The following is a 142,216-nucleotide window of genomic DNA, read 5'->3' as shown; positions in this document are numbered from 1 at the left end:
TTTATACTTTTTATACTTCATGCCACTTGCACTACTTACATGTATTTATATTTGTTCATATATTATGTCTATTTGCCCTTCTGGTTAGATGCTAAACTGCATTTCGTTGTCTCTGTGTTGCGCTCTGACGATGACAATAAAGATGAATCTAATCAAATCTAAACCTTCTGTATATATCGGGTTAGCAAGTTTCTGGTTGTGTGTTGTAACTACCAAGGCAAACAGTGCACAGTCTCCCCTGGAAGGCATTGATTGTGTAGCACTCATTTGTGCACATGTACGGTGGCAGAAATAGTTGTGTACAGAATTTTAAAAAGAGAGCAAGAGAGAAAAGTTCAAACTTTCTTCTTCCACAAACCTGGCAAATCATTCCTAAAAGTATTTTTGTTTGTTTCTTTGTTTCTACAGTTTTCTAATAAAAGGGATACTCCACTGAAAACATGATTTGACCTATTCAGTCTAGTGGCAACGTAAGGAAACACATAGTATATATAGTAAAGAAATGGATATGTTTATTGGCTCCAATAGGAATGAAAATGAGGCGTAGGCCTGCATGTGCTTTGGAAATTAGAGAAATTAGCCTGTGTCTGCATTATGGGGAGGAGAATCATAGTTACTTGATGTAACTCCTGTTCTATGAGTATGCATACTTGCATGTTATCACAGACACGGTAAAGCACATTATTTTTAATATGCTAGACCATATGTCACGGTAAAGATGGTTTAATCCATGTCGTTGAAGAACACGACATGTACTGCCCACCCCAGCGAGAAATGGGTGTGAATGCTGCATTGTCCATTTTGGAAAATTACAAAAAATTGTCCAACGCAGCCCGTTCAATTGCAGCGTCAGAAACATGTGGGCCTTCCCAAAGCTATACGCCCATCCAACAAGCACTTATGATGGAGCATACTAGCACCTTTAGGCTATGTGACAAGATGCTATCACTCAGACATATTGTCTCAGAAATGTGTACACATACACACACAATGTATTGATGTTTGTTGGGGGTCTGCAGTATAAAATGGTTACTGTTGTCATTTGATCATTATAAAAATACTGATTATAGTCACTTTGAAGAGTGGAGAAGGGGGTGTTGGAACTAAAAGGTTGGATGAGATCTAAAGATAAATGGCTAATGCTAAACACTGCTTAAGTGTCCAATTCACTGCAGTTACATGGCCCCTTAAGCTGCCAGGACATTTAAAATTTGCCCCCCTGAACCCGAACAATGTAACTGGAGATTTTCTTACAAAATTTGATTTGTTTGAAAATGTGCTTCTATACCTGCTGATGTTTGAAGGTTGTGACATCCCCAAATTCCACCAGTGAATTTGGTGAGTAAAATGTCATCGTAACTGTTACAATTATCATGATTATAAAAACCCAGGGAATAAACAATGACCAATCTGTGACTGAACTTTCCTCTTTTTTCACTCAACTTTTAGATTGTTGTCAGTGTCTGGCATCTGGACTTGGCAACCGGCAGCAGTTAGCACGGAGATGTCACGGGGGGATAGTGTGCTGGTGGGAGCACAAACAAACAAATGGTTTGCTTTTCTCCATGTGAATTTCGATTACAGAGCGGTCCTGCTAATCAGCCGATTATTTCTATTCCTGTTTGCTAATAAAGTCATGTGAAGCTCATTAAGCTTCCAATTAACTGAGTCATTAATTATTTAAACTATTTTCTGCTCACTTTGCTCACCATGTATGACATATTGCAGACTTTTCATCTAGCGCCACCTGCAGGTCAAAATCAATCAATGAGACCAATACTTTCATTTATGACTAAATACTTCCAAACTAATTACAGACCAGTCCAGCAGCAAATTTCAGGGCAAACCAATAATAGTTTTTCAGACACTTCACTCAAAACCAGTCACAGTGAGGACTGTTATGTGACAAAATCTGCTTTCAGGTGCCCCATGAAAGTGAGTCCAGTGCAGTATCGCCTGCAGAGAGTGTAATCGCTCTTTCTGATCTTTAACCTTCATGGTACGCTGGGGTGGGCAGTACACGTCAAAAAAAAAAAAAAACAACTGATTTTAAAATGTTGATTTAGTGCTTTGGTTCATTACTGATACACATTTCATATCAAATTAGAAACAGTCAAGGGATGAAAATAGGGTGTCTTTAATGTATTGCAAGCAAATGTACAGGGAATGTATATTCATCAGTACAATATAATCACACATCCTCATGAATCATCCCCAGAAACATCTGTGATTGTTTTAGCAGTTTTGTTGCTGGTTGCATATGGATCCATCGAAAAATTTCTGTTAGATTTCCCAGTTCAATAACAACACAAATAAAGAGACACACATAAAAAACGTTACTTCAGTAGCATAATATCATGTCTTCATCAATCCAAAAGAATTCAGTGGTTTCTTATACAAGCCACAGAGAGCATAGTATTTCAGTGCATGAAAAAACATTTCGTCCCTGAGGCCATAAATGAGAGGACTCAGACATCTTGGAGTAAGAATGAAAGTAATGTAGTTAGAATATCTGACATTGAAGTATAACATAAAATTAATCTGTAAAGTAGCAGTTTCTATGAATGGACACCACAGCTGGAAGAGACAAAGCAGCAGCTGGAAGGCATGAAGAATCACAGTCCTGAGCCCTTTCCAGGTCGACTTTTTATTCTCTCCTGATGCAGCTTTAGCCACTTTCATGATTTCAATATAAGAGAATAAAATGGTGATACACATAACTAAGAAGTAAAACTGATTTATCACTGACCTAAGATGACCCTGCCAACTGTGTAAGATGATTTTTTCCACAGAACACACTGTGCCTTGATAATAGAAGCTGTGGGTCGCAGATGCAATGAAGATGGACAGAATAACAAAGCAGGGTACAGAGCTGAGGCCGTGAATGATGAGGACACAGCGCAGAGAGCTGCGTGTGGAGCACAGATCTGTGTGCCGCAGGGGCATGCAAATGGCCACGTAACGCTCCAGAGTCATTGCTGTCAGAGTAAGTGGTGTTACAAAGGTGTGCACAGACAAAACAATATACATAAGAAGACATAACCACATTTGCATGGTAATATGGAGGTAGGTCAAAATGAGCAGGACATCAGTCATGAATAAAAACAGACAATCAGACAGTAATGTGTTAGCAAATAAGATGTAGCGCATGGTTGTGTAGAAGAAATCCTTCATAAAAAAGGTTGTGATTAACAGAAAGTTGATGCAAAGGAACACTACCACTAAAATCTGAACTAAAATGACCCGATCACTGACCGTGGTCACTGAGGATTCACCAACAATCACAGAGTTATTGGCTGCCATATATTTCTGAAACATCCAAGAGTTTTAGACAGTGCCACAATTAATTTTGCCACAAAAGCTCAAATAATTACACCTTTAACATTGTCACAGCAGCAGCTGATCAACCTTTAGTTAACACAATACACAAAAATATCACACATACCTACAATAAATTTGACATCAACAGGTCAAAGGACAGAAGACCATCAGATTACCAAACCTTCCTTGCAGTAAGAAGGCACTGTGGCACACAGTTTCATGGATGAACGTCGTCTGCTGACCTCTGTGTAGCCTTCTGAGAGAGGACTGTGTGTGAGGACTTTATAGGGGCAACTACAACTCAAGGGGACACCAAACTTTGCTCACCACAGTGTCGTCACCACCAGTTGTTTCTAACAGCTCACCTCATGGGCCATGCATGATAGAAGTATAGTAACTTACTTTGCATGTTGGAGAGATGTTTTCCTGCAAATTAAAACTCCTCATAATACACACCTTCTTTGTCTACATACCGTGTTGCACATGTTTTTATGGTTTAACAGAAATCACTTGCACTACCGACACCTACCTCATACTGTTTATACTTTTTATACTTCATGCCACTTGCACTACTTACATGTATTTATATTTGTTCATATATTATGACTATTTGCCCTTCTGGTTAGATGCTAAACTGCATTTCGTTGTCTCTGTGTTGCGCTCTGACGATGACAATAAAGATGAATCTAATCAAATCTAAACCTTCTGTACATATCGGGTTAGCAAGTTTCTGGTTGTGTGTTGTAACTACCAAGGCAAACAGTGCACAGTCTCCCCTGGAAGGCATTGATTGTGTAGCACTCATTTGTGCACATGTACGGTGGCAGAAATAGTTGTGTACAGAATTTTAAAAAGAGAGCAAGAGAGAAAAGTTCTAACTTTCTTCTTCCACAAACCTGGCAAATCATTCCTAAAAGTATTATTGTTTGTTTCTTTGTTTCTACAGTTTTCTAATAAAAGGGATACTCCACTGAAAACATGATTTGACCTATTCAGTCTAGTGGCAACGTAAGGAAACACATAGTATATATAGTAAAGAAATGGATATGTTTATTGGCTCCAATAGGAATGAAAATGAGGCGTAGGCCTGCATGTGCTTTGGAAATTAGAGAAATTAGCCTGCATCTGCGTTATGGGGAGGAGAATCATAGTTACTCGATGTAACTCCTGTTCTATGAGTATGCATACCTGCATGTTATCACAGACATGGAAAAGCATATTATTTTTAATATGCTAAACCATATGTCATGGTAAAGATGGTATAATCCATGTCGTTGAAGACCATGACATGTACTGCCCACCCCAGCGAGAAATGGGTGTGAATGCTGCATTGTCCATTTTGGAAAATTTCAAAAAATTGTTGCAGCCCGTTCAATTGCAGCGTCCGAAACATGTGGGCCTTCCCAAAGCTATACGCCCATCCAACAAGCACTTATGATGGAGCATACTAGCACCTTTAGGCTATGTGACAAGATGCTATCACTCAGACATATTGTCTCAGAAATGTATACACATACACACACAATGTATTGATGTTTGTTGGGCGTCTGCAGTATAAAATGGTTACTGTTGTCATTTGATCATTATAAAAATACTGATTATAGTCACTTTGAAGAGTGGAGAAGGGGGTGTTGGAACTAATGATTGGATGAGATCTAAAGGTAAATGGCTAATGCTAAACACTGCTTAAGTGTCCAATTCACTGCAATTACATGGCCCCTTAAGCTGCCAGGACATTTAAAATTTGCCACTTTCCTCCCTGAACCCGCACAATGTAACTGGAGATTTTCTTACAAAATTAGATTTGTTTGAAAATGTGCTTCTATATCTGCTGATGTTTGAAGGTTGTGACATCCCCAAATTCCACCAGTGAAGTTGGTGAGTAAAATGTCATCGTAAACTAATTACAAACCAGTCCAGCAGCAAATGTCAGGGCAAACCAATGACAGTTTTTGAGACATTTCACTCAAAACCAATCACAGTGAGGACTGTTATGTGACAAAATCTACTTTCAGGTGCCCCATGAAAGGTGAGGCCAGTGCAGTATCACCTGCAGAGAGTGTAATCGCTCTTTCAGGTCTTTAACCTTCATGGTACGCTGTTTGAGACGACAGCTCATAGAGCAACGGATTTATGGAGCCAGAGGCTGCAGTATTAATGATACAGGCACACATTCAGAATATGCAGCATAAGAACATTTATTTCATTTTCTCATTGTAAGAAGTAGTTTGATTTTTTCCAAACTGATTTTAAAATGTTGATTTAGTGTTTTGGTTCATTACTGATACACATTTAATATCAAATTAGAAACAGTCAAGGGATGAAAATAGGGTGTCTTTAATGTATTGCAAGCAAATGTACAGGGAATGTATATTCATCAGTACAATATAATCACACATCCTCATGAATCATCCCCAGAAACATCTGTGATTGTTTTAACAGTTTTGTTGCTGGTTGCAAAAGGATCAATTGAATCATTTCTGTTACATTTCCCAGTTCAATAACAACATAAATAAAGAGACACACATAAAAAACGTTACTTCAGTAGCATAATATCATGTCTTCATCAATCCAAAAGAATTCAGTGGTTTCTTATACAAGCCACAGAGAGCATAGTATTTCAGTGCATGAAAAAACATTTCGTCCCTGAGGCCATAAATGAGAGGACTCAGACATCTTGGAGTAAGAATGAAAGTAATGTAGTTAAAATATCTGACATTGATCCATCCATCCATCCATCCATTCACACCCGCTTATCCGGGGCCGGGTCGCGGGGGCAGCAGTCTGAGCAGGGACGCCCAAACTTCCCTCTCCCCGGACACTTCCTCCAGCTCCTCCGGGGGGACCCCGAGGCGTTCCCAGGCCAGCCGAGCGACATAGTCACTCCAGCGTGTCCTGGGTTTTCCCCGGGGCCTCCTCCCGGTGGGGCATGCCTGGAACACCTCCCTAGGGAGGCGTCCAGGGGGCATCCGGAACAGATGCCCGAGCCACCTCAGCTGACTCCTCTCGATGTGGAGGAGCAGCGACTCTACTCTGAGCTCCTCCCGGGTGACAGAGCTCCTCACCCTATCTCTAAGGGAGTGCCCCGCCACCCTGCGGAGGAAACTCATTTCAGCCGCTTGTATCCGGGACCTCGTTCTTTCGGTCATGACCCAAAGTTCATGACCATAGGTGAGGGTAGGAACGTAGATTGACCGGTAAATCGAGAGCTTCGCCTTTCGGCTCAGCTCCTTCTTCACCACGACGGACCGATACAGCGACCGCATTACTGCTGCCGCTGCACTGATCCGCCTGTCAATCTCACGCTCCATTCTACCCTCACTCGTGAACAAGATCCCAAGATACTTAAACTCCTCCACTTGAGGCAGGATCTCTCCCCCAACCCGGAGGGAGCAAGCCACCTTTTTCCGGTCGAGAACCATGGCCTCGGACTTGGAGGTGCTGACTCTCATCCCAGCTGCTTCACACTCGGCTGCGAACCGTCCCAGTGCACGCTGAAGGTCCTGGCTCGATGGAGCCAACAAGACAACATCATCCGCAAAAAGCAGAGACGAAATCTGCCGGCTCCCGAACCGAACCCCCTCCGGTCCCTGGCTGCGCCTAGAAATTCTGTCCATAAAAATAATGAACAGAACCGGTGACAAAGGGCAGCCCTGGCGGAGTCCAACATGCACCGGGAACAGGTCCGACTTACTGCCGGCAATGCGGACCAAGCTCCTGCTCCGGTTGTACAGGGACTGCACAGCCCTCAACAGAGGGCCTGCAACCCCATACTCTCGGAGCACCTCCCACAGAATGACGCGAGGGACACGGTCGAATGCCTTCTCCAAGTCCACAAAACACATGTGGACTGGTTGGGCAAACTCCCATGAACCCTCAAGCACCCTGTGGAGGGTATAGAGCTGGTCCAGTGTTCCACGGCCGGGACGAAAACCGCATTGTTCCTCCTGAATCCGAGGTTCGACTATCGGCCGGATTCTCCTCTCCAGTACCCTGGAATAGACTTTCCCAGGGAGGCTGAGGAGTGTGATCCCCCGATAGTTGGAACACACCCTCCGGTCCCCCTTTTTAAACAGAGGGACCACCACCCCGGTCTGCCAGTCCAAAGGCACCGTCCCCGACTGCCATGCGATGTTGCAGAGGCGTGTCAACCAGGACAGCCCTGCAACATCCAGTGACTTGAGGTACTCAGGGCGGATCTCGTCCACCCCCGGAGCTTTGCCACCGAGGAGCTTGCAGACTACCTCAGTGACTTCAGCCCGGGTGATGGACGAATCGACCTCCAAGTCCCCAGTCTCTGCTTCCTCTGCAGAAGACATGACAGTGGGATTGAGGAGATCCTCGAAGTATTCCTTCCACCGCCCGACAATATCCCCAGTCGAGGTCAGCAGCTCCCCACCTCCACTGTAAACAGTATTAGTGGAGAGCTGCTTCCCCCTCCTGAGGCGCCGAACGGTTTGCCAGAATTTCCTCGAGGCCGACCGGTAGTCCTCCTCCATGGCCTCCCCGAACTCCTCCCAGACCCGAGTTTTTGCTTCTACAACCGCCCGAGCTGCTGCCCGCTTAGCCTGCCGGTACCCGTCAGCTGCCTCAGGAGTCCTATGAGCCAACCAAGCCCGATAGGACTCCTTCTTCAGCTTGACGGCATCCCTTACTTCCGGTGTCCACCACCGGGTTCGGGGATTGCCGCCACGACAGGCACCGGCGACTTTACGGCCACAGCTATGGACGGCTGCATCAACAATGGAAGTGGAGAACATGGTCCATTCAGACTCAATGTCTCCAACCTCCCTCGGAATCTGGTCGAAGCTCTCCCGGAGGTGGGAGTTGAAGACCTCCCTGACAGCGGGTTCCGCCAGACGTTCCCAACAGACCCTCACAATACGTTTGGGTCTGCCAAGTCTGTCCCGCTTCCTCCCCTGCCAGCGGATCCAACTCACCACCAGGTGGTGATCAGTTGACAGCTCAGCCCCTCTCTTCACCCGAGTGTCCAAGACATACCGCCGAAGGTCAGATGATACGACTACAAAGTCGATCATTGACCTCCGACCTAGGGTGTCCTGGTGCCACGTGCACTGATGGACACCCTTATGCTTGAACATGGTGTTCGTTATTGACAAACTATGACTAGCACAGAAGTCTAACAACAGAACACCACTCGGGTTCAGATCGGGGAGGCCGTTCCTCCCAATCACGCCCCTCCAGGTATCACTGTCGCTACCCACGTGGGCATTGAAGTCCCCCAGCAGAACGATGGAGTCCCCGGTTGGAGCACTTTCCAGTACCCCTCCCAAGGACTCCAAGAAGGCCGGGTACTCTGCACTGCTGTTTGGCCCATAGGCCGAAACAACAGTGAGAGACCTATCCCCGACCCGAAGGCGCAGGGAAGCGACCCTCTCGCTCAGCGGGGAGAACTCCAACACATGACGGCTGAGCTGGGGGGCTATAAGCAAGCCCACACCAGCTCGCCGCCTCTCACCGCGGGCAACTCCAGAGTAGAAGAGAGTCCAGCCTCTCTCAAGGAGTTGGGTTCCAGAGCCCGAACTGTGCGTGGAGGTGAGTCCGACTATCTCTAGTCGGTACCGCTCAACCTCCCGCACTAGCTCCGGCTCCTTCCCCCCCAGCGAGGTGACATTCCATGTCCCCATAGCCAGAGTCGTTGTCCAGGGTTTGGGTCGTCGGGGCCCCCGCCCACGACTGCCACCCAAAACACAAAGCACCGGCCCCTTCTGGTCCTTCCTGCGGGTGGTGGGCCTACGGGAAGGCGGGCCCACGTCGCTCCTTCGGGCTGAGCCCGGCCGGGTCCCGTGGGCAAAGACCCGGCCACCAGGCGCTCGCCTGCGAGCCCCAACCCCAGGCCTGGCTCCAGGGTGGGGCCCCGGTAACGCCAATCCGGGCGACGTGAACGTCCTTGTTTTATTTCTATCCATAGGGGCTTTTTGAACCGCTCTTAGTCTGACCCGTCACCTAGAACCTGTTTGCCTTGGGAGACCCTACCAGGGGCATTAAGCCCCGGACAACATAGCCTCTAGGATCATTCGGGTACTCAAACTCCTCCACCACGATAAGGTGGCGGTTCAATTGATGTATAACATAAAATTAATCTGTAAAGTAGCAGCTTCTATGAATGGACACCACAGCTGGAAGAGACAAAGCAGCAGCTGGAAGGCATGAAGAATCACAGTCCTGAGCCCTTTCCAGGTCGACTTTTTATTCTCTCCTGATGCAGCTTTAGCCACTTTCATGATTTCAATATAAGAGAATAAAATGGTGATACACATAATTAAGAAGTAAAACTGATTTATCACTGACCTAAGATGACCCTGCCAACTGTGTAAGATGATTTTTTCCACAGAACACACTGTGCCTTGATAATAGAAGCTGTGGGCCGCAGATGCAATGAAGATGGACAGAATTACAAAGCAGGGTACAGAGCTGAGGCCGTGAATGATGAGGACACAGCGCAGAGAGCTGCGTGTGGAGCACAGATCTGTGTGCCGCAGGGGCATGCAAATGGCCACGTAACGCTCCAGAGTCATTGCTGTCAGAGTAAGTGGTGTTACAAAAGTGTGCACAGACAAAACAATATACATAAGAAGACACAACCACATTTGCATGGTAAAATGGAAGTAGCTCAAAATGAGCAGGACATCAGTCATGAGTAAAAACAGACAATCAGACAGTAATGTGTTAGCAAATAAGATGTAGCGCATGGTTGTGTAGAAGAAATCCTTCATAAAAAAGGTTGTGATTAACAGAAAGTTGATGCAAAGGAACACTACCACCAAAATCTGAACTAAAATGACCCGATCATTGACCTTGGTCACTGAGGATTCACCAACAATCACAGAGTTATTGGCTGCCATATATTTCTGAAACATCCAAGAGTTTTAGACAGTGCCACAATTAATTTTGCGACAACAGCTCAAATAATTACACTTTTAACATCCTCACAGCAGCAGCTGATCAACCTTTAGTTAACACAATACACAAAAATATCACACATACCTACAATAAATTTGACATCAACAGGTCAAAGGACATAAAACCATCAGATTACCAAACCTTCCTTGCAGTAAGAAGGCACTGTGGCACACAGTTTCATGGATGAACATCTTCTGCTGACCTCTGTGTAGCCTTCTGAGAGAGGACTGTGTGTGAAGGCTTTATAGGGGCAACTACAACTCAAGGGGACACCAAACTTTGCTCACCACAGTGTCGTCACCACCAGTTGTTTCTAACAGAGCAACCCATTGATTATGTTGCACTCATTTGTGCACATGTACAGTGGCAGAAATAGTTGTGTAAAGAATTTTAAAAAGAGAGCAAGAGAGAAAAGTTCTAACTTTCTTCTTCCACAAACCTGGCAAATCATTCCTAAAAGTATTTTTGTTTGTTTCTTTGTTTCTACAGTTTTCTAATAAAAAGGATACTCCATTCAAAACATGATTCGACCTATTCAGTCTAGTGGCAACGTAAGGAAACACATAGTATATATAGTAAAGAAACAAATATATTTATTGGCTCCAATAGGAATAAAAATGAGGTGTTGGCCTACATGTGTTTTGGAAATTAGAGAAATTGGCCTGCATCTGCGTTGGGGAGGAAAATCATATTTACTCGATGTAAATCTTGTTCTATGAGTATGCATACCTGCATACACATACACAAAGCACATTATTTTTTATGGTAAAGATGGTTTAATCCATGTCATTGAAGACCATGACATGTACTGCCCCCCCCCCCCCCCCCCCAAGCGTGAAATGGGTGTGAATGCTGCATTGTCCATTTTGGAAAATTACAAAAAATTGTCCAACGCAGCCCGTTCAATTGCAGCGTCGGAATCGTGTGGGCCTTTCCGAAGCTATACACCCATCCAACAAGCACTTATGATGGAGCATACTAGCACCTTTAGGCTATGTGACAAGATGCTATCACTCAGACATATTGTCTCAGAAATGTGTACACATACACACACAATGTATTGGTGCTTATTGGTGGTCTGCAGTAACTAAATGGTTGAATGAGATCTAAAGGTAAATGGTTAATGTTAAATGTAAATATTAATGTTAGTGTTGATGAATTTGGTGAGTAAAATGTCATCGTAACTGTTACAATTATCATGATTATAAAAACCCAGGGAATAAACAATGACCAATCTGTGACTGAACTTTCCTCTTTTTTCACTCAACTTTTAGATTGTTGTCAGTGTCTGGCATCTGGACTTGGCAACCAGCAGCAGTTAGCACGGAGATGTCACGGGGGGATAGTGCGCTGGTGGTAACACAGACAAACAAATGGTTTGTTTTTCTCCATGTGAATTTAGATTACAGACTGTTCCTGCTAATCAGCCAATTATTTCTATTCCTGTTTGCTAATAAAGTCATGTGAAGCTCATTAAGCTTCCAATTAACTGAGTCATTAATTATTTAAACTTTTCTGCTCACTTAACTCACCGTGTATCACATATTGCAGACTTTTCATCTAGCGCCACCTGCAGGTCAAAATCTCAATGAGACCAATACTTTGATTCATGACCAAATACTTCACACTAACATGTTTAAACCCGACAAGTCAATTATTTTTGCGCACCAACTGCTAATTCATACCTATGAATTATTTCATTTGTTCCCATAAGGGTGTAGCTGTGATATGTTTTAGTGTAAAAGTGCTCAGCACAGCCTTTCTCTTACAGTTTCCATGATGCATTGGATTTTTTTCAGCACTCTTTCATTACTTGCTGTTGAATTAGTGCACACATGTGTAATGTTTTGAAAATAGAGGGTGGACAATCTAAAGGAGCCATGTGGGATTATTCCTGTTTTATTTTGATTTTGGAAGAGATATGTGGATATATTTAGTTTTTTAGCTGTTAAATTCAATATATTATCTTTGACATCCCTGGTATGTTTAATAGTGTGACATATTGTTCCTTAGTTCATGCTCATGTAATCAAAACCCTCTCATCATGAAAGTAAAAGTCAGGCCACCTGAAGCACTGGAACAATCTCACTGGAATATTTCTGTATCTGACAATTTGTTTTGCAATCAAAATTTGATTTGTTGTCATTGTCTGGTCTGTGCATTCAGTTCCTAACAGCAGCTAACACAGAGGTATCATGAGGGAATACGATGGTGGTGGTGGCCCTTCACAGTCATGGCTTGTTTTTCTCCATGTGGATTTACACTCAAAACAGAGCAGTGATGCTAATGAGCCCATCAACACTATTCTCTTATGGCAAAGAAGCTCCTGCAAAACTCATTAAGGCGATGGCTAATTGGTTCATTAATTATTTAAACTATCCTCTGTTGACTTTTGCGCCAAGAGAGGATGGATGACATAAGAGGTAAAAGAAGAACTATTGACTTGTCTTAAAGTTTCTGTAGAATTCAGGGTTGTTATCAAAACTATGATCAACATACTTGTATAAGATTATAAATATACACTGTAAGATGAAATTGTGTTTGAAGGTGCTTTCAGAATTGAAAGCCCGAACCAAAGTTCTAACCAAGGTTCATGTTTTTTTTTGTTTTTCCATGTTTTTCCACCTCCTCTTTCTCTCCATGTGCTACCACAGCCCATTTTTCCAATAGCCTGCCATAACTGAGTGTAATTTGGTGCAAAAGTTTGAACCATCCAAAAAATGTTTTCATGCTACAAACAAACTCGGCCAAGTTTCAGTTTGATCCAGACTGAGACCACCTGTTTTCCTCAGACCAACCCTTGGTTGTTTGGTCTGGACTGTGGTCTGGGGAGGTTTCACACTTGGAATTTTGGTTCAGATCAAGCTGAAAAGTCTGAAAGTTCGGACCGAACCAGTGAAGTCTGAAAGGCCCCTACATTCCCATTTCCACAGAGATTTTGCAACCAAAACCAAAACAACACATTATCCTAACAAGATTAAAAGTCTGCTGCACACTTTAGCAGCGCTCACATCAGCATGCTAAAACACTCACAATAATAATGCTAGCATGTTGATGTTTATCATGGATAGTGTTTACCATCTCAGTATGGCATTTTAGCATGCTAACATTTGCTAACTAGCCCTAAACACAAACTGCAGCTAAAGCTGATGGGAATGTAATTAGTATTGTAGGTATTTGGTCTGAAGCCAAATTATGAAATTTCGACCCAATGACGGCGTTACATGACAGGCCAGGGAAAAAGGTTTCATCACTCTGGGGACCATGAACGTCTCTACCAGATGTCACAACAATCCCTCCAATAGTTGTCAGGATATTTTAGTGAAATGTGATGTCAGGGTCTGACCAAAGTCAGTAAAATTTATCCAGAGACATCTTGTGGAGAAAAAAAAAAAAACAAAGTCAGCAAAAAAGATTATTTTACCGGTATAAACAAAGATGACAGACAATACATCCCCACAAATGTTACACACTGGACCTTTAACAAAGAATCTAGTATGTCTGATGGAGAGAGAGAAGAGCAGACTCATCACTTTCTTATAGCTGCTGTTAATCCAGTTAGCACAGTGCTCTTATGATGTTTAGAGATTCCAAGCTCTGAATGATCATTTAATATCAAAACAGGTCACAGACATTGGCTCAATTACATCACATCACATTGAGTGCTAGATAAAATATTTAAAATCATCAGACTTGCAATTAGGTTTTCATTGAACCACATACAGTAACACACATTACAAACAAACCAAACAAGTAGTGCAAAGAAAGGAAAAAAGACCACAGCAGAATTACGAAACTCTTTCCAACAATGACCAATGATTTAATATCAAGTCAGGCCAGAAACATGCGACAGGTAATCATTCTCACACCATGTAGATGAAGATGATGGAGGATTTCATGCATGATAGATTAACCAGCTTTTCTTGTGGACTACGTGGTGTCAATATGATCCAGAGACTGTAAGAAATTCTGTTTGACATTAATGGTTGAAAAGTGTGCCAACATAGTCACATCATAACAAGAAATAGGACACTTTGAAGTGAATATTTACTGATTACATGTTCACTGAATGAAAGAATTGTAATAAATAAGGTACATTCATTGCAGTAAGAAGTCTGTGGCAGCATTATCATTTAATTTGTCAACTGAAAGGACGACTTGTCACACAGATCCCAGGTTTTCAATGCAATTGGTCATCCCTGAGATCCCTGAGGACTCAGACATCTTGGAGGAAGACTTAACATTATATAATCAAAGTACCTACCATTAAAAAATAACATGAATCAGTTTTAAGAGCAGCAGCTTCCTGCCTGGGTCCACCTCTGATGATTCCCATGAGTCTCCTTTCTCAGGGACCCGGCTAGCTTTCAAGATGGCCCCCCACAAGAAAGACGTCGAAGCTCCCTGTCTTCTGGCTCTGTCGTTCAGCTCCCTGGCCTCTTTTCTGTTGGACCTTGCTCGAGAGCCAGACAGCCTCCATAATGCTAGCTTCCAACCTGTTGACCAATCAGCTAGCATGATCTTGCCCTGGAGCTACCTTCAGGGAAGCCCTCCAGAATGATGCCTGGCTCCTGCTAACATCGTGCCTCTCAGCTGTCCAGCTGCTGTTTTCACTTCTAATGTCTGGTAGAAGCACAAATATCAAGGAAAAACGTCCCTTTCGGCAAAATCTGAGCAAGCCAAAATAACAAAATCGGGTGGGCAAAATGCTTCTGAAATGCTCCCACTTGGGTTTAAAGCCAGGATGGAACAAAACCGCGTTGAATCCAGAGTGGTGTACCTCCACAGGACACAGGCCCACTGGACAACAGACCACCTCTCTGACCTCACTGATTTTGACAACCGTTTTCCAAGACAAGGCTCTGATTGGGTTGCAGGTGCATGCACATTCAATGTGGGGCCTAATGGGCCTTATGGCAAGGCGCTCCTCTATCTGAGGTTTGTACGATGGACTCTTGGTCAACCCTGTCTACCTTTATCAGGTCCTACTGCATGGGCATCGGTGCTGACACCCCATGTGCTGGGTAGCAGGACCACGGCTCTTACAACAAAGGACCTTGGCTCTGAGTTTTCCTTTCAAATCTAGCCTTTCAACCCTACAAGCAAAGTGACCGTCCACCCATTGACAGTTGGCCTTAGTGTCTGGCAGGGCCAGCTAAGCCTCGGTGACATCTAGCACCCAGGCTACAGGTATGTACATAGTGTAGATTTGTAAATAGTTGGCTTTTATCTGAGCACATGGGTGAGAAGTCATTCCAACTCAGCTGCCATTTCAGGCTCCTGCAGGAGCAGCTGGATCTGCTTGTGTCTTACAGAGTCCCCTTACTGTACAACTTCAGAAACTCACACAGTTGGCATAATCATGTCGGGTCAGCTGTAAGTCAGTTTTACTTCTTGATAATGTTCATTATTATTGTATTATGTTAAAAATAATGAAGGTGGCTACAGCTGCATCAGAACATAATAAAAAGTCCACACGGATAGGGCTCAGAACAGTAATCCTTCATGCTTTCCAGCTCCTTCTCTGTCTCATCCAGCTGTGGTGTCCATTCATAGAAGCTGCTGTGTTTGATTTTGATGTCTTGTTATTTATTAATGTCAGGTACTTTAATTATATAATGTTTTCTCTTGTTCCAAGATGTCTGAGTCCTCTCATTTATGGCCTCAGGGATGACAAGTTTTGTCTTGCACTGAAAAACAATGTTCTGTGTGGCTTGCCGAGATTACATAAATCTTTCAGTTGACAAATTAAAACTATAATGCTGCCACAGAAATGACTGTTTCTTGCACATATTAATAATAATAATAATAAGCTTCATTTTAATAGAACCTCTCATACAAGAAATGCAGCTCAAAGTGCTTTACAACAAAGAAATCACATGCACCAAGTGCTTCACATAAAAAACACAGAATGCACATAAATACGGGGATAGAAAATCAATGCAAAATGAGATGGAGTATAAAACACACTTGATAATCCTTAAAATAAGATAGAGCAGAATTAAGGTAAAAAATTAAATGCTGTTAAAGTTCTATCAGTGGACTTTTTTCACCTAAAGTGGAGCAGCAGCATTTACAATCGGTATTTTCACACAAAGATCAACCAGAGATTTTGAATGAAATACTTTTGTTGTATGGTAATACATAGATAAGTATCAAAAGTAATTAATGAGAGTAAATTTATCGTGAATCGTGATTTTGTTGCATGGGAAATACTGGGATACTGTTGCTTCTTTTCACCACGACGGGGCAACAGTGTTCAGTTGTGACAGCTCTACAGCAGGGGAACCTTTGCTCAGTGACACGAACATTTTAGTGTGGCGGACCAAGATGGCAGCCCAGAGGACGGCAACAACCTGCCTTCGTCTCCTCAGGTAGGGCGTGTATTACAATTAGATAAGGTCAAACTGACGGTATTTGTATTTAATTTTTTACACGCTATGCTAAAACAACAACTTCTTAAAGATTAAATGCCACTCTTGAGTTTATGTGGGGAAAATAACATGTTTTGTTTCATAGCAGTGCTGATAACGACAACCGGAAGTTGTCAGAAAACGTTACACGTCAAACTTGTTTTTCCTAAAATTAGCATTAGCTTGTGTTCTGTAAAGGACTGTTTTAAAATTAACCTTGGTATTTGTTTTGTAAAGGAGTTCAGCTCGTGTCCTGTTCAGTAGCAGTAAACCTGCAGTCCATAAACCGACGAAATGGACAAATCTTCTGTACACAGGTGTCGCATCTTTAACCGTCGGCGCTGGGCTTTGTGCGGTACCTTTCAGACAGGTGAGTGAGCGTCATGTTGAAATTACAGCCATCTAATTTCAGTCACCTACAGTATGTAAGTTCGTGCTTTATGTTGTTGCAGGTTGAAAATCTCTCTCACGACTCTCTGATCAAACGAGCAGCCTCCGTGGTGACCGACAGTTCAAGCACTTTTCTCTCTCAGACCACCTTGGCTCTCATAGATGGCATCACAGAGTACTCAAAAGTAAGGGTTTTGATCTTGTGGTAACATATTGGTTAGGAAGATTATTTGCATTCTCTCTCTCTCTCTCTCTCTCTCTCTCTCTCTCTCTCTCTGAAACACAGCTTTGCAGGTCAGGAGTGCATCATAGATGAACATCATAGATGTTCTGATGCAGCATGCTGTAGTTTGTAGAGACAAGCCAATGTCTACAGATACATGCTGTGGGTTTTGTTAGTATAGTCATAAAGGAAGCACACAAAAAACCCTGTTTTCCCACTCACCTTCGTGAAATTGATTTGATTGAAAAAAATATCCTGAGTTTAAGATCTCTGCAACTTCTGCTGCCACTCTATTACAACAGAGGTGACTGGCATTGTTTCTGGTACTGAAATACATTTTTTTCCAGAAACACTGTGCTGGCTAATGGAAGGGATAATCTCCAGACCTATATATCAACTATAATACTTGGAAATTTTCTATACTCCAGAAAATCCTCCTCAGGCTACTCTGCCATCGTAGCTGGTCTTTGATTTCTAAACGTAAACTGTATGTCCTCCCTCTCTTTGCTGACAGGCTGTGCACACACTCATTGCTCTCCAAAGACGATATTTGGACTCAATTGGAAATCTTACTCCAGCAGAAGAGGACACGATCTGGCAGGTGATCATTGGCCAGCGTGCAGAGGTTAGTTTATGTTTTCCTCTTTGGTGAAAAGCGGAACCCCGATTTCAAGTAGTCGAGACACTGTGTAAAACATAAATAAGAACAGAATGCAGCATAGCTGTCTTTCTGTTCATTTATTGATTGTGAGAGCATAAATATAACAGCAGGCATACAAACCCAACAAAACAAAACCGCTGCACAGTTGTTTGATCTGACTTGGGTCGTATTATTCTCTCTGTGCTGACAGGTTAATGACAGACAAGATGAATGCAGGCGTTTTGAGTCGACCTGGGTCAGCGCAGTCAAGCTGTGTGAAATGGCAGCGGAGGTGGCGTATAGCTCAGGTGTGTGAAACAACATGTCTGAGTGTGCTTACATGGCTGTGGGGTTGAATAGCTGGATGTCATGGTTGTACTGTTGAGGCAGGTTTTCTCGGGGCTCCTGTAACGATGAATTAAAGTGTTTAGCTGTGAATCCTCTTCTCAAAGCTGTGTATGTTGTCGTCTGTGCCGTCTGTCCCATTCAGCTGCTGTCAGTGTTACACTTTGGACAGAGTACGGATCATTTGCTGCCACTCAGCAGGCCTTTGTGTAAAACCAAATGGAGATGATGGACAGGAGTGTCTTCTTAATGACCACACCTAATGTCTGAACTTGTGGTGGTGTTATGGCAACCTTTGAACTTTTTTCAACGATTTGACAGAGTGTGTGTTTGCATCTGTGTGTCCAGGAGCTGAACAGGCATCCATCACAGCGAAGACAAACATTCAGGTGGCCCAGGCGCAGGTGGAGGAGGCACAGAAACTGTCGAATGACGCGGATAAGAAGATGGCCGAGGCTAAAGTGATGGAGGTTGAAAGGATGGCACAGTATGCTGCCTCCTTACAGGGTAGTAACGATGAGGAAGAGGTGCCTGAGGCTTATTTGAGAGAGGACTGAAACAAACAACCAGAGCTATCAGAAAACAAAGGAAAGCATAAAAAAGGTTTATTCGCTTTTAAAGTAAATAACCTTTCATCATCCATACAATGTCTTCTTTCATTTGGAGTCTGCGCCGGGCTCTGCGATTTCTGGTTCGGTCTCATTCGTAATACACTGTGTTCAAATTCATCTACTTCATTCTGCATATACACTGCAATACAAGCACAGAGGACTGTGTTTTCTCTGCACTGTTTGTCACTGTCTTGTGACTTGACCAACATCAGATTTTGTTATATTTTGTCAAAATTAATTGTAATAAAGACAGTATAAAAAACATAAAACTGTTTATTTTTGGTCTTCACTGGTTGCAATAGCGTCAGATAATGAAGCGTAGCTTTTCATTTCCTGTTAACTAGATGCATATTTAGCTGTTAGTGGGTTAGATTCAGTGTTGTGTTGCTCGTCCTTGTTTTTCTGTAACATCGTGTTGATCCAAATGACTGAAAAACATTCATCCAGTGCTAAAAATGGAGAGAAAACATGTCCACACGGTTGCCAGATTTGTTCTGACTTAATTGTTGGTGTGAACAGATGTTAAACATGAGAGGTGTCAACTATGTGAACAGAATGTCCCCTGCGGTCATCTTGGGAGATATTCTGTTTACCAAAGTGACCAGAAGCCACTTGGTAAACACCTTAAAACCCAGAGACGCCACACAATTGGCTGACTAACACTGTTTTTTGTGAAATCCAACCAATCAGCTGCTGGTGTCATGTTTTTTTAAATGTTACTCTGTGCGAATGTATGAGTATGACCTCCACACAAATTTGAATCCGCAAATGGTTTAATTTCCCATTCGTGTACCGTTGAGAACACCTTCAAGGTCGTGTTGCTTTACTTTTTATTTGTATCTCTCTTTTTCACTCAACAGCTCCACCTTCACTGCAAATTACCCATGTCCTGACGCTCTCCTATAGAGCTTTTAGGCCATTTGTCAAAGCCCCCCCCCCCATCATCACTCCATCTCTAGCGTTTCCTCTTCACACTGTCACAGAGAAGAAAACAAACAGTCTATCTCTCATCAACACAAAAAATGGCCGTCCATTATTATAAACAGAAGAAATGATCAGAGGAGAACCTGTTTTAATAAACATGTTGACGTCTGATTACTGTTTTAAGTCAAACTTGAAAGTTTATGAACCTATCCTTTAATTCCAGCAGATGGCGATCTAAATCCATTACAACGCATTTTATTTATTTATTTGTTTGTTTTATTGCACATTCATTTCCAGTCAATTGAAATGTATTTCTTGGAGTCACTGAGGTTGTTACTTTTTTATTATGATAGTTATGACCTACACAAATTTCTTTATGTTTATGGTGGTGATTAAATGGGAACCCTGTATTTTTAGAGAAGCTTTAGTGTGAATATCTACCCTCTTGCTTATACCTACATTTGTTTCTTGTTTTGGCATTTTATCTTTAAACCAGCGTGTATCCAGTGCACACAACACTCGTTTCTGTCAGCACGTACGTGCATGCCTTCCCACTGTGTTAAATCCAGGGGACAGTTACCAACTGCACTCTAAAAATACACACCAAACCTGCAAGTCTGTCACCAAATGCTCATTGTAGGAGCCTTGTCCGTCTGTAATGAGAATATGCTCTGTAGCTGGCACGTTGTCTTTATTGTCTTCACGTAAGGCTACTAAAGGTCAGTGTGAACTGCAGAGGGTCATTTTAGAGGGAGCTCATTATGGGGAAGACCTATGTGGAGCTGCAAACACGAGTGTGTGGCGTCAGCAGTGAGGTGACCTCTCCCTGCTCTAGATGGCCAAGCCTTGGCAGGGGATGGGACCATGCAAGCGGCTGGGGGGGGTTGAGGTGTGCAAGGACTGGCTCACCAATGTGACTAGTGAGGAATGTTGTGTTTAACAAAGGCTGTTTTCACAGACTGTAAAACCAAATATCCCAGACAGTCTGTGTGGATGTGCACCCACTGGTCACAGGGGAGGTGGTGCCAGTGCAGCCTTGCCTGCCTGGAAGAAAATGTGACGGTGCTTACGGAGTATTTTTTCAGCATAAACCCTCAATGAGGTAACCACAATTACAAAGGTCACGGGCCATAAATGCTCATAAAGTATTTAGTGCTACTGAGGGGGTTTGAGTATTTATGCAGCATGTGTGCAGTTATGCCAGTGGTGTGAAATAAGCCTCACTGAAACTATTTCACCCAAATTGGTGATATCATTAACGCATTAGATGTATTGTGGAGGAAAATAAGATGTGATTTATCATCTCATAAATACACGAGCCTCCTCCGTGCACCGACTTTACTGTTCCAATGCAAAGTGGCCCAGGAGGGGAGATTGATTGGTGAAAAGGGCAGCACTTTCACCTGGGGATTTATAGCTCTTTGAGGATATAAATAAACCACCAGAGGGTATAAAGGCAGGGGGTACAGTGTGGTGACACATCATGGGTCATGCTTTAATCACGGTGAAGCGGGGCTGCAGCGCAGCGAGAGAGTTAAATTTTGTTGGAGATGATGGAGGCTCCCCGGAGAGTTCACATCCCGTGATAAGGACACTAATACAGGTGATGAAGACGTCACTGCAGAGTGAAATGGGAAGCTCAACATGAGGGAATCACATTGAAAGAAGCATTTTTGCTTATCTCCAGAGAATAAATATGATGTCTGCCTAAAACTGCTGAGGGAGCATGTTTATCAGTTCAAGCTGCAGAGCATGATAATAACACTGTGCTGCACACAACGCCGGATTCCTGAATGTGTAAAAGCTGTAATTATCTCAAAGAAAAGAACAATGCAAGAGAGTGTTTCATTACCACTTTGTTTTAGGACGGAGTCGTCACAGTGTGCCTGTGCTGAATTGGTGAGAACACACATTTTCACTTTTTCAGAGGCAGAAATCAAAGTGCTTTAGTCGTGTGTGTCCTTCGGTAGCTCATTCCTGGGTTTATATTAACTTTCACATTCACTTCCTTGTTTTCTCTTACAGTTTTAGAATACCTTTGAAACACTGGTTACACATTGAAATGTGTGCCTCAACAATGTCCAAAAGCAGTCACTGATTACCATCATCATGTTGGTTTTCTCCTTTGTGACACTTAATTTTCGTTGACCCTCAATTTACTTTATCAATAAACATACTGTGGTAAAGGTGGCAAGCTTAGCATGCTCAAAAAAGCATTTCTGTATTTTCATTTCTGGCATTGTAACCGTGTTACTGCTATAGAGGTCTGAGAGACCTTCCAAATGTGTTAAGTGAAAACATTTATATCAACTTACAGTTCAAAACCTCCGTCTATAAATAGGCTGGACCCGGTGGTTAGAGAGGCTGCAGTGTAACCAGTTGCAGGTCTATCTCCTCGACACCCACAGGACCGTGTCTCCTTGAGCAAGACAATGAGCTTTCATCTGTTCAGTCACTGCTGTGAAGAACGTAATCACACTTAAAAACCAAACTGTTATTATTGCAATCAATGGTTTCATTGCAGTTTAGTGTGCATGCAAGTCCCATTCCCACAAGGGGATTCCCAACAGCTGCAAACAAAAGTCTTTTATTTCATTCTTTTTAGCAGAGAGAAAGAGAAAGTACACACGAAGATCAGTATTTTAAGATCAGATCAGGTAAACCCTTATTGATTACCAAAGAAAAACGCAGCCAATCAATTACCAGTTACTAATTGCCACACCTGGAGCCTTCGGAGCTCCCTGAGGTTTTGGGGCCTTTAGGGCAGCTGCTTCCTTCCAGCCTTGGTCCACTCCAATGCTTTGAAGAAGTCTCATGAAAGGCAGTCCTGTAGCCAATGTTAAAACTACAACAACAACAACAACAACAACAACTACTACTACTACTACTACTACTACTACTACTAGAACCATATCATGTTTGCTACTACCAGTGATGGAACAACTACTACCAGTGGTAGAATATGAGAACATGAATATGTAATATGTATCTTCATGTCATGCAACTTAATACTTTTGACACTTGAAGTATATTTTGCTAATATACACAAGTCATATTTTCTTGTAACAGAGTATTTTTGCAATGTGGTATTGTTACTCTTACTCAAATAAAGCATCTGAATAATTTCAACAGTGACTAATACTGTAATACTGTACTGTAATCCAGGCTAACTACCACAAGCCTACTCTAGTATAGTCCCAGTTACAGATCCTATAAAATGTATTCACCTCTATTGGAAGTTTTCATGTTTTGCTTTTGTTTTTGTTTGTTTGTTGTTCTGCACTGAATTAGAGAGTTTTTTTTTTTACTCTAACCCATGAAAATAGTACTTTTCATAGTACTATACTACTGCTGGTACCCCAGCCACTACCACCAAATTACCTCAACTAATTCTATTATCATATTACTGTATAAGCAGGCTTACACCTCAGAAGTGCCCACTGTTGAAATGGGGCACATCAAATCAAACCGGGATGACGGGGACCGTGTGCGTGCGCCTGTGCGTGCGTGCGTGCGTGCGTGCGTGCGTGGGCTACGTGTGTTTGTGTTTGTCGTCCCGCAAAAGTGGTACAGCCCACGCGGATCGGTCGCTATGGAGAGCAGCTCCCCAGGAGCGCGGGCCAGCCAGAGAGAGCAGGGACGCGCGAGGAGCAGGGAGGACGGATCCGGGAGTGCGAGAGCGCACAAGCAGACAGGAATCATGGAGAAAAGATCACCGCTCAGGAGGACTTTCCCATCTCACGTTAACGGACTGCGACTTTTCACGGCTCTTCTCAGCCTGTACGGACTTACCTGTGAGTTATCGCCTCTTTTTTTTTGTCATTCTGCTACTTTTGAGGCGACTGAGGGAAGTTGCAGCGGAGCTTCTCGATGCCTCTACCGTTAGTCACCGATACAAAAACGCCAAAACCGGCTAACGCTCGCTGTGTTGAAGTGGGCTGTGTTCCGTTCAAAGCCAGCTAGCTTTATTCGAGCTAGCGGTTCTTGTCTGCGGACAGTTATCCCAACATTACGTCGGTGGCGAAGTAGCTGCTCAGTTCACCGTTAGCCAAACCTCGTTTTTGTCGTGTTGTCCTATTTGCCATTTGAGGACAACTTCTTAAGGTTACTAACAATAGTTTATGTTAACTTAAGCTACGTAAAGCAACTGCTAGTTACACACAAGCTAACTCAATTAGATTTTCAGTCGAAGTGAGTCCACTCGGGCAGGAGATAAGTTCAGGCTCAGCGCTGATTTGATGGTAATTATGCGCACATTTTCCAGCTAACCTTACTTCCAGTATGTCACGTCTTGACTTAGCTTGCATTGCTCGGGCAGTTGGGGTGGGGGGGACATACCGGCTGCTTTCTCTCCCTCTCTGAGGGCTGTGAGCACTGAGGAGCAGCAGTGATTCGTGGTGTCCAAAAATAGCAACGAAATGGAGTATTCAGGGTGTCACTTATGGTGAGCACAGAGGAGCTCCTTTGTGAAAAGTTTGCCAAGTGGTTGGACACAGATGGGGGGTAAACGTTATGTGATACAGGAGATGAGAGGCAGCGCAGACCTCCGCTTTGGGCGTGAGGGGTGGCAGGGGAAATGAAGACATATTTCAGGAGAGGCACTGCAGTCGCAGAGTCTCTGGAAGTATTGACCTGCAGTTGGGCTGCATGCCAGCCGGAGCACCTTCCAGTCACTATACTGTCCCGAGTAGTGCAGCTGGGGGGCTTTGCTGTACCCCCAGTCCTGAGCTGGGATTACAATACACGACAAAGGAAGAGACAAACAAGGATGGATTCTTAAGTAAATACTGCCCAGGAATGCACCATTTGTTTTTCCTGAATGCAAGGGCAGTAAAAGCGTCTCAGATATGCCATTGTAGCAGTTTCTAAAACGACCATAAAACCTTTCCTGCATTGCTATCTTAAAGAAATGACATACTCCCAGAGCTGCCACTGGCCACCGTATCAATGCATGGCTGCAAGTAATGATTATTTTTATTGCTCCTTTAATAATCTCTTGGTGTGTAAACCACCAGCAGATGCTGAAGCATGTCCATCCCAGTTTCCCAGAAGCCAAGGAGACGTCTTCAAAATGTTTTGTTTTATTCAGCAGCATGTATTCTTAAAAATGAATTATTTGATTATTAAAATATTTGGTAATTCATCTTCTGTTTTGTGACTAATCGATCAACTAATACTTACAGCTCTTATCAGTGATACTGATAGCGATATTTGACAGTTTAAGATCTTCATTAATGTTATATTGATGTTTGTACTAAGTGGTACATTTTACAGTAAAAAAAACAATCTTAGTGCTCATTAGTGGACAAACTATGTAATGGAGACAGTGTTTCTAAACGGCCTCAAGCATATTTTTGCCGTTTGTGTACTGCATGTACTATACTGTACTTTCTTCATATGTATCGGTGGACACATTTCCAGAATAAGACAACAGTGGCTGATACGTCATCCATATTCATCTGTTGAGCTCTAGCATGTGTCTCTTTAGTTGCTGCCAGTGTCATCGCTATCATGCTCACATACACACACACAGTCGTCTTCATACCATACTTTTTCTGTCTCTAACCACAAAACACTGGTTCATAAATCAACACAGGGAACTGATAAACAACGCAGTGTTGCGAACTAAGCTGATTAGCTTCCAAGCATGTGTCGTTTGGTGCCATGTGTGCAGGTTTTCGGTCCAACGAGTCACCTCGGCAGCCAAATTGACTGATTATTAACACAGAGGACACCCTAGCCAGCAAAAGGTTAGTTTTGGTGTTGTGTTTGGAGCAAAAATTTGTGCAGGTTTTTGACTCTCAATAACATATGGTTGGAGTCCATGTGGCCTTGGCCTACTGTTGTCTGTTTAGCAGAGCACAAGTGTGCAGGGGGGCTTTGTGACAAAAACAGCATTGGTGCCAATTTCCTTCACTGTGTCATTTCCAGATTCTCTGTAGTGTAGACGGCCTTGTGAGGAGGGGATTCGGTCTAGGCGTGGCTACAGACTGTGAGGTCGGTAATTGAAGACCGTAGTTTTGAGGTTTCTTCTCTTGGGGCCACATGATTCATAATCTAAATAAATAATGTAGTAATGGAGCCACCTAAATTATAGACTGAAACAGAAATAGATTTGAGCAGTGCACAGACTGAGCAGATTTGGTCCTTATAGAGGTTGTATGCTTCAGTGGCTATTAAACAGACAGTATGTAATTTCTGGCGTTACAGGTCTCTCAATCAAATCAATGAAAACAGAAGATGTAGCTTGATGACGTCGTAACGCGGGATTATGGGAGTTGTGGTCTTCACGGTTAAATATGTATAACATACGATATACACTTTAATATTACATATTATGTCTTTAACTGACAGCAAGATGTAGCCAAGAAAGTGGGATTGTCATTGAAAATATTTATTCAGATAGCTTCAGCTTTGTCACCACATGGCATAAAGCAGATCAGATCAAGCCTTTTTTTGATTGTCTAACTTAATGCCATTGTCAGTCTAAACATTAAATTTGTGTTATAGATGCAGAGATATAGTTACACACCTACCTATCAAGCTTTTTGTGGAAAAGGTGATGTTTTAACAAGACAAAAAACTTTCTGTCACGATGAATTTTACTTGATACTTTTACATTTTTTCTTCTAAAAATAATGATTGGTCAACTTTAAGCATGACTTAGCACATAAGACAGCTTGTGATCCACTGACTAAATATGTGCACAGATGCCAACGTTTTGCTGATTCCTGGTGTTAATTATCCACACTGGTAATTTGGTAGTGAGATTATATATGTAAGGACGATTTGAAAGAAAGTTCAAAAATTTTGGATGCACATCTGTGGCTCACAGCTGTAGCATTCATCTGATCCTCTCATTTGATCTTAAATCTCAGTTGTGAAGCAGCAGACTGAAAAGTCCTAATCACATTGAATGCATGTAGTGTTTTCTTTTTGAAGGGAGGCCATCAGCAGATGAGCTGGCTGCTTTATTGTGGAACACGGAGGCTGTGTGTGTGGGGTTCAGGGAGCAGGCTGTGGTCACCAGCTTCTGTTGACTCCACCCTTTGCTTCCTCTTCCCCGACAGATGTGACTGACTGTCAGAGGCTTTGTATGGCAAGCCGCTCCCTGGTGGTCCATTAGTAAATTCAAAGCTGTAACCCCCAGTTTTAGCTTAACCCTGGACTTGATTACTCTCAGCCCACTGCTTTCACAAGTCCATTTAGAGCTGCCTGCACTTGTTCTAACCTGAATTACCCTGACTAAATGTGCTGTATATTATACTTTATAACAGGGGCTCTGAAAATGGCACCAATTTCCATTCATTTCAGTGAAAGTTACTTGCTCAACATATACACCAAAACAGTTCCTCCCTTCATTTGCTTCAGTGTTGAGTGTCCAACTGCATGTACACATTAGCGTCATGTAGACTTAACACTGAGATGATATCAGATTCAGGTTAAAATATCTTTTCTTACCTCTTTGCAGCTTGAGGTGTTTGGTCAACGGGTTTACAGGCATCTTAGCATTTTACCGTAACCAGGCATAACCATTTTTAATCTTATGCTTAGAGGGATAAAGCTGGCAATTTTCTGTATGTTTCTTATTGTCAACAAATCCCATGAAAACAATTAACTGATTCTACTAACAAGTATTGTCTGTGCAGCTTGAGTCTGATTATTCCTCAATTGTTAAAAACAGTGAGCCACAGTATTGCAATTGGTCAAATGCTGGAGGCATAAATACTAGCTAGCTCACCAAATGTGAGGTAATGGTTGCCAACAAAGGCGCTAAACAACGTTTGCTAAAAACATTACAGTGTCCAACTGAAGTGGGCTTGGGGCTGAGTGCCACAGACAGGGCAGGCAAGGTGGAAAGCATTGAGAGGCAGACTAACTCTTTGTTCAATTTGGTCTTGCCCTGGGATTTAATGATAATGACACAAATATAGACTCACGCCATGCCTCAACCTTTAACCCACCCGTCTGGTTTCACGAACCAATCACAGAGCTTCTGGTAGTGTTCATTATTTTGTGTCTACTTCCTCCCCAGACCAACACTGGGAGTTCCCAGTCATTACTAGAGTGCATGGGTAATTAGCCTTTCAAAATTGGGAGGAAAAAGGGGAAACATGCAGAAAATACTTAGAAAATGCTAATATTAGCTATGCTGTTTTTCTCTGTGCGGTAGCTAGTACGCCTTGTCTACTGAATAAATCTCAGATAGACAGGAATTGACTGTTTCGATCACTGCGTCATAGGAAACTGCACCGTATAAATGGCTTCCAGATATTTCCATGGTTAATTACCAACTGTGAATGAACAGAGGGAAACCTTTTAAACCGTTTTTTGCCTGCTGTTTTCAGGAGTCAAGGTTTTTCCCTGAAAGAACAGATAACAACATGTGACTGAGGTTAGGGTCGTTCGGATACACTGTGGCTTCACAGTCCATATTAAAGAGGTATACATGCAGGATGTGCAAAGTCAGCAGCTGAATCCCCCAGGAGAGGAGCGTCGGGGTTATGGGAAACAGGTGTGGCTGCTTTTCACCACTCAGTCTTATTTGTTTCACTCATTCAGCTGTCAGGTGGCTATGATGTTTGGGAAGAGTACACAGTCAGTTGTATCCACTGACACACCCCCTACCACCCAAGTGGGTGATTATTAACACCCACCAGTCAAATACAGGGAAGTGCCCATGGTAGCAACTAAGTTATCAGGAGTGTTGTCTTATTTGCTTGTACACAAAGAAAGGTGACATGTGGTATACTGTAGCTAATAAAAGGAATCTCCTCTTTTTCCGCCAAACACCTGTAGGATGGATCCCCTAGTATTACACCCACATCCTAGTTTTAAGCTCTCTAGCTCAGTGTTTATCTAGAGTGATAATAGACATTTGGCTCCAAATATCTGGAGAATTTCAGCCAGTCAACCACAATACTGGCTTTTGTTAAAGACTGATTTTACATTTTCTGCTCCTGCAAAGTTGGTCTGCTCTTCAATATCTGATAATCTATGCTATACAACTGAATTTAGCAGTGGAAACACAGAAAGTATCAGACTATCTCTATCCCAGAATCACAGGGCCAAAACCATAAGTGAGCAGGAAATGTTCACTGCATGCATTATTTACTATAATGGACTGACATGACTGACAGCCCAAAACTGTTCCTGCAGCACTGAGCGTATAGTGTTAACATTCCTGCAGTTCAGTTGGAAACGCTTGCGTTATTTCAAGCAGACTGCCTGTGACAAAATGATTTGGATATGACGCAGTTGGATTTCACATAAGGTAGTTTTTACTATTTTGTCAGAGAGCTTTTGTCCAAGTTTTCTGGGTTTCAGCAGCCACCCTCTGCCCTCATTTTGTGTGAGATAACATCAGACACCGAAACTAAGGGAAAGAAAGACCTGTCCCCTACCTCAGAGTTCCCTGATTTGGCTTGCAGAGCAGCCCTAGACCTTGATGCAGATATATTGCAGTAATGGCTTAAATAGGATTTTGCACAACTATATCCCTGCTGGTATTCAGCCAAATTATTCTGTATTCCCCTGCCATCCCTGCTACACCCCCCCATGTCCACATTACCTCCATATACTTAAGTTTCATGCTTCTTTTCTAGTTGCAGATGCTCTCTTCTTTTTCACATAGCCTTTAAAGCTGAATACATTTCCCCTCTTTTAAAGCCGTTGACCAAAATAGACTGCAGGTTTTGTTACCATTTAAAACTGATGAAGGAAGGTAGAACATGTATTGTCTGTTTTCAATAGCTAAGGTCCTCTGTCACACCGGTCAAGAGTCATAGATTACCGCTCACTGCTGACAAACATGATCGTTCAATGTAGTTGCTATTTTTTGCCTGCACTTGGATTGCGAAAAGGATCATAACAAAGCAAGTGGCCAGTTCTATTTAGGGCTTAAAAACAATGCTTGAATATCAGACGTTGCATGGATTGCGTTACATCCATGCAGGTTTACTTATCCTACAACCCAGAGCTGTTATACTGACAATAAATGGGGGTACTGCTCCCTTTATGTTTTCAAAATATTTATCTTTTACATCCGAGCTTCATATTATGGGAACACTATGTCAAACCAGACATGTAACCTGAGTCCTGAGAGAGAAAATAAACTTGGATGTTGTCTTACTGACTATTTTTTCAGTCTTTTAGCAAATCTTTGTGCTCTTTACAGTTGTAGGACAAGAGTGTGGATTACATCGCAATATTCCCCTTCAACTGAAGTCTGCACATACTTTTACAGGATGTAGAGAAATATAATGTCATCTTGGACAAAGCAGTTGGCTTAATGTTTTCCATTGGCATGTTGTCAATTACATGTGTTTGTGTCTTGTTGTGAGGTCACTATAGATGTGCTTTAGTCAGCTGTGATTTTTTTTTTTTATTTAGGCACCTAGATCTCCTTGTTCTCACTGTTCAAAGTGGGTGGTAAGGGTGAATCAAGAGTACCACTCTAATCTGTTGCAGAAACGGTGAGAGTATGTGCCGGGAAAAGTGGGTGTGCCGGGAAAATGAACTCCCTCTGACCAGGATAATGCTGCTGAAATGCCACACTGACCAAAGTACTTACTGTTTTTATTGACCACTGGATACACACAGTACAGAGGCTGATTTTTGTTGGACTACTCTGCTTCCTCCCCCTGTTGTGAAGTGGTGATTGCTGACATATGCAGTGATGCTGATTGCTCAAGAATGTCCAAAGCAGCTTCCTCCACCAACGTGTGTCCATATTGTACACTTGTTCATTTCTAGAGACTGTGTTGATGGAGGGATCTGCAGCCAAACTTGGCAACGTTTTGGGTGCCAAAATGAAAAAGACACCTTTATAAGTTAGCCCAAACTAATACTAATACAGACTAATTCCAAAAAATAACTTTATCCTCTAGCAAAACATCTTAAAGGCAGAATGAATAGGATTGGTTGGGTGTGGTTTGTAAACACAATGTTAAAAGTTGTCCCCTTTTCCCCGTCTCAAAAACACCAGAACCATATGTACTCTGAGCATGGTTGCCATAACACAGCCCAGTGTACCACCTGCAGCAACACAATGAGCTTTGTCCGCTTTTGCCTTCTTATATTTGCGTTATGTCGGCACTATGTCTGCCATTTACATAGCTTCCTCTCAGATGCGTTCTTACTATCTGGCACCTGGTCACCATACTGTTTTTATAGAGTCCCACCCTCACACGCTGCACACTATTATTAGCTGGTTGCTACACTAGGAGAGGACAACATGATCTAAAATTTATATCATATTTCTTTTGTTTTTTACGTTGATGGTATTATATCATGGTGTTACAAAAATGAAATGGGTACTCTACTCAAAACGTGACTCTACCTCTTTTCACCCTATGAGAAACATAAGGCTTTTGTATGAAAGAAAAAAAAAGATTTCCCTCCAAATAGGAATAAAAATGAGGTATAGACCTGCGTGTGTTTTGGAAGGGGTAGCTCGCCCCATAATGTAGGTTAATTAGTAAAATATAATGTGATTCATTCTCAGAGTTAGACAAGAGGTAAGATTATGTATCTCAGCAGCATTTATTTGACAGAAAACCCAAAGTTATTATTTAAGTACAACAGTCAGGAGACCACAGGAGATGACTATCAAGTACATTTACAAATGACAGCAACAGACAAACATAGTGGCGCAGCATGCAGTAGAGGGGGCTTTCGTGTAACAACAAAACCAGCTGAGCTTGTGTTGTAGCATGAAGTGTAGAGATAACGTTAGGTCTGGCTTTGTGACACTACAGAAAAGCAATGTAAAAAAAACAGTCACCCGCATCCAACCTACTGCTCTGGTTATTTAATGTGCCTCAAAAGTGGCTTTTTCTTAACTCTCTCCGTATTAAATACACCAACATTGCTCCAGCATGTGGGTCTACAATAGATGCTCCTATCCACATTAGCCACAGATTATGCTAATGTTAGATCCAACAGGCTAACTGGCAAAACGAACAGTAAAGCAACATAAAAATGGCAAAACTTACAGGTTCTAGGTTTGAAGTCAGTATCGATCCATCCTTGAGCTTCAGTTTTGAAATGAATCCTTATTTGCATTGGCCCTCAAAGCACACATCTGGCCGAAGAGTTTTCCAGTTGTTGTGGGGACATTGCCATCAAGTTAATCCACTGGATCCTCACTTACTCAGATGGTAGGAGTAGATGAAGGCTTTTGTGTTGATTGTTGTAGCCAACAACAGAGAATGTGGCGTGCATTGCTCATAATGTCACCTTTCACATCTTTATGTTACTGTTGTTGGGTTATAGCAAGGAAAATAGTAGTTAGGGGATGCAATTGAGTTATTTAACAAATAAAGTTATTCACTGAGCTCCATCTTTGCTCTGTTGCTAATCAAGGAATGGCCAGATAAAGTAATGTATTAAACATAGCGAATAATTTGATGTAACTTCCTGGCCCCATTAGAGGACATAAATAAGATCAGATGCATGCTGGGAAGATCTAGCACTTAAAACAAAGCCTGACCATTTTTCTTGTATCAATAAAAAGGTCTGTAAATATGTTAAAATGGCAATTTTCTAACATAAAGTGGTTTGCTTTTACTCTGTCACTCTGGATAAAACAGTATAATTATGTATAAAAATAGCAGTGTATTGTTCACCGCCCACCACTATTCTTCTCTGTTACACCAAAACATATTGCAAATCTTTGCACATTCCCAGATAACACTAGTCCAGTGGGTGTAGCCGACATGTGACAGTCACTGACATTATGTAGATCGCTTGAAAAAAACAAAACAAACAAAAAAAAGACATGTTGCTGGTTGTTGGCAGAAACAGGCGTTATACAAGAAATCTAAATTTGGACAATCATGGGAATTATTTTAAAGAAAAACAGTCCAATTCCCTTTGGGGTCTCTGTGGCATGTGGGAAACTGTTTCCATAATGGTAGATCGGCCTAATGAAAGTACAGTAGCCCATTTAGACCCAGTCGAGGGCAGTGGAGTCTGTGATTAGTACACAACCCATTCGCTCCCACCCACCACCACCACTCCCCAACAAGGGAGCCTGATCTATTTCTGTCCTAATGACTGAAAATTGAGCTTGGTTTTATATGATTTCTTATCAGGAAATGGCAATATTTATCAAAGGAGAGTGATGTGTTGAAAACATGTCTAAAAACGATGCATAATTCTTGACTGAAGCGGTTGGTATGGCTCATTGTTGAATTTATACTTGAGCATTGTTAAGGGGAGTCCTGTGAGGAAAAGGGTATTACTCGTCTATTCACGAAAAACTGTATGGGAACACAGTTGTTGGTAGAGTCTTTGCAGTGGGGCTGTTGGCCCATAGGTGTCAAAGCTGGGCAAATTGCCAGTTTTACATATATGAGTTCATCATACAAGTTCATCATTTATTGTCACAAAGGCTAATGTAGAGGGTTGGACGTCCAATTATCACAGCGTAGCCTGTCTATGCTGCCTTTATGTGGCTTGATGGTAGGTTTCAGTGGATGCTGTGAATAATTTACTAAAATCAATTAAATAGATACTAGGTCAACCATAAAACACCACTTGTTCTGAAAGTGTAGAAGCTTTGCTTGTCTTTGCCTGGTATCTGGCTAATTGCCTTATATAGTAAATGTCTAAACATTCATTCATGGCTGTCAACTACTGAGACAAGATAAATGTGTTTTGAGAACACTCAGCTATCTGCAAAAGGACAGGAGCAGTAGGGTTGCAGCTGATGAGCTAGCAGACCCTGACATGAACAACATTTCTGCCCCAGTGCAATTTTCAACACTGCTGCAGAGCGCTGGTGAGTGCAGTGCAGCCTCCGTTAACATCAACATGTTAGGGATGTCATACACTTAAGCTCTAATTGAGAAAGACTCTCTTTGTTGCCTCTCCTCTTGAAAAGCAAACCTCCGAAATTAAGTTACTTATTCACACAGCAGATGGAAAAATGCCTCTCCTTGCCTTCTGTGACCATCTGTGACTTTTTTTCAATAGTCTTCTTTGTTCCAAAATTGCACATTTTGTTATACATTTTCTATGTGCATGGAAAAATAACACTGCTGTCCTTCTCCGAATCCATAGCACTGTGTGCACATGCTGACATACCTCAAACCCCCACAACAAACAATAACAAATCCCACACAATAAGACAGGATGCTGTAGGAGTGTTTGTATTGCTTCGATACACAGTGGCAGACATTGTCCTTCACAAGTTTTACTGCATAGCTGTAGTTGACTCTATGAGAGGTTGTAACCCGTCCTGACATTTTGCATGTCAACATTATTGATCTTTTTCTTATAAGCATGGATCTTTAATCAAATGCGACCTGGATGAGAAGGGCACTTAAGTCCACATTGCTATGGGGGAGCAATGAGAAAAAGGTTTTGAAGAGGACAGTGACATGTGAAAGAGGCCCGCCTGCCTCCGTTTTAAAGGCCTGTCAGCCTGTGTTTGTCTCCACCATGAATTAGCCCACTGAAAAAGCCTCACGCCCTCACAGGATACAATGCTAGGAAGGAAGGGGGTAGATTACAGCTGGTGTAAGAAATAATGTTTTCTTCACACTGCACAAATAATTCTTACGATAAAGACATGCCATAAAACAAGCAATTCACCACTTGGCCTATCCTGTCTCTAACTTATTGAGACAGAGTTACACGCCTCACAATAATGAAGCAGGGGGCCTGTGTTAGGCATAAAGGCATTGTCTGAGTTTTTTTTTTTCCCCTCGTCACCTCTTTAGAGAGAAACAATACCAAACAAATGGCTTCATGCTGCCTATTGACTTCTTTGAGTTTGCAGTGTTTAAAGGCACAGATGAAAATACAGGCCCCAGTGGGTTTTGTTGATAAAATTTACAAGTGCTGTTGAAAATTCTCAGCTGTTACAATTTTAGTCCATTTTATACAAATTACCCACCTGCGGCTGCTGTCGGACACAAGCACTGGGGGTCTCTTTTGAATTGCCTTTCTCATGTTTCTTTGATTTTTCTTTCTTTTTTTTTTTTTTTTTTTGGTCTTTTTACTTAATTTACCTACTTACTTTTTTCACTTAGACGGCTTGGGTTGGGTCAGGAACAGTTGCTGCTATGGACTGAAGCCCGTTGAGACGTTATGAGTGACTATTTTATGACTATATCTAATAGTCATTTTTAATCCATATTCATAGATCCATTTGGATGCTTTGTGTGAGGTTGGCAGAGTTCGCCAATGCAGCTTTCAAAAGCATGTTAATGAACTTTTTTTAAATGTGACCTTGAGAGTAAGATGGAAGTTTAATAGTCAGCTAATGTTGCCATTGGGCTATAGTAGACTAAGGGACTTCAGTGCCCTTAAGGAGTATGAGGCACTGCGCTCGTTAAACAGTGATGAGGCACTGCCCCTCATACTCACTCTTGAAATTCTCCAAAGCGGAGAAGGGAGTGAGGACTACGCTAGGTTGACGAGGAGAATGGCAAGGATAGCAAAACAGGCCTTCCAGCAGTTTGAAGTTTAAACTTTCTTCTTTGCTTTTTGATGAGGGGCGTGTAAAGATTTTGTTTATTTTGATAAGACCACCGAAAAATCTCTCATGTGACATCATCAGATGGGCAAACAGCTTTGCAGCAGTCGGCTAACAGTCCAGACCAGGAGAAGGTGTCTCAACCAAATAGCAGTTAAATATGTATATTTATTTCTATTTAAATGCTCTGTACAGGGTAATTCTGGTTTGTTACTTCTTATTACTACCTAGTTCACCTGTGACCGACCATGCTTGTTGTAGTAGTGCATGTCCACAGCTTTTTCGTGCAATGTGGGATCATTACTAATGTTACAGGTATGCTGACTCTCAGTTCTTCCTCCAAATAGTGTTGTAGATTATGTGGCTAAACTGTTTGCTACTTTACAACCTGTGTGATGGTGTGACCGCTAATGTATTTTGCCCTGTTGGACTTGGACTTGTTGTAGCAATGTTATATATTTTAAAACGCCAGTAGTTAGTTTAGTGAGAACATAAATTCTGCACGTCAGCGTAAACGGCAGAATTGATGGCCAAAGGTGCAAAAGAATAATCATGTTGAAAAAAACTGAATGATTATAAAAGCAGACATTATAAAGTCTGCACAAATCAACCATCCTGCATGCTGTCCATGTGCTCAGCAGCTAACTTGGTGGTCCGAACCACTGTCAGACTGTCATTTCCTGCCATGTATTAATATGAGTTTGTAAAAATGATTGACCCACCCCAGTCACATTTTTATGTCCTCACATAGTTCACACTGTTGTTAAAGTCTTTTCTTCGGTCCATCTCCCTCCTGTGCTTCTTCTCAATAACTGCCCTATTTCTTTCTTTCTGTCCTTATTCATCCTTGCCTCACTATATTCATTTCTGAATGCTGAGCACTCAGTTTCCTTTTGCTTTAGTCCTAAACCACACTCCCTCCTGCACAGATCTCATGTCTGCATTCTTCTCCTGTGAGGTCTTCAGATCAGTCCCTTCTGAGTGCTGCTTGACATGATAATCTATGCATGGAGTTTGTCTACATGAACATGACATATTGTCTATTTTGCTGCTGCTTGTAAATGTTTCTGGCCTTGCATCCTGCTTGTCTCACACAGCTCTGACATGCACTGCAGGCTTCCTTGTGAGGATCTGAAGCCAGGAGACAGCCTCCTCTGCGGAGGTCAGGGCCGAAGCTGGGTCAGGTCTGAGTAGGTGGAGATTTTGGCTCATCGAGTGGCCGACGTGGAATGTTTGAGCCGGTTGCCAGGCAAAGAGGAAGGTTTTGATTTACCATTGCGTCTCTCGAGCAGCTTGTCGCAATTAGTGATGTCAGGAGGGAAAGAAACAAATATGAAGCACTTCTTCAAAGGGCAAACATATCCTTCCCATGAGTTCATTCTTTCCTTGGGTTTCTCAAGGAAAAGGGGCAAAAGTGCAGCCTGTTTCTCCTCGGTCAAATTAGGGTTTGCAGGCCAGGGTTCTTCCTGTTCTCTGGTGCAGGGTGTCACACTTTGAGTTGACTAAGTGGGTTGCGAAGTATCCAAACAGTGACACAGCATAAAGATGATTACCAAAATGTAGTGGTGGTCCATGTTTATCCTTTTAAAATCCTGAGCCGTATTTGTTTACTGGTTCAGATGGATAGCCAGCAATGAAACTAGTGACAGCTCTGGCTGTGCCTTAGCTCTGTAGCAGTACACCTATTTCCTTGATGAAACAACATGGCAGCTTTGTTTAACACATTGTTTACATTTCATTTGCCTGCAGTATTTTAGATAATATTTCGCGGTGCTCTAGTTTGTGAGTCCTGGCTGTGTGCTTCATGGTACAGCTAGCAGTGCCAAGTTTCCCCACTCTCCTCCTGGCTGTAGGTATCCCATGCAGAGGCCATCTGTCTCCTCCCTTAATGGTAAGGGTGGAGTCCTCTTTAAGCACTTCCCCCCTTTCTCTCCCTCCTTTCCTACTTACTCCCAAATGCTTACTGTAAAACAAACAGCATAGCATGGAGGGAGTCTGGTTTCTTTGTATGCTTTGACAGGCTGGAAAGCTGACACACTGAGACAGACAAACTACGTACGGTAGCAGTTGGAGTGTCGTGTCAGGTAGCTGTAGTATGTAGAGCATGTTAGGGAGAAGCCTTGTGTGAGACACGTGTCTGCATGTATCAACGCAATGTCATGCATGCCAAGCATGTTAGTTTACTGCTCAGACAACTAGAGCTGCAGGACAATTTTTATCAGCCTACCATCTGTATTCTTGTACCAGGTATGGATATATATTTGCAAGCATTTATTTCACTGCCAAGCTTTTATCATGGAAATTGATATTTTATCAGGCAGAACAACTGAGTTGCAGTAGTAAGGTAGCAACAAACAGCTGTTGTGTCATCTCAGATGACCCTGATTCTCCCCCACAGCAGTGCACCCACAGGGCGCAATGCAAGCACAGGGTAACACATGCACTGCAGCGCACTGTGGGCTTGTTTCAGACCAGATCAAGATTTAGTGGTTTACGATGTAAATGGATCCCTAAATTATCTTGGAGAAATGAAATAATAATCCAGAGTGACTTTCCAAAGTGTCCCTTCAAGTGAATGACATACAAGGCAGACAAAGTTAAATGCTTTAGGTTAATAGGTTAAAAGCCTAAAATACAGTGCAGAACTGTGCGATATTAGTTTACACAGTAAGGGAGGAAACATAAGGAAAATATTTTGAAAATGTGGGTCAGCAGAGAAGAAAAACAAACAGGAAAGCCCAAGTATTATAGCGCAGCATGACACTTCACAACACAATGTAGCATACATTTAGGACTCAGCAGCCATTCAAACAAAATGCCTGACTCTTACACACATGGCCACACTCTTATTCCTTATTTTGGAGGAGAGAAACTCTTTTGTGTGTATATGTGTGTGTGTGTGTAATCACTAAAATTATAGGGGACGTAATGGAGCACGGGGAGCCTCAGCCTCCTTTGGCTTTATTCCTCACAAACCAAGATAGCATTGCTGTGGCTTACCACTTACATTCATGCCAAAGACTCAAAATACCAGCCAGTGGACCACTTTTATAAGCTTTACTCCATACACATCCGAGACTACGTACAAAGTAGAAATTTATGACTCCCAAATTTAGCTTACTCTCATTGCAACCGTGTCAAGAAAACTGAATATTTTGAATGAAATCGGCTTTTTGTATTTCATCTGTGAAGCAAACATTCTCCCAAGGTTTAGTGTGGAGCTACTCTGCCGTCCACTTTTGAATTTGTAAAGCCTCTTAAAAATGGTTCTATCAGTGACTCATTTGTGTGATTATACTCACAAAAAAAACAGAACGAAGCTGGATTTTTTTCCGTTCAGAGCTATGACCATAACCTGTAATTTAGGATTTATTTCCGGTGAGTTTTCCAAGATACTGCATTCATTCCCACTGAGCTGCTTGTTTTTTGTTTTCTATTGCTACATCCCAGTAGCACATCTATCAACTGTGGCATGCTTATTACTGTCCATACGGCATGCACGTCACACGCTCTTCACTGTTGGTTTCTCAAAGTTTAAGTGTGAGTTGTTTTTTTTCTTCTGTGGCCACTCAAGCATTTGTTGTGTCTTTCTTGGCTTTCAGGAATTGCAGCATTAAAATGACCGTTAATGTTCAAACCAAGTGTACATGTTGCGTTCGTTTTAAAAAAAAACTGATGCAAAAAAAGCTGTGGTGGGCTTCAAGTCAAATTAAGAGCCTCATAAAAAGAGGGGATAAAACCGTCAAATTGCTTGTTTTGTTTCATCTCCTTCCAGAGGTTTTTTTTCCTGTTTAAAAGGTGCCCAGATGATTAGCAAGAAGGACCGTCTGAGTGTCCTGCGGTGAAAGTGTGTTGCTTATTAAGAGGCAAAGCAAGGCACTCAGACTAACACAGATGAAGTCTGGTCGCTTTTTTTTAACCTCAGGAAAACACGTCTGAAGCAAACAATGGCTGTTAATGAGACTATGGGAAGACTGGTAATGTTGGTAATGAGTGAGAGGCGTGAATGCATGATATATTGTACTGCAGTTTGTGGAACACACTGGCAACAACACCACGTGCACAAGTCGTGACAATTTCTGTGTAATCTCACATGTGAGTGGGGGAGAGTTGTGTCTCAGTACTGTAGGTATATGCTAATATCCCGTTTCCCAGCATTAACACTGATCAGTACTCCAGAAAAGCAATTTTCTCCACACCAGCTCCCTGGATTGGCAAATCCCAGCTACTGTACTTTGAATTCTAATCTTGTCTGGTGATAGCACGTCTTCTTCTGTGGTGTTACAGCTGTCATGCTGAATGAGGAAAAACTTACTGTTTGACAAATTGAATCTAGATTTGAATTCACAGACAATTTTCTTCCACCGCTAGACTCCAGAGAACAAAACTTTTAATTTCTGAATCCAGCGCAGTGACATTGTCATGAGCAATGCATTTTTACAACTGGATTAAATCTTATCTCTCTCCTTTTCTCTCAGCAGGTGTGAGCGGTAACCAGGTGGTTGTTCCTGAGAAAGTGAATGCTGTGCTGGGGAAGAACATCACACTGAGCTGCAGAATAGAAGTGGGCTCCAACCTCAGTCTCACACAGAGCTCCTGGGAGCGTCGTCTTCCTTCAGGCACCATTACCCTGGCAGTGTTCAACCCAGAGTTTGGGATCTCAGTCTCTCAGGAGTATGCCAAACGCGTCTCATTTGTTTCCCCTTCTGTACGAGATGCTACCATTACCATTGGAGGAGCCAGCTTTGCAGATATTGGGTCCTACATCTGCAAAGTGGCAACATTTCCCCTGGGCAATACCCAAGCATCAACCTTTGTTAATGTATTAGGTAAAGTAGAGCTCTGCCATGTACTTTTTCAATGTATTAAGTGATTTCTTCATGCTGTTCTTGAATCTTACTTTTCAAAGCAAGGACATTGTTGATTGTGATTAAGCAAAGCTTAGGTGGCCTTTGAAGCTACCTAGCTTAAATTACTACCTGGACAGAGACCATGTAAACAGAAATCCCTATAGGAATCTGCAGCTGTGTAGGAGCTGCTGTGGTGTGGTCCCAATCATCTCAGTGTCACTCACTGTGAAAAACTGCTAAGTCAGGTTTAAATTAGTTTCACTGAGTCTCCATAATGTTATCCGTAAGTCCATTTACATTCTCCACACAAATGGAACATATTAACACTTGTATGGAGTATGCAGACTCTCTCCTCATGTAGCAACCATGTACACAGAGTGCAAGGAAGTTCAGTCACAACTTGATGCAACTAGTTGCATGCAGCAACAACTTAATTGCAGGGTGTGATACAGAGTGAGTCTCAGGACGTTCAGTTGCATTTAAACAAGCTGCATGAAAAAGTTTCATTTGTTGCACTGGTCTTATAACTGCAATGTGCAGTCATTTCCCTGGAGGCAGTGAGGGTTATTGTTAGTTCTGCCCTCTTTACCCTTTGTCACTAATTATGAAATCATACCTCAGGCTGAGTAATTGGCATTGAGGAAACAGATGATTAACTTCAATTGTCAGTGTAAAAAATTAAAAGACACTGTACTCATGGGTGTCTGCATGTTTAACATGACCACAGTTTGTAATAAATACCCCCCAAATCAATAAGAATCAATACAGCATTACACACTATACCTAAATCTGTTTATTTATTGCATCTTTTAGGAACATGGAAAACTTACATTTAAATGGAAATTCTCATTGCCATCTTTCTTGTTTTCCCTAAGTATTGCGTACATACAGTGCATATTCGAGTGTACACATATATTGCACACTGTATGGACACATAACTTCTCTGAGGAGCGTGACCGTTGAACTTTGTCTGTGGTCAGCGTATGTTTCAAAGCCCTAAATGGGCAGTTGGATTGCACTCAGGCAGAGCTGAGAGTAGGAGATTGCACTGTAGGCAGTAGTTTCTTGTCTCCCTCCGGAGAGTGAAGGAGACTGATGACTAATGAGTGGTACATTAAGTGCTGCTGTGACAGCCACAGTGTCTGGGACCTCACAGAGTTCAGCTGCACCTTGCTCTCTTCCCTCAGCAGCTTCTGGGGCATGGCTCATACAAACACACACGTGCACACCCATATACAAATACATGCTTAGGCCTACTTTACAATTCAGATGTAATTATGGTGTAATTATGGAGGAGACGTATGTTCTTCGCAATTTGATGCATGTCGTATTGGAATGAGGTTATCCCATAGGGTATTTTTCTTCGAGAGGGCACAACACAATTACAAGACCTAAAGTCAGCAGATTCAACTTCCCAAGGCAGCGATGAAGCGTAGCCTCTTCATCTGTGCCTCATTTCAGGTTGACTTGTACTTGTTTCACGAGGCTGTTTTGCTGTATATGTAGACAATATACCTGTGTTGAACCCGAGTTTTTGCAGTGCTTGTTGTATTTGTTTCAACTTACACATGCCTTTTCTTACTTACAGCTCAAAATTCCCAGCCCTGGTTTATGTTTATACTTTGAGGTTTATGAGAGAGCACTTGACCTCATTTCCATTCCTATCAAATTAACTAAAAAAGGCTCAAACCCATAAATAATAGACCTAAGTCACGGCACGCTGATGATTAACAGGTGCAGTGGACACTGACTTAATTTCAAACCTTACACTCTTGACACAGACCTCGTCTTGTTTTTAGTCAGTATCATGAGACACTCAGCACACAATATTTGTTTTGGCCCAAAACTTTCTCCCTTTCTTTCTTCATCCTTATGTCTGGAACTTGTCACTGAAAATGCCGAAGCATTTCAGGAACAGTTCAACGGGAACTGCGCTACAGTATGTGAGCCAAAAGTCTCCACCAGTAAGCAACAGGAAGGAAGCAGGGGAGGAAAATATGACACATGAAGTGAATGAATTAGAATGACCCTTTGTTTGAAAGTGCTGACAGGTGAATAGGAAATTTAATGAACAGTAATTGCCGTGCTTAAAAACAAAACATTCACACACGTTAAGTTGGCACGGCAGATTTTACTGATACTGCAGCAGATTTCTTTTTAACTTTGTAAGCTGAACTTCATATTTGAGCTTCGTCCTCCAGCCATGAACTGCATTCTTTTATGTTTAAAGCCGTCTGTTCATCTATGTGGTCAATAATGCAGCGGTTTTTTGCTGAGTCATGAGATTGAGAAGTCACCCCCACAGAGAGATGCCTAAAGTTGCTTACTCATTGAAGCCAAAAACCAGTGTCATAGTTTTTCTGTGGTGAAAAATGTTTCATTTCTCCTTTCAATCTATTCACATGCTGCTGGATTTTCCCCAGTTTAGGGCTCATAAAGCTAAACTTTCCTACACATTGCTATATGTCCTACATCTTTTCTTGCTCTGTTAACTATCCGCTAATGAGGCCCACGTTAGCTCACAGCTGACTTGCAGATAATTTCATTGATCTTATTGCTTGCCATGTGTGGCTTCATTTGCACAGTGAATTGTGGTTGTTTTGCTTCACAAACCTGCTTTTGGTGCTTGACAGCATTTAATCTTCATCTTAGCTCTAACTGTTTGCATCACAGCATCCAAAATCTGAAACAGAAGTACTGGCTATAGATCATCCTACCTCTTTCTATGGGTTCCCATTGTGACGTCAGTGTTTGGTGTGCATATGTGGATCAGTGTGTATGTGGGTGGGAAAGGGCAAATGAAGCCAGTTTTGCTGAAGGGAAATCGTTACCCTTTCCCCTAAAGCATTTCCACTCAGCCAAAGCGTTCCCCTCCCTTCCTGACAGCAACTCCAAATTAACACGTCTCTCTGATTTAGTTATTGTGAAGCTTCAGCCAGCTCGCCTCTTAACATAGAGTGGCTACTGTTTATAGTCAGAGGCATGTAAAGAGAGGCAGAGTGAAGAATGTGAGGTGGATCCCCGCCCCTGCTCTGGGTACAGGAGACGCCAGGTTTTATTTTCGGACAAGGGGGTGGGGGGTGCCAAGAGTTATTTAAATGTGTTGTTGGACCTCCTGCTCGGCTTCGGGAAGGAGAAGGGTGGCAGATGTCTTAAAGGTGATGGCCTTGTCTCGTGGATTAGGCTGATATGTGCCCCCACGTGCCGCCTTTAAAACTGTCACCATTGCCATCGCAGTAAGTGGAGCAGCTGTTAGTGTTGTTTTAAGAGGGACGGAGACGGAGGAGGTGGTACTCTGCAAGACGAAGAAGAAATGGACGAAGGAGAGAAATTCTAGCAATGGAAAAAGGAAATGTTAACTTGTATAACCCGTGTAGCCAGTTTACTTCACCTCCCCTCCATTGTGTTCTCACCTCCCTCAGCAGAGTGTCTCTTTTATTTGGACTGTCCTGTTTTGTCTCTTGTCTCGCTGAATTTTCCCATGTGTCATTTCTGACAGATTGTGATTATTAAACAGGGCCCCATATGTGTTTTTAGGCCAGTGCAGCATAAGATAAACTGTTTGTCCAACAGGTAGAGGGTTGTGTTATTCAGGTCACATCCCTCTTGCATGGATCTGTTTTGCCTCTCGGATCTGAAAATCCTCGTTACGTCTAAACCTCCAGTTATTCTCCAGGAGCTGGTATAACATTACTCCAGCTCTACAGTGCTGAGAAGTGCACAGTAACTTAGCTCCTTATCTTCCAGTACAACACAGTCAAATACAAACACACCACAGTCATTACTGTCAGCAGCCCCTGATTCTGCAATTTCAAGGGTTTTTCCCCACCCTCATATTCATACTTCAGGCATTGATATGCTTTGCTGCAGCCATACAGTGGGACCAGTAAATCACCCTTCCTCAAGCACACCATACTATGTTTGACACACAACAATAAAGACAGCTGTGTCTCCACTGAAATGCCTTCATATGATTGAATAGCATGGTTCATCAATTTTTAATGCATATAATATGTGGAATGGAAGAAGTCAATCTGCTCTCTCTGTATACTCAGTGTACTAAAGCCACTTCCTTCTGTCTATACACTATATGATGGACATTATTTATTCATGTACATACACAGAAAGATCAGTATTCATTTTGTAATCTTTTCTCCATGCTCTCTGCCTCTCCTCTTCTTTTTTAACACAGTGGAGCCAAAGGTCTATGTATCCGCTGGCCCTACAGCTCTGCTGGATGGTGGGAACGAGTCTCTGGTGGCCACCTGCATAGCGGAGCGTGGCCGTCCTGCTGCTGAGGTTTTCTGGGAGACGGAGCTGTATGGACGAAGCGAGAAGCAAAGTCAGGATGAGCCCAATGGCACCAGCACCACACATGTGCGCTACATGTGGCAACCGCAGAGCTACGCCCAGGGGAAGACGCTTACTTGTGTTGTGCGCCATCCAGCCCTGCAAACAGAGTTTCGCATACCTTACATACTAAATGTTCAGTGTAAGTGCTGAGTTTTAAGACCTCTTTAATTTCTGTGCCGCGTCTTCTATTGACTGTTTTTCAGATATTCGTTCGGTTTCAGATTCAGTTTGTCTTCAGATATATGTAGCTAAAAAAATACTTTCCCCAATGTAATGAAATGGAAATAATGAAAGGAGCACGTAACAATGCAGCAAATCCTTTGGAGACAGTAATTACAGTTGCAGTTTTTGGACTCCTGGGCAAGAAAGATGTGTGTGTGTGTGTGTTTTGCACACAGATTGCCTAAAAACACATCCGTGAGCCACATCATTACACTGGGTGACAATGAACATGGGCGCTGTAGTTTACTTTGAGTCAGTCCCACATATGCTGTCCTGCTGCAGTAAATACTCACTAGCTCACTAAATCTGCGGTCCCCATCAAATGTACTATTTACCCCTGTTTCAGTAATGTTTGCTAACAGAAATATAGAATATCTGCAGCCTTAAGTTCCACCTCAAAAAGTTACTCTGAACGGGTTTGTGGCATCATCCTGTCACCATCTTTCAGCAGCTTCACTAATTTGCCTCTGATCATCGCCGCCTTGGGTTGAGTTTAGTATTGTGGCTGCTCAATTTATTCTTTAAAGTTATGCAGTTTATTGAAATTTTATTCATTGTCGTCACGTTTTAATTTAGTTTTGAATGTCCACTTTTGTCAAAAGGATGTAAAAGGTGGATAATCTTGGTCATTGCATGTAGCAGAGTAATGATTATTATAGCTCTAATTGTGCAGGCACAGTACTATATCTTATTGATGTTTACCCACACTGATGGCTTGATTTATAAATAGCCTGCTCGCAACCTTTCCTTCCTCAGCCGTAAAGGGGCCATTTAAGAGTCATCTTAGTGCTGTAATCATTAATGCGTACTTCCTTGGCGAGAACTAAGGGTACTAAGGGTTAGCCTGTGTTTGGACTGTATGAGTGCAGGCTAATGAAGGTATTTTATGAAATATTGATCAGGCCTCAGCACCAACACAAGTAGCAGGCGGCTGCAGGGGGCAGTGGATGGAGATGTGGAAAACCCAAGGTTAATACAGGAAGAAAGAGGCTTTCCAGCTCAATAAATCATGTCAAATGCAGAGGCAAGGGATTTTAAGTGCAAAAGAAGCACAATTTCAGCGTTGAGCTGCGCAAAAAGGGTCAGTGGACACGGCGAGCCGAGGCATCTTCCTGTGTGCTGTAATGAGTTCCGCATTTGTCCACCAGAGAAATCAAAATGAAGAATTGGATATCCAAGTCAGTGTTTGCAATGTTTTATTACAGTGGCATGTGCTGGGCTTCATTTAGGCATCCTCCTGCCTCCCTTTGTTTTTTCTTTGTCATGATGAGGCAGTGGAGTTTATTATTAGCTGCAGTACATCTACTGTCTGTGTGAGTCTGTCATTTCTAACTTTCCACCAACCCAGGGTCATTTGTTTGTTTTCTTGGCTCTCATTCACCAGCAGATGCTGTACCCTGCTACACTCCTGCACAGCCTTTGTTTTTGTCATCGCTCACTACTGTGCTTATAATGCACACTTTGTTCCTGGAAAAGCTCATTTGTTGTCAGGCTGCTGGGATCGCAATGACTGATTATTGAGTCCTAGTCTTTTACCCCTTGAAATGAAAATAAAATACGTTTTGGTCAGCAGAACCAACCTTAGGTGTTAAAAGAATAATGCAGCCTTAATAAAAAATGCTTCATAAATGATTTGTTCTTTGTAAATGATGCACATTTTTAACATAATAACCTATGTTTTGTTTTACAGTTGCACCAATTGTATCGATAATAGGAATTGACAAAAATTGGCATGTGGGTCAAGAAAATGTGAAGTTCACCTGTGGTGCCAAAGCCAACCCACCCGCCCATCACTTTGCATGGATCAGGTCAGTATCCACAAAAGCTGCCTTCCTGTGGAAAAACTATCTGATCAAATCTGATTGATTGATGTGATAGCTGATAGATTTTGGTTGATTTTTACCCGACAGGTGAGGATAGGTGGAAAGAATGTCGCTCCAGTGAGAGTAAGAAGAACCCCTATGGCTTAATGCCGAAACAAATGCAGAAGTGCATTAAGATGCAGATTCTCTCATGGTGGCTCCGTGCAGGCTCCAAAAAAAAACCTCACTGTATAGAAGTGAAGGAGAGAAGTCCAAACTTCTCATCGGAAATAGATGGTCACACATTTTCCAAGGTTTCAGTCGATAATTATATTCCTCTAAGGGTCAGGGTATGCTCAAAAATGACTACTTCCGACCACGTCAGATGGCAAAAGGGTTTAGCTGTTCAGCCACGCTCAAAGAGGAGTGAAAAGACATCATAAGAAATAGTTGTGTGAAGAATGAAAAAAGAAAGCTTGGAGAGGTGTCCAAACCCTGTTTACTTAGCCCGTTACAGCTGGCCAATCAAAGCGTGAAGTGGGTGTGAATGTCAGATTGTTGGTTTCGGAAAGTTGGAGAAATTGTCGGACACAGTTTAATGCTTTTGGGATTTCCAAAGCCATTCAACAAGCAGTCCTGATGAAACACGATCATGATTAAGGTGTTTCTTGGCTGAAGTTTTGCTTGTGGCACTCTTCCCTGTTTCTCAATCGGGACTTTGGGGGTCATTGAGATGATGCTTGGTGTTGCAGTCCGAAAGTCCACCTTTTAGGCCACAATATCTCAAAACAACCTGCGACATTCTGTCCAATATGTCATCCCTCTCTGCCCCAATTTCAGGGGACACAACTGTTATTTCCTCTGCAGACCTCAGTGGTGTCAGAGTGCAGTCAGTTGTTAAAAGGTACATTCAGAACTCGTAAACTTTGGGAAAACTTTTGCTCTTTATCTTCGGGTTGTCAGCCGCTAATGTGAAGTTACATAACACGATCTGAAACACTGAAAAAGCCATTGTAGAATGTAAATAATGGAAGCCAGACTCCACTGTTTGTTCTTTTTAGTCTGGACAAGCTAATAGTTCAGAACGTGCTCAGGTAAAATCTCACTCAATCAGCACTTTGGTGGCTGCAACAGCACATTTTGACAGAACGTAGCCTGTTGCTTCAATAAGTGATAATTTTGAAGTTTGTTGTAGTGAACATGTTTGTTGAGTAGCTGATATTTTAGTAAATACCACATGCCTGCTGCTCAGTCCAGTTGCATAACTCCAAACCAGGTTTAAACAAAATTATATTAAGCAGCAAAGTGAAGAAGCCTCAGTCTATAAATTGGCTGTGGAGGCCGGACACTAGAGCTGTGGAATGGCCTGCTGCACCCATCGGGACTCCCTGCTATAAATAAAAGATTCCAAATGATTCATGCATCAGAACAACACTGGCCTATTGGCAGCTCTTTGTCATCATCTTGCTTTGAAAACAAGAAATACGGTCTCATTTGAGCTGACAGTACCAGTAAAGTCTAGACAGCCAAGCTCTTTATTTTCTTCTTTTCTTCTTTCTTTTTTTTCTTTCGCCCTGACATTGAAACCTTGTGTTCAGAAAAGCTTTTCCCCTCGACTGATGGAGGTGCAGTCAGCTTAAATTACTGCAGTCATGTGATTGTATAATAGTTACAGCAGGCCTACCAGTCAATGCAACCAGCAGGACTGTGACGTCATTGCAAGTCATGTAGAGGTTTTTCAATTATACTTATGTCTCTGAAACATATGGTGATAAAATAACATGAACTTTGAGTCTTTGCATGCAGGTCTGTGTATGATGTAATGCGCACGGTGAGATTTCTGTAATGTTTCATTTTCGCACAGGTTGGATGGATTGATGCCCGAGGGCGTTGAGATCTCGAACAATAGCTTTGCTTTCACTCGCCCGTTGGAGCGCAATGACTCTGGAGTGTACCGCTGTGAAGTGATGAACGACATCGGTCTCCGCAGTCAAGATGTAAACCTCTGGGTACAAGGTACGTTTTGACTTTTTCTCCCAATTTCTTGAAGTGCTATTGGATGTTTTATCAGCCATCTGCTTCCTTAAACAAGTTAACATCTGAGGTTAAAAGAGGAAACCTTTTGTGCCTTTTGACATTCCTCATGCCTCTCTGCTCTAAGATTCTTCTCTCAGAGCGATCAGCCCTCAGTTCAACACTTCTAACAGAGCTTAGCCTCCATATATTTGTCCCAGCCCAGATCCACTTTCACACATTCCTGGCAACAGAGGAGCACGGAGTGCAGATAAAGAGTATCAGTACCAAACATTTCCACTGTTGTGGTTTTGGCAACATTAGATTTCTCAGATAAGGAAGAGAGCGTTTACCCCTGCTGGTTCAGCAAAGTGTGCACCCATGTAACCTTTTCCTTTGTTTTGTTTAAGGTCAGGTTTCACAGCGGGACATAATGAATTGTGTTCACAGATTTGCTGTACACAGAAGTATGTGTGTGTACTCCCTAAAGTTTGTTATTCAACAGTATATTGTGCTCTTAAAGCTGTTGTGTATGAAACATGATCAGGTTATTTAGTTTAACTCAAAACTTCACAGATGAAATCTAATAGCCAGAGAGGGGACTTCCCTGAATCATCGAAAGGGGTTTCCCTACATTTGGATTTGTTAAACGCTTTTGATTCATTGACTTAAATCTCAGTCAGAAAAGTCAGAGGATACTGAACGACTCCCATCTGCTTCCTCTGTCTCTCCGTGGTTTATTACTGGAGTTCATCATTGTAAAGTCAGGGCGTGGATCCTGAGAACTCTGCATTTCTTTTTATTTTCACTTCTCCTCTGCTCCTTTTAATCCTTTTCCAAACAAAGCAACTGCTGCTTTTGGACACGTACTCCGCTAACACACACACAGTCCTTTTGGTTTCTCACTGTCAAGAGGAAAGTGCTGGAGAAGCTCCAAAAAAGGCTGTCAGACTCCATCTGTGTACAGGCCTGGTTTGGAGTCCCGCTCCAAACGAAAGCACAGCTGACATCCTGTCCAGGACGGACTTGCACTGGGCAATTATCTTGCTTCTCTTGTCAAATATTAAGACTTGGGCATGCGGCCTCTCACTTCCCTCCCCTGTGGAGATGGCCAGGTTGAGCTCAGCTATATTCCCTCCCCCTCCAGGGCTGCTTGGTGTAGCTGTTTCATATTCCCAGTTGTCTGTGCAGCCTTGTGGTTTTTGGCTGCTCGTCACCCAGATGATCAGCTACATCGCTGCAGATGCTCGTAACCTACATGAGGTTAAAATGTAGCGCTGCAGGGTGGGATTGATGACTGATGAAGGAGACGAGTGCCAGTATATCAGTTCACTGACCTTGATCTGTCTTTATTATCCTCATGCTTTTACTTTACCCCCGGTCCTTTGGGCTCACACATGGGGTGTAATTGCAGGTAATTAGATTCTTACTCAGTTCCACAAATTGTAGAAATCATTATAGCTCTACAGGGAATCCGGTTTTGATAACTCTTGCCTAAAAACCTCCTGGAGATGCAGACCTCTATTAGTGCGAGTCATATTGCTCCGTCAGGCCTTTGATGTGCCTGTGCAGAGATCGACTGGTGGTATCAGGCTGCTCTTAGCCCCAGAGGCTGGAGGTCAAAATGGAGACACTTATCCTGACCTTGAGCTCCACACAGCCCTTTTTTTTTTCTCCGACTCTGGCTGCTATCACAAACGCCGGCCACTGGAGGACAAATCAGATGCAGGAACCTCACATCGATCACACAGTGTTTCATCTTCTCACATGACTTCCCCACAGCAGGGTTTAGAAGGAAAGGGGGAGAGCCAATCACGCTCACGCAGATGCTCGTGAGTGCATGTCCTCTGTGCTCCGTTCCCTCTCTGTCTTTCTCTCATGCACACGCACAACGACATTTAGCACTTAACCTCTTTCTGCCCCTCTCATTCCCCCTTTTTGCTCTATAGCACAGCTTTCAACAGACTCTTTAGTCTCAGGAGAGGCACGTCTCTGCTCCAACACTACGCAGTGTTGTTATGAATTAATCTAAAAACCATTCACACTTGCTTCGTTGGTCGTTACAGGACATAAAGTGCAGTCTTTCTCCTCTTTATTTTTATGACTCCTCACTCCATCTGCTGCCCTTCCTCTCTGTTTAAATCTTTTCATCACATGTTCACTTTGCAGATCCTCCCCCCACCACGGCCGCTCCCAGCACCACTGCATCTCTCCTCCACGACACCTCTGGAACCGGCACTGCTGTGGACCAGCGGAGCTACCTGTTCACCTCGCCAACGCTGGCCTCCCTACCTGACAGCAGCCTGGGTACTATAGTTGGCGGCGCTGTGGGTGGAGTCCTGTTCCTGATTCTCTTGCTGATCCTTGGTGGGGCCTGCTTCATGCGACAGCGCCGGACCTTCAGAGGAGACTACTACACCAAACAGTACCTGGGACCCTCTGACATGCAGAAGGAGTCCCAGCTGGACGTGCTGCAGCCGCATGAGCTGCAGGAGGTCTACGGGGACAAGACGAGCAAAGGCAGCCAGGATCTGAAACCCAAACTCGGGGGAGACATCATTTACCCCGACTACACCCCCGAACGCAAGGATAGAGATGACTGGGCCGACAGGGGGGATGTCCACAGGGGCCTCAAAGAGGGAAATTACTACCCAGATCACTACAACACCCAAAACATGCACCCCTGCGGGCCTCCCGTGCACAGCCCCATAGTGAACAACGGCTCCCCCTACCTCCCGGAGGACTGCTATGACAATGGTACAGACAGCGACTATGTGTCCCACATGGACGGGTCTGTGATCTCACGCAGGGAGTGGTATGTTTGAGGAAAGGAGCCAAGGAAAAAAAAAACGGACAAATGACTGACTGAGAATAATTTAACAAGTGACAGATATAAATATCATTAAAGGTTGTGTCATTTCAGTTAAAGGATGAATACAGTTTCTCAGCCCAGTTTCACAGTGAGCTCTTTGAATAATACTGCTCTTGCCTTGATTGTAACCACTTAACCTTAAGGACGTGTATGTGGGCTGTATTACACTTTTTGTAGCATCTCACGGAGCTACAAATAAGCTGGAACGCCTCAGTGATATTATCTGTGTAGGCTTAATAGGCTTTGGCATACAGCGGCGTTTCATCTGATGTGAATGAGGTTTTGTATTGTGCTTGTTTGTGTTTGCACCTGTCTTACACGCAGGTCACAGGTCAGGTGTTCAGACCCTTGTTAGTAAAGTATTTATATCCCTGACTGACTGAGCTCTGCTCCCATAAAACCTCGCAACTTCTGTGGCAATTTGAAAATGATCTCTCGATTGCTTGCCACGTTTCCATACACGTGAAATGTTTATCAAGGCTGCAGTCGGTATTTAAAGCAAAACTGTATTGCATGATTTTTTGAAGAGCAAAATGTATCATCACTTTAAAGGGAAAACTGGTCAGTCACGCGATTAAAAGGGAGAACTACACAGGCATTATACTGAGGGAGAAGCAAACTGACTGAAGCTCGTGTGTTACAGAAAAAGCTGTCCCTTGGAAAAACTCTGGTTAAGCTCTTTTGTGGCTTTTGCAAACTTTGAGTATCTTCTGTAAATTATTCATGAGGCTGTCACCTTTCAGTGAAGATGCCAGCCGGGCTAAAGACTCACTCCCTGTGGAAGTGCTCTTACTTTTAGCTTCAGCTCAGCTTATTTATTTTACAGATATCTCTGTTAAGTGGTGTCCTTATGATTTCAGTCCTGGTTGATCAGGTGACACCTGTGGTTACAGTGATAACAGCAAGTGTGCTTTAATACGGCTACTTTGTCAGAAATACAAGAGGAGCAACTGGTGCCTCTGTTTACAGCGCAGCCGAACAAACTGACTAATGAAGACGTCAGTCAATAATAACCGTGATCTGATTTCACGCTGCACACGGTGTGAGCAGGTTTTCCCACAGCAGCAGGGCACCAGAACGTTGCTGAGGAGCTGGAGGTGTGCAGCCTGTCACCTGCAGCTCGTTGTGGCTGCCCCTCAAAGTGGCTCGTAGCTCGTAGTGGTCTCTTCCATTGTCACGCCCCCTTTTAGCCAGTTGGAATGAACACACAAACACACATTCACACATAGCCAACAGAGCGAGCTGTAAAGCTAAAAATGATCCTCTGACAGAAGAATACCAAAAATGAATACCGGTCTTGTTTTGCAGACATAATTTTTTATAGTCGTTTTTATGAACGATCGTGGGCTGTGCTAACCGCAGTGACAAATGCTTTACATTTCCTGTGTGGCTTCACAATAAAAGCCTCCCCATGTCTCAGCAGGTCAGTGCTTTTAATGTGAAACAGCGGCAGCAGGAAATGTTCAGTTTGCATTAGCAGTAAATGAACAGCTCTGACACAGAGGAAAAGAATGCCAACAGTAAACAAGGAGGCTGATAATCAAGATAAAGATGTGCTGGACTTCATGCATCATTTCCTCTGAATCCTTCGTGTTTAGGCAGCAAATCTGAATCTTGTGTCGAAAAGGCAGATTCTGCCGCCAGCAGTGTAGATATACAGTTGATTACTGAATGTAGATGAAATGGTGATTACAGAAAAACGGCTGATCATAGATGCTATCATTGAAAATCTTAAGGATTACAACTTCAACCAAATGCAACGTCATCATTACTGAAATGTGTGAATCCAGTCACTTTCTTGCAGTGAAAAAGCACAACTCTGTTATTACAGTTGTCAGTACACATCAAAGGAAGCCAACCGGGCCTTGGCCTTCTCCACTTAGCCATGATAACAGGCTGCATCGCAGTATTTTCCATTTTCCCTTCTCTGTATCCTCTGATTCCTGTCTGTGTGACTAACACCAATTGGTCATTACAGTTTTTATTTTAAACGGCGGATCAAAGCAATGTGTTATAAATACCAGATGTGACTATCACAGCTGTCATCATCTGACATGATGCGGCTCCATGAACCACCAACAGTTTCACTGCGCCCGCTCCGCACTCCACAGCCATGATTCACGATGGTAAATAAGCAAAATACTTGTTGAAAAAAAAGGTCAGAGCTCAGAAAAATGGCACTAATAAAGTGATCCTTCAGCTTTAGTTGCGTTTGAAGTACGATTGAGTGGATACCTCACAGAAGAGCTGGAAACGCTGAGCGGCTGACATCACTACTGATCACAGAACAGCCCATAATGTTGGGGTTTGGCTCCTCGGCAGCTCCTCCGAGGATATACAGTGATCATGGAAACTAGAAATTTAATCCATGAGTGAAAAAATGGGTTTGAGAACCATCTAGGTTTGAGCTGTCTGTGTAACGGCTCCCAAAGGGATATGTATTTTTCCTACAAACAACAAACCCAGTGACTTTAGGCTGAAACAAAGGAGTTGACATCATCAGTGATCTCATCTCTCACTGCTTGATTTGACCTTACACTTTTCCACTTAGCGCTCCCCTTTTTTTTTTTTTGTTTCCTCAGGAATGATACATGGATCAAAGTGGCCTCTGCAAAGCCTCACATGAAAGGGAAAACATACCCCGTTTGGAAAAGATCCCCGTTTAGTCAATCAGGGTGTTTGTTGCTAGGAGAAGGAACCATATATGTGTATTACAGTCAGATCAGGACAGGGGTTGGCTGTATTTTGAGGTCTGCTTCTTTTTTAATGGGGTTTTATAGATTGTGGGTGCACATTTTCTCTCTCTCTCTCTCTCTTTCTCTCTCTCTTTTTTTTTAACCCTTCTCCACCCTCACTTTCCCATGCCAGGGCTTTGGTCGAAGGTTTAGATGTCTGAGAATAACCTACTTTAATCTCGCTCTCACTCTCATCGTCGCACACACGCACCCGGCCGCCACACATCTGCCACTGCAGGCCACATTCAAAGAGCGGTCCTCACCTCAAACCGTGAGCTTTTTAATTAAATTTTTTTTTTCTCTCTCTCATCCTGCTTGGCAACTCGAGCGCTCCGACTCGGTGATTTATAGCACATCCGCGTCTGCGTGCACACATCTTTTTTAAACGGCTGATTCATTGCTGTCATGTTGTTTCTTATTTGGTAAAGTCGCTTCATGCAAACTGCTGTCTCCGCTCTAAAAATGATCCCTTTTCTGCTTCATCTCCAGAAGACTGCTTGACAAAAGCAAAGTGAGCTGAAGTGATGAATGTTTTTGTAAAGTTCAGCTTTGGTCGCTCACCAACTGATTGCATGTAAATTAAGTTATTCGCTCCCCACTTGGTTCATTACTTCTCATCACTAATGTTAATATACATGTACATAATGCTAATAGGTTAGAGTAGGATTAGCCGTTTGATTTATATGTTTATGTACAGTTTGTTCTGGACTCCCCTACTGAAGAGTTGGTGCCTTAGATGGGCTGAGCAATGCACAGAAAGTTTGAGAAATGACAATGACTGAGAGCATTAATATAAAGGATATTAATATCATTAAAGAGGAGGACCGACTGGTCCGTTAATATGTCTTCCATCTTGATGGAGCAAAACACCAGAGTAGACAAAAGGTCGATTGTCACGCCTTATACACTTTGAAAGGACACATGTAACAAGTTGGTTACTGAGACAGTTGTAATAAGTAAAGTTTCACTGGGAATTTAGGCAAGCCAGATTCATAGAAAATAATATTGTCCTGTAAATATGCTGGCTGTTTTTTTTGTTTTTTTGTTTTGTTATTATTATTGAAAAAAAATCTTATTTTTTTGTATGAGGTCTGTCATTTTCACAGAGTATTCGTTTATCTTAAGAGTGTTGGAGGAGCTCTTGTCTCACGATAACGTAGAGGGCAATGCTGTTTTCACTGCATTTTGTATTTGTTCTGCAGAGTTTCTGACCAATTATTTTGTATGTTGTTCTTTGAATGATTGATGTCTCCCAGGAATCAGAGATGCGAGCGCGGTAGATTGTATTTTGTTCCTTTGTTTGCAATAAACGACCATCATTATTGCACTCAAATGTGTCCTGGGGTTCTCCTTTCAAAGAGGGGGGCTTATTTTTTATTGTCCTTTATTAAGTTCTTTAACTTGCATCAGCTTTTTTGGATGAATACTGTGTTAATATAGTATTTAGATTGCCCATATCCATCTAGAGCTTTACAGGTAGACACGGGGGAGAACAGAATTACAAAAGCAATGCACTAAATAGTACAGTAGCCCTGCAGGAAATACCTATTTGATAAAAGTCATGATTTTTAGTTAGCTCTTCCCAGTCGTCGCGGATGTGTAGGGGTTTAAATTTCAGCGTCTCACACAGTCTTCCTCAGATCTGCTGTAAAAACTGAAACACAGCTACTAAATGGATCTTCAGGTGAGACTGTTTTTGGATCTGCTGTTTCCAAAACCAAGAATGACCTGAAAACTGAGCAAACTGAGGAAGACGGTGTGATTCAGCTGAAAGCTCCAGAACCTGAGATGAGAGGGACTCCTAACTTTCTTCCATAGCTTCCAGCCTCGTCTTGTGATAACCATCACTGATAACAGCTGCCACAGCTTGTGGCTGAAAGCTCTGGAAGAAATTTAGCTCTCATTGGATGGCAGCAGTGAGGGGTCGCAGTCACACCTGGGACGTAGCTGTTAGCATGAAATACGTCCTGAGCATTAGTTCACATGCTCTTTACTTCAACTAAGTGACATCAACATTAGCATATTTGTATTAACCTGTCAGCCATTTTTCTTTGTTTGTTTGTTTTTTAGTTTTAAACGGGAATTTCTCTCTCGACTATCATCAAAAGTCTTATCTTTTCTATATGTAGTTGTTAATTCAAAACTTGTTTTAATTAAATTTCATGTCTTTCACCGCAGGGTAAACAAGGAGCCAATCTTCTAACTGCCATTCTCTCAGACATTAAGTAACACAGCTGTTAGGCTGGTGTCCAGCTGAAGCCTTATCAAAAAAATCCCAATTGTTTGGTGGTTCCAACCTCTTAAATATGAGCATTTGCTTTTTATCTCCTTTATATCACTGCAATTTGAGTATCTTTGGTCAGCTGCTCTGACAAAACAAGCATTGAAGTCAATGATTAATCAGGAGGCAAAACTAGAAATATGCCAAATAGATAGATAGATAGATAGATAGATAGATAGATAGATAGATCTTTCTCTCTTCCACATGAGGTAAAGGTGTTTCTGTCTTTGAGGCCAGTGGCCATCTGTCTCTGTCACCTTCAGCCTCTTCCACTGTCCACACCTGTGATAGTAACTAACTGACCCGTTTCACACAGCTCTCCATCCCGGCAAACTCAGCACCCTCTTCATCACCGCTTCACAGAGTGAAGTGAGAGAGGCTGCTGGCTTTTCGGTCACACCTGCATCAACTGGGCCGGTCGCTGACCACCCACAGCTCCCTCCTGTCACCCATCAGTCCTCAGGGAGTAAGAGGTGTCCCCTTAAATATTGAGAACTTATCACACTGAAACTGTGCCCTCAAAACATTTACAAAGGAATTTACAATGGCATCCCTAATCCAAGCCCTCCCACTCTAAGTGCCTGTGTTTAATCCCCAGTGTTAACCTGGCTTTGGAGGTGACGCTAACGCTATCAATACGCGTTGTTTAGCAAAGTGACAATCGTCCCCTCTGGTCCAGATTAAAAGCTGGAGGAGAAACCAGATACTTAATCCTCTGAGGCATGTTGGACAGAAATCTCCCCTCTTGGACTTCACTTTCATCACTTCAGCGTCCATGTCGCCTCGGCCCAAAAGCACTCACTCTGTTATCACGGTGTTGCCTGACTGGGATAACCTCGGCCTAATCCATCACTGCTACCATCTGCATGTTTGTGCAGGCAGTGTGGGTAAATAACGCTGTGCTGGTGGGCTTGGGTTACCTCTCCTTTTTCCTGTCTTAAGGTTTTGGCAGATGCCTGCGAGGGGCATTTTTTCACACTTAATGAATCCGTCAGCAAAGTTTTGTTGCCTCGTAAAAAACAGCAGCGGGTCCTTTCTTAAAACATTCTTTCAGACCCCACCCAAAGCGGTTTAGGAGGGGATGGATCTCAGCATCAAACTTTAACCTTTAGAAACTATTCTTGTAAAAATGCCTGTTTTCTTCTTCCTGTGTTGTTTTCTTTTGTTACCTTTCATGAATTATTAATTCAGACCGAAGAAAACAGAGGTGGCCACTTCTAGTTTGTGCTCATACCCTCCTCCTCCTCCTCCTCCTCCTCCCCCTCCTCCTCCTCTGCAAAAACACTGATTGTTAGCTAATGAACACGAACGCAGCACCGGGGAGCTCACATCAAAGGCCACAGCTGAGCTGAACAGACAAATTGTTTGAGCTCATGGGTTTGGAAATAATGAAATGCTGCAGAGGGTGGGAGAGTGCGGAGCAGTTACAACAAAAATGTTGTCACATGGCCTGCGGTCTCGCTGGCCCTCGTCTCGGTGTGAAGTGTGTGAGGCTTCAGGGCAGCAGCCACCTGTGGCTGAGACAGTGGTGGCGAGCACTGGGGGGAAAATGAAATCTCTGGTCTGTTTCAGTCAGAAGCAGTTAGTGTTGTGTGAGGGAATAGTGAGAATGTGAATATTTTATTTGGTTGAGGGTTATTTCTCAGCTCATTTTTTTGGTTTTACTTACCATCTGTTTCACTCTCTCCTCTCTTATCTGCGTTGTTTCACTACAAAAAAGCTCGAAATATTCGCTATCCCCAGCAACAAACAGCAGACATACACAGTTAACAACTAACCAATGAACATAGTGAAGCATTTAGATGTCCAAGAGCCAGATATTTCCCTCAGGAGCTGGTGGAGACCAAAAACAGAGGTCAAAGGAGAATGTCTGTTGGACTTTATTCACCTGTATAGTTTCAGCTGAGATTTGTATGCAAGTTTGATATGTTTCACAGGTGCTCTTCCCCTTTTAGTCCGATATATAAACAAAATAATAAATATTCTTACTAATTCTTTCCATAATAAATAGAGAAGTACAACCGAACATCGTCCAAATTCAAGGTTTTCTCTTTCACTGAACTAAGACCAGCTTAACTGCCTTGTTAACGCTTCATAAAACACACTTCGTTCAAACTCAACAGAAGCTAAACTAACCAAAACTATTTTGTCTGCCCAATGTGACAACAATCAAAAACTCTGGTGGTCTGGATCAGATATAAAAATATTCCAGCTCTAGATGCTGCTTTTCCATGCTGGTGATGTCGACCTTCGTCTCACTCCTCTCCCTCTCACCGCTCTTCTGTCCACGCCTGACGTGTCTTTATCATCCCAGGAGTCAGAGTCCTGCTCGGAGCCGCTGTAAATCACCTCTGCACTGTTTTACCTGTCATCAAACTGTCTCAGAGGCCGCGTTCGGGCTCGATCCGGCCGTGTTCACTGGGAGGCTGCTGGCCCGGTTACGTTGCCCACGTTGTAAACACCAACAATCCCCCCGTGCTCTGAGCTCTCGGCCTGAGCTGACTCCAGTCAGCTAATAGGACTGCTAGCTGCACGGCTAACTGAGCTAGCTAGCTAACAGCAACTAGTAGCTAAAGAAAGAGATAGCTACAGCATAGAGCACAGTGAGCAGCAATTAGCAGTCACCCTGGTAATCTGGTGCTGCCCCTTATTGGTTTGGAGCGACCTTCGACAGGTGGTCACATCTTGCACACTGTACCTTTAAAAACTCTGTCACGATGACAACTGTTCAAACTTCATCTGCGGCAGAACATTGTGAAAAGGACTACAAGGACCTTGTGCTGAGATTGTTTTGTCGGCAGATGTTTTTAGATTATGGCATAAAGACTTGGGCCACACTTTGGTTTGTCTTTCTTTGTTTTTCAATGCTCAATTTGCTAAATTTATTTTCTCCAAACAAAGGCCACCCTAAATGAATGAGCAAGTGAAGGAGCATTTTGAACAGTCACAGTCATCCACTTATCACATACAAAGTGCAAAACCATCAAACAAAAACAAATAGATAAATAAACCTTCCATTCTTCTTTCAAGGTTTGTATAAAGAAAAGTAAAAAGCACTTAGAACAAGGCTGGAAAAAGCCTGTGGCCTCTGGTCTGTCTGTTTGCAGACTGCCACTGTTTCACTCCGCCTTTCCTGATTTACAAGCCACAAGTGTAGGCTTTCATTGTGATGTATAATAGAGCATTTAAATGATGAAATGATGCAGCATATCATCAGTATGACAGCCATATGCAAGCAGTCCGCTTTGTGCTGCAGTGTGGATCTCTGAAAACCTTCCTGTACATTTTGTTTTATCACCACATGCAGGAAGCAAAGAATTAACTTTTTTTTTTCTAAAATCTCACAACAGCAAAAGAGAGAAACAGCTCTTATCTGAATTTATGATCTTTTCATAAACCCTCCTATGCGCATCACCTTAAAGCAGTAAATCTGACTTGTTTGCAGTATGGATGTGTACTTCCGACAAAGATGAGAGGTTGGGCATCGTGACAAAGCCCCCTTTGTGCGGTGACTCCTCTGAGACCGAGAGCAAAGACAATGAAGGTTTTCATCGATGAGCCACATTGTTACTCTAGATGGCACTGAGGGCCATTCACAGATCCGATCCTGTGTGCTGGGTTCCCAGCTCGCTCTGGAAAAGCTCGCTGCTCTGAAGCGCTGCGAGTCTGCCGTTCTCTCTGCTGACTCAGACAAGTTTTCCAGAGACGGTTTAAAGAAAAGTACTGAGAGAAGCATATCTTATTGCACAATATGAAATTAAACTGGGATGATAGAGTGGTTTCCTCTGGGGCCTAATAGACAAAGTATAAACATACAGATTGGGCAGTAAGAAATTATCCATAGGATTCTTCCTCCGGGCAGATTGACCATCTCTGCTGCCACTGCTGAAACAGGCCCCTCCAAAGACTAAAACACTCACATGTTGGAGTTACATGTTTTACATACGAGAGTTTTTCTTATGGATCAGCCTCTAATTGGGCTCATGGCATGCCACAGACTCTGATCAGAATGGGTGGGCAGCCATCTTACTGGGCCGTGACAGGGAGACCCCCACATCCCCCTGCATTGTTCTGCAGTGCTGGAGCAGATATAATCTTCAGTGAATTTTAATCCTCGCAAAACAATGCAGTGTTCCCTGGGAAATGTCCGTAGGGTATATAAAAGGAAACAACAACACACAATTGAATGGAGCAGACTTAAATAAAGCACGGGCTGGACTGGACCTGCAACTTAATATATGCTGGAGAAATATGAGAGGTGCCAGGAGGAACTTTGTATTCTGCGGTGAAAGCTAGACTGTTTTGTGGGTTTCGGAAGCGTTTTTGTTATATTTAAACCATCCAGAATCTGTGGCTGTCACAGGCCCGTAGTGAGGCCGTGGCCAACCTGCGTGCACTCTGCCTGTACACTCATTGCACATGACCTGAGCCGTCCACAAGGCGGGGCAGATATATGCTGAAGCTATAGTGAGCTAGCTGCACAAGCTAACATGCTAGCTTGATATGTGTGAATTCTAACAATAGCCAAGTTTGTTGTTTACATTTATTGTGATAATGTTAGGTGACTGAGACATGAGGTAGTCGCACAAGGTTAGCCATGTCAATGATGAGTTGAGTCAAGATAATGATCAAGATATGAGTCAAGATATTTCAATAAGCCCCATATACTCCAATCATCCCATAGTTGCCCAGACATTTTCTGTGAACATAAATTCACAGGATCACAAAAGTCATTCACATCTATCTTCTGGGGATGTCTGGGGATCACTGAAGTCTGTAGTCTTTATCCTCTGGGGACCTTGAATGTCTACACAAACTTCCATTCAGCCTGGACCGAAGTGATGGATCAACCGAGCAACATCGCCCTGCTGCTCTCAGGGCTAAAAGAGACCTCAAGTTGACACAAGAATTCCACCATCTATCAGTTTCAGGGACTTCTCTCTGTCTGTCTGCTGCATCCGTTGTTATTTTTGGTGTTAAAGCTCTGTTTCCCTCACCTGCCGGTGTCTGTCAGTCTACGGCAACTACAAGGCCTGTCGAGTGGCATCTAATCTGAGCGACCAGACACCCACCACTCCCTCTGCATGCTTCCCGTGAACAGTTGGACCTGGTGTGGATGCAGTCTGACAGCCGGACCGGCCGTCCACTCTCTGCCACCACCGACTGTGAGCATCTGTGCATGTGACGGCGCCCGTCATGTGACCGCTGCCTGCCTCTGTGTCAGAGCTCAGTGGCCAGCGGACCACCACCGGAGGCTGTTGTTGTTAGTTCCAAGTCCTTGGAGCAAATGAGCGGTCGTAAAACCTCACCTCACCTCACATTAAGCCCCCGCAAGCTCTGCTTATTATGGATCAGTCAGCGAGGCCGGGTCTTATAATGTTTATATCATCTGTTAAGTTCTGATTTGTGTTTGCTGCCTTTATAATTCCTGCTGTCCTCTTTGGTCTTTTGTCTAACGGGAAGACCTCTCCTGACTGGGACAGATGAGGCTGTCACGCTCAGCTGTTCGGCTGGATGATGTATCACTACAGCTTGGGTTTACAGTCAGGACGTGCTTTTTTGTTACAACAGCATCAGTGGCCTTAACATATCTGATTTACAGCTTTGATTTACTGCGGCGGCAGACGGAGGCCTACATCATCATGAGCAAAACCTTGTTCATTTCATGGCTCTTATTATCATATTAGCCCATGCTGTTTTTGATGTTTTAATTTGTGTCTGTTACTGCTCTTTCTTTTCTTTTTCTTTTTTTTAGGAGCATTTTTCATTTTTCTCATTTTAAACACAGACTCCCTCGACATCTTTGGTGGATTTTTTTTGAAGAAGAACTCCTTTAGTGTGGTACGCTACATGAAAGAAAAAATGTGTATGTTTTACATCACAAAAAGCGCTGGAAGAATGCATTTATGCCTCTTGGTGTGCATTTGAAAGGTATAAAATTGTTAAATGGCTCCATTTGGAGAATTTATACATCTACATTTTTGCCATGTGAAACATTTTCCAGGTTTCCTTTCATGTAGCTTGCGTCTGTATATCATGTTTATGTATTTAAAGGAAATATTTTTCATATATTTTATGTATTTCATGTATTATTGTTCGTGCCTTAGTGGTCTTTGAGATAGGGGTAGATGAGGAGTGTTTATCTACATCCCTTCCCTTTGTCTTGGACTTGTTTTCTCTTCCTATAATTGTTTCCTGATTGACCACTTGACTTCCTAATCATCTATGCCCTCATCTAAAACAGAGGCCCTTTTGACTAAATTAAACGCGGCCACGATCATATAGGGAAGCAGGGATGACCAAAGCAAATAGAGACAAAAGGAGGAGAGGAACTCCATTGTTCCACCATAACACAGGCGTGTGTTGCAGGAGAGGCGAGGATGAGGTGAAGCACAACTCATGTCAAATCGAATAAATTACTTTAAACAAGGAGGGACGGGTGGCTGCGGGAGGCCCATTTAGGAGCTTTTAAAGTCGAACAGCGTGAAGTCTTAATTACTGAGACTTAACACTGGCCAGCGCTGCACTCACGCTGCGACGGTCAGGAGTTGGAGGCTGCTGCCCCCGTGGCTTCAGAGGAAGGAGAAGAGACCGAAAACTGAAGGCAAAACAGAGCGTTTGCACCGTTTCTGCCAACAGACCTGAAAGTAAAAGGTTGATTAAATTTCATTTCATTTATGCGTTGTTAGATAAAAGCAGCTGAGCCCTCATCCTGTTCTCCACTTGGCGTTGGGATCAGATGGATTTCCAACAAATCACACTTTTTTCCACCTCTTATCCCTCCTGTCAGACTGTACTTTCATGCACACTTGGGTTTATTGGCAGTAATGATCCCAGGTTACTCCCCGCTGACCAATCACATGTTAATGCTTGCTGTTCAGATGAAGGGGGGAGGGGCCGGTTACTTGGAAAAGGAGTGGAGTTGCAGAGAAGTCATTAGCTTGAAGGTGTGATGGTGTGAATGAGAATAAGGATATACATGCTGACCTTTGACCTTTGCCTTCCTCCTGAGAGGTCAGGTTTCAGTGTTTATTTTGAAAACCGCATCCAAAAGGTGTTCCACAAAGTTCTATAATAGTACTTGCTCTGTTTTCTGTGTTTATGAACGACATTGGAAGAGTCAGCAAAGATTCACTTCTATGCAGATGATGCATTTATCTGCAGTTTCCACCTGCTTAGACCGAACTACTGCTGACTTCAAACAGAATGCAGATGACATTTTACCTTTTAAAATGAACTTTTAAGGCTCAAAGACAACCTTTTCTCGGACGACAATGCAGTACAAAGGGTAAATAATGAGAATAATGAAGCAATGGGCAAAACAAAATCCTGCTCAGTCCACATTTTCTCTGTTTTGGATTGCAGTGATCTTTGTATGTGTGTGCATGAGACTCAGTGCTGTACATATGTCCTCTGTATTTTTCTAAGAATTTGGGGTGTTTACCAACCTAGGAAATTACATTACTATATACAATATACTCAATATATATAGAATCCTGGCTATGGCCACAGTACTGCACACTCATTATCTTGTCTAACGTTCATCTCTGAATGTTAACGTTAACTCATCATTGTAATTTATCTGTATTAACGGGAAGAACCATATCCATATCGGCTGCAGTAAAAAGTGCATTTAGTCAAGTGCTGTACTTAAAAACAATTTGAGGTACTTGTACTACTACATTTGAGAGGGAAATATTGTACTTTTTACTCTTCTGCATTTATCTAACAGCTTGTTACATTACAAAGACTTTACATAGACAAAATATGATCTGTTTATACAATATGTCACATTATAATGGCTTGAACTCCCCGACAGTGTAAATTAGAATTAGCTCCATCTCCACTAACTACATCAGCAAAATACTACTTCCACGTCATGCATTAGTAATAACATCCAATAATAATAATCATATATTATAATCATGTCTTTTGTGATCACATATGATAGTGTGACTCTCATAATAACATTGAGTCATTTTACTTTTAGTACTTGAAGTACACATTTCTTATGTTCAGTGCAGAAGCTTTACTTCCAATGTATTCTTACAGCGTGGTATTTATTCTCTATACTTAAGTAATGAAGGTGAGCACTTCCCTCACAGCTGCATATCAGGCATTTGGACAGCATTCATGGTTGCTGTGTTGAATAATCAAGCCTCTCCTTGTCATGCCTCTCAGGTCCTATTTTATTTTATTTTTATGGGATTGTTGTAAATTAATTGTGTGTACGTCTGTGCTGTCGTCATGTCTCTCTTGTAAAATAGATAACGTATCTCCAGAGACAACCGGGTTACAGAAAGGTTTACTAAATGACACCTAATTCCTGTGTTACATTTGTTGTTATTACTTATTATCAGACCTGTTTTATTAGAAAAGTTTTATTGCAAGTAAACAAAACCTCACCTGATTTAAACTTCTCATCATTCTGCTCAGTCAGCTCTTTTCTTCCCTAATTAGCTGAATGTTCGGGCGTCTCCTGTGGTGATATCAGAGCAAATGTCACGAGGCATTCTTATTTTGGCTGAACGGCGTGTTTGTTCTTGTATAAGAATCTCCCCGGGCTGTGTTACCTTTAGAGGTCACGCATTGGCCCTTCAGCAGCCGTGAGGATCAGGGGTCTGGTAGCTGTGACGATTCACTTTCATTTCAGCCAGCTAGTAATCCCACAATGCAATAAAACTGTCTGGCCCCTGCGTCTGGCTCCAGTCAGACCAACTTTACTCACAAAAATGTCCACCACCCCCCCTCAATATTATTAAGTGGAATGTAAATCTCAAAATAGAAGTTTAGAGCTCTGTTCTCTTTTTTCTACCTAAATTTGAGATGTCATTAAACAGCTATTTGCCAGGAGACACTCAGTAATTATATAGGGGGAGAGTCGCATGTGTTATAATAAGCGAGTGCATCTCAACCAAACCAAGACACCAGCGGGGACAGAGGTCACTGCCGTCTGGTCAGGCTGTGTTTACGTTGGCGAAGGAGTTGCAGCTGTGTGCAGAAAGTGTGTCTCTGAGTTTAGACATTATCTCACGGTTGGTTTTGGCCAACTTTTCAAAACAAACAAGTGGTTTCTGTGCTGTCCTCTACTGTCTTGCATGCTGTTTCGCAAAGATAAATACTGTCCTGAATGGATAGAAATTGTTAACATAGTTTCAATCAAAGGAAATTATCGCTCATTGAGCTTTTGAGGGTAACAAAATCTTGTTTTTCTCATTTTGGAGAAACCACTGTGTACATCAGTACAAAATCCTTAAACCTGCAAGAACAGATTTTACTTGAACACTTGGGGTCAGCAGAAACAAGCTATGGACAAGACACTGGCATACAATCACTTTTTAAGTTGATATAGTGAACTTATTTACACCCATTTCACTGAAAACCATAAACCTCATGATGGCAGCGGAGGAAAAGCCAACAAAGTCAGTCAATCATCAGCCACCAACGTCAGTCAATCATCTGGGAACCATGAATGTCTTTGCAAAGTTTCATCAAATCCATCCAACATTTGTAGACATATTTCAGTCTGGACCAAAGTGGTGGACTAACCGACCACCATCCCTAAAGCTGCAAGTTAGAATCCAGCAGAGACTGAGATACCGCTATTCAGAGGACTTCATCCAGAGGTGCGAATGTGCCATCAACTGTGTGAGTCGAATGTGAGTTTTATGTGTTGAATCAGCTGAAAAATTGGATATTTGAAAAAGCAGAGTGGAGAGAAGCGCTGGAGAGGATTTGGAGTAATAAAACAGAGATAACTGTCCAGGAGTGGGAGAAATATACAGTGAACGGTATCGGGGTAATAAGATTAAGAGTTGCTTTTAAAGTAGATGTGGAGGCAGTGTTGGATACACCGCAGGTAGTGGTTCAGTTGAAGCAGTGTATCGAGGCAGGACAGAGTTTGGTCATTATAATGTACAATTAAACTGTCTGCAGTGAGCAACAAAGTGTGTAAGTTACAATTTAGGATCGCCCTGATTCAAGAGGGTCGTCAGAAGACACAAGTACATACCCAGTGGGTCCTATGTGTTAAACAAAATAACTGTGGGTGATAGTGGAGACAAGTATAAAAGCTATTTCAGGATCACTGTGGATTACAAGTGGTTCAGAGTCAGCAGCAAAGTTTTGGTGCAAAGAGATGTTCCCTAGGTTCGACATACCAGATAAGATCAGCTCTGACACTGGACCACACTTTGTTGCTGAAGCAGTGAAGTTCATAACTGAGGTCTCAAAACTCAATGCTTGCACACAATACAGAAAATGAAACCTATTGATGACTTCAGTCTCCTTAATGCAGATCCATTTCATACACTGCAGCCTGAGTCATTGTAACCTGACCCTCATATATTAACCTTATTTTCTGTATCACATATTCAGTCTTCATGTGGGCTATTAGCTCAAAATGACCCTCTCCTCCTGACGTGAACCAAATCTAATTATGAGCAACAACAGAGGGTCATGTAAGGTAAACTGGGGGTCATGTTGTATACTGTGCTTTCATGGAGCAGCATGAGTCCACGTCAGGTTTAAGTGGCTGTAATCATCCTGCTGCTCATTTCTGATGGGATGCTGAAACATGAGCCTATATTACATTTCTTATTCTCCCATTCAGTTCAGACTTGTCTCTTTGATTTTGGACTTTTTCAGTGAAACAGGGTCTAAACTGCAAAATAAAGAAGAATGTGTTGCAGCAAGAAAGAGATATATTGATCAGAGGATGCACTATAAAAAGGGACTTTGTGCTTCACAGCAAACATATAGAGCAAAACTTAATGCTCATCATTAACTTTTAGCCATTAAAGGAATCAATTAGCGTCTGATCAGTGAGTCCAGATAGTTGGGATTTATGGCCTCAGGCATTTCAGGCTTTTAAATTGTGGTTAAGAGGATGTTGGACTGATCCTTGACAAATGCCTCTCACACCCACCGGGCGTCACCAGCAGCATAATCACTTAACATTAAGCAGCAAATGCTGAGTCAGTGTAGGTAAAAGGAAGGTCGGGCTGTATGTTACTGGCAGAGGCAGAGACAGCGGTCATTCAGGGACACTGAAGACACCCCCTGGCTGAAAATCCCATTTGAAACCATTGATAAACACTGGCAGATACTTGTTCCCTCCTGTTGGAGACTAAAAGTGTGGGAATGTCCCTTTAGATTTTGTTGTCATTGTGCTGAAACTTGTGTTAACATGGGCAGACCTACAGTACAGTGTGCTGCAGGAATGCACTGGTTGAGCGGTCATTGCATACACAAGAGGCGCCACGGGGATTTCTGAGGGCCTCCCTCAGTGTGTGTGTGTGAGTGTGGATGTGTATTGCTCATGTTGTGGGGACATAAATCTGTTTACACAGTCACAGTGTGAGGACTCGCCTTCCTTATGGGGACAAATTACAAGTCCCTGTAACAGAAATTATTGAATTTTGGGGTGAGGACTTTAGGATAAAATTAGATTTAGGCAACTAGTCGCTGTGTGTGTGTGTGTGTGTGTGTGTGTGTGTGTGTGTGTGTGTGTGTGTGTGTGTGTGTGTGCTGCCCTTCAGAAAAGTCGTGGGCGGTGGCGATACTCAGATTTTCTCAGAAGTATCTGCCAATACAACAGTGTAGAAATACTCTGATACAAGTAAAAGCGAAGAAGTAAAAAAGCATCAGCAGAAAAATATACTTAAAATACTCAAAGTGTGCAGAATCATCCATTTCAGAATAACATGTTATAAAAGTGGATTGAAATTACTGATGCATTCACGTGTAGATCACTTTTATGTTACAGCTGATGAAGCTTGAAATCCTTTATTTATTACTAAATGTACAAGAATACATCAGGATTTATTTGTTGATTTTGTATTGATAATGCCAATCTGTAAGGTAAATACAGCTGTCAAATAAAGAGTACAAAGTACAGTATTTGCCTCTGGTGGAGTAGAGGTGTAGTGACACTGAATAGCAATTGAACTAGTCAAGGAAAGTAAAAGCACTGAACTGCAGGCTGAACTTTCATGGCAACTTTCTGTTCGTCCTTGAAAGGTTGCAAAGTGCTTTAAAAGTGTAGCCTATTCAGTGTAACTTGGGGCATGCAGAGGAGGAACGTGCTGTAGCACAATACTTATCAATTATCAGTTGTGCCCATAGATGGCAGCCATGAGTTTTGTTTGGCTGGGATCTAAAACCACAGCCCTGTTGCACAAACTTTGCATCAAGCGCTTTTTATCCTTTGCATTTGCAGCCTGAACCTGTACAGAGCAACGTGGAATGGAGTCATACAACTATAAAACCTGACCCAACAGTCAGAATATAGACTTCACATCAGCTAATGGAGATGGGGCGCACGATCATCTCCATCACAGCAGTCTGAACGTGCATGAGTGTCGCCTCTCTCCTGTCCTCAACAGCCATAAGACAGAGAGATGAATGAAAGTAGCAGAGCTAAGAAGCACCATTTAGGCATGATCCAGGTCTATAAAACTGTATTGATTTGCTGCTTGCCTCCCTGCACAGTCCCTGCCTGGCCGGTGCCAGAGTAATTTGTCCCCCAGGTCTAAGGTTGCATGTGAATTTTCTGTCGTGTCAGCTGAGTTTAGTGCAGTGCATGCTTGAGAGGAGGTGAACTCTCATTATCCCACACTGCTTTAATTAAGAGCTCGCTGTCAACGAAAGCAACATCTTTAACTCATTTATTACCTCCCGCAGTAGGCATCTCCAAACAGCAATAGGCAATAATTCATCCTCCACAGTAGTGTGTAACTTAGTCACGAATTCAGCTGCAGCAGACAAATCATAGCAGAAAATGAGGCTTTGTTTAACACAAGACAGCATGAAGGCATAAATGCTGAGCGGTGACAGTCAGAAGTATGTGTGTGCATCCCTGCATTGCCTACAGCGTATGTTTTGGGATATATTGTTATTCCACACCTCATGGTTCACATCCACTGCCAAAGTTCAACCTTACTCAGGAACTTGTGTGTCCTCTCTGCAGTAAGGCAGAAAGTAAAGATATGGATGAGTCTGTAGCACAAGTGAGTTGCAGGAGGTCAGAGATTGTGTCCCATGACAGATCTGAAATAAACGTTGGTCTTTTTAATTAACCACAACCACAAACTTCCCCAAACTTTAACTTTGTTTTAGTTGATGACCGTACCATAACAAGTATTTGTGATGACCACAGTGTTTCCATAAACACACCACAGTTACCATAGTTGCATAGGTTTTGGATCTTCCTCTTCTTCTTCTTCTTCTTAAAGTTGCATAAAGATGGCAGCCAGTGAGCCTGCAGGATCTTAAACATGCACAGATTTACAAAACAAATGGGTGACTTGGCTTGACTCACTTCACATAGATTTGCAACTTGTAAAAACTGACATGATGCAGGAAGTTATTGCACAAACCTTTGTGGTTGGATGCATTTTACTGAGATTGTTGTATTTTTACGTGTATTAATGATATTAACTTAGTGACTTAGTTTGGCTACTTTAAAGGTTTCAGGAGATACCAAGTTGTAATTAGTGGAGGGGTGTTTAGAGTTCTTTCATGTAAAATTGAGAAATCCTGTTTTTCTATGTGCTGTTTAAAGTAAGTGCAGATAATGCAAGTAACTGGCTTTAAGCATGAATGCAGATTTTTATATGTCCATACTGTTTTTTTGTAGTTTCTGATGTGAGGTTAGGGTCACACATCCCTACACCGTGGTACGGGCTGAGGCTAATTCCAGTGTCAGGCCATATCAGGCTGCCAGTGTCCATCAGGTGTGGCTGCTGTCAGGATCACATGCTGCCTGTGGGCTGTGTGTTTGTGTTGAGAACAATGGCTGTCATCTATGTGTGTGTTCGTTGTTGGTGAAATAAACCCCTTGGCTGGTCGGCACCTCACCTCTGACTCAGTCCTCAAGCTTCGGAAATCCACCCGCGAAACAGTCATCTTAAAAAGGTGTAAGTACCTCATTTTCAATCAAAATAAAAATACACTGGAGCGCCCTTATAGCATAGGGGTTAAGGTGCTGACCCTGAAAGTCAGGGAAGGGATCTCTGTTGAACGTCTTTTTCCATTTCTTTGTCCCTTTATTCCCTGTTACCAGCTCTCTAATAAAGGCATACTAATGCTTCACCTGTGTCCACACAACACTGGACACCCTGACAAAGACGATGCCATGGGAGGTTGTGTTTTCTTTAAAAAAAGAATGCATCAAACAAGGAGGCCTCTGTGGACAGATGTATGTGCAGCTATGACTAATCCAATGCTTTTACTATGAACATGTCAATTTGCAACCATTGAACGTCCCTTTGAAGACTCATCAAATCCCTGCAAATCAACAGCTGACTGACCTTTTTGCACGTCCACCGCTGGAGGTGGTTACTGAGGTGTGGCCTTTTGGTTCTGCTTAACCAAACAACAGCTTTGTGGTTTGTGTATCAAAACAAGTTTCAAGATCCAAGTGTTACTCCCTCAATCGGTCATGTACGTGACAGAAAAAGGGCCGCAAACTGTAGCTGCAAGAGACCTTGAGTGTCATGAAGAGTTTCTTTCGGTATAAATGGCTCCATTTCCTTGGATGAGCTTCAGTAACTCTCCTCCTCCCCTGATGGGACTTGTACAGGTTGCATTAGCACAGACTCACAGCCTGATGGTTGAAGAGTCCTGTTGTGGGAGAAGCCAGGACGGGTGCCAGGTCTGGAGGGGTGCACAGGCCCGGCCATGCTCAGCACGTCCCAAACAACCGGTGCACGAACCGGAGCCATCTGCTGTCCATTTCACTTACATTCTCACTTGATGCTGTGCCAGCAGCTCGCTTTTTTCACCCCTGGAACGAGACTAATCCTCCCGTCCTCACATGAGCCACCAAAGCCTCAGGTTCAGCTGGCCGGACACTATGGTTACTCTTCTGATTTCTGCCTGAGAAAACAAAGGGCTGTACTTCCCTGAAATGTATTTCAAAGCGGTATCATTTATCACAAAGCCTCTTCCAAGCCCCATCCTCTACTTACTGTAATGACCAGAGTTGCTTCTCCACTCTTCATAGTATATTTGAGTAATTTCCATCAACTAAATAACCATTAAGCACTCAGCAGTCCAGCCTCAACTCTTGAAGTACATAAATGGCTCATGACCTGAACATCAGATGCATCATCTTCAAGACTGCCACATCTCTGTTTGAGTAATTTCCACCAACTAAGTAACCATTAAGCACTCAGTGTCCCAGCCTCCTCAACTGTTAAAGCATGCTGGGGCATCAGAGAAGAAGAGATTGATCAGAGAAGTTATAAGAACAAAGAAGCTGCAGCAGGAGCTTTTTTTCTGGCATTTGAAAGCATTTATTCTATTGTTACTCACTCAAGATGCTTGCAGTTGCCTAAAACTTCCAACTTTCTGCTTCATATGGCATCACAAGAAGTGCAAGCATGACTGTGTTTGGTGACCTTTCAGCCATTTTCTGACAGTTGTAGAAATTGTACGAAGCAGTCTTTCAGTATGAGTCACCTTATGCTACAAACACACAACAAAGCGTGCATAGAAAGCTATGATTCAGGAAGAACCACTCTGTGTGTGTGTGTGTGTGTGTGTGTGTGTGTGTGTGTGTGTGTGTGTGTGTGTGTGTGTGTGTGTGAAGTTTCCATTTTTCTCTTTGGGTAACGTCAAACTGTTGAATGATGCATTTGAGAAGCATTAAAAGTAATGGGACTTTAGAAGGTTGTCAGACAACAAGTCATAAACATTCACGAGATGATTATGATTCATTATGGATGTATAATGTTTTATAGGAGCCAATAAAACGCATCAGTAACCATTATGTGTTCTTAAAAACAAAGTCAGGATGTTTTGTGAAGGAATTCAAGTTGTCAGTGTCTTGATGTGCATTATATGTAGTAAATGTTGGCAAAACGTGTTTCTTTCCTCTGATTTCGAGTGTGCAGCTGCTGTTCTGTGGTCAGTGCCTCCCCATCGCTGGTGTGCACTTCACAGCATTTCTTTGTCTGCAGAAAGTATTATCAGTCAATCAGTCAATCAAACCTGCATAAACAACCTGTCATACAGTGCATTAGGAGCTAATACAACTAATAAGGCAGTAGATGATAAAAGTTAAAATAAGACAAATAAAGCCACTGAAGCATTCAACCATTCACCCATGCAAAAAAAAAAAAAAGTAAAAAAAAAAATAAAACAAAAAGATGCCACCCAACTAACTTCCATTTCCTTAAGTGCTGAAGTGCGCTTATACTTTACATCCCAATGCATTTTTGACTGGTTACTGTGCAGATAAAAGTTTTACCGGCCAGATAATAAAATGTGATGCTGTGCAAAACAATGCATAAAGTTGTCGTTGTTTTGTTTTGGCACTTTTACTTTTTGCAGCAGCAGAAAACGTATTAAATTGTAAAGGAATAGTTTGATATCACAGGAAATGCTTGGCTTCGGTTTCTTGCTGAGAGTTAGATGAGAAGATCGATACCACTCTGACATCTGTTATTGCCAGCAGATGGTTAGCTTAGCTTAACTTAGCTTAGCTTAGCTTAGCTTAGCATAATGACAGGAAGCAGGGGGAAACAGCTGGTCTGGCTCTGTCCAGAAAACATCTTCCTGTAAAAACAAACCCCTGTCCTCCAGAAATTCTGTTTATATACAACTAATTTGCGTTCAGAATTATGTTGCACTGTCAAACGTGATCGCTTCATACTTACAGACTCATGAGTGCTGTCGATCCTCTCACCTGACTCTGCAACACAGCAAATAAGTATTATCTGAAGCACATTTGACCTCAGTACTATAAAACCTTTTAAGCAAAAGCCAGGCTAAAAAGGTAAGTTTTCATTTTTACCTGCAAAGATGTCTTTTCTGGCAGCTTCACCAAATGAAACCCTCGTTTTCCTTTATTCCTACATGTTTTCCAGACAAATGCAGGCAACATGTGCTCCGAAGGCCTTTCCAAGCAGACTCTTTGTCCTTTCTCTCTGGTGCAGACCACACATGTCTTTCTCAAACGTGAGTAGTGTTAGATTGTACTTGAAGATATATCAGCCCAGAGAGAGGTGCGTGCTGATGGTACTGATACATTTAGCTTTCTTTAGTCCCCTTTGAACACCAATGCCAGCAGTGTCACAGGCCAATACTGGTATGCGACTCAGATTGATAATGACGCATCAATCAAGTTTTGTGTCAGTGTGGAATCTGTTTAAGCGTGTGTGTGTGTGTGAGTGTGTGTGTGTGTGTGTGAGGGCTAGAGGGTTTGGTGATAACTCAGCTGTAAATGAATAACAGCAGAAGCGATGCTGCAGACGATCAGTGATTTTCCTCTGAAAAAAGCGATGATAAAGTCGCACCGAGTTAAGTAGGTTAACACACAAGCCTTCGCAGGCCGGTTTGCCGGTGCTTTGCTGCACACACATTATTACTGGCTGATCACCAGCTTCCTTTTTCCAGCTGAATTTCCGCATGTGTGTCCATAGAGAAAATGATAAAGAGAAGAGGATGCCAGTTGTACATCTGTGAAATCTATAAGTACCTTGTCTGTGAAATGTTAACAATTCATTGTCAGTAAAATACATTAGCTTGCAGACAGTATAGGGCACACCCGAAGAAGACTGAAGGTTTCCAGACTCCTTCTCCAAACTCCACTTCACCCCCGCCTACCTTCAGGGAATAACCACTTCAGGTAATTTAATTAGCTGGAAAAATGACCACCAGCTCCATGTTCATGTGATTACACCGGGTTTTAAGAGATAGACTCGGCTGCGTGTTAAGTGTTTGCCCTCCAAATCAAATGTTGCATGTAATTTTCAGTAATGGACTGAACTGCGATTTACCTTCCGGAGATATAATCATCCCACAGTCAGAATCAAGAGCAAGACTGGAAATAATAATAAGAGCTCAGATCATGCCGACAAAACCTCTCCCATCTATCTGTGTGGTTCAGAAGCTGATTTCTACAGAAACTAATTTGCTTCCTTTCATCTGCTTTCAAATCTGCCTTATTAAACAAAATAACTCAAAGGAACTTAACAAGCAGAGATATGATACTTGGCTTGATTAACACTTGGCTATCTTAAAACCCTTTGAAGGACTTTCAGCTGGAGGTTGCTGTGAAATAAGTACCTTTTGAAGGGATCAAACATCTGAATTTGATCCTGACCAGTCAAAAAGATAGAGCCTGAATGTTGCTTATGCTCCTGCCTCTGCTCTTACCTGAACGATTCAGGTGTGTGACTATAAATTGATGATTCTAAAGGGCCTTCACCTCTTATCTTGCAAAGAAAGATACAACTGAGGCTTTGAATTCTGCATTTTCCTGGAGGTGTATAGACAGCTTGGCATTTTAGGCTTTTTATGTGATGCTCGTGTAGTGTATGGCCTGCTTCAGTAGTGAGTGTGTGAAGCAGAGAGAGAAAGAGGATGACACAACTATTTTCTTTGTTGTGAAACCCACTTTCTCGGGCTACAAATGTCTCACCACCTTTGCCAGTCTCATACCAGACGATTCAAAAAGCCGTTACAAACCACACAATCAAAATGTGATTTTCCTTGTGTCAGATGTTTTTAGGTCCTTTCATTCAGCCTCATCCGACTGTGGTATCGGTGACTCAACACTGAAGTTGATCAACTATAACAGGAAATAAAAGATGGCAATTTCACATAAGCTGGCCTGAAGTGCTGTGCAATGCTGAGTCCCTGCAAAATGTCTCTTACTTTTCACACCCACATTTGTTTCTGTTTGCAGTTTTCCTCACAGGGTGATAAATGATGCTCAGCAAATAAGTCTGACTGTGGAAAAAAACATAGTCTCAAAGTGAATTAGAGGAGCATTATGCCATAAAACATTACCCCGAAGTGAGTGATCTCACAAACTGCAGGGCATGAACAGGGGCTAGTGCTGCCACAGACAGCACGTGTCTGAGTGCCCCAGCAGGCACAGGATGGTATGAATGATGCATGGCTTTACCACTTCCCAAGGCACCCGGCTGTATGAGGTGACTGAGTGACTGAACAGACATGGTGCACGACGACTCGGACAAAACAGACTCAAAGAAACCGAAAAACAGCAACTCTGATACACAGAAACCCAGTTATTGTTTCAGAGAGCAAAAGGGAGAAGCGGTTTTACACACAGCTAACGTGCATGTGAGTGTGTGGGTGTGTGGGTGTGTGTGTGTGTGCATGCATGTGTGCGTGTGTGTGTGTGTGTGTGTGTGTGTGTGTGAGAGAGAGAGAGAGAGTAGGTCTACACATCCAGCATGTGGCTGTACGAGTGGCAGCAAACATACTCGCACAAAGGAACATGCACCAACGTCAGTGTCAGCTGTGGAGGGTGTGTACCTCTAACCATAAACCACAGGACGCACACAAATGCACGCACGCACACACACACACACACACACACACACACACACACACACACACTTAAAATACCCTTATGCCTTACATACAGTCAGTCCAATTCTATTTCACTGAATGACACCATCATGGGATGCTCAGGGCTGTTGATTTTGGGTCTTGTCCTAAATGTTGCTCACTGCTTGGAAATTCAGGGTAAGTCTGCAGAGTTACAATCCGTCTGTGACTGTCAGCTGTTTACGGGTGTGCTTTACTGGCCCTTAAGGGCTTGTTTAACCTGTGGCATTTACACTAAACAGTGCTGCACCAGTTTTTCTAACTGATTAGTCCAATTATAAATGCACACAGGCGATAAAGCCTCATGCTGGTTGCATCTTGATAGCACTAAATAATAACTATTTCTATTTCTATTGCTGAGGGCATGTTGCAGTTCATTATTATTGATCAGAGGTGCCACCTAAAACCACATTAGTTTCTTTACAGCCGTTAAAAGTTAATATATGAGGGTTGTTGAGGTTTTTTCCTTGTGTAAAGGGAAAACCCTCTGCAGGCTGCACTTATTTAGAGATCCCACTGTACGGTTTTAGGTTTAGTGTGAAGCCTTTGTTTCTGCAGAGTCACTGGGACTTCCAGCTGGAGATGAAAGTACAAACGTGAGAAAAAGTGCTGTTTTTTAGAGTCGAAAGTCTTCTTTGTTTACCACATCCCCAGCCTGCAAAGGAAGAGTTGCTGTGTGCCATGGGTGAATGGTTGCTGTTTGGTGAGAAAGAGAAGCCCCTGGGGCTCAGGAAATATGATGCAGTGCATGAATACCTGATTTCTTTCTCAGTTATTGCTTCGTTTGTATCCTTAAGGTGTGCCTTTTCCCTGCTTGGCTGACATTTATTTTGGCAATAACCTGCAAGGGCAAATGAATTATGAACCCACAAAGCATAATTGAACCCGTACAGCATATTTATTTCTTTCCCTCTGTGTCCTTTCCTCTTAAAAGGCTTTGGAGGCTCTCCACATTGTTTCCATTTGCTGTGATGTATAGTAAGACTAACAGCATTTCAGCTTTAACAGTGTTTGATGCAAACAGTTTAGACTGCAGCAGCTGGCTGCATGTTCAATGGTTTTCTGTGAAGCAACGCAGCAGCAAGTTGTCATCATTTCACTCATCATGTATCTAAAGCTGAATAGAGCTTCTTGGATTCAACTGGCTGATAGAGCAAACTGTGTCCTCGAGTGCACTTTGATAAAGTCAGCAGAGGAAGCAGGATGAAAGAGACTTGGTATGCATCAGAGTCTGCACACTGTCCTCTCTGCAAGTGCTAAAACCTGTCAGCTTCTATTAAATGTCCTTTCCTCTGAAACCTCCCCTAATCATGGCTGATTTCTCAAGTGTGGAAGGAAGAGGTCGTCGGTGTCTGTGTATGGATCAGGGCGTAACTTTTGGACTGTTTTCATTTCATTAACATAATGGAGTCTTCTATTAAATATACACTGAGGGGACAAGGCCACATTTGTCAAGTGTCACTGTGTGCTCAAACTCTAATTCCTGCATTCAGCCCTTTAGAGAGTATTAGAGAGCCACTCCGTCTTCAACTTAAACTTGAACTCAGAATACTTTTTGGGTGCAGCTTCATGTCTTTCACCCATGTTTAGTGACTTCACAGATAGCAATGTTCTCTTCAGTCCACCACTTTGATCCAGACTGAAATATCTCAGTTCTATTGGATGTATTACCATGAAATGTTGCACAGATGTTCATGGTGCACAGAGGATGAATCCTAATGACTTTGCTGATCCCCTGATGTTCCCTCTAGCACCACCATGAGGTTGACATTTGTGTCTCTGAGGGAAATGTCTCAACAGCTATCAGATGGATTGCCATGAAACGTAGTTCACATATTCTGGTTCCCCTCAGGATCAGTTTTAATAACTTTAGTAAATGCCCTGACTTTTCATCTAGTGCCACCATCAGGTTAAAGTTGCAGTTTGTCTAATACAGAATTTCATGTTTTATGCCCAGTGCAAACGAGGGAGGGAGGAAAACAACAACAACAACAAAAAAGCTAACTTTGAATTTTGATAATTTATCTGCTCTTTCAAGTCTTTCTATATGTAAGAGTTTGCATTTAAGCTTATTTGAATTGAACATCAGCATTTTTCAGCTTTGTGACTGTGAGTATGTTAGCATGCTGACATTAGCATTTAGTGCAAAGTAGGGCTTAGTCTTGTTTATATTGATTAGTCACTGGCACGTTCTAATTATGATAAAAGGACTGAGAACCTTATAACCACTGACCCGGTTAGTCTGCCTCATCCATCACAGTTTCTCTTCACCAGTCAAAGACAATGGGATGTGTGAAAACCCCTTTCATAGGCACAACAGCGGACATCTATCAGCCTGCTGTCCGTCCTCTCAGCAAGAGGAACAATGACATTTCCCGCCTCAAGACAATTCTGCTTTGCTTGTGTTTGCAATTTTAAGACTGTTCAGGTGAATTTATGACCTCTCATTGTCATTGAACATAGCGCTGCTCTGTGTTTCAGGTCTGGGTGGAGAGCTGATTGAGATCACACGGAACGTCACAGCAGCCCTGGGAGAGGACGTGTACCTGCGCTGTAGATATCTGGGTGATAGCGAGGTCGAGAGCGCCGAGTGGAAGCAGATTAGTTCTAAAGTTAAGTCCAAGCGACTGGCAGGATTTCGCCATGGCAAACTATTCAGCCGTGATGGCTTCTCATACCCAGACTCCGTCACCAACCTCACAGTTAAGATGAATGTGTCCAGTGTGGAAGTAGAGGGAGAGTACATCTGTGAGTTTGAATTAGAGGAAGAGGATTATTCTGAAAGCGTATTCGTCACTGTTGTAGGTAAGCCAAGCCAATAATGCAGGATGCCAGAATTTAAAATAAAATGTCTACATCTTCAAGCCAGTGCATTTCAGGTCATGTTTACTTGTTCATTCACTCACAGCTCAGCCTGATATCCAGATCCTGGTAAATGCAGAGACCATAAACGGCTCTCACTACCAGTCGGTGTCGTGCTCTGCTGTGGGAGCCAGGCCTCTGCCTCAGATCAGATGGCTAGTCAGCGGCCTTCCTCCCTCAGATGACTTTTTCACTGAGTACGTGAGCGAGACGACGCACTCAAATGGCACCTCCACCCTGAGCAGCATCCTCCGTTTCCCCACCCACCTGCAGGATGAGGACAGCGTGACCTGCATGGTCCAACACCCGACCCTCCCAACCCCCAAAGTCACCACAGCGAGGGTGGAAACGTACAGTAAGCTCACAGTCACAGCTGAGCATGCCGCTGCTGTTGTGTTTGTGCATCTGTGTTGCCGGGAGGTGATGCATTGTATTGTATCACAGGTCTGAGTTTTATAATCACACATCATGACTCAGCGTCTCACAACACAATACGTTTCTTGAGCTGTTTTTTCTCACTGGCCGTTTCTTCTCACTCTGCTCCACATACGCGGTGACAGACCATAAATCACATTACACAGTGCGATGCATTCATGTGGGAATGCGCTCTTTCACCGGCGTCGAGCATATGGAACGCCATAATGCAGCAACCACCTAACTAATTATTAACAGCATCATATCACAGTGCAGAGGGCAATGTGGTGGCTGCATTTCTCCAGTTTAATTTCTTGCAAATTTTTTTTTTTTACTCACATAGTGGTGAAAAACTTTCACTTCAAGTAAAATATCAATGAGTGCAGAGTGAGACGGAGCTAGAAATCCTCACTTTATTTAGTTACAGTGTTTTGTTCCATTGACTTTTATCAGGTAAATTGACCACGTGTATAAAAAAAAAACAAGGTGTCAATCGTAGTAATCAATCCTCAGAGAATGACCTGAATCTGCAGTTTCACTCAGCCTAAATGAGCGTTGAGCCTCTTTCAGGCCTGCAACTTTCTGTTTTGGTTCCCTCTCAGCAGCCGCAAAGAAGAGAACTGAAAAAGCTCTGATGAAGTTAGCAACTAGCTAGTGAACATAGCATAGACTTACATCAAAACATGATTCCAAATGAATGTTAATGTTGCTCTGTAATTGCTGAATGTGCTTTTCTAAGCAGCTGTTTGAGAACAAGTTCTCCTCTCAGACGATGCACAATTCACCCCGAGATAACACTTCAGTGAATTTCACTCGTATGAACGTCAAACACGACACAAAACTTTAGCACTTACAACCGCCTGGTGAAAAACACCTCAGTGTCTCAGGAACTGACCCAGAAATGATCAGTTCACACCCCAAATGTGGGCTTTGGTGACATGGTACGTATGCTGCCTCTAGCACACATGAGATAAAATAGGTGTCCCAAATAAATCAAGTAAATACTCTTGTGTTTAATTAAGTGGTTTCTGTCTTAATTTGGCCATGTTTTTGAGATGGCCTTTGCATCCACTCTTGCAGAGCATCCAGATCCCTTCATGGCTGCTCACGTGGCAGACTGCAAGGTAACATTAGCATGAGCCATGCCAGCCAGCTCATGCACACTCCACTGAAGTACTGCAGCTTAGGTAATTTTCTAACTGCAGTGGTTAAATCGGCACATAACTGTAGGTGTTAACAGATGGAATTTTTAAAGCCAAAGTGCTTTAGCTCACTTTAATCGTACATACCCTTCCCCAACACCTGAGCTATTATGAGGCGTTAGCTCACTTCTCTTACTCATTAGGGATGGCTGGCAATTGTGTGACACCGCAGCTTTTATGTATTTGATAATAGACTCTGATCTCTGCTGATTCTCTGTATTAAAGCCTGCAGTTCTCTCAGCTTTGGTTGGACAGCAGCTGGGCCAGACATCTGCTCCCAGCTGCAGCCCGGCCAACAGATGGGACAGGTGATAAGCCTAAGTCAGCACTCTCCAAAAACCCAAGCAGAAGCCCCTTACAGCCTGTGTTTAGCTAACATTCAGCTCATCCGGCCACGGCTTCCTATTTAACAAAAACACCCTGAGTCTCAACTTGCTATCTGACTTCTTAATTTGCTGGAAAAAACATTAGACCTTGTGAAAGAATAACTCTTCTCGCCTTTCTTCCTGCTCTGCAGCGAGGCCAAACGTGACCATTAAAGCAGAGATGGTACAACAAGGAGGAAGTGAGTTCTGGGTGGTCTCCTGCGTTTCATCTGGAGGGAGACCTGATACTAACATCTCATTGGCCTTGAACACCGACGAGGAGCCGCAGAGGAGGACCAGCACAGACTCAGATACACAAACAAGCTCAGTCCTCTTGCCTGCAGCAGAGTATGAGGGGCACAATGTCACCTGCGTGTTTGACCACCCCAAATTTACACACAGAGTGTCACGAGTCATCGCACTGCCGTCCTTCTGTGAGTACTATCAGTGCCTCACATTTGAAAAACTCTGCAGACGCTCATGAGGTAGAAGTTACAGAAAACAGAGATGTGCTTTCTGTTCTGCAGATTTGTCAGGAGTTCATCTGTTGACCTCAGAGCTGAGAAACAACAGCGATGACTTCCAAGACAGTGAGTCTTTAGAGCTGCAGGAAGGACAGAGTGACGCCGTTATCGAGCTGCAGGTCACTGGGAACGTGCCGCGTTACAATGTTACCTGCAAAAAGTAAGAAATATTTGGTGTTAAAGGAACATTTTGTACATAAAGTTTCATGAAAAGTACTACTCAACATGTGAGAACACTAACTTCTGGTGCTCTAAAGGAGCTCTCTGCAGTATGAAAAATAACCCTGATGTCCTCATTGAGGTTATCAAATTTTGTGGGGTTTTGTCTTTTTTTTTTTAGACTTACAATTTTTAGCAGAGAGCTTCTGTCACAAACTGTGGATGTTTGATGTTTGAAGGACATTTACCAGGCAGGAGAAGATTAGAGACTAAACATTAAGATATCTTGGCCTCAGCAGCTTTGGATTTTGTGAATATCTTAACTTTATGGAAGTGAGACATTAAATCTCTGGCTCAGCCCTTTAAGACTTAATGTCTCGGCTTACGTCTTGATCTCAATGTGCTGTCAGGTGCCAGTTCGATCAATAATCAGTTTTTATTGAGCTGATTGATTGATGCTCCACACTCCTCAGATGCACCTGATGTAAAATCTGGCAATTTCTCAGCTGTGATTTTTTTTTTTTTTATTCTTTTGTTTTTTTTTCTTTTTCACGTGGAGAAAAAAAAAAGAATAACATGGTGAGAAATACTGAGAAACAGGCGACGGTGGTATCATTGTTTTTCCCTCGTGTAAATACAGTATACAGTCGACTGAAACAACCTACGTATCTTGTGGAGGATGTGGTCACACGTTCGATGGCACCAAACCACAAGTGACAGACTGCAGGAACCAGATTCAGACACGTTTCCTGATGGAAATAATCATTTACTCAATATTTAACTGTAATAATTTAATATCGGCAAACTGAAGCATGATTTCCTCTTTGCACAATTACTTTTTTTCTCTTTAGAGATGATGGGCTCTTGCCTGAGGGTGTGGAGGTGGTTGACAGCAGCCTCATAGTTCAGGGTCCTTTGGGGCATCAGCATGCTGGCCTGTATGAATGTTTCTTCTCGTATCGTCATCTTCAAGCAACGCTGAAGTTTAATGTCACCGTCCAACCTCACCTTATGCAGCCTGGTAGGTGAAACTCTTCGCAGATATTCCGTAAAAGACTTTCATGAATACATTTTGAATATTCTGCATCGTCTGGCTCTGAAATATTGATGTGAGGCCTTCTCTCCGCGCTCTTCCTCTCAGTTCCTCCCACAATACGAGTTGATTTGCAGACTCGAGATGGACACCGGGTGATTGAGTGCTCAGCAGCTGATGCTGTTCCTGCAGCCAACCTGTCCTGGCTTCTACCAGAGGGTGTGTCTGGAGTCACTAGGTTCAATTTCACTTCTCATAATGGAAGCCACTCTGTCAAGGGAGTTTTACTCCTCCCTGCCTGCTCGCCTTGGGAGCTCACTGCAGAGTGTGTGATAAATCATCCTGCGTTTGAGGAGCCAGAGAACAGAAGTATAACACTCCCTCTTTGCGGTATGTTCAACAAATCAGCCGATGGATAATTTTGTCTGGGTAGTGGACATGTTTGGCCGTGTAAGCGCACCATAGATTCAATCTTTTTCTCGAAAGAAACCCCTCACTTCCTGTGGTATGACTCCTCTTTCCCACACAGCTCTCCCGAACATCACCATCAACTCCAGCACGGAGTGGAAAGACGATGGCGAGTACACAAAGGTGCACTGCTCTGTGGACAGTGTTGCCCCTGCAGCAGCTATAACCTGGCATGTTGGAAACAGCGACAGCAGCATCAGTTATCTGTCGGAGACTGAAGTCCAGGCTGGTGGTTTGGTATCGGCCCGCAGCTCTGTGCACTTTTTGTCTTCTTTGTATTCTGGTCAGAATTTGACCTGCATGGTGGAGCATCCGAGCCTGGAGGCACCAGAAAAAAGAACAATACACATTCTTGAGCACAGTACGTGATTTCTTTCTTTGAGGCATTTCTCTTTGTGACACACTCGCACAGCTGCTCACCCCCTTCCTGTCACCCCTTGTTTTCTTTTTCAGAAGCCCGTCTGCTGAGTGTCTCTGTGGAGAGACAGCAGGACTCGCCCCTCTGGCTGGCAGTGTGTGACTGCAGAGGGGAGGGTGTCGGGACCAACCTCGCCTGGGTTCTTCCCGAAAATGCTGAAAGCCAAAGTTCCCTGCAGTCAGAGTACGAAGGCCAAGTCCTGAAAGCCAGGCTGACTTATCAGTTTCCTCTGGCCCTTCATGAAGGGCAGGACCTGACATGCGTGTATCATTTCAACCAGGGAACCACAGAGAAGAGGACGATTCATATCCCCAGATACTGTGAGTTTACCAGAAACAACCCTCACATGAACACCTCAGTTATTCCAGTTGTAGAAATTCACATAAAGGCATTGGGAGATCCAAAGATACAAGGTTCATCTTCAAATTTTAACTGACTTTTCTGCAGACATCTCCTCTGTGAGAGTCCTAAACCTCACAACGCCTCTGCGAAGCCGCTACGGTGGCGAACCCATCACACACAGACTGACTCTGCAGCAAAACCATCACAACCAGAAAGTGCTGCTCCGAGTCGAAGGCAACATCCCAGAGTACAACCTCGACTGTAAAAGGTGGTGTATTCATGATGATCTGTCACCTTAAAATCACGAGGAAGCACCTGTACACACACTGTGCTGTACACAACTCATCCTCTCCCCATTTAAAGGAGCTAATACACTTGGAGTTAAGATTTATTAGCCTGAAAATGTAAACTGGATAGTTTCCATAACATGGACTTTCATCCATTATGATATGACATCAAAGTATAAGATTGGGGATATTCTGTATTTTTCTTAGAGTCAGAAATTTGCATGTAAAAAACAAAACCAGCACTGATTTGATACCATAATACCCACTAGAGTACCAGACTTTGTTTTAATCTGCAGCTGAAAATATGGATGTGAGTAACATTTGAAAAAACTAGAGTCCAGGTTTTTTAGAAAATCATCGATCATTTTAAAAACAAATAAATTTCATATTTATGGTGCAATTTAGAAGATTTGTGTGTTTAGGAGGAACAGATGTGCTGGGGATCTCCCAGCCTTCTTCAGTTAAAAGACTCTTGTGTTTCAGGAGCGATGGCTCATTTGTCCAAATGGAAGGGGCTGCAATGGTCTTCCAGTGGGAGCTCACAGAGCGGGACGAAGGCCTGTACACCTGCCAGGCGTCCTTCTATCACCACACAGCCACAGTCAACATTCAGGTGGAGGTCACGAGCGAGGACAAAGTGTTTGGTGAGAGCTTTTTTTCCCTCTACATTCACAGACTGATCTGTTTACTCAGGAAATTCTGATCATATCGACGCGCTGCGGTATGCTATCAGCTAGTATTTGTGGGTTTGACAACTGTGTGTGTGTGTGTGTGTGTGTGTGTGTGTGTGTGTTTCAGCACTGGTGTCCATGATCAGCATCTCTTCCGCCTCGGCCATCATGCTCATCTTCATGGTCGCTCTTTGGGTGTGCTGGTGAGTTAAACGTCTCCACAGGTGACAGGTTGTAGCTCGACAGGTGATGTGTCGATTGGCAAAATGAGGGCAGCGCTGCTGGCACCGTACAATCGAGACAAACAGGATGCACGGATCGTTAACCAACTCACCAAAACCCCAGTATCACAAACAGGAAGTAATGTGGCTGAAACAGACAGGTGCCTCTGCCACCGCAGCCGTGCTTGCAGACAGGTAGAAAATGTTCCCTCTCTCACAAAGAACAACAGATTTATTTCCCAGTTTCCTGCTCTGGCTTTTTTTGCAGCGCTACTTCTACAAAAGGCTGCTGTTAGCTGGCTCATTATCATCCCTGCCACATTGCAAAAATGAACGTAAAAAGGTTCAAAAAGTCCACATCTTCGGAAGTTATTAGTATAATGAAATTCAAGCTGCCATTCATCAAAAAACCCCATAAATCCATCTCTTAATCTTATTGCTGTTGGAAAAAATCAGTGAGTCACTAGTGTTTAATGACTGATGTGGGATATGTGTCACAATCCCAGAAATGTTTATGGTTTCTGCCTGCAGAAGTTTGCACATTTCCACATCCACTGCCAAACTTCTCTGGAGAATGTTTGTCAGGATCAGATCAGGTCTCGCTGTGAATAAAACTGCACTGTGCTGCACAACAGAGGCGGTTTCAATAGGCCTCGCTCTCTGGTCAGAACATTTGGTCAAGGTGCCATTGGTCGATAGAACCTCGCTCCCATTATCCCCCGCTCCGGTGGGAGGGTCCTGTCAGGCTAATTTGGGAAGGTCAGTCACACAGCGTACAACAACGTACACAAGAAAACATGACTCCCCTGGAGAGGAGCTATTCTGGGAGTAACGTCAAACCCCCCCCCTCACCCTCCCCTCCAAAACCGGGGACACTTTTTGACGGCAGCAGATCTTCACTGGGCTGTGGTCACCGGGGTCATCATGTACAAAGCGAGCTGCTGCCTCTGACATCAGAGATCAATGATGAGGACTCAGGTCACCGCTCATCTCCATTGATATTCACGTCACATTCACACCTGCAACTGCAACCCAAACCCACTGCGACTGACTGTGTGTCAGATTGGGTCACAGTGCCATCTAGCGGTGTTGTTTAGCATTACAAAATAATAATGAATAATCTTTTTGTTTACTTTACAGCAAAGGAAAGAGCAGAGCACAATACAAGGTAAGACCACATTGAGTCCAAAAAGTATAAAGTGCATTTGTATCATCAGTTGTTTGTCATAAATCGTGTTTTTTCATCGTAAATTCATCTCGTTTTCCTGGTTTTGCTCAGTCATTATGCCTGTTTCCTTCCTCCCTCTGTGATCCAGAAGCAGGAGTCTCTCTCGGCCTTGACAGCTCTGATGCAAGAGCCCGGCTCTCCCGAGGTCAAGAAGCCACCAGTGATGGAAAACGACAGTAAAGAACACGCTCAGCTGGTCAGTTACTCCATAGTCATTGACATCAAGAGCACAGTGTGAAGACATGAGGTGCTTTGCAGGCCTTTGGGTTACACATTGAGCTTCATTACATTCTGCACAGACTAGATGTGAAGGCTTACCAGAACTGCCGCATTGTTTGTAATTCAGTGTATTTTCAGTATTAAAAGTGAAAGGATCCTGTTTATGTACAGAAACATGTTTTTTTTTGGGTTTTTTTTGTTTAGAAGGTTTTTAGTTCTGATTGATTGGCATTAATCATTTTAAATGCAGTACTTTTGCACTTTGTCATCTTACTTGAATTTTGCACTGTATGCACGTTGCATTTCCCATATTTGTCAACAGAATCATCATTCTAATAAATCAATATAGTTTTTTTTTTCCAATTTGCTGTTTTGTTTCCTTTGTTAAAATATGACTGTGCTGCAGACGACTGACAGACTTGGCTGTGACTTAAGCTCCACACCATCCGCCCTCGTGATGTCTTTGGTTGACTAAATTCGTGAAGGACCAGGAGAAACTCTCGTCCACCATCCAGACGCAGACAGACTCATCTTCAGCTCATCCGCCCACATTAGTGGTGCTTTTACACCCTCTTGTGGCAAACAAGTACACAGACAATCAGCTTTCGGTCTCGGCCGTTTAGTCGACGCAGTTCAGTTAATTTTAAGTTTTAATTTTAAGTTTTCGCTCAGAATCCCTCTGAGGTCTGTTTGCTCCTAAAGTTTCTTAAAGTAATTAATTTCTTTCAGTGCAGAGAAATCCTCCAAAGAATACTCTCTGTCATAAACTCAGACAGGTTCATTTTTTAAATGTGTATTTTGTTTTTCATTTTACAGAATTTTTTAATTGGAGAATCTTATCATTTACATAAAAAAACACTAAAGTGATGTCCTGTATATAATGTATATATAATAAGACACCACAGAGGTATTTCATAGATCATCTTAAACCAGAGACAATGGGAGGAAACTTTACTTGGATACTGATGCATATGACCGCATATGTTACAGAGGCTTCAAAATGCAGCAACCAAAACCAACATATTTAGATAAAAATGTACAACTGCTGCTTGGAAAAGCAGTGAACCCAAGCTGGAAAATATCACAAACACCGACACTGTTGGAGAGACGTCCTCTCTCATCTTTTCTTGTAGACACAGGGCTTCAGCTGCAGTCCAAATTTCTTCACGCTTTCTGGAGCATCTGCCGTCTTCACGAACTCGAAGGAGAAGAAATGAGTCTTCTCTGTGTCCTGAAGAAAGAAAGAACTAGCTTAACGTTTCAGTTTAAACACAGCTGAGACAAGGCATGCACTGACTTGGATAACATTTAAAAGATAGTACATTAGGGAAAGTGGAAAACTGTCATCTTGTTGCTTCACCTTCGACACCAGCTTGAATCCCAGACTTGCCAGTGCAGCCACAAAGCTCCGAACGTTCTCGAACCGACTCGCCACTTCAGCTATTTTAAGGACACCCCTGCAATAATTACACAAAACAGTTATACAGACATTTATATACAAGACTGCCATGAAGTGACTGAATCCATATCACATGTTTTACCCCATCTTTAACACACGATTAGCCTCTGTTAGGAAATCTGCCAGGTTGGTTCCCATGAGAGAAAGACAGAACACTGCGATGTCCACAGAGGCGTCACGAAGCGGGACCTGCAATCAGAAAATGTGCCTTTTATTTTCTTGCACTTTTGCACAGACTACACGTGAATGAGCTTAGAGAAAAACACGCTCACGTTGGCCATGTCGCACACCGTCACGAGCTCGCAGGCCGCTGCCAGGTCGAAGCTGTGCACTTTGTTCTTCACGCTGCGCGCGATTTTACAGTCGCCACAACCGAAGTCTGCAACCAGCAGCGAGGGCGGTCTGGAAGAAATGACACGAGGTGCGTTAACAATCACGGGATATAAACTGAAATCTAAGCTACGACCTGCTGACATTAACAGCAGCCTCTTCTCACAGCAGCCAAATGAAGCATCGATTAAACGCTCACAGTGCAGCATCATCCTGACTGACAACAGCAGAGCAACGCTCGGACCCACAGCACAAAACCCACCTAACGAAGAAATGTGAAGGATATTTTACTCTTTTAGAGGCGTAAAAACACAACCCTGTGAATGGCTGGAGGGCAGGCTGACAGTCAAGGAGCCTGTCAAACTCACAGAGGCGTCACAGTCCATTTTATTATACTGTGCTGATCAGTGCCAGGATCTGACTTCAGTGCAGTCGGTGATCAAACAAGTCATTTTCTGTTCAAAGGGTGTTGAGTCGTACAGATGTTCAGCCTCGACTGGGTTGTAAAATACTGCTTTTCTTCAATGGGATTCTGTACACAGCTTAGAATAGGACTGCAACTAATGATTATCTTATTATCGATTAGTCATTTATTCATCAGAATAATCATGAGAATGTCTTCAAATTGCTTCTTTTGTCCAACCGACAGCCCAAAGTTTGTCATTTAATATCATAAATGATAAAGAAGAGTTTCAAATCTGTACATTTAAGAAGCTGCAGCAGTAAACGTTTGACAGTTTTGCAAAAAAAAAACGGAGCTGAGATGCTGAACGTTACTGTGACATCTCACCTTTGCCGGATGTAAGAGATGATGTCATCCACTGGGTTGGCGGGCCACCTCTGCACCTGCGCCGTGTACCCCCTGTGGTAGACCCAGAAGGCCTGCGGGTCCTGCTGGAACATGCGCTTGGCGTCGCCGCTGGACGTGCTGTACAAAACTTCGTTGATGTAGCGGAAACGGGCCGACTCCAGGCGCTGCTCCATGCGGGACCTGAGGGAGGCCGAGCGGTCCTGTTTCACCTCCTCTTCCGGTGCCGCCGGCTCGTCTCTCGTCTCCGCGGGACCCTCCCGCTGGTCCGTCTCCTGGCTGCGGAGAATTCTCTGCAGCCGCTCTCTTTTCAGACTCTGCTCTCTGCTCAGCTCAGGTTTCAGTCTTTTGGTGGGTAGCTGCGGCTGATGGTCTCTGATCTCCACTTCAGGTTCCTCTGCTTTCTGCTTCGATCCATCAGCAGAAGACTGAGTTGCACCTTTGCTGCTCTTTGTTTTATCCTCCTTTTCTACCTGTTTTTCTGTCCCTGTTGGACAGGACATGCCAGTGTCCTCGTCAGTCTTTTTCCTTTTCTGTGGTTTACGCTCCCTTTCCTTCCCTTTCTCTGGGGTCTCACTGATTTTTTCGCTGTTGTTGTTGTTGCTGCGTGACTCCGTCCTGACTTCTTTATTTGGTTTGTGTTTCTCTGCAGGTTCTGCTTTATTTACTTCCTCCTCAGGCTCATTTTGTCTGTATTTATTTTTACATTTCCTCTTGTTCTTCATTTTGTTTTTCCACTGCTGTCTGCTCAGTTTCTCTGTGCCCTCTGGTTTGTTCACGTTCACCTTTGCAGATTTTGTAGTTTCTGTATCCTTTGTCTCGCTCACTGAGGTGGTTTTTACCTTCGGGCCGCCTTTAGGGGGAAAGAAAACACTTTAATATTTCCTCACTTTGCGATAATAAATTGCCTGAACGTTAAATTTTCATTAACACTCTAAAATGTAAATGAAATCTAAGCTTTTGACCAGTTAATTACTCACCAAATTTGTTGTCTTTCTTCCTCTTTTTTGCTGGAAGTTTCTCCTCCTTAGCGGTCTGATCTAAGTCGCCATTCTCCTGCTGCTCTCCTGTCGTCTCCGCTTGCTTTTGCCTTTTCCTTCTCTTCTTCTTTTTCTTGCTGTGCGACGGAGCCACGTCTGCCTCGCTGTCGCTGTCCTGCTGATGGTCATCGCTCCTCCAGTCTGGTACTGATCCCAGAGTCTGCAGGGTCCGCAGCAGGCTCTTCTTTCCAACGACCCTGGACTGATCACAGACATGACTGGTCTTTTAATTGAAATGTGCAGCGAAATGTTGGGCTGGGAAATAAATACTGCAGCAAGATAAGCAGAAGACAGGGAAGGACACTGAGACTGCAGAAAATCACAAATCATCAATTATGCAACTTAGCTTGAGGTCTTTTTGACTCCATCTTGACTTAAATGTCGTTAATGGAAAAGTACAATGTTTATCTCTGAAATGCAGTGAAGTAGAGGTAGACTGTACCATAAAAGCTGGCAAGCACTTGAATAGATGTACTTACTCTCTACCTCTGAATAAAGCCGTGCATCATATATCATTACAGATGATGAGGACAGACAGTCGGTTTCTGGTAATCCGTTACTTTACCTTGACACTTGTGCTGCTCTTCGCCTTCTGGGTGTCTTTGAGGACGGTTTTGCTCAGGATCTGAGCGTCTTGGTCGTCACTCCAGTCTTCATCCTCATTGAACATGTTTCCTGAAGACTGTCAGGAGCAAACACACGTCTGTAAACCTCTGCTGGAGATGAGATCAACCCTGACAGAGTCTCTTCTTCTCTGTCTGAGCGCAAACTCTGTTAATTCACAAACTGAGCCGCCGCTTCGTGTCTGAGGCGGAAAAACGAACTGTTTCACTTCTCGGACTGTTTGTTTCCTTGTTTGTATGAAAATGTTTTATTTAATGAACCCGTAACTTCATTTAACAGCTGTAGAAGTTTCTTGTCAAAGGCAAAGCCACGTTGGTTTGTCGCATGTGCGTGAAAGAAGCAAAACAGACCTACGGGCGCGTGTGGATGACGTAAGCACGCCCAGAGGTTTATGGGACATGAAGTTTTTCGTAATAATGTTTCAGAATCCACAGATGGAGATTAAACTATTTATTGTTCTTGTTAATCAGGATTTGTAGAGTAACAATAATAACAATTTCTGTTTATAATAATAATAAGCTTGGCACCTTACAACAGGTTTTAGAGCTGCTTTGTGCTAATATAACGATATTTATTCTGTGCATATCTTATTTAATCTTTATACTGTATGCAGCTGGAATGAAAAATAAATGTAAATTTGAAAGTAGAAACGATTTAGAGCCATAATTCATTAATTATTCTAATAATCTTAATTCATTTTATCTGTCTTTAAGTGTACATCTTTCTAATTTCACTGTGTGTCACTTTCGGCTCTGTTTAGTGGTGACGGCATTCTCACTATTTTCCGAATTATTATTCAACATCAACAGCACCCACAATGAAAATGATAAGTAGTTGCACTTTCATACAAGAATTATCTCCACTTCAACCAACTACAATAGTAAAGTCCTGCTTTTACACACATGCATGAGTAACAATAATCTAATGATACAATATATAACAGCTGAACCGTTCAGTGCAGGACTTTTATTTCTAACAGAGTGTTTTAACAGTGTTTACACCAGCGCTTTTAATGAAGTAAAGGATCTTAACACTTTCTCCACCCCTGGCCTATGAAGACAGTTTTTAAATTTGTACATACTCACTTTACAATTCAAATAATAAGCATCACACCATATCATAGTACATAATACCACATTACTGTGTTGGGACTTGTACATTAATAAGTGTAACCTGGCCTGCGTTGAGGCTTTAAAAAGACATGACCTGAGGCGGTGAATATTTTGACTTCGTGCAGTTCTGTGTGCCGCCTGTAGGGGGCGGAACGCTCTCTTCCTACACAGCGTTACCACGTACGTACGGCGGCGGTGAGGGTGTGGACGTCCCACATTCAATCTACCGGGACAACATAACGCTACTAATAACTCCTTCTCGGTCTAACTGCATTACACTGCAACCGGCCGATTAACCTGGTAAGTTTTACCAAATGTGTTGTCAGTTTGACTTGTTTAACCCACGAAATTATGTTTTATTAGTGTTTATCTCAGTGAAAGGAGAGAAACGGAGGCGCACCGCGGCGGTAGGGTAGTTAGCTTGTTAGCCAAACCGTCTTATTTTATCAACCACGGGATGCTAATGTGTGGAGCTAACCGAGACACTTTCAGTTTAATCGGGTGAAATGAAACAACACGGCGGTGCTGCCCAGAGCGGAAGGGATAACCAGCTAGCTAACGTAACCTAAAAGAGCTATTCTCATGTGTTAGCCTGATAGCAGCGCAGCTAGTCGGACTGCTGTATAGGCTGTGAATTGTTAACGGTGAAGTCATTACTGTGACACCAGACTGTTGCAGTGTTTATGTGAACTACATGAACAAATTCTCCTAAATCACAGGTCCCATTTTATTTAAACTGCGCTTTCATTGCGTGTTGAGCTGAACTGCAGCTATAGTCCTGTTGTCGTCCACCGTTCCTTATTCAGACATTGAGTTTGAAATGTGGTCCTTCATTCATGGGGATTGCAAGCAAAAGTCAAATTTGTGATCCCAGTTCTTTGCCCATTTGTTGACCCCGTCCCGATCTGTTGCCTTCAGTGATGCGCGTTTTATTTAGCCAACATGTCGTCTAATAACAGTTCAGGCTGTGTGAAATATCAACACTACATTCCCTGTTTTTGTCCTTTATCAATTAATCTGCACATTATTTTCTCGATTCATCATTTGGTCTGTAAAATGTCAGAGCTTTTGGTGACCTCTTTATGCTTGTTTTGTCTGATCAATGGTCAAAACCCAGAGGTTTTCATCTTAGTCACACAGAAGACAGAGAGGAGCAGTAAATCATCATAAGTGAGAAGATTTAATGAGCTAATATGTGACTTTTTTTTTTTTTTTTTTGCTTGATTCGTGATTTAAACAGTTGATTGATTATCAGAATAGTTGCAGTACTGATCAAATAATCATTTAATCGCTTATTAAAATATTAAGGAAGTGTAGACTTCAGCATGACACCGGATGAGAATATTTATCTCCCCTGCTTCACAGGGTGCTATTCATGGCGGGTCTTGTGAGTCACAATGCTGTAAACTGCATACCCACCCAGTATTACTAAGGTGGATAAGATTACTCAGCACTGGGTTTCTTGGGTGTTTGGCTTTCTTCTTTTTAGGTTTGTACAGCAGAATCGTGTGATTTACCTGTCTGGAAGAGAGGCCAGACTGATTAAAAGAACTCCCCCTTTCTGTCCCATTTTTCAGGCACTGTGTGAGTGCCGCTGAGCCTCCCTGATTGCGTACCTCATTGTCCCAAATGAGGAACTGATGCTGGCCAGGACCCCGCTGAACCCCTCGGGTCGCCTCTCTCATCAGTTCCAGTTTAGTTCTGCGTGGACTCCCACGGGTGCGCCTTAAGAGAAGAAGAATTCAGCGGCCAAAATGGATGATATCTTTACGCAGTGCCGGGAAGGCAATGCAGTGGCGGTTCGCTTATGGTTGGACAATACAGAGAATGACCTCAATCAAGGGTGAGCCAAGGTTCATTTATCTGTACTGTCTCATCTGGAGGATGTCATCCAGAATTCACTTCTATCACTTCTATCCATCGATACTCAATGAAAGTAAACATGAACTCTATTGAACTGTTGAATGCAGTGTCACAATAACATGCATGCCTCAGCAAGACTGGTGTCCAACACGCTCTCTATATCATTAAAGATGTGTTTTAACTAGTCAGGGTAAAGGTGAAAAAAAAAAATCAGTGTTTGTTGCCATTAGTCAGTCGTGTTATCACAGTAACTGTTTTCTTTTTAAACAAAATATCCTTGCAAACTGGATTTTATCTGTCTTACTTTGTATTTGAGATTGCCTCATGGGGGTTGTCTCTGTGTGTCTTCATTCCTCAGCCAATGATTCTTTTTGCACAATCTTACTTAATCTGCAGGAGACTTGCCACAGCATGAATTTGTGATGCCAGATAACATGGATCAGAATCTGAAGGAAATGTCATTTACGCGGCGGTGTCTTACTTTAAATGTTGCATTCTCCGGCGCAGTGTCTGGCGCAGGCTGAAAGCCCGCCTTTTCATTCCCTAGCGGGATCGTGGCCTGCGATTGAACCCATTTCCTTTTGGGCACGTGTTTATGTCCCAAATGCCAGCAGGATAATTCAAAAGCGCAGTGTTGGACAGGAAACCTGCTGTGATGGCAGAGTTAGCCACACTTGCAGTTGTTGCTGCAATTAAATGTAGGCCTTAGAGAAATTAAAAAAACATCGGATATACTACTACTTCTGTAAGATTTCACATTTATTAGACAGAATATAGTTACAGATCATCAGTCTCCTGAGCTGCTTCTGTGTCCTCAGCTGACACCTTAAAGAAGAACTTGGCAGAGTTTGCTCGTGAAGTGGTGACGGCCATCCGGGAAACTTCCCTTTTGGACCTTTCTGTTCTAGATTTAGACTGCCGGTGTTTGTTTTCAGAGCAAGCAAAGACAGAATAAATTATTCCATTTAATTATGATGATTGTGTACCTTGGGGCTGCTCTCTTTTCATCTTTTTTCATATGTTTTTAGTACATTTATGGTAAGAAGGTTGAGCACACAACTGCTCGTTGGATCGTGTCTGTCCGTGACTCATTTGTCAAGAACATTGTCGTCAAGTTTTAGAAGTTTCAACGAAACCTGTTGTTGTCTAAAACTTGAAAGCCTCATTTTCTGTAATTACTGTTGCGATGTTGAACATAAAAATGTTCAAATAGTAATTTGCCAACCGTGTCATTTCACCTGTAATAATGGTGAGAAAATTATTCATGGTTTTGCTGAAGAGATGTGACTCTTGATAACATCCGAATAATAATGCGATTAATAATGAGACAGGATATGAAAACATGAAATTGTAATGTTGCCCTCTGAGGCACAGAAATGTTTGTAGGCACATTTTAATCTCGTCTGGGAGGCATGAATTCTTGTTACTCAGTCAGCGTTGTGTGTTCATACCTTTTGTTAGAACAATGACATGCAAGAAATGATATCGATAAGTCGGCACATGCAAGATGCCAAGTTAACTTTTTGTATTTTGTGACCTTTTCCCTGTTAAGATTAACCATTTGTGCAGAAATTAAGAGATTTCTCTCCTTTTGATACCTGCATGAACCTTCTGCTTGCTCTCCTTTTTTTTTGTTTTTATTTTCTCTTCTTTGTAAGACTGTATGATTGCATACAGCCAGAGTGGACGCGTGCAGCCCCACATGTGACTCGTCCATTAGCTGATTGCACGTCAGGATCCCTTTTCCGGATGATATGTCTCCCCCAGTGGGTGAAACACACTTATTGTTGCCTTCTCATTTCCCTGAAGAACTTGCCTGTATTTCAGGAAAGCCACTGTAGCTCAGCCTGTCAGAGTGTGTTTTCTGTGCTCCTCGATGATGGTGTGTTTACACTGATGTAACGCCCAGACTAAGAGTAGTAGTGGAATGCTGAATCTCCTTACAAGGAATAACACACAGGCCTCGAGGGAGCCGTCTACCACCTACAAAATACCAAGAGAGAGGGGGAGGAGATTATTGTAGTGGGGCAGGACTGAAAGAGTTATGTGTGACAGACAGTGTGTATGTTTGTGTGTATATATATATGTGTGTGTGTGGCCAAATAGTGAGTTTTTCAAAAGAGAAATGCACAGTAAGCCCCAGGAGAGCGCATCGCCTCCCCCTCCTCCACATGTGAGTTTCCGGTAGTCGTCTCCCAGTGGTATTAGATAGCTCCACTCATTTCCCTTCAACATTTCCTCCCAGTTCAGAAGAGCTAATTGCAAAGTTTAAAACAAATGCTCTGAGATGTTTACAGTATAGTAATCATCTCTTGTCTTCTCTGAATATGTGTTACGCTGCCACTTCGCTGCCCGGTGTTTTATGTTAGTATGAGTTATAGTTTTGAAAATTAACACAGTGGTTTTGAACAATTTTTTGGACTATTTGGTATTAAGTTACATGTAAAGCAGAAACAATGGTTAGTGTAGGGCTGCAACTCATAGTTATTCTCATTAACAATCTTCTGATCATTTTCTCAAATAATCAATACTCATTTTGCCTTTTAAAATGTCAGCTAATAGTGAAAAATGTCCAGGTGATATCTTCAGATTCTCCGTTTTGTCTGAAATGAGAAACATAGTTGGCATATTAATTGATAGTGAAAATATTTGTTTGTTGCTGTCCAAGTTGTCTGAAAATAGTGTTTATTTAAGGGCTATGAGGCCCTGCGCAGACCCCCACTCCTCACAAGGCCCCCTTTTTATTGTGTTTGGTCTCAAACAGAACAGTGCTCTTGTGCTTTCTTTGGCTTTAATACAGATGGCTATCTGTGTTAAGCCTCATCAAAATGCACATCCAAAGAAGCCCTGTGCATGTGTGAATAACAGTTTGAGGCTCTTTGTTTTTCACAGTGCTGGTTTTATATATAAACTCAGACGGTGGTGTGGAGGATTCAGAAGAAGTGGTGTTAGCAGTTTTTCTAAATGAGCCAGCAGATTATCAGGTGCAGCACGGTCTGACGCTGCTCAGCTGCATTATAAATGGGCTAATGGAGATGCACTGAGAGATTCATCATTTTGATTTCAATAATTAAAAACAATCAATGTAAATTACAGCAGATAGAATCAGTTGCTAAGTTGTTGGCAATTTGTAGCCGTCAGTGCCACAAATTCTGCTCCTTTCATTTACTGTATGAGCAGCATTGTTTTATAGAGCGTAAAATGTTTCATTAGCTTTTCATGAGGTGTCTGAAAAAAGAAAAAAAAAACACACAAATGTTCATTTCTTCTATATACAAACATGGCTGCAGAAGCGGCAGTCCCACAGGCACGGACAGTGTTGGGAAACTTCCGATTCTGTGTATTTTCTTCTCATTTAGACGTTTCTGTGAGTTTGTTTTGCACTCATGTAAGTCTGTTATATGACCGGGTGGGGATGCCGTGGCAGAGACATACAGGGTGCAGACAGGGGCTCTTCCTCGGGCTTTTCCGTCTGCCAAACTGAGTGCTGTTGGCAGGTGGAAGTGCCTGAAATAAATTACCGCAGCCAGTGTGGAGGGGCTGAGCAGGAGAAAACCCTGGCACTCAAGTGCCTTTGGGTTGTGGGGATGAAGCTAGCTTACAGGGAAAATCTGTCCTATAAAAAAAGGGGCCCTGAATAGAAATACACACACAGAAGCCGGAGGCCTGGGCCTCACTCAGTGTCTCAGAAGTGCCAGGGTCGGGTCGATATCAAACACAGAAAAGCAGCAGATCCTCACATCAGAGATGCTTGAACCAGAGAATGACAGAGAATAAGAGTTTGATTGATAAAACTAAAATGAAGAATCAACTCTCAAACTAGTTTCACATCAGTTCTGTGGCGATGAATCAACTCATTGTTTCAGCTCTAGTTATTTGCTCATCATGAATCTAAGCTCATAATGATGAGCGTGATGGTAATCCCTTCATTTGTTTATGTGTGCACTCGTGCTTTGAAAGGATACAACCATTTAACTTCATAACTCTACTTTCTCGCCTGAGCAGACTCGAGCTTAACACAGAAAACTAATAAAATCACATAGGTCGGTCTGTGGGGAGTTTGTCTCGTAAACTTGGGCTAATTAGCTTGTAGGATTTGGCCTTTTGGTCTGAGAGGAAATTGCACACAGAGCAAATCTGGTGTGACTGCAGCAGGTCACCCAGATGCACAGATAGATGTGTGTTGTGGGACTGAGGGTCTCTGTGGGGCTCTCAGTGCTGTTTTCAGCACAGCTATGCAGAATGTGTGAATACAAGCCAGTGAATTGATGGCAGGGCAGGCAGAGGGTTCAGATTCCTTCATAATACTCCCTCAGTTCTCAGATCACATTATTATGCTGTCAGCCTACTCATAATTTCAGAGCAAGTGCATAACTTTATTATCTGGAGGATTGTTCTGTGTCTCGGCACAAACGGCGAAGCCCACATGGAAAAGGGAAGCGTATGGAGAGGGGAATATGTCGTCAGTGCAGTCCAGCTGCTTTAGTGGAACAGGGAGGGAGAGGATGGGTTTGAATGAGAGGGCAAGAGAGTGGAGGGAGGACCGTTTGTATGAGAGGAAGAGGAGGTGACCACGGCCAGACGGGGAGGACGTGAAGAATGACAGAATCACACACAGCAGCTGGAGCGTCTGCATGTGCCTCCCTGGACCGTATAAGGACTGCAGCCAGTGCTCAGCCTACGTTTTTTCTCCCTGATGGACTCTCTGTCACTCTGCCCTGACTGCGTCTTAATCTGTCAGTCTTTTATCTCTTTTTCTCCGAGGAGGTGCACCGTCAGTCACTGCCATGTAATCAAGGCCACTGTCCTACATGTGTCGCTACCAGCGTCACCCAGACAAAGAGGAACGATGAGCGCCAGAGGCCGATTAGCTGTTGTCTCAGCCTGAGTTGCCTCAACTTCCTTTTAATAGAGGAAGATGACAGAGGTACAAATGAGCAAATTCCTCATTATGCTGAAAAGCCTAAAGCAACTTATTTCTTTCATGTCATTAGCTTAAACCAGTGTGGTCTCACACAACAACCCTGCAGTAAATTCACCCGTCGTGAAGGTTGTAACGTTCAGTTTGTGTTTTGGAGAAGTGTTGATTCAACTTTAGAATATTTTTGGTGGCTGTGGTTTTCAGTGCTGTTCAATTTTGTTGCATCTGTATCCGGAGAGATGTTTCATTTGTTTAGTCCACCCTTATCAATAGGAAATAACATTAGTATGAAGGGACTGGTTGAGTTAGACTACGTTAGTGTTGGATAGATGTACCCAATAAATGAAATATATGTATACAGTGCATTAGGCCACAACAGAACAAGCTGATAGACTGACATTTATTTTTCATGTTGACCACCCAAACTCCCTCTGGAATTCACAATTGTTGTCTTTATTTGAAAAGTGGTATTTTGATTGTCAAAGCAAAACACAAATGGTCCAAAAAACATTTCCCGTCTGTACCTCTTGGCTTTGTGACAATACCAAAGAGTTGTTTTCAGGGAAGAACTTGAGGTTACTGGTGAACTATTTTCTCCCTGCAGTTATTCTATTGCTGTGCTGGGGGTTTTTGTGAAACCTGTGCTGAATATGAACGCTCTTCTCTCACTGCAGAGACGACCACGGCTTCAGCCCGCTCCACTGGGCATGCAGGGAGGGCCGCTCCAGCGTGGTGGACATGCTCATCATGAGAGGGGCTCGCATTAATGTCATGAACCGCGGAGACGACACGCCTCTGCACCTGGCCGCCAGCCACGGACATCGCGACATTGTGGGAAAGGTAGGGCTCATGTAAACACCGGGGAATGCACAAAAAAGGTTCCTCAGTGGTCATCCTGTAAAACTTTTTCTCGTGATTATCATACTGTGAGCTGCCTCGGTTATTAGAACATGACTCTCTGTCTGTGTGGTCTGTTTGCAGAGTAAATCTCGCACCAGACGTGAAAAACATTCTCCACAGAAATCAAGTCAAAAAACTGATGCCAGACCTGTGAAACTGACTCCTTTGCACACACAAATCTCATTTGGCAAAATGATGATGTGCCTCTTTAAGTTTGCTTCATAAACACAGGATATTATGAAACCTGAAGTGATGTCATCTGAACAGCAATTATGAAAACAAAGGTCTTGTCTGTTCTTGCATTTCCACCACCAGCAATTTCAACCTGGAGGGAGAACAATTTTTCAGTGTCAAGGGAAAATATAATGTTTCAGCAGCTGCAAGTATGATTGTAAAACCTGCTTACTACAACAGCTTTAAGGGTAGAACTAGCAATTTATGATGTGAAAGATTTTGCTCAAGATATGTTTATTAATTCTTTTTTTAGAGGTCAGTTTGGCCAGCTGTTCATTTTTCATGGATCCCCTAAAGAGGGGAGACAACAGGACGAGCACATAAGCTTCAGGCTGAATCAATAGCTGATAGACATTTTCTGGCCAATTATATTCACCAGGATAAATTAAAGCCATTTAAAGGCACAATTTGTGCACAATCAGTAGCTGCAGTGCAAGCAGACATACAGACATGCATATGTGTGTCTGCACAAGCTCCTATGCAGCATCAAACTCCCCTGCAGGATTCTGCCTCAGCCGATTAATATGCATCACATGGGTGAACTGCACGTCCTGTTTGAAGGCTTTGTTATCCACTGGTTTACTTTTGGGGATGCAAACTGCAGTGAGGTGTGTGCGGCTCCATGTGGCTGTGAAATGATTGTACAAGGTTTTGTAAAACAGGAGGCCTGACTGATTTAAAAACATGAAATGAAATAACATTTTTAACATGATAGAGGTGATAAAAAGGGAGACAGGAAACTGGGAGAGAGAGGGCTGTGATGTGCAGCAGAGGTCACCGGTTGGAGTTGAACCGGCGACAGTTGTTTCCTGTCTGCCTCTTTACCTGTTTCTATCATTTAAAAAAAAAAAAAAAATGTCATGAGCTGTAACCATTCGGCTACCAAGGCGCTCCAACTGTCAGATTATTGTATTTGTTATATATTGCATTTGAGGCTTCTGCTCCAGGGTGTCTGATTTAGAATTGCTGCCAGGCAGCTATTGAGTTTAAGGTTAGGTATGTCTCAATACCTCTGGTATGTGTCCCCAGGCGAGACGAACCTCCGTGAATTTTGTCGGCAGCATGAACACCCATCTCTGTGTACAGCCCAAACAAGATCTGACCAGCCTTGGTTTGCATATAATCCTTTGTTTCTGCCTCACTTTTAGCTGATCCAGTGCAAAGCAGACACTAATGCAGCCAATGAACACGGGAACACACCACTGCATTACGCCTGCTTCTGGGGCCAAGACCAAGTGGCTGAGGTTAGTGCGCCTCCTGGTGGTGATAATGGTGCTGAGACTCCCATCAGCTCTTAAAATGTTCCTGACATCAATCTGTCTTTTTTCTCAGGACCTCGTGACTAATGGGGCTCAGGTGAGCATCTGCAACAAATATGGGGAAACTCCTCTGGACAAAGCCAAACCTCATCTGCGTGAGCTCCTCAGAGGTACCCTGACTCCCCGTTACCACTTTCAGCAGATTCACATGCATTTTTTATTGTTTTTGTGATAAGTTTTCTCACTGCAATCTGTCCCTCCACCTCACAGACAAAGCTGAGAAATTGGGACAGAACTTGACTAAAATTCCCTTCAAGGACACATTCTGGAAAGGCACCACCAGGACTCGACCCCGTGAGTCCCACAAACATGAAGCAATTTATGAGCTGACCAGTTTCCATCAGTTGGTCTGGTCTAAGTGCTGCATGAAAGGGAAAAATGTTCCGTGCTGGTCTCCCAGCCGCTCTTCATGTGGTGTTTGAAGTTTCCACTGCTTGTGTTGTGCTAAATTTCACATGAATAATGAATGTGGCTGTTGTCTGAGCTTTAATTTGTCCCTTAAGTTTGTCTCAACCTTGTGTTTTTAGGCAATGGCACTTTGAACAAACATGCAGGCGTTGACTACAAACAGCTCTCTCTCCTGGCTAAAATCAATGAGAACCAGTCTGGAGAGGTACTTTATATTCTTGTTTGCACTCTTTTATCTCATTGTGAAGCTGCTGATGATCAGTTAAAGGTCCTTCGATTCACTTTTTTCTACATGTATTTCTCATCTGTAGCTGTGGCAAGGGCGCTGGCAAGGAAATGAAATTGTTGTTAAGGTGCTAAAAGTTCGTGACTGGACCACAAGGAAAAGCCGAGACTTCAACGAGGAGTATCCCAAACTCAGGTTATTACTGAATCCAGACTCTTCTACAGCCTCCATGTTCTGTGCTGGTGTTTTCCCGCATTTGTCTGTTTGTGTTGATCCAAACATTATGTATTATTTCTGTCTGGGGGTGTTGCATCTCACACGAGCCATCTGTTTATGTCAAATCCTCTGTGGGTTTGCCTCTTTTTGTCTGTCTGTCTGTCTGTCTCTCTCCCCCGTCCCTCCCTCCCTTGGGCTACATCCCAGGATATTTTCACACCCGAATGTCCTACCCATGGTGGGAGCATGTCAGTCTCCTCCCGCCCCTCACCCCATCATCATCACACACTGGATGCCTTACGGCTCCCTCTACAACGTGCTGCATGAAGGCACCAGTGAGTACTTTTACTCTGCTCACAAAGTCCTTACTTGGCACCGTTTTTGGTGGTTTGCAGGGATTTGTGATTTATTGCACTTACACGTTTGTCATTATGTCGCCATCACTTTTTGTACATACATTGTACATTTCACTGTCAACCTGTTATGTGGTCCAAGTAAAGCTTGTTATGATTTGTCACTCATCCTGCTGTCAGACTTCGTGGTGGACCAGACACAGGCGGTCAAGTTTGCTCTGGACATTGCGTGTGGAATGGCCTTCTTACACACACTTGAACCCATGATCCCTCGCCACTATCTCAACAGCAAGAGCGTCATGGTAAGAGGTTGTTTCAGCGCTGCTTTCAGGATCGTAACTGTATCCTGCAGTCATATATGACGGCCGTTACACTTTGAAGTGTCATCTCAGGATGTCTTCCTTGTTTCCACAGATAGATGAAGATATGACAGCCAGGATCAGCATGGCAGACGTCAAGTTCTCCTTCCAGTGTCCTGGCAGGATGTACTCACCCGCATGGGTAGCCCCTGAGGGTAGGCATCACTCATACAGCACAGATCCAGAGTGACAGCTGGAGCCACTCAAGCTCCAGTGTAAATGATGGATGCAGGGAGCTCTACACTGTCCCACAACTAAATGCAATCTGCCGCTGATTTCCGAGTGAGATACAGTGAAATCAGATGAAGCTGGAAACATTAACTGATAACAGATAGTGAAAATAACCAGGGGACGTCTGCAGCAGTGATGCAAACAGTAACAACAACACACAGGAAAGGTTTCAAGTTGTGTATGAAGCACGATGGAGGCGACTGTGTCTGATACAGGAGATTTGCAGCAGATGTGTCACCGACGCTCACTGCACACTTTAATCAATAGTGAGCACAGACAGCGCTGGCTCTGGCTAAGGTGAATTAGCAAGTACGCCTTTGTAACATTTAGACACTAATAGAAGAAATGGAAAGAGCAGTGAGCGTCAGACAAGTGTTTCATTTTGAAGTATAATGTTCACCCTGAATATAATGTATAATGTGAGAGAAGAAGCTCCACGTCAGTCATGATGTTTGTATAAACTATTGATTTCTGTCACTTATTGGAAGAGATGGAAATAACAGTCTTGTGGGAAATGGAGCTTGAGATTTTATTTGGATACAAAGGCGCTGAGGTCTGTCAATCACTGGTATTGCTGGGACAATATGACACTATTACTCCTTTATAGTTAATGATTTTGAGTGTATTGTGGGATTTCTTTAATATGCGGTTTTGTTCACAGAGTTAACAAAACAAAGCGCATCAGATTTCTTACAGAGGGATTTCTAAAGTGCTTGTGTCTGTCAGCTCAGGTTTCACTTCACACAGTCACGCATCAGAGGCTTTTCTGATGATTGGTTTCCTTTTCATTTTGCCTCCATCACAAGAGAATATTTTCACATAATTGTGTTGATTTATATTGTGAAAGTAAGCCTCAGTAGATTTACTCAAGGTGACATTAAATTTTAGGAGATAAACAGAAGAAGATCTATTTCAACAATGCATTTCCATCTCTCTCTTTTTCTGTTAACGGCTATCTGTTATTATGAAATGAACAACATCATATCATCATGATCTATCACTTTATCCCCGTCTGTGCGTTCAGTTTACATATATTGTGATTTCCAGCCCTGCAGAAGAAGCCAGAAGAGATCAACCGCCGGTCAGCAGACATGTGGAGCTTTGCCATCCTGCTGTGGGAGCTGGTGACCAGAGAAGTGCCGTACGCTGACCTGTCCAACATGGAAATTGGCATGAAGGTTAGCAGAGCTGTAATGTAATGAGATTACCAACTGAATATCAAACTCATCTTTTACCCATAGCTTTAATCCGAAATACCTTTTCTAACGTACCAAATGTGTGTTTTGGCTTTCAGGTTGCCTTGGAGGGTTTGAGGCCCACCATCCCCCCCGGCATTTCACCCCACATTTGCAAGCTCATGAAGATATGCATGAACGAAGACCCAGCAAAGAGGCCTAAATTTGACATGATTGTGCCAATTCTGGAAAAAATGCAGGACAAGTGAAACTCCTCCTCTGCCCTCCTCTACTGAACCGGCTGTTTTACCCCAAATGGTGGTGTGGTGCTCACCAGTATTGCCTTAAACTCTAATTCTGCCGCTGCATTCAACGCCACTGTAGCTTCTGCTTCTGAGACGAATTCAGCAGCAGCCACTTTTATATTGTTTCTTTGTTTTCACTGTGATATCAAGTTTTTATTTGCATCTTCTTTGTCACTGATCCGCCGATACTGTCTCCACAACTTGTAATCATGTGGACTGGAGTACAACCTTCTTCAATCTTCTAGACTGAATAACCTGTGGAGGTCAGCATGGCAGTCTGGTGCATTGCTTCAGTGGATTTAAGGCCTTATTTTGTATCTGGAGCAAGTTCACCATGAAAGAGTCACTCTGTAAGGAAACATAATGGTGGCTCCTGAATAAGCAAATAACGTGTTCATTCAAAACTTGCGGGGGAAACGTTTGTTTGTTGTGTTACCAGCAAACCAGGCAAGCATGACAAATGTCTGAAGAAAGCATTTAAATATAAGGTTAGGAAAACGTATGTGAATGAGTGGTGCCGGTGAGAGTCCTTAGCAGTGTTGTACCATTCAGCTTGGCTGTGTAGTGATGTGCAGAGCTTCACCTGTCTTGAGCATTGATCCCTCATTTGTATCCTGTACAACCTGCTGACACTGATGTAAAACTGGCCATAGAAACTGCTGCAAACATGTCAGTGTTGATCATTGCAATTTTGTGAGAATTGCTTTTGAAATGCTTTGCAAAAATGTGGATTTTCACTTTGTAATGTAGGACAATTAACTAGATTACTCAAACGTATTCTTGTAATCTATTTAATTTCCATTATTTTTCCTTCAAAATCTTAACAGTTTAACTGTGATTTGAACTCTGTTCGCTTTAGGACTCAACAAAGAAAATGTTTAAAGTTTCTGCTGAACTCAAGTGTTATTTTCATGTTGAATACTGGCATTCTCTGTAATCCAACATGTAATACTTTGTACTGTCAGGAATGAATTCTGCAGTCCAGACTGTGATTTATTCGTGGGTCTAAAAGGTACAGTTACATTTTTTCTTGTCAAGCATGGAGACAGCTTTTCTTCAGTTTTATGGCGACATCAGAAGCTGCTGCCAACAGAAGGTGACTGGGACATTAAGGGGTGGTATTAACATCGTGCACACTGTCATTGTTCTCTCACTTATTTTCATCGTTCTCATCCTTTAAATGACATCTGACGTTCTTTGAATCTCGTGGGTTGTTTCTTCTACCTGCATCGTTTCTGTGCCTCCACCAGCTTGCTTGTTTGTGCTGAATCACAGGCTGAAGCCAAAATCAAGAATGACTTATACAAATGTATGTATTTATATATAAGTATATTAAAAAGGACAAATATGGGCAACTTGAATGAATTGGGTATTATTGGGTAATTTGGAAAAGGTGTTAATTGCATAAATGAATATTTTTATGATGTGAAACATGAGCGTTACAAAGCAGCATTTAATGAATGTCCATAAAAAAATTCTTTTTTGGGAAAAAAAAGTCATCCTTTTAGGCTGCTTTTCTAATGAGGTATTAAGTCTAATACGTTTCAGTTAAATAGTTAATTAAGTGTCAGTGTGCTGTCACTTCATAATTTTAATTTATTAAAGTTAGTGAGTCATCCACTGTTGAAACTGTCAATTTGTCACTAATTAAAGGTAATAAATCTCAAGTAAGCAGTCATAAATACCAGCCAGAGTAAGTCATTAATTAAAGGATCTTACAAAAATTCATCAGATCTGCAGTTTTAATTGCACTTGAATAGTTGAAGGGATTCTGGGCCATATGCCCTGCAGCTGTTTTCCACAAAGTAGTGACATTAGACATTGCTATACATTATGTTTTATAGATGACTTCAGTCCTTAGAAGCTGAAAATGTGCAGTACCGGATCAGCATGTCCAAAAAGAGGCGTAAAAGTCATTTGGACTTCCTCGACTCCTCTGCTTGAGGGGCAGCAGTGGGCTCTGGCCGTGACGTCAATGCGTGACGCAGACTCGCCCTCCATCACTAGTCGAGCTCAGTCAGCCCATTGAGAGAAAACACCACCTAGAAACGAAGCGAGCTCTCACGATTAATGGAAATATGTAGTTAGCTCGCACCATTCAAGACATTTCGACAACAGGGGGTTTGGTGGAGCTGGTAAGTCATAATTCTTCACATAAACTTGATATATTACTGTCAGTGCGCTTGCTTTGCTTTTCCTGTTTGGAAACGTTAGCTAGCTAACCGAGGAGCTAACATTAGCCTAGCCAAGATGACGACGGTGATGATGGCGGATGGATCCCGTTATATCCAGCTGCGGTGATAGCAGTCGATTAATATCCTACTATTTTAGTGCGCATTCTGCATTTTGAACTGGATTTTAGCTAACAACCAGATGCTTTTATCTAAAATGATGCACCGAGCTCATGGCTGACTGTACATTGAGCTCAGTATCACAAGAGAAAAAGGTCGTGTTGGCAAATGGAAGGTGAAGCTGCTGAAGTATGTTTCATATTGGCCCAAAAACTCGAATCGCGAAAGTAACTGCAGCAGTGGTCAACCCGGAAGATACGGTCACGAAACAGACTTCAGTGTCTGCGTTGAAACGTTGCTATTAGCTCAACAGTGAATTTAGTTTAAGCGTTTTTTAGCTGTAGTGACCTAGTTAACGCTTCTGAATATATTCGTATCCAACACCCACAGTACATTTTCGCGAACTCTAATGGGAAAGTTTTCACTGAATCTTTGCATTGTTAATTGCTAGCCTGCTAGCATGCTAACGGTAATGCTAATACATCTCAACCTCTTCCTCCATTAGAACAGTTTCATGGTAAGTTACCATGGGAGGCCATGATGATGAAGATATGTCATATGTTGTGAATAAACAAAAACAAGATGAAGAGCTAAAGAACAAGCTGAACGATAGTAGTCACTGGTGCGACCAGGAATCCACTGGCAACAATGCCAAGTGGGTCAAAGAAGGCCAGAACCAGCTGCGGAAAGTAGCCGAGAACCAGCAGGACCAGGATCACAACTGCAATATCAACCAGAATGGGAACAAGGAAGACTTCCCTCACCAGACCACCACTCAGGAAGAACAACGGGGAAAAGAGGAGCAGACCAAGTCTCCCAAAATAGCAATGACCCCTGGTCTCAGTCAGGAGGAGTCCAAGAACATCCTGAATGAGCCGCTACTCATCGACACTCTGGAGTCCAACGTAACAGAAGAGAAAGATAAAGAGAGAGAAGAAGATGGCACGGAGAAGGAAAAGAAATCAGAGGAAGATGAAGAGACATCAGGTGATACCAGAGGAGTGGCAGAGGAGCAGAGTGATGTGGAGTCTCACAGGGAGGGCAGTGTTGTGGGGAGAAATGCCTGCCTTCTGTTCTCCAACATGAACGGGACACCGAATGATGAAGAGTCCAGCTGGTCTGCGCTGTCTCAGGACAACACAGCCGACAGCTCTCCAAATGGCAACAGAGGTAAATACACGTACGTGGCGTTGAGGTGTTGGCCACACATTTTTGGTGTTATACAACATTAGACATGCCTGTAACAACAGTTGGATGTCACAGCTTGCACAGATAACAACATGCATTGAAAAATGACAGATGTTGCACAGAACAGCGTATTATAGATGGAGAAGACACGGTGAAAACTAGCTATATAAGACTATTTACTGAGCACTGAGTAGATGAATTGCAGATTGGATAAAAGGTTAACACTAAATGTTAGCTTTACCTCACCCTGTTGAGCATTTTAAGCAATATTTGCAGTGTATTTATGGTTTATAACACACTGTAATGCAGTTGTAAGCAGATAGAAGTGTTAAGTACCACCCATAAGTGGAGGCTGGTGTATAAAAAGACAGTGAATGACATTATGTGATGTCGAAGGGTTGTTTGCATAAATTGCACTTTGTTCGTTCAGGTAAAAGACTTTCAAGTTGTTTTGGACTTGGCCTTTAGCATGCATGTTGTTTTTCTAATCATTTACTGATCACAGGAAGAGCCCAAGCCCCCCTTTAACACTCCAGTAACCTTTAAACAAATTAAAACTAAATCTGTAATGTTTTCTAATTAATGTGTCATTATTATATTGATCTGCGTGGTGGAGTGGGCTGAAACACAAAATCTATGCACTGGAGACAATTTCCATGCTGTTTTTGTGCGATATTGATTTGGTGAGCAAGGTCTGACGTTTTGGTCAGTGACGCCAGTGCAGTCTCTGTCAGTATTCAGTAATACTGTTGTAGAATTTAGAGACATGTTGAAGTTAAATATAGTAAAGTATAGTGTATGGTCGTGGTACAGTAATGATCTTATCTTAACAGTATTATATCAGTATTCAGAAATATTGTTTAAGTCTGTTAACGACCTGTGCGCTTCATAATAGCAATAATGAGGTGAAGCAACATCACAAATGCAACACTAGATGCTTTTGTTACCTGTTGTTTGAAGGAGCATAAGGTATGAAGTTCAACAGTGTTGTGTCGTTAGTAAGCTGGTAAAGAAAGTCAAAACACTCAAAGATAAATAGGAGCAACAAAAGATATCTGTGGTTATTGATTGATGAGTTTGGAAAGACAATAGGCTGCTCGCCGCATTGAATTATTGACATTCCACTTTGTGTGATTTCCAGACACCACACATAATTACTTTAATGAATCATTTATTTCAATGCTGTCAGGCTGTATATATATATATATATATCTATATCCCTTTTTATAGTCTTTGTTTTGTCCGTGTTCATTCTGGTCTCTTCCTACATGGTCACAGTGCTTTTTTCTTTCTGAAACAGACGTTAAACATTTTCCCTTACCCATTGTTCTCCTTTGCTGTCTGCCTCTCAGAGTCCTTTTGGGATTCCAGTGCTTTTGAGACAGACACAGACTTGCCCTCAGGATGGATGAGGGTGCGAGATACATCAGGTACATACTACTGGCACATCCCCACAGGCACCACCCAGTGGGAGCCTCCTTCACCTCTGGGTAAAGTTGCCGACTCCATGATGTCCTCGACTATGTCCCTGGAGACTACACCCTGTGAGGAGCCTGAGGTGAGGTCTCATCCACATATTGCTTGGATAGAGGCAGTGACATGTAAGGCCAGAGACACTGAAACCTTCTGTTCAATCTGCTAGGAATCCTGGGCTCAGCTTTCCAGTGCAGAAGAAGGAGCAGCTGAAGGAGAACTGTGGAGGGTAAGTCATGACAAAAATGTATCTGAATATACTCGAAGTACATGGGAGATGAACTCGTACAAATCGTTTTGGATTGTTCTTTGAGCAAATTCACGCAGCTATAAATTGTTCCCTGAATGGATGTAACTTGTCTGTCAAGTTAACATCTTCAGGCTGGAATAAGTTGAAATTTCCTTTGTCAAGTTTTTGTTCTCATCTGTGTCTTCAGGAGGAGGGAGAGGTTGCATCCGATCAAAGTCTGAAGGAGTTTGAAGGGGCAACTCTACGCTATGCATCCATCAACCTGAAGTATGTGCTGTTAAACCTCACTGATGAGTTTGGAGTTGGTGTTTAGTATATTGTCACCTTTCTGTGGCTTCCTCTTACTCAGTCTCTTTCTCTTTCTATCATTGCAGTTACAATTGCTCCCAGTCTGAGGAACAAGAGAAGCTCGCTCCACTCTGCACAGATTTAGAAACTAAGGTAAATCAGTATTTTATATTGGATTTCTTCAGTATGTTGAGAGATATGCCCTTTACACATGGGCTGTGTGAATGCGAAATACTCGCCCACAAATATTTTGCATCAACACTCTTCTCTTGTGAACTCGCGACAGCTGCAACACTTCAAAGGTTTGAATAGAAAAGAGCAGCACGAACTCACAGAGGATCCAACACACCTCACATTTCCACTCGTTCTTAATTTCATTGATCTTCACCTTCCCTGCGCGGTCCTGTTTGGTGCTAATTGTGCTGCATGTTTGTCCTGTCAGTGTTTTGCAGTGCGTTCCCTGGGCTGGGTAGAGATGTCTGAGGAGGACATGGCACCCGGCAAGAGCAGCGTCGCTGTCAACAACTGCATCAGGCAGCTGTCTTATCACAAACACAACCTTCATGACACTGCTGGCATCTGGGGAGAGGTGAGGGGATTTATTGAGCTTCCATGTCAAAATCACACAACTGCACCCATCAGGAGGATGTGCATACATTTACAGGCATTTCTAAGCAGTTAAGAAACATTTTCATGGCCAAATTCATGTTGGAATTGAAGTGAAACTATAAAAGTTAAAATGTGTACTAATACATGCACGGATATCTTCACTAGCAGCCCACAGATTACTGAAATAGGTGGAATGAAATGTGTGTGCGTCGTGACAGGGTAAGGACATGCTGATGGTCCTGGAGAATGACAACATGAACTTGATCGACCCTCTGGGACAGACTCTGCTTCACGCTCAGCCGATCGGCAGCATCCGTGTTTGGGGTGTTGGCAGAGACAACGGCAGGTCAGTGTCCACGGTGCAAGGCCAGAATAAAGATGGCAGAACTACACAGGACGTATTCATCTGACTTCTTAAATTTGCTGCTTGCTTGCATGCTTCGCTTGATCAGTGCTCAGTTTTATTTAAACTATGATTGTAAAATGGCTCACAGATAAGTTGCATTATGATGAATTTCCACCTTCAGTCTCGGTCTTTTCTCACTCTTTTGGATGTTCTGCCATGAAGTTGTTGAGTCTGCGTTTAGTGGTTGATTCCCCTTTAAAATAACGTACAGCCGCCTGTCATCATGACTCATTCATGACTCAGAGGCTTGGCATTCCTGAAGAAAGCAGTCAGGACAAGCACATTGTTCTCTTGTGTGTGCTCTTTTTAATGGTGCGTTGCTGCCCCCTGCTGGATGGTTAAGGACATTGCAGACAAAGATAATCTGTTCTGTCTGCTTCTTGTCTCACTGAATTTTAACAACCATGTTTTTTCTTTCATGCTGCGCTTTCCATCATGAACAGGGAAAGGTATACATTAATGATTATTATCATAACGTTTTCTTCTGTGCTGTTGTTGCTTGCTGTTGTCTGTGTGTTTGCATTTATTTGTTCAAACTTGTTCACACGTTTATGCTGTTTTAATGATTCTGTATGTGAGTATGACCTTTTCCATCTGACCTCACCTGCAGGGATTTTGCTTACGTGGCTCGAGACAACCTGACCCAAGTTCTGAAGTGTCATGTTTTCCGCTGTGACTCGCCTGCCAAAAACATAGCCACCAGTTTACATGAGATGTGTTCAAAGGTCGGCCCCTGTTGGATTTAACTTTGCTTCACTATTCATTCATTCAATGCATGAGTCAAACATGGATTTCTTAGCTGAAATTTTAACATATTTTCTTTCCATTAATTTGATTTTAGATAATGATGGAGAGAAAGGCGGCCAAGCCGGGTGTGAGCAGGCTCAGCTCTGACCCGAGTAAGCCCATGGTCATCCCTGTTGAAGGTAAAGCTAATTTAAGGCCTTACACAAACCGAACGCCTTCATAATTCAAAGTGTGGAAACAGATCACTTAATGCTTCCTTCTTTCCTAACAGAGTTTCCTGCTCCAAAAAATGAACTCTTCCAGCACTTCCATGTTTATTACCTTGGCTGTGAGGCCGTGACGAAGCCAGTTGGTAAGAAAACACCTTCAGATGTGTAATGGTTTATGTAAACACCTTTTTTGTGTCTTGAAATGTTTACCGTACTTCATGTGTCCTGAGGATGATGATTCTCCATGGCACGGTTGATGTATTGTGCGTTCTTCTCAGGTATGGATATAATCAATGAAGCGCTCGAGACAGCAGTGCTCAGCAAAGACAGAAACGACTGGACACCTGTCTCTGTGAACGTGGCTCCAGCCACCCTCACAATACTTTCCAAACAGGTAACAGACCTCAGACTGACTGACTCAGGGAGGGTGATAACTATTTTATGGTTTCATTATTATTATTCTTTTTCTGTCTTTTTTTAAAGATTTGGGAATATAACAAATTGTGAAAGTGTAAAAAAAAAAAATCACATTAAGTATTTTTTTGTCTCACTTTTACTGTCTTTTCTATTTCTAACCCCAGAATGAGGAGGTTCTGTCGGAGTGCAGGGTGCGCTTCCTGTCTTTCATGGGGGTGGGAAAGGACGTCCACACCTTTGCTTTCATCATGGCGGAGGGTCCCAGAGATTTCACCTGTCACATGTTCTGGTGCGAACCCAACGCTGCCAGTCTGAGCGAGGCCGTGCAGGCTGCCTGCATGGTGAGTCTTAGTCAAATATGTGAAAACCGTGCAGGTGGAGATGAGATGGAGATGGAAATAACTCACACAGTACTGACTCTTGAGAAATGCGACATTTGTCTTGTGATTCTGTCAGTTGGAAAGCTAATTTGGCACAAACATGAATCACAGTTGTTTCTGTGTACAGGGCCGTCTTTGAGTTTACTCTCGTGTCTGTAATAAGCCATTTATGCCGTGTGTGTTTTCCTTTTCTAGCTCCGCTACCAGAAATGTTTGGATGCGCGTCCGCCCAGCCTCGCCTCCTGCCTGCCCACTCCTCCCGCTGACTCCGTGGCTCGACGGGTCAAGAAGGGGGTGCAGAGTCTGCTGGGCAGCTTCAAGAGCTACAGGTCAGGCTCTCAGTCCCCTTGAGTTGGAGTGAAGATGATCCACAGTCCATTAAACACAAAGTCCATCACCACAGGCCCTTCTCACTGCTCCTCCTCCTCCTCCTCCTCCACTCATCCTTCTGAACACGGTTTCGCCTTACGACTCTTTCACCTGTCTAGTCATTAGTCTAGTGTGTGGAGTAGTTTGTGGGGGAAACGTGTCTGAACAGATTACATTTGCTTCCTTTTTTGGCTCTTACTTTATACAACAATCTAAAACTCATCTCCACACAGATGAACCCCTGGCATCTATGTTTTCTTTGCTGGGATTCTTTCTGTGAGTCTTAACTATTTTTGTGTTTTAACAGAAACAGTGCTATGAATGTTGGATATGTGTGTAATATATTTTACATGCAGACGCTAGAATTTGCTTGAAAAAGAGGTTGCTAGATTCTCTCACAGAAACGGTCTCCTTCCCTTCTCCTTCTCGGTGCAATTATCATCTCTAACGCTCCTCTTTTTCTACTTTAAATGAAGGTACTGTAACACAGTTGTCAGTTGCTGTCAAGTATCCTGATGTTGATTTTCTAAGCCATCGCTGCACCTCTCTCTTCACCACCTTAGGTTGTAATACAAGCGCTGTAGGCGCCTCAGTAGTGTGCCACGTAGTTGTACGTCCCCGACCCTGCAACAATATATTTTAGTCTTCCAAAGAACTGTATGGTCATCTGTCACATAGTGAGCAACCACCGATTTGAGTGTAGTGTGTTTCTCATACATTCTGCATGAACATTTGCAAGTTCAGTGCTCGTGTGCAATAATCAGATGTTCCTGTGCGGTGTGGTGATGCGATGGCTGTGATTATTTGTTCACCTTAAAGAGAGAGTCTGTTACATTGAGTGCGAGGCTAATGGAACAACAGAGCCATGCTGAAAATCATTATCGTGTGATATAAATAATAGTAATAAAAAAAAATACAAACTCTGGGTTTTCACACAGCCGTTTACCACCAACAACTACTGAAAAGTACTGTAGAAACTCGCCACAAGCTGCATGCTTCGATAGCTTAGACTTCTTGCTGCTTGCAGCAGTTTAGTGCTTAAGACCCATCAATGTATCCTGTAAATGTTTCCGTATGGTAAGAGGAGGCTGGAGTTGGTGTGTTGTTTCGTGTTTCATAGGCATGTCACTCTAGTTAGTGTCAGTGTGTTTATCATAAGCTAGCAGTAGAAAGTTAGACTTCCTGTCCGTTCCTTCAGACTAAGACGAGAGCAGATCAGTGTTTGTATTTACGGTTTGTGTATATGGGAAACCTAGAGATAATGTCTCCAGTGGTTTACATTTTTATTTTCTCCTCGGCCACATTTTGACGTGTGTGGGCCCCGGCCACTCCAGTTAATGTATTTTTTGTATCGTGTCCACACACTACAATGTACACAATTTAAGATGGTTTTCACATTAGCTCGTTAGATTTACTTTTTATAAAGAACACACTAATTAGCCAAGTTGTATTTTATCTTTATGTGTCTGTCAGTGGTCAATACTGTATGTAGCACAATAGTAATAGTCATCGCTGATATTAAAGATGCAGTTCGTAAGATTTGTTTGACCTCTGCAGGGCGTTTGTTCGGCCACGTTGTCTGAGGCTCCTCAGGCTCAATGAAAAATAAGTCTACAAATTAAAACGAGCCGCATCAGGATGTGTCAAATTAAAGATTATTTCAGAGCAAATGTATCACTCAATTGAAATACAACAAAGTATTGTGAAAGGGAATGTATAGACGGGCATAACGAATACAACTTTGTATTTAAGAAAGCATCTATGAAACAGTGATTAACTATAACATGCTGATATAAAAAGTGAGACTGTTAAATATCTAACTGGTGCATAACGATACTACTCTGGTTTAAGTCTCATTTACGTGCTATCAGCATTGAATTGCTCACTTTTTTTAAACCTTCTAGACATTTTATTTTACATAAGACATTCATCTTTGATACTTTTCTGTATTGCAGACACATGAAATCAGAGGTGTCCTCAAAAGAGTGCTAAAAGAGTTTTGGTACTTTAAAAATTATATATATATATAATCCATGTTTGAAACGTGTGGATCGGAGCTGAAGCCCGTGTGAGTGTGGAGAGGCCTGCCGCTGGATTTTCAGACAGACTTGAAGCTGTCGTGGAGTCCGCGCTGTCGATCGACCTCGCCGTGCTGCGTGATGACTGGCCTTTCTCCTACTTTTATTCATTGATTCCTGTCAATGTTTTTAACATTTTAGAAGTTATCGAACACTAAAACTCTTACCAACTGCTTCTTTATACTTGTATGATATAACACTAATGAAAATTAGACGACTCATATTACTGCCTTGTCACTCATGTGTCACTTGGAACTATTTTGCTTTTCCTCCGTCATCGTTTGCTGTGTCCAGTCAGTGGCAACGCTAAAGCCAGATGAGTTAAAGAACATTAGCAGATTAATTTATTTCTGTTCATGTAAATTAGGTGTATAAAATGTATGTATATAAAAGTCACTGCACAATAAATGTGAACATATCATGGCTGTGTGTCTTGTGGTCTTTCGGTTGTGTGAAGAGAGTCTGAGGAGGTTTTCCAAAGGGCAGGTCTGGATCCTTTAAATGTCTCCTTTGGTTTCTGGTCGTGCAGCTTTTTTCATTTTCTACATATTAATGGCTTTATCTGTGATTCCCAGCTTTCCCATTAAAATGTAAAGAAGCCACACACAACCTGTCTGTGCTTTTTGCATATGCATTAAACCCACAGATGCTGCTTTCACCATAGATATTGACACGCTAGCAGTACTCAACCCCACCCCCCCCCCCGCCCCCAGTCACCTGTTCACTTCATATCAGCACTGCTGCCCCCGCCTGGTGAGTTCAAAAGGATGGGCTGGGCTGCTTATTGTTTCCATTAGAGATAGCTTTTGGAGATGAAAGGTGCACATCATGTGGAATCCACAGCACCCGCAGACTGATAATAATTGGCTTCAGCGTCTCCACACAAATATCAGGACTGCCCTGCCAGCGGGGTCCCGGAGCAGAGGAACAGATCAAGGCTCCGGCTGTAATCGCTTCCTTTTGAAGACATAGACTTGGACCTCAGTGCCAGGTGACTTATTGACTTCTGTTTTTATAAATTAAACATATCAAAGTCCAACGCTGTCGTCCTGTTGCGTCATGTTCAATGTATCTGTGGTGTATTTTGAGACAAAAACGTCTGCTTCTGTACCGCGCTGTGAGACGTACTGCCCAGGTTTATGCCACAGGAAGTCGACTTGGGCGATGCGCATGTGAATTTTTACCATCTTGTGACAGATTATAGCCCATGTTTATGCTCAGTTGCCACTTTATTAGGCACATCTAGCTAAAACTAATGCAGTCTAACACAACAGCCCCGCAATAAATCATACATTTATTTTTGTTGAAACGGATTCGTTCCTTTTAACATTTTAATAAATGTGCTGCTGCCAGATGTGAAGAATCATTCTCATCTTACAAGCTTTAGAGCAACTGTACAAAATAACAACTCTGGATCTTGACTGTGGAGTCAGTACCATTGTACTGCAACACAATTTACCTCTCAAAAATTTCCGATTATTTGATGAGCCAAACTTTTATCAGTATTTACATTCTCGTTCCTTGTATTTTGCTGTTCGTTTAATTGGCAGGAGCCCTTTAAAGTCGCAGTTTGATTCCTTTACACGATGCACAAATTGCATCATTTCACATTTTGGGGAGCTGTGGTTTCCAGTGCTGTTGAAATGTGGAGGTGTTTCTAATATTCTGTCCACCCCATTTGCATCAATAAGAGGCGACAAGCAGCTTGAACAAAAACGGAGGATTAGAGCCCATATGAAGGTGGGCTCTATTGAAGGACTGTTGTTTGAGGCTGTGTTAGTAGGTGTGGGTGTAGGTGTTTATTCTTCATACAAAGGGCACGCAGACAACAAACAGTGCTCTTGTATAGCCCTGTTTGTGTAGCTTGCATTATGAATGCGTGCAGGTGGCTTGTTTACAGCCGCCCATGCCCTAAACCCCTTTGTCGCCTCTGTATTCTGATGCTTGTTACTGTGCTGCACTGTGTGTCCGTGTATCTCTGAAGCCAGATTTATGCACTTGGTTTCTGCCGGGTGTCAATCACAATTTACATAGGTCGGCCCATGGAGAAACTAATCACAATTATAATTATTCCTATAGCCTAATTATGCATCTGGCATTTGTTTAATGGAGATTTATTTTGAGTAATGAATGTGTAGTCTTGTGGAACATTGCTTTTCCTCTCAGTGTGGAGGAGAGGACTTGCGTCTCATCTGCTGGGCTCTTCAATCTAATCACCAATCTCAGGCTAGATAAAAGGAGTCGGTGCAAGCTCCGTCTTCAGCCTGGTATCAAGGTCTGAGAGATGATGGAAATCCCTGTAGGGCCTTTTCTGACTGATTCATATTGCAAGAAAACACCTCTTTGAACAAGGATTCTCATATCCTCTGCAGCCTTTATTTCAACAGTGCTTACCCATTATGATTTCTGCTGCTTTTTTTTTTTTTTTTTTTTTTTTGCCCACTTCTTGGTTCTGCAGAAATCTGTGCTTCTTGGTAATCGGGAACGACACCGCAGAGCGCTGAGCTTTGGTCAGGGCCACAGCAAATCAGACGCGGCCACAGGAGATGTGTGAAGGCACAGAGTTGGATCGGCTACAAAGAAAAACCAAAGGAGAGGATGATGCTTTCTGTGCTGCCACTGTGGGGAGTGTTAGAAGAAAACAATCCCCGCCTCCACAGTCCTAGAAAATCTGTAATAACACGAGATACATTAAAAAAAACCTGGAGTGACAGGTGACAGGGAGTAAACAACAGACAATACAGGTGCAAGACACAAACGGTACGGTCTCTATTAACACCCCGAGGAATTCATTTGGGGATTAAGCAGTCTAATCTCAAAATGTTCAGTAATTCATTCTCACTCATTCCCTCCCAAATAACACAGTGATTGCTTTGCCAGTGGGAGCAGCCCGCTGGTGTCTGAGTAATCGCCTCTCCAGCGGTCCTCCAGTGATTCCAGCAGCTCCGCGCACACACACACACACACACACACACACACACAAATCTGAGAGGAGGCCCTGTCTTCACTGACTCTGCTGTTCTGTAGCATGTTGCATGTGATGATGACAATGTTAGACCATAACCTAAACCATGCATAAGCCCCAAATTTTGGATTCACTTTTTGCATTATATTAGTCGTTTTCAGTAGAGAAACAGATATTTAGATTCTCTTCTTAGAGGGCAAACTGTGTAAAAATAGTTAATTACAAGCAGAAATACTGCATTCAAAATCTTACATAAGTGAAAGTACAGATCTAGCGTGTGTGAGGATACAATAGTTTTAAGGCATTTTTATTCAACTTATACCTGCTGGATCTTACTTTGAGAGCAAAAGAGTTAAATTTATAGATGGTGCAGGGTGGGATTGGAAGAATAACGAACATCAGGAAATGGAGAAAAAGTCAAAGAAAATAGGTCAATAAAGATCCTTGTGGACAGATTTCCAACATGGTGGAGCAGCAATAACACAAGTGGAATCACCTTGAATAGCTGGTTACCTGCCACTTCTCAGATGGCACTAATTTGAAAGACTCTTTAAAAAAAAATGCTGCTTGCAGTGAAGCTGAATGCTCTTCTTAAACAGTTTCCGAGATATCAGATATTTTTTTAATTGAATTTTTACGTGAGAAAAAAGAGATGCATTGCGGGGGGAAATGTCTCCGTTTGACAAATATTCCACCGATCTTCCCACCAGTTACTGCTGAATTAATCTTTTTAGAGTTTGTCATCGACCTGTTTGCGAGAAATGCATGAATGGAAATGCCGCCAAGATCTCAATATGACTCACTGACAAGTCCTGTTGTTCCAGGACAAATATACTTCTCTGGCGCACCTTGGCTGCCTCTCTCCCACCTCCAATCAGTCATTTCTATTAAAAATTGTCAGATTCCATAATAGAGCGATTGCTGTGAAGAATAGCAACTGTCAAACTGCAAATGAATGGCCTTCATATTTGGTGCACTGCCATGTCACTGGAATCTTTACTCATTAAACTTGAGATGACAGACAACCAATTCATATTCATACCGTGTGATGATTGGGGTTTGTCAGGCTGCAGTGTTCAATGATCGGAGTTAGTGGAAAATGACATGTCTCATTATACATGAGGATGAAACGCTATCAGTGTTTATAGAGGCTGTTAGAGACGCAACATTTTGAGTGTTTCCTCATTTCCACGTAGTCAAATAAGAAGATGTTTCACAAAAATCTGAGTTTTAAAGGAGTAGTTTGACATTGTTGGAGATGCACTTATTTACTTTCTTGCTGAGCTACCAGCAGCTCTAAAGCTCACAAATTAACACTTTGTATGTTGGTTTATTACAAAAACAACAATTTTAATGTGATGTAAATGCAGCTGGTCAAGAAATATATGGTACATAATCTCCTCAAAAACCACAAATTATCAATATTTTGTTTGAATTAAACAAAACACATATAATGTTTTGATCAGTGAGATTTAAGCTGAATTTATGATGGATGCTAAGGTGCAGCTGTAGAGCCTACTCGCTGCAGGGATGGTGTAACACCATAATACAGAAGCATAAATGAAGCTTTAAGCTAAGCTAACCACCTGCTGGCTGTAGCTTTCTATTAAACCGACAGAGAGTAGAGTGGTATCAATGTCACCTGTCTCTTAGCAATAAAGTGAAGGAAGCGTATTTCCCAAAATGTCAAGAAAAAAAAATCCTTTTAATCTCTATCTGCTGCAGTCGAGCTCATGCAGACATAAAACAGTTCATTATCTTACAGGTTTAATGGTTAGAACTGAAATTCATTTATTTGCAGACAAGTCCCTCTAAGAAGACAACAGCTTCCCAGCCTGGTCTCCTGCGAGTCTCTCCACAGACCCCACCAATCTGACGGCCCGGACCCTCCCAAGGCATACTGCACCAAATTGCATCGTTACTTTGCAAATTTGTTCAAGCAATCAACTCAATCTCACTCGGGGTACCTATCTGACAACAGGAATGATTAGAATCCTGGGCGGCTTGCCGCTTGTCACTTGGGACCAAGATGAGAGCAGAATTACAATGAAGCCTGAAATTGTGTGCTATTGTTACCTCCCTGCGTTCCTGTCCTCTTTCTCCATCCAGCCTTTTCCTCATGCCCACGTCCGTCCCCTCTACTCTATCCTTTTGGAGATGTGGTAACAAGGTGTGACTGTTAGAGACAAAGCCAAAGGGCAATCATCTAGGATGGGAGGCTGGAAATAGCTCCTGTCCCATGGTTTATTACACAGCACACTTGCCATCACCAGAGTGTAAAAAAAAACCCTGATTTGTAAGATGAAATATGGAAAGTTTTCATGGAAATGTGATGGAGGATTAGTCATGATGGCCTTTAATGCAGTAGTGGTGGACAGGGAGCGCTTTAAAAGAGAAATGCATGCTTCATCATAGCACGTCTTTGCCAAAAGAGAGGCGGCTTAGTCGAGTTCCCTTTAGGTTTGGACAAACTACATTAAAATGACCTCAGGAATCGTGGTGAAATGCAGAGGGCAGAGGCAGGCGGCTCGCAACTTGCTTTATATTTATCAGTTTCTGCTCACATGTTGCCTTCGAGAGGAGGGTTGGGGGGGGTGAAATGACCTGACGGGAGCTGAGGGGAGGAGAAGCAGGCTGTTGATTCTCATTTCACCGTTCCCATCTCCCAGCAGGATTGTCTGAGACATAGATAAATACTGCCAGCGCTGCGATTTATAAGCTGTGCAGCAGACACAATTTCACCCATTACCTGACTGACTCAAAAGTCCAACACGCTTGAGTCCCCTGCATACAGAGTGCCGTGATTTCAACCTCTTTTGCCATTCTTCTCCCCCTCCTTTGCTTTTCATCTTCCTCGCTCTTGTCAACACCACAGGGAGACAAGGGAAATCTCAAACCCAGATTTTTTTAAACCACAAAATCGATGTGCTTTGCGTAAAAATTAGTTTCTTTTCTTTTGTTTTGTCTTCTGTTTGTTGTGACTGTGTTTAATCCTAAATCACTGAATTTCACAGGCTATACTTACTGTAATTACAGTATTTTTGTGACTTTGATTGATCCAGTCGATTCCGAAGAGGTCTGAAAGTTAGCCTCCAAAAATGACATTTTGCTTATATAACAGTACTTTCCGGTCTTCAGAGTGAGATTGCAGATGGTCATGCTCTAATTCTATGTAATCTGGAGGAAATCTGCCCACACGCTTCTTTTCTTTCCGAGCGCAGACACAAAGTGATGTGAACTAGATCTCAAAAATCACACTGAAATTATTTACTGTTGCCTAAAAAGCAGGACTTTTTGTTTTCAGGCTGTAAACAATCTAATCCTTGAACAATTTCTGTCCTCAACAACAACTCCATAATCTGTTTAAAGCAGAAATGAAGGGTCGCTCCACCCAAACTGCTGGAAAAAAGCAGCTTTTCTAACCTCTGCTGGTGGAGATATCTCTTCTTACTGATACTTGTTGTATCTGGTCAGGCTGTGAGATATCTGTCTCTCATATATCTGCCACCACCCCAATAATATGGAGGTGAAGTGGCCCTTTAATGCAGAGATCATGCCATGTTTCACTTCTGCCAGTTATAAAACCACTCACCATAAACTCTCTTAAATGTTCCCTTATTAATTCTGTTTGCTGACTCTGAATAGATTGGGCATGATGGGTCACTGTTGACTCTTAATGCACGAGCGTGCGTATCTATTTTTAAAACCACTGAAGGGAAAGGTCACCCTTGCAATCAGAGGTTTGTGTAGGGTTAGGGTTAGGGTTACACATCACAAATATGCGCACGAGTGGTGGGCACTCACAGACCTGGGCGGATGACGAAACTGCATCACGTGGACTCCTTCAGATCCTCACAGTGTGGCGGATGCAGCAGCATGAATTAGCATTTAGGTGGAGGATTACGTTACCGCTCAGCCTTTCAGTTGTACCAGCTACTAACAGACCAGTGCCAAGCTTGCCTTTGCCTAAAAATGGTGCTGACTTTAGGGATGAAGGTTGTCATTCATTGTCCATCATACTCTCCCCTCTTCTTCTGCCCTCCAGATAGCAGCCAATCAGAATGACAGCTTTAGTACTGTTAGCATCACTATATTGAAAGGGTTTAGAGACAATGTTTGACATCAGATCTCTGGTACCAAAAGCAGCTCTTTTGTGAATTTGAGGCTATTTTGTTTCCAGTCGCACTAAATAACACCAGCTTTCCTCCCCATTCTCATTCAAAGTCATATTACTCCTTCAAGGCCTGCCAGTAATATGGGTTAATTGTTCTGGATGGCTGGATCACTTCCAAGCAGTTCATCCAATTTCCATTTAAATTGAGCTATCGGAGCGTGACATGGGCGACGCCTGGCTCGGCACTGTTGCAGACAGGCGACACTGGCGCACCGCCGGCTGGGATGCAGAGAAACCTGTTTACAGGTCATACTGGAGACTCTCAAGTGGCTCGCAGCAAATGAAATGCAGGCACACACCTTGCCTGTACACTCAATAGGGCTTTAAGAGGGAGCGGACAAAAAGCCTCATATAGTCAAACCGGTCAAGTGTGTATACATTGCTGTATGGTCCGTCTCAGATTGGCTGTGGCTCCTTTTGTGACCCGATGGGCTGAACAACAGAGGAGGACATGGTGCACATGATTTCTTTCCTCATCTCCTGCTCTCTGGTGATTCTCGCCTTTTCAAGAAGGGCTGCACTCCTCTTGCTCCTTCTGTGTTTAGCTCTTAAAATTGATATTTTGGTGCCATGGTGTTATTTTTGTTGTCGCTGCCCCTGCAGGATTCCTGTCACATCACTTCTCAAGCTTTCGGACCGGTTCATCGTCAGCAGCACACCCCACTGTTCTTGATTTCAGCTGTTGATTTAAGGCTTCATTTTTCCTCTCGATTATAACATGTGGGCTCTAATGAGCTCTGATTATTTCCTCCCACTGCTATTGTCATACACATCTTTGTTTTTTTTGTTTGGTTTTTTTGCTCCGGGTGTAAAATCAAAGCGCTGCATTTCATTTCAACAATATGAATAAATCATCTTTCATCATACAAGTCATGCTGATGAACATTAAAAACAAACTTTCTGTTGAATATACGAGGCAGAATTCATCAAATGCACCACAGGACTCTTCCGTTGCTTCAGTCTTTTTTCTTTTTGTACTTGAAGTCAGCACTCCCCCTTCTGATTGCACATTTACATGAGAGGTAGTGGTTTCTCAAATCACAACAGGGTTTGTCCATGTCAAGGTCATTTTGTGAATAATTCAACAAAAAGGACGAACAGTAGAGGGAGGTGATGCAATATTTAACTGGAGGCAATCTGCTCTTAAATGACACATGAAGAAGAAGAAGAAGAAGAAGAAGAAGAAGAAGAAGAAGAAGAAGAGGTAAAGGAAGTAGCATATTTCTCATGTGAGTTATTGCAGTGTTCTGATTTGCATTCATTTCCTGGAGAGTCACCCTCACCCAAACCACTTTTTGCCAACTCCAAACTACTAACCCAATCTTAACCTAAACCTAACCTGACCCCAACCTTAACCTGCCTCCACCCTCAAATATAATAATTAACGTTAAAGAGACTTCAAGTGACAACCTTGAGGGCTGAAAAATGAAGCCAACTTGGAAGCGCAGTTCCTCAAATTGCCACTTGAGGCTGGCTCCAAAAGTGAGTCAATTCCCATAGGCCCCCATATTGAAATGCCAAACTTTACAGCAGAAATAAACATGTTTGCAGCCTGGTACAAAAACAGTTTTGGTCTTTAAAGCTAATTTTGTTGTTCATGACAACACTTTCAATATAACTTACTCATTTAAATTATATCAAGGAATAATTGTGGGCACGGCCACTTGAAGTGACAGCTAGCCACGGAGTTTAACCGACCAGGTCACCTCAGCTCCACCCATGTGCCACCTTTTTTCCCATTGAATTAGCTGGCAGTGGAGTCAGGCCTTCCAAGATGCCGACAGCCTCAGCCATTGTCCCTGAGCTTCACAATGGCTCTTCAGGAACCTGTGGGTGATGCCAGCCTATGTGTAGGATTTAGTGACAACGATCAGTGAGGCTGCTGATTGCAACCAAATGAGCATCAGTCATTGGTATGAAATATATGGTAGAAATGTAGAAACACTCCCTCTGTAGATATAAAGAGCTCATTCTAGGATAACGAAAAAACTGTTTTTATTTTCAGGTGATTATACACCAATGAAAAGATAACTAATAAATATTCGATTACATTTCTGCCAGTATATCCAACTACATTTTATACACTGGACCTCGAAATGACCTTCTGGTGTTTTCAAAGACTGCACAGTATTTATTTTTCAGGAAATCTGATTTTTAGCTCTCTCTCCGTCAGGTCTTTTTTATTCTGTTTGTCTCCAAAAGAAGAAAAGGGTTCATGGTTTGGTTGGAAGAAGTTCCAAATAATAGTCCTTCCCCTCCCCCTTGTCCACATGCCTAGCGTTGTGGCTTCAGTGTAATGGTAATACACGAGAGGCACAAACTGTGGCTGACCCAGCCCCCTGCATCACTTTGCCTCCACACATCACAAAGGCGGCCCCTGTGCTCCGTGGATCAGCTTGGATGGCTTGCATCAGTCATACCCCCACCACCGAGCTGGCCCAACTTCTCATAAAATCCACACCATTCTGTATCATCGATTCGTTCCCTTCCAGAAATGGGCCCCGTGTCACACGTATTGTTTCTAGATTGAAGAGGAGTTAGCCAACATCTGCTGTAAATCATGAACTCCCATTAACCACAAGGATCCATTCTGCTGCCAGACACCAGCTCCCTCACTCCTTGTCCTGGGTCAAATCGTCTTAGTTTCATTTTCTTGTTTTTTTTGCAACCTTAGCGGCCGAGACCCTCCATCACTGTCTCCGCCATCAGAGGGAGGACTCTGCTTTGTGAACACAATGATGTCAGGTACAACATTAAAACATTTAACCAAGCGGAGGGGCAGCGTGACCCCACACGCTCACACTATCAGTCAGGTCAGGATGAGAAAATGGAGGTCACATAACACACAAACACATATTATTCTAAGACACTAAATGACACTGAGAGGGAGGGAGGGTCAAATCCACTTTTATTTGCTCATATTTGACCTTCATCTCTGTGTGATTTTCCTTTATCGAGTTAAAGTTAACTGACTTCACCCAAACCAAATAAAAACATCTTTTCTCACTTACCGCTGGTCATATCTGGCCATGAAGATAACTTTGCTTTTATTTTATTCTATTTTTGCTAAAATACACAACATATCAGACTTCAAGTACTGGGCCTAGAGACAGAAATCAAATCCTTAGAGTAAACAATTGATTTATTTTTGTTTTTAAAGCATAAAAACATGGTGAGACATCCACATCCTGTTAGGAAGTATCATCTAGTGGCCATTAAACTGAAGCAACCTTAAATGAATAATTCGACATTTAGGGAAATATGCCAATAAGTGCATTTCCCAAAATGTTGAACTGTCTGCATGACTTGATATCATTAAATGAGAAATATGTTTTGTTTTTGTTTTTTTTCAGATTTTGGTAAACCGGCCCTTTCAAAAATTGAAAACAGCCTCAGAGGAATTTTTGAATGCAAGAAACAATTGAACTTCTGTTTCATTTGTTGTTGTGGTTCAAAAGCTTCTGTGATTGTGCGAAAACGCATAAAAATCCAACCCAAACACACAAACGTTTTGGATCTTCTGCAGACTGTAATGCGTGTTTGTGTACGATTTCATGCACCCCGAGTCCGCCTGTGAGAGGCTAATTCTGAACCAGACTCAGGTCTCCCACATTAGCAGTTCCCCTTGAGCCGCCTTTGACTTGAACGCACTGAGCCCGAGGCGGTGGGCTGAGGGCTGGGCTCCCCCCCGGGCTCCCCTCCCCCAAGGACACTCGGCAGGTTGCCCGCCTGTCTGCCTGAAAAAAAAAAAAAATACATGTCCAGATACTTCTATTGTTCTGCGCTCTGATCTTCACACAGGTTGCTAAAACAAAGCCCTCTTATTAATATTTATGGCCTCTCTGATGGGATGGGATCAATGGAGAGAGGAGAAAGAGAAGAGAGAGTGTGCCTGAATAATCATCATCCATCTACTTCCAGCCCTCTCTCTCGTCTCTCCATCTCTCTGAAGTAGAAGTGATGTTTGAGAGAGGAATTCAGTGTGTGAGCGAGAGATGGAAATTTGGTGCGATAGCAGAGAAGAATGGCTGTATCCATATTCGCACGTGCCTGTTTATTTTTGCTTTACCTTCACCCTGGCCACCACCTTGACAGTTTTCTCTACATTAATAGCTAAATAAAGCGACGCAGCACACACTCTATGCCTGTCTGCCTTCATAGATATAAGTATATCCATCTGTACTGACATCTGGTTAAATCCTGGGCGTATTTTACTTGGTTCTCTTGACTTTCATTTGCCATTATTTCTTCTCTTTTCCCAGCTGAAGATGTGTGGGAGAGTGTTAGAGTGGATTTGTAACAGACTCCTGGTGTCTTCATTGGCAGGCCCAGCATGGTGGATCTCCAAGATGAAAGCCTGACAGCCTGAGTCGGTCTGCTCTGCGTCTTCAGTAGGTGGGCACGCTGCCCAGTGCTCAGTAAGCGAATTAGGTGGGCAGCACGCCCAACACTGCCCCTCTTGACTGACAGTGGCCCTGCCGAGCAGTCTTTAACTGTACAAGGAGAAAGTTATTAATCAGATGTGTTTGCTTCTTCCAGCTTTTCCTGCAGAGGAGGAGGAGGGGGAGGAGGAGGAGGAGGACGGGGGGCGGACCTGGCTTGGTGATGAATGCCCTCACTTCTACGCGTTTCAAAAGTACAGTTTATCCATGAGGAATGGAGCAGCTTGTACATGGGCTGAGGGGAAATTGCCTTTTCCTTTGACCTGCAACCAAGGGTGAGGAAGTGAATGGAAAGCGATATGAGAGTGTCTGCCCTCTGAGGTGATGAATACGGTGCAAATTAGAGGAAGAGGCCTTTCAATCTCCAGCGCTTTGGCTTTTTCCATTCTTACCGCTCTAAATTGTTTTCTGTCTTTTGCTCTCCAGCCCATTCCTGCCTCTCTCATTTTATCCTCAATCTTTCTTGCCGTTTTTCTCCCATTTTTATCTTCTTCCACCTCCACCCACCCCCCCCTCTCCGCGTGCTGCACTGTAGCTGGGTTCTCGGGGCGTGCGGGTTGACAGGTTGAGCTCTGGGAGGTCGAGAGGGCAAGGGCAGCATTTGCAGATTGTGGGACAGAAAGCTGAGACAGCACGGCCTTCAGTGAGAACACAGTGTGCAGCAGGAATCGCGAGGCCGCGCGGAGTCACAGGGAGCTGTGACCTTGAGCCGTGAGCAGGGAAAAAATCAACACAAATCCATCGAGTCTGGACGTGGGCTTGCAGGCCCCAGTGCCCCGCGTATGTGCGCGCTCATTGGCATATGGTGTTTTGCTCAAAATGGATTAGACGGAGCCCCTCATGAATTATTGTGAAAGCCCAGGATATTGCAGTGCACCACTGAGAGATAAACAAATTAGTGTTTTTATCATGTCTGCCTTTAATTGATATTCATGAATGCGGTATTTCATATGCAACAAAAAGTTTGGTCCAAAGCTAAAGATTTAAATTTTGATTATTAATTACTATTACAACAATCCAATGGATAAATGCTCTTGTGTTTGTTTGTAAGTAATTTGATCACATGAGATCCATAATCTTTTGTTTTACCCTGCAGCTAAGATGTATGCGTGTGTGGTTTATATAAAATGCTCAGAATAATACTGCAAACTCAAAAACTGCACAAAGTATCCAACACAAAGCCTGTGGGACATGAATCTTTGAATCATACGTGAGAGGAATAACAACACTGTGCTATCTGAGAGGAGACTGATGGACTGCTTTAAAAATACATGTGATTCCAACTGGACTCAATCTTTATTTGGAGGCAGTCCTGCTGGATTGACACTAATACCAACCTGGGAAAAAGGAGTTGTGCTTTTTTTCAGTTTCAACCACTTTGTGCTAAAATTATTCTTCTCGAGCTGTGTTTATACGGTATGTGCATATATTAAACGGTCCTTCACTAATATGTGAAATTCAGCAAAAGCTCCTTTAAGGCAAATCCAAAAACTTCACATTTTCAAACCCCCACAGAGCCTTTGGCAGGTAAAACTTGACACTGGCTGGTTAACACCCACAGAACTCCATTTTAAAGTCTAGTCCAAATGCCAGGATTCACACTTTTCACACAATATATAAAGTTAGATTTTGCATTAATTAAAGCTGAAAGACATATAGAACTTTCTGTTTGATACTGCAGCTAAAAATCAGACTATTTCATTTGCAGAGCGTCGTCAGACGTCGTCAAACTTTGTCTGAATAAACGCAGCCAGATGAAACACGACACACACACACTCCAGTAGGACACATAAAACACATAAAACACATAGTAAAAAAAACACAACTTACAATCAAACAACGTTATTGGGGAACATCCAGTTTAATAACACATTTTTTCTACTTGCAGTCAGCTGCTAACCATTTTTTGTCATTGATTGGAGTGTTTTTTTTGTTTTTTTTCTTTTTACCTGTGTACTACCCTTGCAGCTGCTTGCTTTCCCTTGAGCCACAGTCGGCCATCTGGGGGGGTTGCACCAGTTCCTCGTATTATTCGCAATAACAAAAATGTGAGATGTATTTTTTGAAACGTGCTTCTAGCAGCCTTTCCGCTGATATTTGTGAACACAGCGAACAAAGACAGCCAAATGCAGCGTCTTAAAAACAGGAAATTAAGGGCACTCATCACCACTGATGTAAATATTAGAAACTTTTAAACACATCTACATCAACATTTGAGCTTTAACCCGACAGAATTAATGTCAAGATAGTGTTGAAAGTCTTAAATGTTTAATTCAGGAGGAGGAGTGTTGAAAATCGTCCCTTTAAAGTCACATTAAAGTGAAACAGTACGGCTCAAATGGTTAAAGCATGACTGGTTTTTATGGTGAGTCGTGCTCGCACATATACGCTATGAGCTCTAGTTTGGATTTCTGCAGGTCTCAGACGGCACAACAAAACCTCGATAGTGGATCGAGATAGGATTTTCTAGTTATTCTGGTTGAATTTAGCTTGATGTCACGAAAGCTGGGGCGCATACGTTGCTCTGTGCAGCTAACCTGCTCCAGACCAGGCTTCATCAATCCTGGTGCTTTATCTGTTCACTCAGCAGTCACTCTGACCACAAACCATTGTGTTTTTTTCAGTTTTTCCGTGCTGTTTTGCATGTTTACTGATTAATTTTATTAGCCTGTATTAAAATACCACATGTACATTTGCCATTCAGTTAATTCGGCCTACTGTTATTATGTTACTCTTCCATGTGTATGTGTATTTTACTTGGTAGCACACAATTTCTTGTTTTTAGGTTTCATAATTGTACAATCCTCCCAAATTTCAGCCCCATATTGAGGTCCAAGTCCTGCAGTTGTTTTTGTGATGTTTGATTTTTTTTCTCTGCCAACTCTGTTTGGTGTTTAAGTGTGTGCCATACAGACATCTGACAGTTTGTGAATTCTGGAAAAGGCATCAATTAGCACAGCAGGAACTGTGCATGGTGTGGATGTCCTTCAGGTAATACTATGTTGCCAGGCTGTGCAGCATCTGGGTCCTGTTACAAATAGGATATTTTCTATGAGCACAGCATCACTGACTTCTTATCCATAACAGTATTTCCACACTGACATGATAACTCCAGCCGTCCAGACTCCACCGACACTGCGTGCAATAGGAGTTGTATTGACAGGTGCCAAGCCTGTATGCCTTTAATGGATAAAACTCACTGGATTAAGGTTATCATCTGGTGGTTACAGAGAACTAAAGTGTGTTGCCAGACATTGCAAGACAATGTCAGACAGTCCACATCACACCATGTAAATGTTTGACTGTGTTGCGTGTGCAGTAGCATTGGAATAATCTACCCTGTATGAAGGGGGCAGTGGTTGTGCCCCACTAGTCTAAATGACAAGAAAGTAGCTGCACATGTCAACATTTCAGCATCAGTTACTCTGTGATCGGCTTCATGGTCTGTTGGTTTATCCAAATGACTTACACCTGGCTTCACCCAGTCACACTTCCTCAAACTGGTTTGGCCAATGTGAAACATATTCCCTGACTGGACTGGGTCAAGCCTCACTGTTTCTGTTATCCCGGATTTCTGAATTCTGCTTTTAAGAAACAGCCTTCACGTGTTGTGTATCCCAATTAGAGAACCAGGAAACTTGGTCTGACCCTGACCAGCCACCATACATTAAGGTTAACCAGCAGCTGCTTGTGCACTCACCATGTGGCTGCACTTCTGTTCTTATCTGAGTCGTTTCTCATTCATGGTGGCATCCAGCAAACAACATTCAGGTTTGGATATGATGAGATGCTATATATAGATATAAAAGACAAAGCAGACTTAATTTGAAGGATCATTGCTTGGAAAAACATCAACACAGCTCCTGACTATGGAACAGATTGTCTCCCACTGCACAAAGGAGCCTGTGGAGAAGCCAGCATCCAGTTTGTCCTCCAAAAGTAAGTTTGTATTTCAAACTTTTAATCTTAAGAAAGTTTTGCAGGCAGCTGCACTGACACACCTGTGCATGCCTGCTTTCCTACAGGTTTCACATCAGTTGTAAGGTGCAGGATGCGAAGTAGACTTTAAAAACCTCTCCTCTCTGGACTCCTAATGAGATTTTATTGTCCACTTGGCCGACTTCTCTGGTTAGATAGCTTTACTGTACTCACTTCCTGTGTTTCCTTTGTTCAAACCTTCAAATAATGCTCATGATCTGAAACAACAGCTACACTGCCTCCCACACACCCATTCGATGTTAGAATCATGAAACCAGTGTCATTATTACAGGAAATTGAACAATGTTTGGTGTTCTTGATGTTCTGCTGAGTGGTTGTACTGATGTATCTCTACCATATCACCACCACACTGTGTGTTTGAGCTCTGGCACACGGAGTAAATTCCCCACAGTATGTCGTATCCCAAGCAGATCCACACAGCCTGATAGGCCATACTGAGACTGCACATCAGTCTTGAGCTTGAACTAGGGCTGAACCAGCAGTAATGATGGATTAATTGTCTGTACTGCCGCTTCCAGTCACCACAGAGTGAGTGTTTGTCATGCTGGGATATTGCGTGGGACAGTGTTTTCTCTTTGTCTGCTGTTCTCTAACTACACTGGTAGCAGTGAGAAATGATGTACCGTCAGGCTCTCTGCTGGGCGGCTACTTCCCCGGGAAATGTCGCTCATTTTCTGAATTGCATATGAATACGTGCGGGGAAAAGATTTGAAGCTGATGATGATTTATGGTCAACTGGGAGGCTGCAGCTGTGATTTTCCAAAACTGTGCACATACAGAAGAAGTGAGTGTTTAAGGATTCAGCAGATTCCCACTTTGCCTCAGACTCCTGTGACGACTCTAAAGAGCTTTCTGTGATTTTTATTACTTTCTTAATAAAACTGTCTCTCTTAAAAAGGGATGGTATGCACTTTAAATAGTTTTCTACAGCTCTGTGGTCCTTAAAGGAACAGTTTTCAGAAATATGCTAATCTATGAGTTAGAGGAATACCACCCTCGTAGCGTACTCATAACCCTAAATATATGGCTACAGCCAGCAAACATGAGCTCAGTATTAAGACTGTGTTACTCTGACTTTAGAGATTTAAAGGTGCCTGTCTGTGTATTGTTTACCCTTTCATTATGTAACAGATAGATATGAGAGTTGTATTGATTTTCTCATCTAACTCTCAGCATGAAAGCAGGTCAGAATATTTACCAAAATGTCAAGTATATTACAGTCATAATGCAGTTTCAGTGTAATGTTGATCCCATGATCCCTGCTTATCTTTATAGCGGAAATAAAAAGCAAAAACAAAGGAAAAGGCGGACCTTCAGTTATGCTGACATATGTACAAATAACACCGCAGCGAGAAGCGATCCATTCATCACCAAAATGAATTTTGTCTAATCATTTGCTGAGATTTCCGACCATTCATCTAAGTGAGTTATGGACCCTCGTTGGAAGTGGATCTGCGCTACCTCAGCGTTCACCTCACTTGTATATCTTCAAGCGACTGTGTTGTGCTTTTGGTTTTGCCCGTCTGAGCGTGTAGTGTAGTGACACATCCACTGGGACAGCAGACATGAGGTTAAAGCAATTCGCCGTGGAAGAAACTGGAGCCTGCTTTGGCACCGGTGACGAATGGGCAGAGACAAGCATGGATACCAGATGGCAGTGAATCTGTAATTACAATTCTCTGGTGCAAAATGAGACACTGGTGGAATGAAATCTTGCTTGAAATCCTGCTTACAAAAGTCTTTGTTTACTTGGCAGAAGGTTCTGCGGTAGTTTCTTTGAGGTCCAAGGTTCTTGTTTTCAGTGTCTGCTAAGCAGCTCAAATGTTGAAAAAAAGGCCTTTAAGCGCCATCAGACTGCAGCAATGTTGGTGCTGGTGTGTGCCAGCGTCTTTGTGGAATGGTAATTACCAGCCTCATCAAAAACAGAATGAAGATGGACAAAGACAGTTCAGCTGAATTTAAATGGGATGAGCCTATAATGACTCCCAAATGGAGAGTCGGGTCTGTGCTCGCCCCAGAGGGGCTCACCTGTGATTTAGCCTCCTTACTTCTCTATGTGACGGGGTGGTGGCATTGTGGCATCGCCCGCCTCCTCCCCTGTGACCCCGAATGCTCCCTCTTCCGTAGGAGGCTGCATAATTGTCTAATTAAATGGAGAGACAACAGCTCCAGCATACCTCATTAAAGACACCGCTCCATCAGCTCCCGCCTTTCCGTTTCTTTTAAAAAGCCCTCCTCATCCTGGCAGGAAAGGTCAAACAAAGAAAAGTGTTGGAGATGGTTGCCTGTCCCTCTGGCATCCCTCCCATAGAGTCTGCTTTAACAGTCAAGACTATAAAGAATAAAGGCTGCTTTGGATTTTTCTTTCATTTTTGAAAGAAAAGTTCGTCAGCTTGTTGGATCGGCTTGATTGATAATATGACCCATAAAAAGCAAACAAATACGGCAACACAGCCAAGAAGAGGCAGTGAAAAGCACAACACAGTGTGGACGTCTGGTATTAAGTGGTGTGCTGCTACCCTGCAAATAAAGTGAAAGCAGTCATCTTTTTTTGTATTAATGAGGCATGCACCATTGAATAATTTCAACAGATAAATGAGCCAGGTTTGAGCTGCTTATAAATGAGGCTAGTTGAGCAAAAGATTCCCGTGTGAATTCCCCCAGTGCTCAGAATATAGTGAAATAATTAACTCAGAGATTACACCATCTCAGATGCATTATAAAATAATTCAGGCATGTACATATTCATATTATGTGGGTTTCAGCAGGTTATTTTCGCATTTTATACATGTATTTTAATATTTGTTTCATCACCAGTGTACATATGTTAATTTGGTTCATACTTAAAATAAAGTGTGCTTGCTTTGTTGCCACATGCATAAATAAAACGTTGCATGCTGTAATTTTTATTGAGAAAGAGCCATCTTGAAAAACATAGTATTGCAGCTGCATTTGGTAGTTTGGCATAATCAGCAGTTGTGTACTCCAGTTTCAAAATACATGTAAATCTATGTGTAATTCTGTGTGGGAGAGCATAAAGACACACACACACACACACACACACACACACAGTGTGTATAAATATCTGTGGTGTGTTCATGGTTGGGGTTATAAATGTGCCGCATGCCAAATTTATACGTCTTTCTCCGTCCAGCTGATGCTAAATGTAACCTTTCCAAGTCCAATTATTTATGAAGTCTACAAACACATCTCCCTGCTTCCTTTCCCTTTAGTTCCTCCCACATATATATATCATAAATATTTGAGAGGATGGATGTCGGGGGTTAACATATGTCCCATCTGAAATGTCAGTGGCCCCTCCAGTGGCCAGCATGCTGTTGACAAAGCACCAAACCACTTTGTTTGGGATGCGAGACTCTATTAAAGGTGTTGTTTAATCTCCTGGCCCAACATAAACATGGCTGCCCTGGATGTGTACTCACGCGGGATCGGTTTGCTCGTCCAGGTGTCTCGCACGCTTGAGAGAACGAAGCCAGTTTTTGTCGGCCCTGAATGCAGAGTGGCTCTGTAAGCTGTCATAAGAATGAAATCCTCAGCCTGACATCCAATCTGCTCATAATCTTAGGATCTATAGATTTTATGTCAAGGTCTAAAAGTGGCTGCTTGAATTTTGCATTTGGGTCATCAGGGAGCGCAAATAATCTTCTCGTTTGGAGTGACATCTTGAGACAGTAGACTGTGTTAACTGCACTTGAGTAGCTTTATAAAGCGTGCCTGCTGTCAGGAGGGATGTCGACGACCGTCTGAGGCTGAAAATAATCAGGTGTCTTCCACGAGGCGGACGTGCAGCACAGGTTAGCTTCATGCAGTCTTATTACTTCAACACTGGCTTCACTTAGAAAGTTAGATTCACCAGCTGCTGCAAATACGTAAACTTTCTGCAATGAGCTCTGCCATGACAGCCATTATAAGGGACTTCAAATAACAGCCTTATTCAATATTCCTACTTTTCTACCATTGTTGTACTTGTCCAGAAAATGAATCGACTTCCTCGAGCCTAAGGTAGATTGGCTAAATCCATATTAGCTGCTCCACAATCTCTTTGAATGGAATAGCAAGTATCCAGCGTTCCCGGCTGCACACTAAATGACTAAACTAAGATTTAGGGCTGACTTTATGTGAATGATTTTGTTTATGTATTTACCCCTGATGTTGATGGATGATTGGGGCTTTGCTGCTTTAGTCCATGAATAATTCATCACGAGGGGAATGTGTTTTAAAAGTTGGCTCTTTGGCAACAATAATGATTTAGGAAATTGTCGGGGATAGTTGTTATCTAATTAAAGCAGCCCACAGCAGTCAGTTCAGGTGATGAAATGACGCTAAACAGCAGAGCGCAGTGCTACCTGGTCACTGCAAAGACCAGCTCGTGTCCAACATTAGATTATAAGATGAAGAGGCTGGACCCTGCACGTCTTTTTTTTCATTATCGCACTGGCAAAAAAGCCCTAAAGAAGCATCTAATGTGACAGCGCTTTGGCCTGATTTTATTATCCACTTGACAGGAGGATAATAACATTTCTGAACAACTTCAGGCTTCTGGCTAAATGCTTTTGCTTTGCACTGATGTGATGCACCCTGTGGACCGCAAGGAAGTTAAATTTAGTCGATCGGCAGAAAATTTGTGATTCTGCAGCTTGTCAAGTGTGAGGATATGCTGCTTCTCTCTCTTTCATATGATTGTATATTGGATATATTTGGTTTCTGGACTGTCTGTCAAGCTACTTGACGAGGTCACATTTGTCTCTGAGAAATTTCATAGCATTGTTTTTATCATCCATTAACAGACTTAATTATAACAAAAGCCTTAATCTTCAAGCATGAACACACGTATTTAAATCATACTCTCTGTGTTGCTAACATGGACACCAAATCCTGTAGTGTAGAGGTTACAAGGAGTTTGCAATATCACTTCACAGAAAGTCTGGGACACGTCTATGAAGCCAATCACTGCCTCGTTTGCTCTTTTAACCTGCTGCTGGACAGAATGCAGATGGATGCATGAAGACCAATAGAGGGAGCCCAATAGCTATTTGTCCTCAAGCTGAGATGGGGCAAGGGGGTGCCACTGCAGTTTGTTTACATGCAAAGTGGTTGAATGAATTCATATAATCAACCAAATTCACAGTCACCAAGTCAGACGCAGGTAGTTTTGAAAAGAATTCCCAGCATATCTCAGGCTTTTTGACACACACTAACTAGAATCTATTTGCTGGCGTCTCCGAGGAAGCCTGGTGGAGAGCTTTGAAACGCAGACGCGACCCCAGCAGATGGGTGGTGAGGGGGCTGTGAGGTCCAGGACAGCTGTGGTCCATCACTTTTTCAAGGTGTTTTAGCTTTCTGAGCCTTCCAGAGGTTTCCAGGCAGCTATAGGAGCCTGTCAGCTGGTTTGCTTCAGCTCCAGAAAAAAGAGATGAAGGGTCTCAGGGGGACAGCAGGCTTTTCTATTACTACAGTCTTCATAACCGTTGCGGCTGTGGTTACAGCACGATGCCTTCACGCTCTGCTGGTGTCCTAGACTCCAGTACACAATAGTCGTAAGGTGGCTGTTCACACATCCCCTAAAGATTAATGAGATTGTACGTTCATTGTGACAGATGATTTGGAGATGATGAGACTCAAATATTTTATCTAAAACAAAGGGAACAGGATTTAAAAGCTTTAATACTGCAAACTCTTCACAGTGAAACAATGAAGGAAACAGTACTCCCTCTAAATATTAGTTTTGTAGTGATTTGATCCACCTGGCTGGGAATGATTGATGGACTTAATATATTTCATTAAGTGAAGGATGTATATTTCTCTTGTAATGAGTCACTGTTTCCAGCCCGGCTCTGAGGCCGCACAGGGCCGCTGTTAAACTCCTGACAGCGCAGTCGTTTCAGTTTGAAGGGCTCAGGAATATTACTTCAATAAATATTTGATGAAAGAGGAAGTTCTATCGATTCATTACACAGTGAGTAATACGTGTATGTGTTCATTAGGCCGCCTCTGAGTGTCTGTGTTTAATATTCTTTGTTTACAGTGGAGGGTCACATATGGGGAAACACATGAATATGGAGCAGGTAGCCTCTGCGCGTCTCTGAGCTTTGCACAGATGCTCGTCCTGTATTCTGCACACACACAGACACGCACATACAGTGCTTACACCGACTGAGGCTCGTATACACACGTGCACGCTTTAATTAAAACAATTAAAGCAGGTTTGGTGACATGCATACATTTCCATGATTGACAGAGAGATTTCACTATTTTCCTTTATTGCTTTCTGCTAAAATAAAACCTCTTACAGGATGTAAGCTCGGTTACAATCACCTCCTGACTCATAACAAGGCAGCTTCTGTGGGGGGGGGGAAACGCAAAGAGCAATATGAAGGTGTTTAACACGGGGGGGGGTCTTTTGTGTGTGCTTTTCTGCATCCCTAGTGTCTGTATGTTTGTGTGTACAGCTGTGGCTTGAAAGCAAAAAAGGGAGGAGAGGGCTGATCTGTACCAGGAGAAAGGTATGGGCTCTGCCCCGCAGCATTTGGCACAAAGGGCCTGCTCCTATTATGCATGCTGGTGGTATCTGTGGGAGATAAGGTTTGGTCCTGGGAGATAAGGTCAGGTCCTGCTAATGAAACGCATGCAGAAGGTTTGCATGGAAAACCTCCCCTCTCAACACCTCATTTCAATTTTGAAGCATTTCATTCTCTCCATCATATTACTTCCTGATCAACCACCTGTCCTGTCTTTGCATTGATATGAACAGACACACTCGCACTGTTTCATCACATCAAACCGTTTACCTGCAACCACAACCTTCAACATTTGCATGGATGAAAGTTAAAATGATCCCAAGGACTTGTAAAAGTGATCCTCAGTTAATTAGGACAGATATTCTGAAATGCAGCAGCAGTGCCAGGAAGGCACCCTGCTGGATAGCTGGGTCTTTGTTTATGTCTCTGTGCTGCGACTGTAGCTGGGAGGCATTGCAAGTGGAATTCGCTCAGGTGATGGGCTGAGTGCGAGCGGATGCAGAGGGGGAGCTCTCTCCTCCCTGCTGGCTCTCCCAGCCGGCTATGGCATTAAGTCAGCCCGGCTCTGTACCAGACGACAGCATGACAGCTGTTTCCTATGACTAGGGGAAAAACACATTGATTCAGTTCCTCAGTTGGCCTCATTTGGGAAGAGATGGAGTGTGGCCAAAATACACTCCACCTGCGCTGAGATGTGGACAGTAGGAAAAGGTCAGCGGAGGAGAGGAGAATGAAAGGGAAGCACGGCTTTAAATGACACGACCAATTTTTCAGCTGTTAATGGATTTTAACCTTTTCCAATAGTGGGAGATGAACCTTGATGCTTTTTGGTAATTCTTCTTCAAGGGCAAAATGCTCTAAAATTGAGTTTAGTATGTCTTACCATATAATGAGTTTATGAAAAAGCTACAAAATGAGCCAAAATAAAACGACTTCTCATTGTATTATCTGCCACAGAGCAACACCAAACAGCTGTTTGCTGTCTGTTTGTCTATCAGCTGTTAGCTAGCTGGTGGCTACTGTTGTTTTTCCTTGGACGGAAGAAACTTTCCTGCTTGAAACCGCTGCGTTTCAGGCAGTGACCCTCTGTCTTTGCATCCAGACATCAGCATTTATCCTGCTGTCTGTGATATTGATTCATCAAGTGAAGTGTCATGCTGACCACCACATTCTTGTTGTACAGTAAGTGCTGCGAAGGCTATCGAAGAGCCTCGGTGCTGTGCTCAGTGCAGTGCAAGTCACCTAAATGTAGTTTCATAGTTAATTGAAACTATGTGATAAGTCATTATAAGGATGCACCAGACACAGGAGATATTTTATTTTCATTCAAAGGGAAATTTGTTTCCAGCTTGTAAATCTAACATGAAATTTGATTTTCCATTTCATCCCATTGCGGTGGTCTCTATCTGCTATGTAAATATTATGAGGATGTAACAAATTAATCAAAGCAAGTACTTGTTTTGGTGCCACGCAGTTTAAATCACTGGTAGAAGAGCTGGCGGATGCACGATCAATAGTTCTCTCATGCTACTTCAAATATTGATCCTCTCCTTTGAGATTTAATTAGTTCCTGAATATGCTCAGTGTAACATGAACATTGTGGTCTAGCTATCGAACGACAGGATGATCTACTGCATTTGTTCAGGGATCAATTATGAATGTTGTAATTCGCTATTGATGTAATTGATTCATTTGTCCAATTATACTGGAGACAGTCATCAGCCCTTTTTACTCTGCAGTTCAATGACAGCCCATCAGTGCAGCATCCTCAGAGTAACAATAAGCGGGCTCCTCGATCGTTTACACCCTCCACTGTTTGGATATATTACTGATCAGAAAATCTGCTGGAAAATTAATGGAAGGAAAAGATTCATTAACATCTATGAACTGAATTGTTTGATCACTGAAAAGGTTGGGAAAAGAATGTTTAACATTTAATTTTCATTGGAGTGACGTGAAAGAAAATCAGCTATTAAAATCAATTTACTGTACTTTATAGCGAGCTAACATTACTGTAGTGGTACATAAGTAGCTTAACATATTCAGATACATAGACTCAAATATTTGCAGGTTTGATGACAAACTTAAACTTTAAATAAGGTTTTTTTTTTTTTGGTTTTTTTTTTTGATCCACCCATAGATGAGTGTATGTTCCAGTGACCTATGTGGCTGAGGGTTAATATACTAGCTGTAAAAATCTATCTTAAAACCATTTTGAATCTGTTCTTCTATTTTTATAACATGCTCAACAAGCTGTAGTTCAAACCCCTTTCATAAGCATAGCTAGAGACATCCGAGCAACTGTAAACCAATCTCCAAACTCCAAAAAAAGCAGCATTGATTCGGCTCATTATGATCTAAAATTCTTGATTGGTTCAGGGATCTTGCAGTCTTCATCATCCAACACTCAGAGTTACGTGTCAGCTTCCTCTTTACAGTCATAGTGTGTACTGCATGCTATACTGTATACATACAGGATACATCTGGCTAAACAATCTGCTGAATAACCATTAAAAATGCCTTATTCACTGAAACTGCATGTGGTTCCATTAGTTAACAATGCTTCCAGTACCTACAAAGAAGTAAAATATTCACACAATTTAAATTAGAATTTCATTGAACAACCACCAGAGGACTCTAAAATTTAATGCAAATTTACTTTTTTAATTACATCTAGTCAAACTACTCCCCAAACACAGCCAGTACACCAGGCTCCCAGTGAGTGAAGCGGCTTCCTGTTCTCCCACGGCTAATTAAATCACCCTGATGGGAAAACAATGCAAAATTACAAACAAATTGAACGGATCCATTTGAATAAATTAAATGAAACCTGGCAGATAAACTTCAGGTAGAAGGTGCACCTTCGTTATGTGCTCAGTGGTCACGTTAACCACAGGATGAGCTCGCGGTGATACTTAATGAAAACAAACTGTACTCTCAAGGATTTATGTGAGTTTTATTTTAGGGTGAATTTGCACTTCCTGAGACATGCCGCCAACAATAAGATTTAAATTTGAGAACTTTAAATCATAATCGGTGCTGTAAAAATCTGGATTTCTTAGTTTTCTTGTCAAACACCCTGCAAATGTACTCAGTGCATGTTCTGATTAGTTAATTTTCTTGCAAGCTCTATATTTCCTTTGATAAACCACATCTGTCTGCCTCATATGGACAGCTGTTTGCTACACAATAAAAGGCTCATTCTGCTCCGGCTACACCTGCACCTTCACTGCGAGTTGTAAACCACGTAAGTAGATGCACTGTGGTTTAGTGACCTGCAGAGCTGACCCCTTTCACACGTGTCCTGTGCAATGAACCTGGTTTACTGTCAGAGCTCCATCACAGCGTCTCTTCTCCGTCCCACTCAGGTGTTCATTTTACATCCTCTCTGACTAACTGCTGTTTCAGCTGGGTCTTGTTTGGGTCGTGTTTGTGCTTCAGGTAGTCTCTATTAAAAAGTTCAATCAGTTTTTTCGTTAGATTTTTACCAACACGTCCTCGTACCTGAATGACTGAATCGGTCGATTCTCAATAACTCCCAAAACGACAGACATGACCATTAGAGTGTTCCAGCAACAGACATACCAAATCTTTGTTGGACCTGCTTTGTTGTCACATGGTTAATGTGTGAAACGACTGCAGTCTGGTGAGGTTTACACCCCAAAACTACTTGGTTAGTTTTGACAAAGATCCATAGTACTGACGGAGCTGAGTACAAACAGCTTGAGTAAATAAAACCAACTTTCTGAACCAGCCTGTGACTGTTAGTGATGTGGTGCTACATGAACACCAAAGTTAGAACAGCTTTGCATTATTGCACATGAGACATTTCTGTCTGTGCTGTTTTGTCTGTGTTCTTCTCACTGGTTTGAAATGGGCAGGACAGGTGGAACAAAGTGATGCATTTCTGTGCACCAATCAGGACTGAGCTTTTCAGGGGCTTTAATTTTATGGATTCACTTATTAATTGCATAATTTATATTTGTTCAACATCTAATTTCTTAGCTGGTCAGACAGTGTCGCCAACCCTCTGACACCAAAACATGCACCAACCGGCCATTTATCATCCATTAATGCACACTTACTAATATGAATGCAGCATTTCTGTTGACCTCATGATTGTGCTGATGAAAGACAAAATAGTTGCCGCCATGATAACTTTCCCTTTTGTAAAATCCTGCACTGCAAAATGTTGTCATGTATTGAGAAGCCCTTAAATGTACTAGTCTGTTACTCCCCGGACTTCTACATCATATTTCACTGTCTCACTGTTAACTGAAAATAAATCAGTTGGCTGGGTTGATTGAATGGGTCACCAGATGATGAACAGGATAAGATAACGACGTCTTGAAAACTACATGCCGTTACAGACACATATGCAACCCGTACAAGAGGCAACGAGTAGGCATTGCTTCACAACAGAGGTCACTCGCCGACGCGCCTGTGCAGTCTGAATATGTGGAGAACAACCAGGTGTTTGGTCCACGTGGACATGAGCAGCCAGTATTACTTTTTCTATTTGTCCACTCTGAGTTTTTAGGCCTCCAGCTCACTGTAAACACATGGCACACACTTGATGGGTATTTTATGTTCCCACAAACACTTCCTCTGACAGTAATGGAACTGAAATGTCACTCCTATTATCACTGGATTGATCACGGCTGAGTTACTTTCGCTTTAGAGAGACTGCACAATTGTTGTAATTTCAGCCGCAGAAAAACCATCCTTCTTAAGCCTCCCCTCCTGTTGAGGTGCACTTTACGCTGTAGATTGGTGCTTATAGTGGTGAGTGCTTCTCGGGCTGGCGTCCACACAAAGCCCCCAACAGAGTCTTTGATGTTTGCCTCAGCGGATCAAAGATGTTAGAGCGTGGACCTGCCAGGTGCACCGCTCTTTCATCTCACTTACTTATCTGTCTGCTGCTTCCCATTCCCTGTAAAGGGACAGAACAATGTGTCCCATTCAGGCACACTCCATAATTCACACTACTAAGACTTACTCGATTTCACATCCTCCATTCAGGAGGCAGTGAATGATTATAACTGTGGTGTGTAGCGTGGAGAAGGAAAAAAAAGAAGCACAAACCATGTTTTTGCAGGTTTATTGTGCTCCCTTTCTTATCACTTTGAATGCCATACATATGCGTAACAATAGCTAGAGCAACAGTCCAGAGATATGAGCAACATCTTAAGGCTCCATCTTAATCCTTTGATCTCCAAAAGAGGAAAAGAAAAGCCCGGGGTTTCTTGAAATTCATAAACATCTGAATCACTGCCGTCGATTGGTTGCTCTCTTTTCGCAGCAGTAAGCGTTAGTGTTGTG

The 142,216-nt window shown here is 42.7% G+C and overlaps 6 protein-coding genes and 2 pseudogenes across 9 annotated transcripts; 5 read left to right on the top strand and 3 right to left on the bottom strand.

Moving 5' to 3' along the window:
• Positions 1-2,355: 2,355 nt before the first annotated feature.
• Positions 2,356-3,303, bottom strand: LOC143323354 (odorant receptor 131-2 pseudogene; annotated as a pseudogene).
• Positions 3,304-5,876: 2,573 nt separating this feature from the next.
• Positions 5,877-10,187, bottom strand: LOC143323351 (odorant receptor 131-2 pseudogene; annotated as a pseudogene).
• A 6,381-nt stretch (positions 10,188-16,568) lies between these two features.
• LOC143323923 (diablo IAP-binding mitochondrial protein-like) lies at positions 16,569-19,142 on the top strand. The gene is made up of 6 exons (XM_076736104.1): positions 16,569-16,619; positions 16,896-17,028; positions 17,111-17,233; positions 17,786-17,896; positions 18,123-18,219; positions 18,605-19,142. Exons 1-6 carry the CDS (start codon positions 16,576-16,578, stop codon positions 18,811-18,813), a joined length of 717 nt encoding a protein of 238 aa, XP_076592219.1. The 5' UTR covers positions 16,569-16,575; the 3' UTR covers positions 18,814-19,142.
• Positions 19,143-23,335: 4,193 nt separating this feature from the next.
• On the top strand, positions 23,336-55,452 carry nectin3a (nectin cell adhesion molecule 3a). 2 transcript variants are annotated; one of them, XM_076735063.1, is made up of 6 exons: positions 23,336-23,585; positions 39,757-40,107; positions 44,321-44,620; positions 46,394-46,511; positions 48,370-48,521; positions 50,688-55,452. In XM_076735063.1, exons 1-6 carry the CDS (start codon positions 23,384-23,386, stop codon positions 51,341-51,343), a joined length of 1,779 nt encoding a protein of 592 aa, XP_076591178.1. In that variant the 5' UTR covers positions 23,336-23,383; the 3' UTR covers positions 51,344-55,452. The 2 variants fall into 2 exon arrangements, with proteins under 2 accessions (XP_076591178.1, XP_076591179.1); XM_076735064.1 differs by having other exon boundaries at positions 23,385-23,585; positions 39,760-40,107.
• Positions 55,453-75,834: 20,382 nt separating this feature from the next.
• On the top strand, positions 75,835-86,352 carry LOC143323583 (uncharacterized). The gene is made up of 14 exons (XM_076735509.1): positions 75,835-75,912; positions 78,256-78,579; positions 78,683-78,991; positions 80,770-81,051; positions 81,145-81,301; positions 82,152-82,321; positions 82,442-82,723; positions 82,863-83,162; positions 83,255-83,539; positions 83,667-83,829; positions 84,332-84,492; positions 84,647-84,722; positions 85,881-85,908; positions 86,057-86,352. Exons 1-14 carry the CDS (start codon positions 75,846-75,848, stop codon positions 86,204-86,206), a joined length of 2,754 nt encoding a protein of 917 aa, XP_076591624.1. The 5' UTR covers positions 75,835-75,845; the 3' UTR covers positions 86,207-86,352.
• A 622-nt stretch (positions 86,353-86,974) lies between these two features.
• Positions 86,975-90,800, bottom strand: rrp8 (ribosomal RNA processing 8). 2 transcript variants are annotated; one of them, XM_076735330.1, is made up of 8 exons: positions 90,623-90,800; positions 90,390-90,558; positions 89,765-90,026; positions 88,767-89,637; positions 87,919-88,048; positions 87,729-87,835; positions 87,548-87,644; positions 86,976-87,418 (listed from the first exon to the last, which is right to left on the bottom strand). In XM_076735330.1, the coding sequence occupies exons 2-8, from the start codon at positions 90,492-90,494 to the stop codon at positions 87,305-87,307; spliced, it is 1,686 nt and encodes a 561-aa protein (XP_076591445.1). In that variant the 5' UTR covers positions 90,495-90,558; positions 90,623-90,800; the 3' UTR covers positions 86,976-87,304. The 2 variants fall into 2 exon arrangements, with proteins under 2 accessions (XP_076591444.1, XP_076591445.1); XM_076735329.1 differs by having other exon boundaries at positions 86,975-87,418; positions 90,390-90,794.
• Positions 90,801-91,735: 935 nt separating this feature from the next.
• On the top strand, positions 91,736-105,429 carry LOC143323473 (scaffold protein ILK). Its single transcript, XM_076735331.1, has 13 exons — positions 91,736-91,860; positions 93,138-93,403; positions 99,019-99,184; positions 100,627-100,722; positions 100,811-100,907; positions 101,008-101,091; positions 101,325-101,410; positions 101,517-101,626; positions 101,855-101,982; positions 102,181-102,302; positions 102,415-102,514; positions 103,638-103,768; positions 103,885-105,429. Exons 2-13 carry the CDS (start codon positions 93,315-93,317, stop codon positions 104,032-104,034), a joined length of 1,359 nt encoding a protein of 452 aa, XP_076591446.1. The 5' UTR covers positions 91,736-91,860; positions 93,138-93,314; the 3' UTR covers positions 104,035-105,429.
• Positions 105,430-106,062: 633 nt separating this feature from the next.
• On the top strand, positions 106,063-115,196 carry apbb1 (amyloid beta (A4) precursor protein-binding, family B, member 1 (Fe65)). 2 transcript variants are annotated; one of them, XM_076734630.1, is made up of 14 exons: positions 106,063-106,205; positions 106,867-107,531; positions 108,902-109,107; positions 109,192-109,251; positions 109,460-109,539; positions 109,647-109,713; positions 110,003-110,149; positions 110,388-110,515; positions 111,186-111,300; positions 111,417-111,501; positions 111,594-111,674; positions 111,810-111,925; positions 112,113-112,289; positions 112,524-115,196. In XM_076734630.1, exons 2-14 carry the CDS (start codon positions 106,889-106,891, stop codon positions 112,677-112,679), a joined length of 2,061 nt encoding a protein of 686 aa, XP_076590745.1. In that variant the 5' UTR covers positions 106,063-106,205; positions 106,867-106,888; the 3' UTR covers positions 112,680-115,196. The 2 variants fall into 2 exon arrangements, with proteins under 2 accessions (XP_076590745.1, XP_076590744.1); XM_076734629.1 differs by having other exon boundaries at positions 110,388-110,521.
• The last annotated feature ends 27,020 nt before the right edge of the window (positions 115,197-142,216 follow it).

Source organism: Chaetodon auriga, chromosome 7, assembly GCF_051107435.1.
Source record: "Chaetodon auriga isolate fChaAug3 chromosome 7, fChaAug3.hap1, whole genome shotgun sequence".
In the NCBI taxonomy this organism is placed as follows: Eukaryota; Metazoa; Chordata; class Actinopteri; order Chaetodontiformes; family Chaetodontidae; genus Chaetodon; species Chaetodon auriga.
Note: the sequence above shows the minus strand (reverse complement) of the source record. Positions and strands in the feature narration are given on the sequence as shown.

Bases quoted from the DNA above. Each gene is read 5' to 3' on its own strand.
- LOC143323923 (XM_076736104.1), top strand. From the start codon at position 16,576: ATGGCAGCCCAGAGGACGGCAACAACCTGCCTTCGTCTCCTCAG. The intron at 16,620-16,895 runs GTAGGGCGTGTA...TGTTTTGTAAAG, and splicing joins ACCTGCCTTCGTCTCCTCAG to GAGTTCAGCTCGTGTCCTGT. The intron at 18,220-18,604 runs GTGTGTGAAACA...CTGTGTGTCCAG, and splicing joins GGAGGTGGCGTATAGCTCAG to GAGCTGAACAGGCATCCATC.
- nectin3a (XM_076735063.1), top strand. From the start codon at position 23,384: ATGGAGAGCAGCTCCCCAGGAGCGCGGGCCAGCCAGAGAGAGCAGGGA. The intron at 40,108-44,320 runs GTAAAGTAGAGC...TTTTTAACACAG, and splicing joins AACCTTTGTTAATGTATTAG to TGGAGCCAAAGGTCTATGTA. The intron at 44,621-46,393 runs GTAAGTGCTGAG...TTTGTTTTACAG, and splicing joins TTACATACTAAATGTTCAGT to TTGCACCAATTGTATCGATA.
- LOC143323583 (XM_076735509.1), top strand. From the start codon at position 75,846: ATGGGATGCTCAGGGCTGTTGATTTTGGGTCTTGTCCTAAATGTTGCT. The intron at 78,992-80,769 runs GTAAGCTCACAG...CCTGCTCTGCAG, and splicing joins AGCGAGGGTGGAAACGTACA to CGAGGCCAAACGTGACCATT. The intron at 84,493-84,646 runs GTGAGAGCTTTT...TGTGTGTTTCAG, and splicing joins GAGCGAGGACAAAGTGTTTG to CACTGGTGTCCATGATCAGC.
- rrp8 (XM_076735330.1), bottom strand. From the start codon at position 90,494: ATGTTCAATGAGGATGAAGACTGGAGTGACGACCAAGACGCTCAGATC. The intron at 87,645-87,728 runs GTAAAACATGTG...TAATTATTGCAG, and splicing joins AATCGTGTGTTAAAGATGGG to GGGTGTCCTTAAAATAGCTG. The intron at 87,419-87,547 runs GTGAAGCAACAA...TTCTTTCTTCAG, and splicing joins GATTCAAGCTGGTGTCGAAG to GACACAGAGAAGACTCATTT.
- LOC143323473 (XM_076735331.1), top strand. From the start codon at position 93,315: ATGGATGATATCTTTACGCAGTGCCGGGAAGGCAATGCAGTGGCGGTT. The intron at 101,411-101,516 runs GTACTTTATATT...TCTCATCTGTAG, and splicing joins ATGAGAACCAGTCTGGAGAG to CTGTGGCAAGGGCGCTGGCA. The intron at 102,515-103,637 runs GTAGGCATCACT...TGTGATTTCCAG, and splicing joins CGCATGGGTAGCCCCTGAGG to CCCTGCAGAAGAAGCCAGAA.
- apbb1 (XM_076734629.1), top strand. From the start codon at position 106,889: ATGGGAGGCCATGATGATGAAGATATGTCATATGTTGTGAATAAACAA. The intron at 107,532-108,901 runs GTAAATACACGT...TCTGCCTCTCAG, and splicing joins CTCTCCAAATGGCAACAGAG to AGTCCTTTTGGGATTCCAGT. The intron at 111,502-111,593 runs GTAAAGCTAATT...CTTTCCTAACAG, and splicing joins CATGGTCATCCCTGTTGAAG to AGTTTCCTGCTCCAAAAAAT.